Source organism: Cupressus sempervirens, chromosome 7 (assembly GCF_028749045.1).
Source record: "Cupressus sempervirens isolate cs-2001-9-10 chromosome 7, ASM2874904v1, whole genome shotgun sequence".
In the NCBI taxonomy this organism is placed as follows: domain Eukaryota; kingdom Viridiplantae; phylum Streptophyta; class Pinopsida; order Cupressales; family Cupressaceae; genus Cupressus; species Cupressus sempervirens.
The window spans coordinates 297,666,883-297,811,061 of NC_143124.1; the positions used below are offsets into that span (position 1 = coordinate 297,666,883).

The 144,179-nt window shown below is 32.8% G+C and overlaps 1 protein-coding gene and 1 non-coding gene across 2 annotated transcripts; one reads left to right on the forward strand and one right to left on the reverse strand.

The window, feature by feature from the left end:
* Positions 1-29,337: 29,337 nt before the first annotated feature.
* On the reverse strand, positions 29,338-111,672 carry LOC149546591 (uncharacterized). The gene is made up of 5 exons (XM_089794011.1): positions 111,510-111,672; positions 111,071-111,420; positions 104,645-104,719; positions 29,620-29,658; positions 29,338-29,478 (listed from the first exon to the last, which is right to left on the reverse strand). The coding sequence occupies exons 1-5, from the start codon at positions 111,670-111,672 to the stop codon at positions 29,338-29,340; spliced, it is 768 nt and encodes a 255-aa protein (XP_089650137.1).
* Positions 89,935-90,013, forward strand: LOC149546592 (small nucleolar RNA SNORD36). The gene has a single exon (XR_016354538.1). It is a non-coding gene; the product is annotated as a small nucleolar RNA SNORD36 (small nucleolar RNA).
* Positions 111,673-144,179: the final 32,507 nt, after the last annotated feature.

Sequence of the window (144,179 nt, forward strand, 5' to 3'; positions counted from 1 at the left end):
TCTAACCCTAGGCTCCATGTATGAGAATGTGTGTGTGTGTGTGTGTGTGTGTGTGTGTGTGTGTGTGTGTGCGTGAATGAATGCATGATAAAGAAATTGAAGGAGCGAACAAGGATAGAATAAAGTAGGAAAGGCTAAGTCTGAAAAGAGACCAAATAGAGTGACCTAAGTAGTGAAGGACATAGAAAAGATAAAAAATTAAGAGATCAAACTGAGATGTTTGAAAGAGGAGATTCAAAATAAGATTTTAGAAAAAACTGAGGGTTAGGTATTGAAATAGTTTTAACATATTAAGTTAGGGTAAATCTCTCAACCAAGTGATCCTAATAGATCTATGTAAATCTCTTAATAGATTCCTTACTTAATTGTAAGTGTAAAATCCTTTAATAGGGTAGATCCTTCACTGGGTAGATCATATATTATGATCAACTTTGTAAACCTAATAGGTTGGCTTTATTATTGCAATAGTGAAGCTTTGTGGGTTTCATCCCCATCCTAGTTTTACCTTCACATTGAAGTGTTTCTGGGTTACCAAAGCATTTGTGTTACATGTTAAAATTTTCATGGACGTTATATTTTGATTTCATTTCACCATTTCAGTTTGATGTTAGATCTAAGATATAAGATGACTTAGGTGTGAAATAAGAAATATGTTTTGCAAGTAAATGTTTGAAGATCCTAACCCACCCCTCTCATAGTATCTTGTTTCCCATTAAATCCTTCCAATATAAACCAAGAGATTATTCCTCATTTTCACATAAAGGACATCTATTTGGGCCTTGGTATCCCATTTTCTTAAATCTTTTAGTGGTAAGGACCTTCCTATTGAAACCTAACCATGTACAAGAATTTTCCTTGTCAAGATAAGCATTATTCCAACATAATTTTATTGGGAGGTAGTCATTTGTGCTCATCTAGAGAGACTTGCTAGAGTTATAACCATTCTTTGAGTTGTATTACTAACTCTTGTTTGTGTCCCAAATTAATTTATACTTGCCAAGAGTAAAAGTTACTTTTATGTTTGATAAGCTTCTCCTTAGATATTTTGTTTACATAGATGGGAGGTTCATGTCCCTAAAAACCTTCCATTTCCCCCTTTCCACCCATCCTCAAAGGTCACATAATCTATAACTCTTTTACCGCATCTAGTTATTATAAACTATAATTGGAACAATTATTATATTTTCATTGATGTCAAACCTTATTGGTCAGACAATTTTTGCCTGAGTAGAGTGTCATGGCATCATGATGATGATGATGAAGAGAATTTGAGAAGAAGATATAACAAGAGGACCTAGTGGAAAGGTTGACTTATGTTGAATCACAATGGGCAAATGATCAATTTGACTTTGAAAAGATAATGTGTCATTTAGTCATAACATTAATTAAAGAAGATAGTTGAGTTCAAGCCTAGAAGATATGATTAATGAAGAACCAAACGCATAGGTTAAAACAAGATTCAATGAAAAATATTAAGGAACTTATAGTTGAAGTCACGTTGTATTAATATTGATCGAGTGAATAGTGGAAGCAAAGAAAAATATTGTGTCAACCAAGCAGTAGTAAAGACAGAATATTAGAAAAGTTTGACTGGATAAAGTTAGTATAAGCCAAGAAAGACAATTAGTATTGACCAAGTTATCTAGTAATGACTGAGGCTGAGGAACACAATTTTGGTCGACTATCAACATTTTTTATTTTGTGAAGGAATTAATATTCCCACCCAACATAATTTGAAATCTTAAAATATGTAAAGTGTGTTGAAGATAAGGATTGATGAGCTCAAAAATTTAATGCAAGAGAAAATTTATTTGAGTTTTTCTAAGCATGGATTCAAAGAGAGGTTTTGAGAAGTTTCTAGAAGGAGAAGGAAGAAATGAAATGATGGAAGGATTAAATGAATTTGACCTAAAGCTAAGATGAGAAGTGATTCTTAAGTGGCAAAAGATCAACTTTATCTATTTAAGGAGGCATATTAATTAAACTATAGATGTTAGTAGTTTCTAATTTTTGGTGACTAGCGAACTTGAACAGAAGGTTGTGAAGGAGTAGAAGAGCTAAGGGGAAGAGTGATCTCTTAAAGGGCTTTCCAAGAAGATCAAAGATAGTGATGGAGACATGAATAGAGTCTATTCAATGAGTTAGTAGATGAGCTACATTATGATATGTATTTGCAAAGTGAATTATATTTATCAGACCAATGTATTGTTACTTTCTAACCATTGTATCAATTAAAATCCTAAATAATAAAGGTTGAACTAAAAATCATTTGTAAATCCATTAATCATGGTGAAATTCTAATAGAGTGTTCTAAATTCCTCTAACAAGGCCACTCCAAATAGGTTGATTAAATCCTTTAACAGGGTCACTCATATTAGTGTGTATTATTACCTTTAACAAGGTTGGCTCCTAAGTGATCTCACTATGGAAGAGAGAAAATTTTGTCACATGTTATTGGTGGTTTTCCCAAATTGAGTTTGCATGTTAATTCCTAGTGTTTTACTTGTGCGGATGTTACTTGAAATGTCTTACTATTTAATGGTTTACATTCTTCAAGTTAGTTATTATTGGAATAGTGAATTACAAGTTTCATGTTACTAAATGTTAAATTTCTATAGAGATCTATTAGATTAAAAATTAGATCTAATATGATTGATGAGTTAAAAAGTTTAATTTGTACATCTAGACTTGAGGATAACTTATTTGCCTCACCCCCACCTCACCTTATTTATTCTAAATCATTCTAACAATTTGTATTAGAGTTATGGTGCTTATAGTGAGAAGGTTTAAAATACTTGAATCTAAATATAAAGATGCATAGAAATGAGGTACCCAAGTTGAACTAGGAGAACTTCTCCACATGGGAAAGTATGATGATTACATACATTGCTAGAATTGGAGATTCAACAATATTCTACTTTGAAAATGAATATATAATAGTGCCTACACCTATGATATCCCAACAAATAATGGAGAAACAAGAGCACAATCATAAAATGTTGGATATTGCATCTGCCTTAAGCTATTCAAAGTTTGATGATATAAAGCACTACAATACTGCAAAGATAGTGTGGGGCAAGGTGGAAAAGATCCATGGAGGAAATAAGAATCTACTAAGACCCAAATGATAAAGCTTGAGAGGAAATTTTTATGGCATAAATATGGTAGAAGGTGAGAATATTCCTCAGTATGTTCAAAGAACCAAATAAGTTGTGAATACTATTAGAGGAGTTGAAGGAAAGATCAGTGATCAACAAGGTACTAAGAGTCTTACTTCATATTTATGCTATTAGAGTCTCTACATTATAAGATTTAAGATGTACTCCTAGAAATGACTTAACCTTGGTTAGTTTGGTTCATAGACTCATTACTTTTGAATTAACAAATTTTTATAACTTTACTACCTGTGTTGTTGAATCTACTTTCAAGTCACAATTGGTTTTACATAAATCTAAGAAGAAGAAACTATGAGTATATTGAGAGTGAATATTCTAAAGATGATCTTGAGGATCTTGAAGCATTAATGCCTAGGTGACTACCTAGAGGTAAAAGAAAATTGAAAGGTAAAATTCATATAATATATTTTTCATGCTATAAAGTTGGTCATATTGTTGTAAGATGTCTTGATAGGGATGAGAAGTATGAAAGGAGAAACAACAAGTTCAAAGGAAGAAGATAAGGAAGAGAAAACAAGGGATACAAAGACTACAAAGAAAAAGGTAAGATTAGATGTGATAATGATTATTAGGTTGAAGGACTTAACTACAATATATTGAGCATGAAAAAGTTGAATGGTTCACGCTACAAAGTTGAATTTGAGAATAAGGACAAGATCTACAATGATTATAGTGAATTGATTTGAAGTGGAGACTAAACACAAGGTAATTTATTCTATCTAGATCTATATTATGAAATATTCTTATTCAAACAATGTGACAATATATGGTTATGTCATATGAGGGTATGTCATGTGATTTTTGACAATTTGGTGAGCATTAGTAATATGAAGAAAGTAAGAGGTTTACCAAGATTGAAGAAACTTGATAATGTGATGTGTAAATAATATCAATTGGAAACAATGGAAAAGTCTAGTTTTAAGAGCAAGATTTATACGTTTGATGTTAGTTTAGAGCTGGTTCATAGTGGTCTTTATAGACCTATTCGATTGTAAATCTACTAGGGTGACAAATACATTATTCTATTTGTTGATGATTACTATAGAATGATTATTTTGATGTTTCTTAGAGAAAAATATAATGCATTTCAAATTCTTAGATAGTATTTGGCTTGAGTTGAAAAGGAAACATATAAAATCTTGAAGTGTTTGAGATCTAATAGAGGAGGTGAATTCGTATCTAAGGAATTCAACACATTCTACAATGATAGAAGAATCAAGAGACAAATGTCTACACTTAGAGCCCCTCCATAGAATGGTATAGTTGAAAGGTGGAACAAATCAATCATAGAATGTGTTAGGACATGGGACATGCATGATGGAGACAAATATTGCACCTAACTACTGGAGAGTTCAGTTGTAAGTCAAGAAATGTACAAGTATCAAACCCTTTATATAATAGTATATTTTATGCACCTAATGTGAAATATTTCAAAATATTTAGAAGAAAATGTTATATGTTGAAAGATAATAGAAATGGAAAACTTGATGCAAAAAGTGATGAAGGTATGTTTCTAGGCTATTCCACTAAGAGAAAAATATCTAAGGGTTTGAATTCTAACACTGACAAAGTTATAGAAAGTAGAAATGTGAAGATTGATGAATATGGAGAAAAGAATGAATTGAATGTAAGAAGGAACCTATAGATTTCAAAAGTTCCATATATATTGATGAAAGTGAGCCCAACACCTTATCTAAACCTGAAAAGAAAGCCACTGAGAAGGAGCATCTAATAGATGATGAGTTACAATAACAAAAACATGCCGCACATCAAGCCATTGGTGTCGAGTGTCAAGAATAACATGTTGAGCATCTGCAAGTGATTGTCAAACAACCAGAAGAACAAGCTAAAGTAGAAGAAGTAATACATGAAGCTAATATACAAGATGAATCTAATAAAGAAGTGAGAAGACATGAGCCTTCATTAGAAAAGTATGTTGCAAGACATCATGCACTTGATCAAATAATTGAAGATAAATACTTAGGAGTTATGAAAAGAAAAGGATTAACGAGTGATGCATGCTTACTATGTGAATTTGAGACAAAATTAGTGAAGGATGCTTTTGATAATGAACACTAGATTCAAAAAATGAATGAAGAGATTGAGAAGATGGAGAAAAACAAAACGTGGTCACTAGTACCTAGAAAAAAGGAAAAGAATATTATTGGAATAAAGTGTGTACTCAAAAATAAGTTTAATGAGAAATGTGAAGTCATGGGAAACAAAGAAGGACTATTTTGTAAGGGATATGTACAAGAAGAACGTATTGACTATGGGGAGAAATTTACCTTGTTGTAATCTTTCAATGAGTGAGGACACTACTTGCATATGCTAATTACAAAGGATTTAAAGTATACCAAATGGATGTTGACTCTGCATTTGTTAATGGAATTCAGGAAGAAGTCTACATTAAATGACCTGAAGGATTTATCAATAGAAAAAAATCATATGGTATGTAAGTTGTACAGAGATTTTTATGGATTATAAAAAATCCCTTAGAGAATGGTATGAAAGGTTTGACACATATTTGGTGAAGATTGGTTTTTCATGGACTAATGAAAATGGAGATCTATTTTGAAGATAGAATCTAAAAAAAGAGTATTGTTAGCTAAGATATTTGTGGATGATATTATATTTGGAGGAAAGGTTGCATTGTCTAAGTTATTTATAGATAAAATGAGGCAAGAGTTTGAGATGTCTATGTTTGGATTGCAAGTGTATCGAGTGAAGAATGCTATCTACATTACTCAATCAAAATATATGGAGATAATAAAAAAATTTGGTTTGGAAGACTCAAGATTAGTTGGGACACCCATGGGTACTGGACATAAACTTTCAAAAAATCATGATTCTACAAATGTGAAGGAAACCTTGTCTAGATCAATGATTGGAAAGTTGCAATATGGTGGTCATAGCAAGCTAGATATAACAGTGCCAATTGGATTGTTTCTATATATTTTGAAAACCCTAAGGAGAATCACATGAAGGATATAAAAATAATATTGAGACATCTAATTAAGGAATAGAGGACTATGGATTATATTACAAGAATAATGGCAAGTTTGAATCTAAAACTAGATATCATTAACAAAAACATAAAACAAAAGTAATGGTATTTGAAAAAATATATTATGTAATTTGTTCAATGCAAAGAATATGAAATAATTATTTAAACAAGAATAATTAATACTACAAAAGGCTACCAAGAAATAGAGACAAGTCAAGGTAAAAAGATGTTTTCTATAATAGTTATGATTAATATTATTTTTTGGACATAATGATGGTAAAATCGAAATACAAGATAAGATTTTTTTGTCAACATATACATTTAACATATTCATATTATTAATTCAAATTATATAAATTATTATAATTGGAATCATATAATGTTAAAATTTGAATATATCCAAATGCAATTTATTGAATATTATTTTGAAATTAAAAACAATTTAATATTCATTTCTTTATAATAATTAAATTCTTAATACCAACATTTATATTTAAATTATCAATCTCAACTACCATTAATTAATCTTAATCAATTTATATAATCTATTTAACCAATCTGAATTTTGTTAAATTAATTTTTAATTTATTTAATCTAAAACATGCCTTGAAACAAGAACTTTGATGATAGTAGTTATAAAAATTTATAGATTTGTCTTTGTTTACATACAGTTGGCTGTATGTCAAAGATGCCAAACTCAAGGGGGAAGTAGTACATGGCATAATTTACACTGACGGAAGGGGGCGGTGCGATACATGGCTACGCATAGCGGAAAGGTAAACAAAATAGTTTACCCTTTAGCCATTGCCCTCAAAATCAAGAAAACATGAATGATGTTAATGCCCTAGCTATGCTAATTTCATGAGGATAATTTAATGTCACAAATTTATGTCCATTGGGACTAGTAGTTTGCATTTTTAATTACAATGAATCGAATCTACAAATTATATGTCATTGGGAATATTGCGGCATTATACAAGTACTTAATAATGGTGTTGTCTCTATATATGTTAAATTTGATAATGTTAAACTATCCACACAATTGTCATATATGCTACATTACACGTACCATTATATTATTATCATCTACAACACATAGAGTAGTCTACCCTAACCCCAAATCAAAATCTAACTTACTAAGTTATTAGTACCTGCCTTTTGCCCCCTCCCAATTAATTTATGTCAAATAAACGAATGACATATTCTAAAGTTTGAAAGGTTTGATTAAAAAAATTCTATTATCACATGCTAATTCTAAATTTTTGATTGGTTGGATGGAAATTTCTTATGCTTTATTATGATTTTTAGAAACTAAAAATATGAAAATTAAAAGGCGGTGCTCTGAGGAAATTTCCAGAGTGCCTTTCTCTCCACCTATCTGATGGCGATAGTCTCCTCTACAATTACCAATGAAATCCACAAGTCTCATAAGCATCACCTGTAGAGGCATAAGTGAAATAGAAAGGCTTATTTTAGTCTCTTGTGAAGGGAGAGGTGGCCATTACCAGGAAATCCATTACATATAGAAGGTGCATGGAGATGAAATAATGGGTAAACTATGAGGCCTCGCCTCGACCCATCGTAGCATAGTGATACATTATTATTTTGATACTCATGACTCGATATGTCGAGACACTACCAGATACACTAAATATATTATGTTATTTCATGTTGTGTGATGTTTTACTTTTAGATATTTGATTATGTCATTTAATGCTTTATGAACATGTATACTAATGAAGCAATTGAATGCAGAATTAACACTTTGATTATGCAAATTTAATGGTTAAGTATATGAGTAGATTTGAGATAAATAGTTAATTAATTGAAGGATAATATCCTAAGTTATGTGATTTCCTTGATACATATATGCATGTGATTTTCTTGTGCTACTAATGTGTGTAATGAGTGTGTAGGATATTTTAACTAAGAAATCTAACAGAGAAATGAAACAGAACCCTATGTACCGTCTATGGAAATCAGGGTTAAATCTAATGAAAGATGCAAACCCCATTGTTCATATTTTATTTTTATCATGGTTTGAATGAATGTATCATTCTATAATCAATAAATGTTAATGTTTCGTAACAATGTTTTTATAGTGTCACTTGACACTCATGAATTGTATATGTGTGCTAGCATGATAGTTAGGGTTAACCAAGTAACTTAAAGATCTAATTTAGACTAGGTTAGTGACCTTTTTGCTAATAAGTTAGTAATCAAGATTAATTACCCCTAATCTAGATTAGTGTTTAATATGCATTTTTAAGGTTGTTAGAAAGTTCTAAAAATTTCTAGTTTTTGATAAGACCCTAATTAATCCTAAAGGCCTAAAATCATTAAATCTAAGTACCTAAGGGGTATGGGTATGGTTTGGGGGTATTTTCCACCCCCTTAGCCCCTTTTGTTGACTTTTATGGTCACTCAAAAACCTCATTTTTGCTTTATTGCGAAAATTGAGTGTTTCATCATGAGTTGGATAACTTTAACTCCACCTTTATGTCAGCCTTATGTCTAGTTGAGTTAGAAGACTCTAGAAATTTTCAGCAAGTGGAGGAGTTACTGCATTTTAGAGGTGGTTGAGTTTAGGATCTTATTCAGAAGCAATTTTGAGATGGTTTTGAGTCTTCATCCAACCTCTAGTTTTAGAGTGGATTTTAGAATTGAAGGAGAAGGAGAAGAAAGCAAGCTCATCTCACACTTGTTCATTTTTCATAACCCAATTTTGAAGGTAGGAATACTTTACCTCATTTTGTTCATGTTGTGCTTCATGTTTTAGTTTTATTTCTTACGTATTATTCATGTGTGTGTTTTGAGTATGTTGGGAGGGATTGGAACAGATTTTCTTAAATATTTTTCCTTTGTAGTTTTTGTTTTGAATTTTGAAGAGATTGTATGGGTGTATTGGCATTACTCACCCTCAAATAGGGTAGAAGTAGCCATGTATGGGGGAAGGTTTTTAGTTGGACTCTGACAATGTAGAGTCTCTTCTCAGGACAAGAAGAGAGAGAGAGAGGGTAGAGTGTTATGGGCCCCTACTTGTTAGAACAAACCACATATGAGTTTCAGAATGTAAGAATGGAAGAATGAAATTTCTTGAGTTATAGCCCCGAAAGGGCACCTATTTTGGCGTTGTGTTTGACATCTCCTATTGGAAAAATTCACCTTCTCCCTAGTCTAGTTCAATGTCAAACCTATTGTGTAAACCCAAGATGGGAGTGAATGTTTTGTTTTGTCTTCATGTTATCATTGGTTGTCTCCTAGTTAGTTTTCATTCTCTCCATGATCACCATGATGTATTGTAGAATTTGTAATGGATCCCTTGTTAAGTGCTAGAAAGGAAATTTAGAATTGTATTGGATTTCAAATATGTTGGGAGTTTTCCCTTGGAATAATATCCTGTGTAAAAATGTACATTTAAACTTATTATGGAAGTGGCAACAATGTCAGGTTTTCTTACTGGTTCTTTCCTGATAGAGCCTTTGAATTAGGTGGTTTAATATAAGAAAGAGATTGAGTAATATTATTGCATCTGAGTCTTATAGAATTCAGTTTATGCATATGTATTGGAAAATAGATAAAATGGTAACATACAATTTATGCAATTTTGAGTTCAATTATGTTAAGGAAAAGTGATATGGTTGGAACTTCAATTCAATTTCGTGCTTATTAGGAGACAAATAATCTTACCTTGTGGTTAAAAAAAATTAATCAACCCCTTGGTTAAATAAGCATTTGTTAACTCCAATTAGGAAAAAAAAAATGTTAACCCCCCTCCCCCCTTGTAAAAAAAATAAATTGCATTGAAAAATTAACACTTGGGTAAATATGACTTGGAAAAAAAAATACCCTTCCTAGAGAAAAAATGCTCATTGCATTTCGTATGGGGAGAAAGATTTATTGTTTTCTTGCAACAGAGCATCAAAAAAAAGATTCTTTTAAATATTATTTCTTTTTGATATTTTGTTATATTCTATAATTCTATAAAAGAAGAATAATGAATAAAATATAAAAAATAAAGCAAATATTATTAATACTTTTAACAAAAATCTTATCTATCCTAAGTCTATCCTATCAACCACCTAATTAACTTTAGGTAATAAATGGAGGCAATGGGTAGCTTGGAGTGGGCAAAGATCTTGTGTTAAAACTTTTAAAAATAACCCTACCTCAACCGCTTCACCACCTTCTGTGCAAGTTGACGTGGGTAGATTTAATGGTGACATAACTCATGTTCAGTCCCCATAAAATATGCGGCTAGACGTGATCCACATGATGTACTAGAAAAGTGGCATTAAGGCCAATGCTAATGAAATTGTTTAAAATAAAAAACTATCCTCACTTGTTCCTTTAGCGCCTAGCCTTGAAAGGCCTTTTCATGCATGTGTGGAGGGGACAATCCTGCAAAGGGTAGTCTTAGTTAGTGCACGCCAAACTTGGGAAGCCCTTTAGAAAGTACTAAAGTTAAAGATGGAGTGGGTAGGATGGGGAGGTAGTTGTATAAAGTATTTATTAAAACCATATTTTAAACTTCTAACCACATGCCTTGTTGAGCGCTTAAGGGTGTGATGTGGGTAGTTGAGGGTGGAATTAAATTTAAATGTTTTTTATTTAGGAAAATAGGTTTTATAGGGACCTAAAACCTGAAAGTTAAAAAGCATAAAAGTTAAGACATTAAAGTCCAACAAACACGAAATAGCAACCTAAAGCCAAAAAGAAAAAAATGGCCTAAGGCTAGGAGGAAAAAGCCAATAGCTAGACCAACAAGGAAAACCAAACCTAATGGTTCTCCTTACCCAAATCTTGTAGAGTTTCTACAGCTTCGTTGTCCTTCTGGTTGTTCGCTCCTTCCTGGTTCATGTTCTAGGCTTCCTCCTAGTCCAAATGATCCACCTAGTCCTTGGGAGCATTCAAATAAACCTCTTCCTTGCTAATATTCTAGCTAGTAAGCTTCCCCATGTTCCCACCGATGCCAACTCTCATTAGAGTATCCCCTAGGTTGACAATGTTCTCATTTGAAGTGTGCAGAGTTCACACAATTTGATTAGTTAGAATTTGGATGATGTTGTCTAACCTCTAGACTTTCTATTCAACTAAGGAAAATCTATCCTCTTGATCATTTCTAGAGTCCTAGCCGCTGCAGTGCTTCTGGCTATCATCCTGGTCATTCATCCTTCCAGTGTTCTCCTGGACTCTACAAGGGCTTTGGCCATAATCCTAGATAATATTTTCCTTAAGAGTCTTGATTTCTTGAAACAACCATTTGATAGATCAAAAATTATCTATCATGTTGTTCTTCACATTGTTCAGAAGGTTGAAGCTGGACTCCCACATGTTATCAGACAAGACCAGCAGAGTGGGGTTGATAAGCTCATCATAATGGGTTCTACCATCGAGGTCCTCCATCACCTAGATGTTCATTGGCTCTCTGACAATTCCCAACCTAGCATTATCCATGTTAAAATTACTCCAAGCCCTCCTCCTATCCTTTCTTATCACCTCCCCACTTTTTTCCAGTGTTCTCCTTAGGCAGGGAAGAGGGTGAGATAGGACTAGGGGTCTCGAAGGTCAGGGTGATGGGGTCTTCCTGGAGCATGGCTTGGTCCACTTTTCTTTTCTTGGGGTTATTCAGGGGAGAAATGAGGGTATCGAGGGTAACTTCCTCCCTATCTCTCTCCCACCCCTTTTTCTCATCCTTCACAGTGTCCTTCCCCTTTGCCTTGTCCTCATCCTCAAACTCAATCTATGTCTCATCTTCTTCTTCACTGTCTTCTTTCTCCTCCTGGGGCTCAGGCTTGGGAAGGATGGGGGGAAGACCTCTAGGGATCTTACTATTGGGAAAGCAAGGGTTACAGGAAGCAGAGATGGCTTTGGTGGAGTAATCCCCATCCTTAGATTTAACATCTTAAACATCCTCAGAGTCTGAGCTAACAGTGTCCTTCGAAGCATTACCTGAGTCAGTGAGGGATTTTCCCTTGGTTTGAGCTTTCAGAAACTCATAAACCAAGATGAGAAGGCCTTCAGGGAGGGAAAGATTAGTGCTGGATTTTCTCTTCAAACCCTCAATATTCTTAGACATGGAGGTGAAAAGAAAGGAAAGGAAATTTGAACAACATGCCTAAAGTGGTTTAGCAACACAAAATGGTGTGTTCTTATCTGTCAAACCTAGAGTCAAGAGTGATATACTCAATGAGAATCCTGAGAACATACCTCCACAAATTTTTGATGGATTCTATCTCATAGTAAGTTTTGATATTGATAAGTTTGTTCCTCTCAGCATCATCCTTGACAAATTTGCTAACAGCATTGGCCAACATCTTTTTATCCCTGAAGAAGTTTATGCCAACCTGAGGGATTTTCGTCACCTCTGCAATCAAGCCCTTAATGATTTGGTGGGTGACACCAATATTTTCACATTCTCATTATTCTATGTTTCCATCATCCCCTTGGTAACTCTAGCATCAAAGCCATGAATCTTCTCCATGAACCTGGTTATACCCCCTTTTTCGAGCTTTTTCCAAACCTTCTCCTTCCCCTTCCACTTCTTTGTTTCCCCCCAAGGCCCTCTTTTGATCCTTTCCTGGACCATAGAGGACTTTGGCTTTGTAAACCCTATACCTCTAGCAAAAATGTTGAGTTTAGTTTTCCTTGGGATGCTAAAAACAAAAATGTAATTACACTTTTTGGTGGTTTTGTTGATGCCAGCCCTCAAAGCGTGCCATCTGTATACGTGATTATGACTTGAAAAGAGGTTCACATGACTTCTAATTACACCCCTTCTGATGTGTGATTTGGCACATATTTCCATAATTAAAAAGGGGTGATATTAGTACCCTAGATTTGATCCTTCTAGAGTAACTCAATCGCTACTGTCAAGATTTCATCTATATTCTTCCATGTCATCACCGAGTTTCTGGTAACCACATCATTGGAAAACTAGTTAGCAACTGAGTTGGCTTCTCAGTAAGTGTGGCTGATGAAAGTCCTTTTGAACTTTCCCAAGTCAGATTTGAGGTCCTCAATGATGTTAGCAATCATCTAAGAGGGCAGGGAATGTCCTTTGATACAATTGATAATGTTTAGGGAGTCACGCTCAAGCCATAGGCACTCAATCCCAGAAGCCACGACTAGCTTAACTATCTGTTTGGCCACACTGGCTTTAGCAAAGTGATTGGTCTAGTGACCAAGAGAGAAAGAAATGGCCACAATTCCTCCTCCTAAACTATTTCTAATGATGCCTCAACTTCCAGCGGGTCCAGGATTCCCCTTAGCCACCCCATCAAAGTTGGCTTTGTGCCAGTCCTTAGGGGGGAAGGACCATCTTTCTTCCTGTCTTCTCTTGTCCCTATCTTTCTTCATGGCTTTATTGTTCCCTCATTCCTTGATATTTCCTCCCTTTTTAATAGAAAAGTTCTCCCTAGTGAGACCTTAAATTTTCTCTGCAATTATGAACTCATGAAACTCTCTATCTCTGATGAAAAGCTAAGTTTTCAAAACAAAGTGGTGGCTTCTCCACTGGCAGAAGAAGTCCTAGATATTGTCAGGGGGGTACCAGCAAAACCAAGACCCCTAGTCAAAAGATTCCACACCTTAGAAGAATAGGGGCAAAGGATGAATAAGTGATTTACTGATTCTAGGTTAAGCTTGCAAAGGTTGCACCTATTAGGGATGATTTGGCCTTTCTTGGCTAAATTGTTTAGGGTAAGGATTTGGTCTTGCATGAGCAGCCAGAAAAAGATATTAATTTTAGGAGTGAGGCCAGAAATCTAGGCATTGGCCCATAATGGCTTCTCCATTCTGGCACATAAAGAGAAATAGCTAGAGGCGACAGAGAAAAGCCCATTCGAGTTATCAACCCAAATGATAGAGTCCCTATTGTTGTTGATGGGGGTGGCATTCAACATAATAATCAGAGGGATAAGGTTCAAGGATAGCTCAGAGAGATCCTACCAACCTTGACCAGTTCTATAATCACTGACTTAGGCACCATAACTTTCAATGCACTGTCCTGCCCATCTTCCATAAATGGGGTGGTTGATAAGAGGTCCTTGACTAGTCCAGTTATCCTACCAGAATAAGATATTATTTTTGGAATTATGATATATTTTTCATTAGTGCAAACACTTATTCAATTCTGAATGCTATCTAGCTTATCACTCAGTCTATAGTGTATACCGAGCATTCAGTGGTTACCTTATAAAATCAGCAGGTAAACACTTCTCATCGAGCTTTCCAGAGGATACTGAGTGAATGTGAAGAACTCAATATTTACTGAACAAAGCAAGGTAAATGAAGAACTCAGTGTTCACTAAGAAAAGCAAGGTAAATAAAGAACTCAATGTTCACCGAGCAAAGCAAGGTAAATGAAGAAGTTAGTTTCTACTGAGTGACACTATATCTACTGAGTCTCCAATGGTTTCCGAGTTTCAAGCAATGTTGTGTGGCTAGTATGAACTAAGCCTCTACTTCTACTAAGTGCATGATGATGCCAAGTAATGTATTGGATGCTAAGTATCAGAAGGTCACCAAGTCAGCTTGAGGAACCTGAGTTTTCTACTATCTGGCCAACTCAGTAATGTTTTGTTCACTTATGTTTTGGCCGACCTTGTAGTTGTAAATAATGGAATGTTATATATGTAATATATGATATCATTTGTAGTATGTATTGTGTGTGTGAAAAAGATAAAAAGGAAGAAATTAATGTTCACATGAAAAGAGGATATTGAAAATCAGCAACAGAATAAAAGGAATATAGCAAGGTCAACATAGGAGCAAAAAAGTTATATCTATCACATTAGGTGATCAATGCAAAAAGGATCTTATCAGCAAACAGTTGTAAGTAGATTCATTGCTTCATCCTAATAGGTGAATCAGTTTATAAATCCTTTAACAGGGTAGACTTAACAATCTTTTTGTAAATCTCCTAACAGAGTGCATACTTCACTATATGTTTGTAAATCCTCTAACAAGGTGGATCTAGTAGTCCCACTTGCTCCTAATAGGGAAGATCACCGGAAGTGATCATTGTAAGCCTTAACAGGCCAACTTTATACTGTAGTATTGAACTTTTGTGGGCATCATCCCCACCCTAGCTTTACTTTCTATTTGGAAGGTTTCTGGGTCACCAAATCTCTGTGTACATGTGCAATGAATGTTTGTCCTTTCAGTTATGCAGTAGATTAGATAAATGACTGGTGAATGATTAAAATGCTGAATTATTTAAAAGTTTTATAAGTTACTGATTCACCCCTCCCCTCTCAGTAACCTATCTTAACCTGAATATTTCCAACAATTGGTATCAAAGCTGTGTGGTTCTCAAGAGAAAGTTTGACAGCTTGAGCAAAGATCAAGGACAATGGAGATATTCAAACTTGACAAATCTATTGAAAATGAAAAGCTAGATCTGGAAATGGCCATGGCTCAACTTAAAGAAGCAAACGAGCATCTTTCTCAATCTCTAAAAAGAAGGAAGGAACTTGCAAGACAAATAAATGATCATCAGTATGTTGAAAAAAAAATTGAAGACCTTTTACCATTAAGCAGTTCCAATGAAGCTAATGAAGCAATCAAAGAACTCCTAGGAAAGAATGGTTCTCTGTAGGAAGAAGCAAGGAAGCTTAAAAGAGAATAAGAAGTCCAATCAATCAGGCTATGTGAAGCTTTGGAACAAAGAAACAAGGAAAATGAAGGCTTAGAGATAAGAAATAATCAATTCCTTCAGCATGAAAATCTTGTAGGTCAACTATCTAATGCAAATGAAGAAATTTTGAATCTAATATCTGAGAATGAAAGTTTGAGAAATGATTTAATCACTGAAAGACAAATCAATGCAAGCTTACAAAGTGATCTGAGATCTGAAAGACAAATCAATGAAAGTTTGGAAAATGATTTGATCACTAAAATGCAAGTCAATGAAAGAATGATGAAATCTCAAACATACATGAACCAATTGAATCAGCAAAATGAGCAGAATCTTCATAGACAAAAGGGTAAAACCAGTCCTGGATATAAGGAAGAAGGTGAATCCTCCAAACAAGGTGCCCAAGGGAATCAAAGACCCACTTGCAATCATTGTGGCAAGATAGGTCATACATTAAAAAAATGTTGGAGTAATGGAAAGACAAAATTCAATGGTAAATGCTTCAACTGCAATCATCATGGTCACAAAGCTAATGAATGCAAAGAAAAACCAAAATTTGAAGGCAAATGTCACAAATGCAAGAAAAAAGGTCACAAGGCATCTGAATGCAAATAAAAAACATTCAATCTAGTAGAACAAATTATGAAAGCAATATTTTTTTGGGACTACAATACTTGGTATAGGTGTTACTATTGTGGAGAATATGGACACATTGGGATAAACTGTGCAAGACATCACCTAAGAAAGAAGGATACAACTATAAGATGTTACACATGTACTGAACTTGGTCATATAGCCAAGAATTTCATGAATATTGGAAGAATTGAAGATGAAAAGAAAACTAAAGCTGATGACATTTGAAAGCGGATGAGACAATAATGGATTCCTAAATCTATTGAGCCAGATAGTTCAAATGATGGTCATGTCACTCAAGAAATGGGTGACTCCACCATTTCCAATTAGATTTAAGAAGAATCAAGAACTGCATCCTCTAGCCATATCTTAAGCAGTTTTAGTGTAAAAGAGTGCAAATGGTCAAAATCAATATTTTAGATACAAGGACCAAAGAAAAGTTATCATTCATTGTGTTGCATCTATCGAGAAAGGTTGGTTAAATACCTTACCGAGCTAGGTCGAGAGTAACTAAAAGCTTTATTTGATCACTGAGTAGATCGATGACAGACTAGCAAGCACTATGTCATCTCATCTACCTTTGTACCAAGCATTAATGAAAATATTTCCATCAAAAGTGTAGAATTCGATTTCATCTCTCATCATGACTTAAGAATACTCATACCTAAAATATTTCCAGTGAATCTAGAGAAAATCCCAAGCGATTCCAAGCAATTTTCAAGCGAAGAATTTGTTCAAGATTTTCTTATACCTACCAAGCAGCTATGGAATCCGCAAGCACCAATAGCACCAAGGCAAAAAGAGGTTCAACAATGTTGATAAAGGATACATAATGGAAAGCGCCCAACTTTAAGATTATTCTGGCCATTGCAGAATCAATCGACCCAACTAGAGCTCAATCACAAATACCACCTAAGGTACTTCTTAACAATGATATTCATACTCATTTCAAGTGTTCTATTCAAGAAATCAGAAACCTAGAGATGGACAATGCCCTAGGTGAAATGAGTGTAGATGGCTCTCTGAAACTTGAGTTCAAGCATCTTGAAACCAAAGGCTTGACACATATCTCGCATATGCCTAGAAATTTCCAAACCAAATGGATTAGGTATATCATGAGTCGGGTGCATAATGGAAAATTATGGTTAGAGCAGCTAGTGCTAATCACAAAGAAGATGATTCACAAAATCACGGGTCTCCCTATGCTCAATAAAGCAAAAACCACCAAAACCCTAGTTTGGGAGGAGCTACAAAAGAAAACCCTAGCCGAGTGGGACAATAGAGGTTTAAAGGTAAACATTGTATTAGATGTTGAACTAAGATTTGGAATTCATGTAATTGCATATAAATTATATAGTTCCAGTAGATTGAATAGTGTACCTTGTGAAGTTGTGGATTTGGCCCTCAAGATTGTAAAGAAAAACCTTGAATTTGATCTGTCTGAAGTATTGCTAAAACAATTGAATAAAAATATGGATAGTATAAGGACTTCCAAGAATAACTCTTGTAAATTCAGTTCTCTATTGATCTATTTATTTTTCTTTGTTCAAAAATTCTTTCCATCTAAAGGAACTGTCATATAGAGAAAAGACATTCCAATTTTGTATCAGATAAATGAGTTTGTAGCAGAGATGGGTGAAAATTTTGATAGCATCATGGACAATTATTTTGAAGATTTTAAGGAGAGAATGAATAATAGGTTCCAGATTCCAACCAAATTAGTTGAAGATTACAGAGATGATGAATGCTTTATGGTTGACTGTGATAAGGTATACATCCAGGCAGTCAGACCCCGAGTTGCATGGGTAAAACCTCTTCCCTATGAGGTAAATATTGATGAAGCCAGAGACATCATAGAAGCACTAGTAAATGAGCTAGTAGACCCGAGGCAACCAATTTTTGGAACCTATGATGAAAAAAAGGCCAGAATTGAGCTTGAAATAAGCAAAGGCAAGAGGAAGATAGCAAAATTGAAAACTGCATCCAACCCTCTTATGCTAATAGAAAGAAAAGGTGAGGATGAAGGAGATGATGAAGAAGAAGGAGGAGAAGAAGAAAAAGAAGAACCTCCAAAGAAGAAAGGTAAGGCAATAATTACCAAACCTAAGAAGAAGCCTACTGCCATATTCACAAGAACTAGAAAAGGTAAGTAGGAACCTATACTAGTCAGGCCTGCACCCACATTCAAGCAAAGGCTTAAACAATTGGAAGAAGGAGCAGGCATCACAAATTTCAAGGCATTGAAATTTGAAACCAGAACATATGCGGAGAAAATGCAGATAGAGGAACTGGTACTCAGTAAGATGGGAAAATGGAAATACTCCCTGGACCAGCTTGCCTCCCAAATTTGAAAAGAACTATTGGAGAGATCATTGCAACTGAGATGGGAGTCGGCCACCCAAATGGTAAAATAAATCTATGAGCAATCCCTGGAGAATCTTCAACCAAGTCTCACTAAGGCAAAAATAAAAATTACAATGAAAAACCATGAAGGTAAGATGATGATAATATTTCACACATGTTTAATTTTGATCAAAGACATTGAGCATGTTGTAAATGATGATACAAACATGTGGAAACACATCTATCATCTGCATAAGCCCAGTTAAGACCTAGTGGGAATCAAGGATGATGATAGTAGTAACAGTGATAATATTAATGGCACTCCATCCATCACAGTCTCACCAGGTGAGCTGCATGCATTAATGGGAGAAGATAATGAGGAAGAAGTTGAAGAGGAAGATAAGGAGGAAGATGATCTAGTAAAAATTGCAGCAGCAGTGATTGCATCCCTTCCTCACTCTCCACCAAAAATTGTTTCATCCACTAAGGAGATAGCTTCTACAAGTGAGATTGTGAGCACAATTGCCACATCAATTGTTCAATCTTCACCAGCCTCCTCCCAGCTCCAGGTACCTGAGACAGATGTGCCAAGCACTTCATCTACCGAGCTAACTATTACTTCTTCAGCTACCAAGCCAGTCTCCTCATATCCATCATCATCAGTCAAAAAAATAGTAAGTTCCACAGTTTTGTCTTCATCAATTCCATCTTGTTCTACAATTTTGTCAGCACTATCTGCATCTACTTCAAATCCAGTTAGATTAGATACTGCATTACCGAGTGTATCATCATTTTTGGGAAGTATTCTAGTTTTTGATCCGATAAATACTCCTATTGGCACTCAATCCTCAAGTCCTATCCCAGTTTTCACTGCTAGTCCTTCCATCTCCACTATTGCGTCTACTCCTAAGGTCAAACTAGTCATCACAGAAGTCAAACAAAAGCAACCATTAAGACTTTTGATCACTGGAAAGGAATTTCCTAAAGATATTGACTTAGACACAGAGATAGTGATTCCAAAGATTGACTACGAAAGTGCTACCATTGAAGAAATGAGGTATGCTAGTCAACTAATAGAGATGAAGGCTATACAGAAGCAGTTAAGGTCTAAAAGGGATAAGGAGTACAGAATAATTGAGAATGCCAAGAATATAATTACAGAAGCTATAGGTGTTGAAGTAGATTCTACTCAACAAATTTTGATTTAGTTACAAAAGGCTGTAAATAAATTCAATGAGGACACCTTTGGTGAAGAAAAATTGATTGAAAAGGCTGAAAGAAAATTTGATAATAAGGTGCTTGAGCACACTGCTCAGCATATTGCAATAAAACAGATAGAATTGTTCGCAATTTTTCTCAATCTTGAAAATTCTTTTAATAATGTATCTTCACTTTTTACCAAACTTTGTCATGTTATCGAGTATACCAAGGAGATCAAAGAAAAATTAAATAAAATTGATGAGGATATGAAGGTCAGTGCACAAATGTTGCAACTTGACCCCAATTCAAGTTCATCCCATCATCTCAGAATCAGATTTTTGTTAGAAAAGCATGCAGAATTGTTGAGAGAGGAAGCAAGGATCAAATCTACATTAATTGACATTCAGAATATGATCCTTCTTGTCATGGACACAATGCACAAACGCATTGTATGCTCCAAAACATTGATCCATGACAACAATTTTTCAGTTGCAAATCATGTGATTGAACTTTCAGCTGAAGTTTAGATAGCACTACCCACCTGCAAAATTTTGCAAGAAAATCAGGATAAGACTTTGGCTCTTATTCTCAAGGTACATTCTAAGTTTATCTCTCATTTTGGTGTTTCTGTGTAAATACATATTGTCTATTTTGGCATTATTGTCAAAAAGGGGGAGATAGAGTACCAAAGAAGAGATAAGAGATAGAGAAAAGAGATAGAGATATATGTAAATAAGGAAGCCATGTGTAAAGATAGAGAGATTTGTAAATACTCTATCCATATTATATGGGGGAGATATATGTAAATTAGTACATCAAATTTTGCACATAAGTTTTGGCTCATAAGTGTTTTTGTCACTAATGCCAAAGGGGGAGATTGTTGGAATTATGATATATTTGTCATTAGTGCAAACACTTATTCAATTCTGAATGCTTATCTAGCTCATCACTTAGTCTACAGTGTATACCGAGCATTCAGTGGTTACTAAATAAGATCAGTAGGTAAACACTTCTCACCGAGCATTCCAGAGGATACCGAGTGAATGTGAAGAACTTAGTGTTCACCAAGCAAAGCAAGGTAAATGAAGAACTTAGTGTTCGTCGTGCAAAGCAAGGTAAATGAAGAACTCAGTGTTCACTAAGAAAAGCAAGGTAAATGAAGAACTCAGTGTTCACTAAGCAAAGCAAGTTAAATGAAGAACTCAATGTTCACCAAGAAAAGCAAGGTAAATGAAGAACTCAGTGTTCACCAAGCAAAGCAAGGTAAATAAAGAACTCAGTGTTCACCGAGCAAAGCAAGGTAAATGAAGAAGTTAGTTTCTACTGAGTGACACTATATCTACCAAGTCTCCAATGGTTACCAAGTTTCAAGAAGTGTTGTGTGGCTAGTATGAACCAAGTCTCTACTTCTACCAAGTGCATGATGATGCCGAGTAATATAGTGGATGCCGAGTATCAGAAGGTCACCGAGTTAGCTTGAAGAACCTAAGTTTTCTACTATCTGGCCAACTTAGTAATGTTTTGTTCACTTATGTTTTCGCTGACCTTGTAGTTGTAAATAATGGAATTGTATATATGTAATGTATGATATCATTTGTAGTATTTATGGTGTGTGTGAAAAAGATAAAAAGGAAGAAATTAATGTTTGCATGAAAAGAGGATATTGAAAATCAGTAGCAGAATAAAAGGAATACAACAAGGTCAACATAGTCCAGCAAAAAAGTTATATCTATCACATTAGGTGATCAATGAAAAAAAGATCTTATCAGCAAACAGTTGTAAGAAAATCCATTACTTCATCCTAACAGGTGAATCAGTTTATAAATCATTTAACAGAGTAGACTTAACAGTCTTTTTGTAAATCTCCTAACAGAGTGCATACTTCACTGTATGTTTGTAAGTCCTCTAACAAGGTGGATCTAGTAGTCCTACTTGCTCCTAACAGGGTAGATCACCAGAAGTGATCATTGTAAGCCTTAACAGGCCAACTTTATACTGTAGTATTGAACTTTTGTGGGCATCATCCCCACCCCAGTTTTACTTTCTATTTGGAAGGTTTCTGGGTTACCAAATCTCTATGTACATGTGCAATGAATGTTTGTTCTTTCAGTTATGCAGTAGATTAGATAAATGAATGGTGAATGATTAAAATGCTGAATTGTTTAAAAGTTTTATAAGTTACTGATTCACCATTCCCCTCTCAGTAACCTATCTTATCCTGAATATTTCCAACAATTATCCCCTTTTTCAACTTTCCATTTGGCTTTTGACTTGGCCAGGGGTCTAGCCTTTGAGATCCCATTCCAAATATAGGACCCCTGGGGAATCTCAGTCTCTTTTATCAGGGAGTTAAAGGACTGTCTTCTTAGATATTTCTCGGTCAAGATATCCCTCTTAACACCTATGCTTTGAAAGATACGCCATAATTGTTTGGCCAAAAGGGCATTATTGAGGAGTTTGATCTTTCTGATGCCTAGACCTCCATAGCATTTTGGGAGATAGCCGAGGTCCCAGGAAACAAGGTGATATCTCTTATGATCATGAGTCCCTAACTAGAGAAAGTCCCTTTGAATCTTCTCCATTCTATCCACATGTTTGGCAGGGATTCCAAAGAGGCTTAAAGCATAAGTGGGGAGGTTCTGAAAAATGGATTTCACTAGGGTACACTTGCAAGCTTGCTAAGGGTGCCCCCTTTCCATCCAGCAAGTTTATTATTGAATCTATCAATGATGCTATTCCGGAAGGAATCTAGGGATCTAGAACCCAAAGGCAAGCCAAGATAGTTGGCTGGCAGAGAGCAATGTTGCTTCCCAAAATTTGAGCAATTTTCCTCTATCTCTCCAAAGGGGTGTTGATGAAGAAAAGTGAGCTCTTCTCCCATTTAATAGCTTGGCCTAAACCCCTAATATAGGTGTTTAGAATGCCCTTGAAAGCTTTAGCTTCATGGATAGAAGGTTCTCCCCCCAAGATGGTGTCATCCACAAATTACTAGTGAGTGAAGGTTGAGGGGCCCAAAGAGGGCTTGAGACCCTGCAGACTCCTATCCTAACATTTCCCCTAGATGAGTCTTCCTAGGCATTTAGCCAAAATGATAAAGAGAATAGGGGAGATGGGGTCAACCTACCTCAATCCTCTTGAGGGGAAGAACAAATGAGAGGGGGATCCATTAACCAAAATAGAAAAAGAAGGTGAGGAGATAAGTTGAGAGATAATCTTGCACACTTGAGCATCAAAACCAAACGCCTAAAGAATCGCCAAGAGAAAATTCCAATCCACCCTATCGTAGGCTTTAGACATATCCAACTTAGGCAGAAAGCCTTCCTTCTTACCGGCTTCCAGAGAGTGGATGACCTCATGAACCATGACAATAGAGTCAAGAATCTACCTGCCAGGGACAAAACTAGTCTGCTGAGGGGAGATGATCAGGGGGAGAGTGTTGAGGAGTCTAGTGGTAAGAACCTAAAAATGTTAGTAGGGTTAGTTATCAGGGTTAGTTATTAGATTAGTTTAGGATGTAGTTTTTAGGATTTATTTTAAAGTTTTGTAGTTAGTTTGTTAGTAGTTAATGTTTAGTTTAGTAAGCTTTATTTTTATATATAAATTTTTAAAATTTAATTAGTATTTTCTTTAATAATAGTATAGGTTAACATCAATATAGTTTAGTGTTAAGTGTAATTTACAAAGTTTTAATTAGTTTTAAATTTGTAGGTTTTAATTATTGTTTAGTTAGTAAAATTTTCTTTTAAAAAAGTTGGTTAAGTTTATGATTTAATTATTATTTTTAAATGGTAGTTAGTGTTAATGTAGATTAATTTAGTGTTAAGTGTAGTGATTTTTATTTTCTAATGTTAGATTATTAGATAAATTATTATCTACTCGTATTTAATTTAATTTATATTGTTATTATTTTTAGAAATGTTTTATTTCTAATAGAATTATAGATTTAAATAAAATTGTGATTAGAATAAAGTTTAATTGTGGATGTAAAGTTCTTTTGAATTCAAATGATTTGAAGGAGTTGACTTATCTTTATTTTTAAATTGTTATTTGAATAATTTTAAATGTTGAAACAAATGTCAAAATCAAATCAACAGCGAAATTTTAATTTAACAATCTAGTCCTACATATTGTTTTTTAAACCTTCATGGAATGTCAAGGTATTGATAGGAATCACCCATCGATATCTTGCAATGTAGTTACCTAAGCTTTAAGTGAGTTAAACTTATCAACTTAGTAGATTTAATTATTACTATCTAAAAAATAAAAATTAGCCCTTTGTATTTTGGGCATGACACAAACAAATAGGTTCAATGCCTACAATCAATAGCCATGCTTGCCAACTTGCCCTGCCAATCTCTAGTGGTACTGGCCAGGAGCAATCAGCAATGTTAAAAAATATTACACGTCAACTTTTGAGGAATTCTAAGCATGCACAGTTAGCAATAAATTACCTATATAAAACCCTACACCTGGTTCATAATATTGCCCAGAGAAATTCCCATGCTAGACTTTTCTAGTTGGGATTCTTACCCCTGAGCTAATGTGGGCTATGGCATGAGCATTTTATTAATTTATTAATGTGTTGCTTAAGTTCTCTGAGTTTCTCAGAACCTGTCATGTCTGCCATTTCCTTCCTCACTTGCTCCTCTATGCCCATACGCAACAAAGAAGGTAACTTTAGGAATACCAAAGCATACAATTCTCAACAAAGTGTGACTGCAGCTATATACAAATCCTAGTTTTAAGGAGAAATGACTTTAAAAAAATCAAGCCAGGATAGGCGAACACAATTCACAGTCTTTTCATCTTCACATGTCACAAGATGATCACCACAATGGTCATCCTCAACTCATGCTTGTGTAGGCTTGAAATAAAATCTGTACACAAAACGTATACATGCACCTTCAAATCACAAAAAATCTATGCAAAAACACCATTAATTACGCCCTAAGAACATTATATTCATTCTCTCATGTTTTGGTACAATAGTTTGTTAAACAAGTAGAATATAAATCACTATGATCCCCAGGTCAGGAGTGGTTTCAAACGCTTCACAGCACACAAATGAGTCTTGCTCCACATAGCTTTAAAACACACCAGGCCTTCTGTGTTGCTCTTGGGGAGGAAAGCGCATGGGCAACTATTAATCCTCAACCTGGACCGGTCGAATCCATCGGCAGTCGGATGAATTCATCTTCATCTGGTGGCAATGATAACAATAGTCGGCTTGGAAGGCAAAGTTTGAAGGTCAATTCAGCGATTTTGAAATTGCTTGGAGGGCACATGTTTCCTCAATGGGCATTACATTTGAATCAGAGAATATGTTCTTTCTTAAATTGCTGAGGCTTCCCACATATTGACACCCTCTTTGTCCTCTACGTAATTGAAAAAGATGCAAACTAGACATTTGGATAACCGACGACACCTATAATCCCTACGGGCTGGACCGGTCACCTTCTACAGTTGTTGCAGAGGACATATGTTCCCATCACCACTCCCACTATAATGTCGTGTCAAACTAGAAGGCTAAAGTGGTGTTGTCATCAGGAGTTAAAAAATCATCCGTCAGAGGTGAAGGAAGTGCCCAAGCTTTTCAAACCATAGACAAAAATTTCACATGGATTTTATTATTATTTTCTTGATTTATAGGTACACAGAAATATTGATGATTTGTTTATGTTCCTAGATCATTATTTAGGAAATCGGTAAAGCTTTGTCTCACAAACATCTTAAACTAGCTTATATATACCTATATATATATATTACGCCGAGAGTAATCATTCTCGAGGCGCCTATTTTCATTTTAATCCCAAGATTATTTTTCTCAAATGGAATTTATAAAAATAGGCGCCTCGAGAATGATTACTCTCAGCGTAATATATATATATATATATATATATATATATATATGTATGTATATATGTATGTATATATATATGTATGTATATATGTATGTATATATATATATGTATATATATATATGTATACATATATATATATACATACATATATATATACATACATATATATATATATACATATATATATATATATATGTATGTATATATATATGTATGTATATATATATGTATGTATATATGTATGTATATATATATATGTATACATATATATATATATATATGTATATATATATACATACATATATACATACATATATATATACATACATATATATATACATACATATATATATATATATATGTATATATATATATATATATATATATAAGCTAGTGGCAGTCGCGGTGCATTAGGAAAAATATTTACTTTTTATTTTTATTTTGATAAGGTTATTATAAAAACTTTAAGAACTTTTTAATTTTACTTGTATAAAGTTACTATTACTATAAAATTATACTTCAACATTTTATTTTTTAATTTAATATATGGAGTTTAATTTTAATAATTTTTTTAATTTTTATTTTGGGATATTACAATGTAAAATGTTATAGCCAAACATAGACATATAGTTAGGGTTAGGTTAGAATTAGGGTTAGGTTTAGGGTTAGAGTATGAATTAGGGTTAGAGTTTGAGTTAGGGTTAGGGTTTTAGCTTGAGTTAGGGGTAGAGAGTGAGTTTGAGTTAGGGTTGGAGTTAGGGCTAGGCTTGAAGGCCAATTATGGTAGAGTTAGATTTAGGGTTACAACTATGGATAGGTTTAGATTTAGGGTTACGGTTATGGTTAGGTTTATAATTAAAGTTAGGGTTACATATAAGGTTAGCATTAGGGTTAAGGTAAGGGTTAGAGTTACAATTAAGATCAGGGTTAGAGTTAGATAAAAGGGTAAAGAAAGGGTTAGATTTAGGGTTACAATTATGGTTACATTTATAATTAGAGTTAGGGTTATATAAGGTAAGCATTAGGGTTAAGGTAAGGGTTAGGGTTTGAGTTAGGGTTAGAAATAGGGTTATGGTTAGGGTTAGAATTTGGATTACAGTTATAATTAGAATTACCTTTAGAGTTATTGTTAGGGTTTATAATTATGGATAGAGATAGGGCTAAAGAAAGTGTTAGGGTTAGGTTTAGAGTTCGGGTTAAGGAAAGAGTGGAGTTAGGGTTAGAGTTAGTTTTTTAATTTTGGGTTAAGGTTAGGATTAGGGTTAGGGTCAAAGTCTAATTATGATAGAATTAGATTTAGAGTGAGTGGCAGGGGTAGGGTTATAGTTAGGATTAAGGTTAGAGATAGAGAAAACTTTCTCTAGTCCTATCTCTAGGATTTGTAGCTTATATATACTTATATATATAATATGCTGAGAGTCATCATCTCTCTCTCTCTCTCTCTCTCTCTCTCCAACCCATCACCAAGTTTATCCATTCAATGCCATAACTATTATTTTCTCTCTACCTCATCTCTTTTTCCATCCCTATTGCCTATTTCTACCTCATCTCTTCCCCCTCTTCTACATTTTTCCTATCTCCTACCCCCTCATACCATATTTTTTCACTAATTGCCATCTCTCTCTCTCTCTCTCTCTCTCTCTCTCTCTCTCTATGTTAACCTCATTCTCTCTCCCTATATCCCCTTGTCTCACTGTCTCTCACATCTTGTCTCCCACATGCCTCCTTTTCTCTAAAATTCTCTCAATATGTGTATCTCATTGTCTTTCACTCTCTCCCTATCCCTCTCTCTATCTCTATTATTCCATCCTATTATTACCACCTACTTTCATAGTCTCATACACCTTTACCTCTCATAATCTCTCTTGGTGCCTACTTTATGTCTCACCCTTATCTCTTTATCTTATTTTCTTTGAGATCTCTCTCTCTCTCTCTCTCTCTCTCTCTCTCTCTCTCTCTCTCTCTATATATATATATATATATATATATATATATATATATATATATATATATATATATATATATATATATATATATATATATATAGGACCCTATTTATCATCGTTCTCTCTTTACCACATCACTTCCCCCTCTCATTCTCTCTTACATATACGCTCCTATAATTACCCCAATCTCTCTCTCTCTACAGACACACATTTATCTCTCCCCTCCCTCAATGTCATAACTATTAGTTTCTCTTATATCGTAACTATTATATCTCTTATAACTCTTATATCTCTTATGTCCCCACACAATCTCTATATCTCTTATATCTCTTATAATTACCCTCTTAAACTCTCTCCCTCTCACCATCTCTTTCACTTATTTATCCTCTTTCTCCACCTCATTTGCCTCCCATCTCTTTAATATCTCTTATGTCCCCACACAATCTCTCTCTCTCTCTCTCTCTCTCTCTCTCTCTCCAACCCATCATCAATTTTATCCATTCAATGTCATAACTATTATTTTCTCTCTATGTCATTTCTTTTTCCATCCCTACCTCTTCTACATTTATCCTATCTCCTACCCCCTCATACCATATTTTTTCACTAATTACCATCTCTCTCTCTCTCTCTCTCTCTCTCTCTCTCTCTCTCTCCCTCTCACTCTCTCAATCTCTATTATTCCATTCTATTATTACCACCTACTTTCATAGTCTCATACACCTTTACCTCTCACAATCTCTCTTGGTGTCTACTTTATGTCTCACCCTTATCTCTTTATCTTATTTTCTCTGGCATATCCTCTCTCTCTCTCTCTCTCTCTCTCTCTCTCTCTCTCTCTCTCTCTCTCTCTCTCTCTCTCTCTCCATCTATATTGGACCCTATTTATCATCATTCTCTCTTTACCACATCGCTTCCCCCTCTTATTCTCTCAATCTCTTTATCTCTTACATATATGCTCCTATAATTACCCCAATATCTCTCTCTACAAACACACATATACACTCCTATAATTACCCCAATATCTCTCTCTACAAATATACATCTAAAACTCTTTTGACTTAAATCCACTTCTTGTAATAGTTGAAGTTGCTATTATAAGCATAATTTTTACAATCTATAATGGGATTTCAGAACAAAATGCAAACATTGGATTCCTGCTACAAATCCTCATCTTCGATGAAGTTAAAATATAGAGGGCACACCCCGACCACCCACTACTCCTTGCTGCCATGTTGTGCTTGGAATAGTCCATGGTTGTGGACCCATTTCCAAATGGGTGCTTAGCCAGCAAAAGACACGTACCTTTAGAGCTTTTAACTACTGTCAACAAAAGATCGTTTCAATACAATCTCTATGACTGTTAACATATGTGAAACGTAGTATGAGACCACTGTGAATTGATTTTGAAATCATTAAATGTACAGATTAAAGACTAATATGTTTCGGTGTGTTGATGGTGTACAGTAAATTTCCATTTCAATCATTTATGACAGTTGTGCAGAACCGAATTTAGGCAATGAAATGCCTTCTTTCATATGCAACATAATGTTCTGTTCAAGTTTAGAGTAATCAGTCCTTTCAGCTTCCCAATTTCCCCTGGAATTTCTCCTCTGAGATTGTTTGCAGAGAGGTCAATAACAGTAAAAGCCGCAGGAATTGAAGAATAGTCCAGCTATCCTCAAACATAAGAACGAAAGTCTTGGCCGTTTAAGGGATTCACAGTTTGAAATATTTCTTCACGGTTTCCATGCATAACAAAGGTGGCAATTTATTAAAAGAAATTGAGAGTGAAAATGTCAATGAGAATACGAACCGATTCTTTTTTATGTACATTGTAACTGCCGTGCTGTGGCTGTTTAGAACGCCTCTCGGCGTAATTAGGGATTTGATTTATTTTTAAACATAACTATCTTTCAATGGTTTATATTGTACAATGGATTAATTAAATTAGTAATTAGGGAATAAGAAGCATATTGGAAAATCAATAGAAATATGATACATAGATAGTTAATTTTTCAAAAGAATAGAAATGCCTTATATATATATATATATATAATTGGAAAAAAATTATTTTAAGAAAAAATTACTTGTCAAATAATTTTGTTTAAAAGAAACAATTTCAAAACAAAAACTTATATTCTATTTTGAAATCCCCACCGTAGAATATAAATCATTCAACATAAATTTTTTTAAATTTATGTTTAACAATTGTTCATACCTATATTGTTGTATCTTTACTTTCCTTATTGCTACATCAGTGCAAAAATTCTAACAAAATATTCATAATTTCAAATAAATATTTATGATTATGAAGTATGATTCGAAACGTTGATGTTTAAAAAATTTCTACACAATCTGACCCATAAAAACAGCTGCATAAATATTTATGTTTTAGTTAGTGAATAATTTTAAAAATATTTTTGTTACTATTTAGAACTGTCGCTAAATTTTCAGCTAATATACTTTTTTTTCCCTATGCCTCCACTATAATATTTTAATACGTTCAATAGATGTAAATTCCACTCATGTCATTTTCTCTAAGAGAAAAATAAAATGTGAACTTTTAAGCTTTTAAGAAAAATATAATACATTCGCTAGATGTACATTCCACTCATGTCATTTTCTCTAAAAGAAAAATAACATGTCAACTTTTAAGCTTTAAAGAAAAATAACTTATTTGCTACCATGATTGTTTCTAATTTTTTTAAGATAGTAAAGCATTGAAATAAATTTTTAAAATTTATTTTCTATTTCCAATTGCTTACTTTAAAAATATTATGTACTAGTAGTATTTGAAGTCTCCAAGTTGGTTAGCTTCATTCTGCTCCTATAACTTTAAGAATTTATGGACAATGGAGCTTAAATTATTTGATAATAAACTTGTTTACTTATTTATTGGTCCAATTTTCAGTTTAAATTTAATATAATTGAACTTTTTTTTTTTCAGATTTAGTGTCATATTAATTTATTTTAGAAAAATTAATAAAGTGTTTGTGTTAGTGACTAACATAACTGGTGATTGCCTTAAAAATTTGACATCTATCAAATCAATGTAACACATTCAATAGTTATTTTGATGATTTACACACTAAATATTGCAAAATGACTTCCATTGTAAACACAACCTCATAGTTACAACCCCTACTATGCCTCCAAAATGTAAGGACTCAAGCTCACAAAGAGCTCTTGTTCGATAAACTAACAGCTAACCTCCTAATTAATATTTACTAATCCATTTACACTAACCACTAACTAAATTATTTATCTCTTACTAATATCAATTACTAACTAATTTCATTTACTTACATACTAATTACATAATACTAACTAACCTAGTAAATTTATGAACCTTCCATTTATATTACACTATACAACTAACATCTAAAAATTATAATCTATTAAAATCTACTAGCTACCCTTTATTTCATTATCTTCTAACTAAATTTGCTAATGTTATTTGTTATTTAATGATCACTAGCAACTAATTAACCAACTCAATGACTAATTTTGTGATACCTTGTATATTATATAATGTTATAATTCATATTTACAAAATATAAAATGTTTATTTAATATTTAAATATAATAAAATATTATTTAATGTATGGCATTTAGTAAATATTTTACTCGATATGTACTAAATAACATATAATTAGTATGTTATTTCACATATGTCATAATTATATTAATATATTTAGTAATTGGAACATATTAACTATAGAAATTTCCTTGTATATATGTATAACTTTCTAACTAGCTAACCACTATCTAAGAGATAATCCTAGATTTTTAACTACTTGCCAACCCAACATTAGTAACAATTAATACTATTACTATTACTTAACATCAGTAACAATTATGACTAATACAATTACTTACTAACTTACTCACATACTAACATACCCATAATCCTAACTAACCACCCCATGTGACTCCCTGACTCTAATCCCTTTTCCCTTATCTCTTTCTACCCATCATGCCTTTCATGGCACTCACCCACAGACTACCTACCCTAACATCCTCCTAGCTCCACTCAATCTACCTTCCCCATTTTCCAAACACCCTTTTTCATTAAATTTCTATTGACATCCTTATCTCTCCTTTTATGTGGCCCCTCTAACTAACTCCTTGGCTAGCCCACGTGGCATTACCTTCTCTCCTAACTCTACTTTCTAATTCACCTATAGCCTAACCACCCCCCGTGGTCCTTTGTAGACTTGACTCATCAAGGACATGTGAATAGAAGGTAGTGACTATATAGCCACAAAATCTGTCGTGGTTGGATGCTCCATGCCACATGCCACCATACATGATCCAAATTATGATTCTGGATTACAATACCTAGTGTGATAATTGCAGTACTATTAATTATAATGTGAATAGAACAATTTTAGTACAATAGATTATGCAAGCCAAAAGTAGTTCATCTAATTCAAAACTCAATTTTATACAATGTTTGATGAATACAAAGGGCCACCAACATCCCTTCAAAAAGAAATGAACAATTCACATAATATTTACTATATAATAAAACATTAAAACTATGAAAACTATTTAAAAACTATTTCAAATTTTAAGTCTACTTGTAGAAGTCATAACTTTCAACACAACTCAAAAATATATGCCACTCACACTATTGGAAAGGTAACCAAATTTTCTATCTCAAAATTTTAAGAGATGTGACTTTCAAGAGATTTCATGGCCCAAAAATGCTCCGAATGCCTCTAAAAATACAAAGTACTAAAGTATAGAAAATAATGGAAAAATAGATATTGATATTTTCCCAATTTTCCTTTTGTCAACCTCCTCTGGATCATCATAGACCATGTTCTGATCATTCCTCCCCACTTGAGAGGAAATGGGCCCCATTGCATCCACACTCTGCAGTAGGTGTGGAAAATGAATATCAATTTATTCATGTGTAAGACACTTTCCCTGATGAGAAAATTGGTCTTCTTTCACTGCACAATACAAGTAAATAGTCAGATTCTTCTTGTTCTTCATAGACTTCTCTACAACTTGATCAGTTTGGAGTGGATTATCCAATTCTGGGTTTAATTCTATATGGTTGATCTCCTCAACAACACTTGCAATGTCTAGTACTGGAGAAAAATAAGGCTTCAACAATTCAACATTGAAAACTGGGTGAATACTCTAGAATGGTGGGAAGTTAAGTTCAAATGCATTTTTGCATTTTCACCAACTTGTTTGATAATATTATATGGACCATAACAAAGGGGATGAAGATTTTTGTGAGGTCCTTGCAATCTCTCCTTCTGAAAATGCAACCATACCTTACCCCTAATCTTAAAATTATGTGAGGAGTTTGATGCTCATTGTACCTCTATTTTTACTTCTTAGTGGTATGCTCCAAAATCTCATGAACCTGTTGTTGTAAATGGTGAATTCTATCAATGAACTTCATTAATTTTTCCTTCTCTTTATCAAAGCATGAGGTCAAATTAGGATGCATATATGGGATAGAAATACTTACTAGTGCCAATGCTTGATATCCAAGATAAACTTCAAAGGGCCTATGACCAATTGAACTATGAGGTGCCCTGTTGTATCTATGTTGTACATAGGGATGACTATCATCCCATGTATGAGGATGTTATGATTGATACACACGCAATATTTGAATGATCATGTGATTGACAACCTTAGTTTCACCATCTGTTTGAGGATAGAATTGAATGGACCTTGTTAGTTTTGTGGCCATCATTGCCCATAATGAAGACCAAAATCTACTTAGAAACCAACTACCTGTAGGGCCCATTTGTTGTTGCACCAAAAGCCATGACTATTAGTGAACATGGAACACCACATAATTAACCACCTGTGGGCAATGGAGCGCATCGCATCACCCAACAATCTCCCCCTCGACGTGCATACTAGGTGCTTACGTGGGTTGGGAAGGCATTGGGGATATTTGAACCCATGACCAGGCCAAAACTAGGCTCTGATACCAATTGTAGGGCCCATTTGCCATTGCACCAAAAGCCATGACTATTAGTGAACATGGAATACCACATAATTAACCACCTATGGGCAAGGGAGTGCGTCGCATCACCCAACACTACCCCTATCTAAAATAATTCTACTTGGTTGCCAAAAATGAACCCAAACATGCTCAAAGAGGAGCTTTGTGGTGTCTTCTACAAGAATTTTCTTTCTACAGGCTACAAAGATTGCCATTTTAAAAAATCTATCTACAACAACATATACACAATCATGCCCATGTCTAGTGGTAGTAAGGCTAGACATGAAATCTATAGAAATCAAATGCCAAGGCTTCTTTGGAATGGGAAGTGATAGATACAAACCATACTTACAATTTGAAGGCTTTGCAATGGCACAAGTTGTACATGCTTGAATGTTTGCAATCACATCATTTTTAATTTTTGGCCAATAAAAATATCTTTTAAGTATAACAATAGTTTTACCTATTCCAAAATGTCCCATAACCTTGTTGTAGTGAGCTTCACATATAAATTTCTTTTTTTCTACCTCAAGTACATAGATTTAGCCAATGTGGCAAAGCATCACATCTTGCAAATAAAAATCATTCACATGTTTACCTTCTACAAGCTGAGTATATACATTAGCAAATTGATTGTCATGTTGATACAAGTGAGTCCAATTTTCTATTTCATGCCCACATGATTCTAACACCATACTTACTCTTATAGTTGGGGGCCTGCTCAAGCAATCTTCTACCTTATTGGCACTTCCCTTCTTATGGAAAATTTTGAGATGAAATTATTGAGGATAGGCTTACCACCTTTAATGTCTATCATTCTGCAATTTTCCTTGTGTTTACAAAATTTTAAGGGGTTTTTGATCTTTATGGATAATAATTTTCTTTCCTAGAATGTAATTCTTTCATTGTTTGCAAACTTGAACAATGGCATATAATTCCTTATCATATGTGGGATACCTACATACTGTATTAGAGAATGTTTCACTATGGTACACAATTAGATGTGCATATTGCATGAGGACTGCTCCTAGTGCATGTTTTGATGCATCAATTTGTATCTCAAATGATTGTTGTAAATCAGGAAGAGATAAAATTGGTGCAAAACATAACCTTTGTTTTAATTCCGCAAATGCTTGTTGATGAGCACATGTCCATTTAAGTTTTTCTTGCATTTCTCTTCATAGTTGCTGATTTAGAGGCCAAGACAGATGTGAAAACCCAAGCACAAATCTGTGATAGAATTTAGCCAACCCCAAGAAGCTACACAACTCAAGGAGATTCCTTGGAGAAGGCTAGTTTTTTATTACTTGTATCTTTTTAGGATTAACATGAACCCCCTCACTATCAATAACATAGACCAAATATTAAATACTTTACATACCAAAAGAGCATTATTCCTTGTTAGCATAGAGTCCATGGTCTTGCAAGGCAAAAAATAGTTGTTCAACATGTTATAGAAGCTCTTCCAAAGTTTTGATAAAAATGAGAATGTTATCTAGATAAATGTGGTTGGAGCATTTGTGAGGCCAAAAGGCATTACCAACCATTTAAGTAATCCCTCCTTAGATTTAAAAGATGTATTAATACATCTATTGGATCAATTGGCACTTGATGGTACCCAAATTTAAAACCAATTTTAGTGAAGAAATTTTCCCCTCTAAGATGGTCCAACAAATCATATATTTGGGGGATTAGATATCTATTTTTTATAGTGGTATTATTCACTATTCTATAGTCAATACAAAGTCTCAATGTTCCATCCCTATTCTTTGCAAGTACAATTAGGCTACCACAAGGAGATGCACTTGGGTGAATATGCCCATTCTAAATTAGTTCTTGTGTTTTCCTTTTAACCTCATCATTTTCTAACATAGGTCTCCTCTATACTAGCTTTTAAGGTAATGGTGTTCCTAGAATCAAATCAATAGAATGTCTAACTTGGTAGTGTGAGGGTACTCTTGGTAACTCAAACACATTTTGATATTTTCAAAAAAATGTTCCATTGATCTTCGTTGTTTTGTTATGATGGAAATGGTGGTATGAGAATTATATACTGGATTATTTTATCTTCCTCAAAATGAATCATTAAAAACACAAATATACTAGTTGTAGGCCAATCTAAGATATTCAACATTTGGCAAGAAAGCCCCATTTAAAAGACAGGTAAATTTTGGTATCCCAAATTTTCAAGGGAAATTTGATGCAAACTTTTATGATACATCACTCTTCCATTTCAATTCATCTAAATGCATATTAATGAAACTACAATAAAAATATTTATGACCATCTCCCATGTTCTTCATCTCTTCCATGAAATCACACTTCACAATAATGTACATAAGAAGGTGATCTGATCTTTACAACTACAATACATAACAACATAGGAGGATAAATATTCATTTTAAGACATCACCTAATGAAAGGTTTCTTCCTCATGCTACATCATCACATTGAGCAATCTGAGCTTTTCACATTGATCAATTGAGCACAAAATCTGCAAATACATAAAAAAGGAATAAAAAAACAAGAACCATGGAGACTCTCCTCCTAACCATAGGTGTCCAAAGAGACCACCCTTGAGCAAGGGGAAACAAGGCTCAAATGAGATACAACTTACAATCTTGCAAATGCATAAACACCACAATGCATCACTTGAACATTCCCAACCCAAGGTTTTGATAGAATATATAGTCCACCAATATAAATTAGGCTGGGGGGGGGGGATGCTAGTTTGTGGTGACTAATTAGGGAAGTACTATACATATTCCATAATTTATTGTCATTTTTGGGCCGATGTGTTGTAACTAATTTCAACCCAAAAGTAGCAAAAATACTTGTATAAAAGGGCTTAGGGTTAGGGATTTTCACAAGTGGTGATGTCGTAATTGCTACTTATGGTAGTATTGAGCTGTAAGGGATTACAGATTTTAATCAAGTTGTAATCACTGGATCGTAATAATATTGCACTTGTTGTTTGGTGGATGTAGCCCAAAAATTGGGTGAACCATGTTAAATCTTGGTGTCTTGTGTTCTCTTCTGTGTGATTTATTATTTTATATTTTTTTTAATATTTGCATGCAAGTGTTATTTTTGTTTGTGGTTTAGCCTAATAGGTGAATCACTTATCCAACTAATACCACAATTATCAACCTTATTAAACTTTAACCATATCAAAATAAGAATCAAAAACCACAACAATATACTCATGCACAATAACACCAAATATATTAACTAGGGAAACCCTTGATCAGAGGGAAATCCCCAGTGGGGATGGTACCCACAAGATGATGTACTAATATAAATATTCCTTGTTAGAGGATGGATCATGTTAGGAGTCTATAACAACATTCAATGCATATTGGTCCCTATTAGGAGATTTTGTATCCCTATTAGGAGATTCCAACCCTGTTAGGAGTTGTGCCAACCTATTAGGAGTTGTGGAAGATAAATGGATCCACTTCCAAAAGAACTTCAAGGGAAAGATCAATGAACCAATTGTCCAAATGATCCTTGTATTATTCTTTGTATAATAATAGAAATGAATAATACTGATCCTTCTGATCTTGTAACTAGATCACAAAAAGTGCATCCAATAATACCTTAGATTGCTTACTCACATTCAATAAACACTCTTCTCCTTTTCACACTTTGCACTCAATACAATACTTGATACCTTTTAAAAATAAGGAAAATATCTTAACTTTATACCATATCTTCAAAATAATTCCTTAAGTCGACCTTGAGGCTTTCCTAATTAATTATAATAAGATAATTAATTAATTTACAATTATAATAGTACTTTCAAATCATAGTATATACAAAACTTCTTATGTGCGACTTTAGGACTTTGGCAGTTGCTGAAATCACCATCAAAGTGTCCTATGTTATTGGTTGAACGCACATCAATATATTAGATCATTATTAAAGGATATAATACAAATGTCAAAAACCACTCCTAAGGTACTCTATCTCTGTACTTCTCTTTGTAAATTAGGCACAACTTTTGAATGTCTTCAACTTATGTGGTGTGCATTTAACCTTCAAATCAAGACACTATACTAAATGTGTCCTTAAACATGCATCACCCAATAATCAAACATTGTTCATACAACTAAGATCTTTGTCTTCTACTCTATCAGTCTTCACAAACTTACTACTATGTTGACATCAATGACAAAGACAATCATGAATGCAACATGTATCATCAAAATTCATGTTGATAATCTCCCCTAGAGTAGTATCACCAACATTTATGCTAACAATCTTCACCTTTGGCATTGATGTCAATGTAGATGAAAAATATCTAAGTTCCAAGAATGCTAGATAGTACACTATTGTTTTTATTCTCATTTTCACAAATTCTCTTCATCAATCAAATCTAAAATCTCCCCAAAGTAGTATCATCAACATGTATGCTAACAATATCCCCCTTTGGCATTGATGGCAACATAGATGAAAAATATCTAAGTTCTAAGAATACCAGATAGTACTTTGATGTTGTTGTTCTCATCTTCTCAAATTCTCTTCATCAATCAAATTTGAAATCTTCTGGAACATTACTTTATTTTTCTTCTTCTTTCAGATTGGCAATAGTTGTTCACACTAAACAACTCACAATACATCAGAATTCCTCATGTTGCATATCTCCCCCATAGAGATATTCCTCCTTTTTTCTTTACATGAATCTTTCTAAATCTCCCTAATAAAGTAGAGACTTCCATGCACTCTCCTGATACATACTTAGGAGATTTTTTTCATGCATATTCTCCCCCATTGACATTAATGACGAAAGGGCTCAATATTTAAGACAAGATAGCAAGACTCCTCAATGACTCAACTCATCACAAACACTCCCCCATACAAGAAGCATCAGCATTAAGTCCAGTCCAACAATAGTGTTCTATACTACTAGATTGATGTAATATCTACATCATCTACTCAGAAGTAGTTAGGGGCATAACGTGAAGCATACCTCTCAAGTACTCAAATATATCTTTAGGTAAGGGCTTCATAAAGATATATACAATCTAATATTTAGTACTAACATACTCCAATCTAATTTTTCTATTTCCTTCTCTCTCAAGACATGATATTTAATAGATATATGCTTAGTCTTAGCATGCAATACATGATTCTTAGATATACTCACTGTACTTGTGTTATCACAATATATGATAGCAACTTATGTAAACGTATATTTCATCCACATCACTTGATTACAATTATTTATTGCTGCAACATACTTTGCCTTAGACTCTATGAAATACAATCTTGTTTATTGCATAGCCAAGAAACCAATCTTCCTCCATGAAAGAATGCTACACCACTGGTGTTATTTATATCATCCATACTACCTACCTAATATGCATTAGTATATGCACATAGAGTGAAATCACTTGAACTATCATACCAAATACCATAATCAAATGTTCCTTTCAAATATTCAAATATCCTCTTTACTGTTGGATAATGATACTCCTTAGGATTAGCTTGAAATCTAGCTATAATTCCAACTACATTTTCTATATCTAGTCTAGTGTGAGTCAGATATTGCAAACCTCCAGTCATGGATCTATACTTCTTCTACTCAACTTTAGGTCTCTCATCTTTGCTAGACAACTTGTGACTAGTTATCATAGGTCTACCAACAAGCTTTCAACTTTCCAATCCAAATATTTTCAACAAGACTTTCAAGTACTTAGTTTATGAAATTAAAATACCATCACTATTCTACATAGTCTCCAACCCTAGGTAAAACTTCATTTCTCATATCATGCTCATCTCAAACTCATTCTTCATCTCTTCAATAAACTTATCACTTACATCATCATTACCTCAAAATATGATATTATCAACAAATATTACTATTATCAACAAACCATTCTCAATTTATTTCAAATAAAAGTTACTATCTACTGTACTTTTAGCAAAATCAATATTTTCCAAATAGTTGTCCAACCTTGCATACCAGGTTCTAGGTGCTTTCTTTAGTCCATATCAAGCTTTCTTTCTGCATACCATATCTTTGTCTTCTATTAAAGGAAAACCTTCAAGTTGCTCAATATATACCTCTTCTTCAAGTTCTCCATTCAGGAAAACTGATTTAACATCCATGATATAATTTAAATTTCTTATTCATTATATAAGGCATGAGCATTCTTACTATTTCCATTTTGGCTATAGGGGCACATGTTTCCTCATAGTCTATGCCTTTTTTTTGTGAGTAACCTTTGCATAGAAGTTTGGCCTTGTTTCTCACAACTTCACCATGTTTATTCATCTTATTTCTATAACCAACTTTTTTTCTATAACATTCTTGTCTATAGATCTAGGAAATAACTCCAATGTCTCATTCTTCACAATTTGATCTAATTCTTCCTTTATTGCTTGAATCCAATGATAATCTTTATAGGATTCATCTATACTTTTAGGTTTAACTTTAGAAATCAAACATATCTCCTCATTAACTTTGTCTCTTGTCATCACACCTTTGTCTTTTCTTCTAATTATTTTCTCTTGAGGGTGATTCTTTGTCAGATTCTAGTTAGGGATAGGTGTTGACATCTCAACTTGTATCTCATCTCTAGGTTCAGATCTATCTCCTCCTTGTTCAACAATTTGTACATCATTTTGCAGATCATTATTAGTCTCAAAGAAAACTTCCACATTCTATCTAACAATTCTAGAAATATATTCTTCTTCATCTAAATTGTTCTCTAACATCTCTTCCTTAGTTCCAAACTTTTCATCAATCTTTACATTGGCACATTCAACCATGGTCTTAGTTCTATGATTAAAACATTTGTATGCCTTTCTCTTTAATGAATGGCCAAGAAACATATCTAAATCACTTATTGGATCAAACTTACCAACATCATCATCTCTCTTAGTATAAAACTTTCTTCCAAATATTTTGAAATACTTAACTAATCGTAAATGACCAAACCATATTTTATAAGTTCTCTTTCTCATACCTTTTCATATTTTTACTTTGTTTGCAGTGTATACTTTTGTATTGATGGCTTCTTTCCAAAATTTCTTGGATACATCATCCTCAAACAAAATTTCTCTAGCTCCCTCTACTACTAATTTGTTTCTTCCTTCTACAATCTCATTTTGTTCAGGTGTTCTGGGTGGAGATAACTCTCTCTTGATTTCATTCTCTTCACAAAACTTATTAAACTTTCTAGAGGTGAATTCTCCCCCTCTATTTGATCTCAAACATTTTATCTTAACACCAAATTCATTCTCAACTCTATTCTTAAATATCTTAAACTTCTCAAAAGCTTCAAAATTCTCTTGAAGAGATGTTACCCACACCATTCTAGTGAAATCATCAACAAAAATCATGAAATACCTTTCACCATAGAATCCTCTTGTTCTAGAGGGACCACTCAGATTTGTGTGAACAATCTCCATCTTCTTTGTGGTCATGAACTTCTTGTTAGGAAATGATACCTTCTTCTTCTTAGCCAAAATACATTCTTTGCAAACAACATTAGTTGGCTTTATTATCATAGGAAAATCTCTAGCTACAAATATTCTACCATCTTTCACAATATTATCAAATTTTATATGATAGAATCTCCTATGCCATAACCAATTGTTTTCCACTTTAGCAATCAAAAATGTCATTTCAATGGGATTCCATTGAAATACATTACCTCTAGACCTAGTTCTTGTTCCAATCATTTTACTGTCCTTATCCTTGATAGTGCAAGTCTTTTCTATGAATTGCTATTGATACCCTTTGTCCACCAACTGTCCAACACTCAAAAAATTATGCTTTAATCCATCAACAAAATAAACATCACCAGTGTTAGTTTTTCCATCTAAAATAATGGATCTAATCCCTATAATATGGTAGGTTACATTGTTACCAACTCTAACAATACCTCCATCATTTTTTTTGAATTTAACAAACTTATTCATATCACCAGTCATGTGATGTCAACAACCACTGCCTATTATCTAATTAGATTTCTTTTCAACTTGGAAAACTAGAGCCTTTTCTTCTCTAATTTCTCTATCAAGATCATCTTCCTTAATAGCTACCAATCCTAGCTCATCATCACTTTCACTCTGACCTTTTTTATTAGATTAGCCTTCTTCATTAGCATACTAGGTCATCTGGGATTAAACTTTCCCTTATACTTTTTCTCTCTTTTAGGAAATTTAGATGCATAATGACCAAACTCATTACAAGTCCAACATTTAAAGATATTTTTATCATCTTATTCTCTTATCACTATAATTATTATACCTTCTTCAATGTTATTGTCTTCATCAAATCCGGTTCTACTACTACTGAAAAAAATTCCATGTGTGCTTGCACTTCTAGATAGACTTGTCCAAACATTTAAAGCACCAAAAGAAGTCTCCACATAGATTGTTAGTTCTCCTTATTGTCTCAAACCTACTTTTGTTGCTTCCAATATTCCAAGAAATTTTTTTCTAGTAAACTCCTTAGTACAAGGTATAAGTAGTTGAATCATCTAAGCTACTTACCTAAATGGTGGTGTCAAAGTCCTCAAAATATTCTAGACCACTTCATCTTCTTCCTTGGATCCACTATATGTCTTAATTCCTATAACAATATCTTATATCCTACCAATATAGCTTTTTACAAATTCATCTTCCATCATGTTAGCATCTTAAAATGCACATATCCAATTCTACAATCATACTCTTTTTGTGTGTGTATCACCTTCAAAAATAGATTCTACTATTTTACAAATCTTATGAAATATTTCTATTTGATTTTAGCTAATAATATTCATTCTTTGGAAGAGTTGATAGTAAAGCTTCTCTAGCATTCATGTTGCACGTGACTAAATCTCTCTCTACTTCACTACATTTTTCAAGTTTCCCTTCTTCGACAATTATGTTTTCACTCTTTGTCAAGAACCAATAACCTAGACCCATACAAAGTAGATGAGTCTTCATCTTATCCTTCCAACTATCATAGTTGGCCCCATCAAATCCAGGGCTATCCTTTCTAAAAATATTGGCCATCAATCTCCTAAAGTTTTTAAGCTTATCCTTCAAGGACTTGATGCTCTAATACCAATTGTTAGAATAAATATTCTACCAATATACTTGAGAGGGGTAGTGAATCAATTATCTAACAAATACAAGAATTAACAAATTTATTAAACTTTAATCATATTCTTAATATATATGAAACCACAACAAGATACTCATGCACAATAACACCATATATGTTAACTAGGGAAACCATTGATCAGAAGGAAAACCCTAGTGAGGATGTACCCACAAGATGATGTGCTAATAAAAATATTCCTTGTTAGAGGATAGACCCTATTGGGAGTTTATACATAAATTGAGTACATATCAATCCCTAGGAGGAGATTCCAACCTTGTTAGAAGCTATGCCAACCCTATTAGGAGTTGTGGAAGACAATTGGACCCACTACCCAAACAACTTCAAGGGCAATATCAATGAAACCACTATCAAAATGATGTTTGTATTATTCCTTGTAGAATAATAGAAATGAATAGTAGTTCTCCTTCCTCTTTTTATCTTGTCAACCAGAATTCTTCTCCTTCTGATCTTGTAACCATATCACAAAACTCACATCCAATAATCCCTTGGATTGCTTACTTGCATTCCATAAACACTCTACTCCTTTTCATAGTTCATACTCAATAAAATAATTGATAACTTTTACAAACAAGGAAAACATCTTTCCTTTATACCATATCTTCAAAATAATTCCTTAAGTCAGCCTTGAGGCTTTCTGAATTAATTATAATAAGATAATTAATTAATTCACAATTACAATAGCACTGTCATCTCATAGTATATACAAAACTTCATGCATATGACTTCAATACCTACACACTTATTGACATCACTATCAAACTATCCTCTATCACTGGCTGGCTACACATCAATAGAAAAAATTAGAAACCACTTCTCAAGTACTTTAACTTTGTACTTCTCTCTATAAATTAGGTATAACTTCCATACATCTTCGACTTATGTGCTGCACATTTAAACTTCACATTAGGACAATATACTAAACATGTCCATGAACGTCCATCGCTTGATAATCAAAATATTGTTCATACAACTAGTATATCTATCTGGTACTTTGTCAATCTTCATAGACTTACTACTATGTTGACATCAATAAAAAAAAATAGTCATGAATGCAACATCCCAATACTCTCTAATGCTTAGGATACTCACCCAAAGTAGTATCATCAATGTTCATGCTAACATGTTTTTCACAATGGTTCACAAATAGAACCATGAACATAGGGTGAAGGTGGTCTCTTCAAGAAGATAAATGTCATGTCAATACCAATCATATACATTAAAACTCACCATGCCTCTACAAGGCTTGCACAACCCATTCTTCTCTTCATATTTTCCACTTGTCACCCCCAAATCATAATATAAGGGCAATGGCTTCAATGGAGCCCATACTCCATGAAATCTCTCTTCCCTCCAAGAGAAGAGGCTCTCAACTACATTGTTGGTCCCAACTAACCCCTTCACCCAAGACTTATATTCCCTTCCTAAAAGGACAAGTAAAGTCTTAACACCCATAACAACACTCACATAGAAAGATGAGGAAAAGCAATGAGAAGATCAAATAAAACAAAAGCACATGTTCACTAGAAAATAACATAAACCACAATCTCTATACAATATGAAATCACACTACTATGCAAGTTTTTTAGAAGGTTAGCTACATTGGCAAGAAGCACTTATCTTGGTCCTATATAAATGGCAATGACAATTGTAGATGAGCTCCATTTTCCTTCCCTCAAAGTCTCCAAAATCCTACGTGTCTCTAAAGTTAGATAGTGGGTAGACAACCCACCAATTTGATCCCATGTCCTCTGAAAAGGTTCCCTAAACCCTCAGTATCTAGAAATAGGCATAACATAAGCCTTCCTTACAAAATTGTCTCCTTCTAAAATAATAGCCTTGACAAACTAAGAGGGTGTGGAAGAAGTCTTGTGACACTCCAAATTTGGAAATACTTTGTAAGTGACTTATTTGGAGGTTCCCCTAAGCCATCTAAACCAATTTATGGTGAAATTTAGACCCCCAACCCATACTACTATCATGTGGTCCAATGGACCTCCAAAAGGCCATTATTTTAAGAATCTATGGACAAAAATGGTATAAAGAAGGAATGTTACATGCTAGTAAATGTTTCCCCATCTATGTTATGTCTTGGCTAGTTTTCCTCCTGCAACCATAGGATTTGCAAGAGTGGTAATATGGACATTACACCTTTTTCTCTAACATTGATGATGAAATAAATATATGGATGTGGAAGTTGTGTGCATATTCAATGTTTTTCAAGTGCTTGTCATGTGTATTCAAAGATCAACACCTCAATGCTAAAGTCAAAGTTGACTAGATTTATAAACTATCACAAATGGAGAAGTCATTATATTCTTTCTATCATTGCAATAGAAAAATATAGCTCCCACAACTTTCTATATTCTTGGAGGGTTTATTTACAATTAATGTTATTTATATTTCAAATTTTATGAGTCTATAATTGATCCTCATTAATGGAGTGATCGTAGAGATAGGAAGTTGTAGTTTCCTTTAAATAATTACTATTGTAGCTTTGAGTGCAATTTTGGAAGAAGATAGAAAAGGTTTATTTTCATAGCAGTAGAATGTGATACTATTTTTAATTAGATGTAATCTGTTACCATGAATGAATATAATATGAAGTTCAAGTATACATCTTTTGTCTTAATTGTCTTTTTTGTTCACTCATCCAAGGGGGGCTACTTGGTGAGTGAACTTCTCTCTTAGCATAGATTTCATTTCTTATTTGTTTCCTTACAAGATAGAATTCCACTATTCCTACAACCATTGAAAATATAATCAATGAATTGTTCCTGTAGCATTACATATAGCTTTCAGTTAAGTTGTCATTTTAGTTTCTAGCATAGGTTTCCTTCAACATTTCTTTTTCTTTAACTTTGTAATGACTTAAAGAGCAATTAAAGCATATACTTTGCAGTCACCCTCTCAGGCTTACGCTCCTAGGTTGACAAATTAAATGAAGTGAGTCTACTAATTTAGAAAAATAATATGATGTTGTCTAACCATGGAATCAATGTGAAAGGATGCCCAATCCTTTGTTATCAAGGTATTAAGTTCATTGTCCATTTTTGGCACCATTGACAAGGATGGTGTTAATTTGATTCAACCCCAAAGTCATTATATTAGTTTAGATTTTGTATTATCTTTCATGCATAGAAGAAGAGACCTCCTTGTGAGATTTCTTCCCCATAATATCTAGGAAGATATTTTTAATCCCAAACTTGAAGAACCTCACAAAGAGAATGAAGAAGAAGAACCTTTTGAAAATCCATTCACTGCTGCTCATGAAGAACAAATACCCTCATCCTCTGAAGAATCCTTGCATTTGAATGATCTTTTTGCTAAAGTTGAATATCAAGATAATCCAATTGCCCTTGTTATATATCAACCACCACCACCAGGTCCTCCTCTAGGAGTGGCTCAGCCTTAGTCTACATTTCCTTTTCCTATCCCTCCTAGGAAGGGTTTTAAAAAATTGAAGAACATACCTACTACTGCACTTCCCAAGTTTTATGGCCTAATCATTGAAGACCTTGAAACCTTTCTCTTTGAGTTTGACATCATTTTTGAAAGTTATGTGTTGGTGTTTGAAAATACTGGAGGGTTTTCAATTATCCCCATGAGAATATGACATATCTAGGGGCATCTAACTCCCATTATCAACATATCATTTTAGACATAGGGCCAACTATAAGGCTTGACCCTTCTTCTACTTTAGGCTTTGCTAAACCTAGGTGGGTAGACCTCCAATTCAAATGATACCGTACCAGTGCAAAAACATATCCCTAAATCTATTAACAAAATTTTACCCTTATTTCTCCTAATGACTCATGAAATGACACAAATCTACAGTAGCAAGTTGCAAATCTAGGAAATTCACAAGTCGAGTGAGGGCATTACTATTCTAGCTCTTCAACATAAAATGTAAAGATGATTTGAATTTGATTTTTATTTTATGTGGGTGGGAAAGTGGATGAAAACCAAGTATGGACAACAAACTAATGATCATGTAGTTGATCAATGCCTAATCCATTGGGAAATTAATGAATCTCTCTCATGCATTTTGGATATCTGATACTTATTTATATATTCAGATATACAATCTATCCATTCACCTTGTAAATAGATGTATCAATGGTCAACTAGATCTCATTCTTACCTGATATCCCCCTCAAAAAAACTGCAACCTTGTTAAATCTCTGAAGCATTTACATAATTCCTTGAATTAAAAGTAACAATGAAGCAACATACAGCCTTAAGGGACTGCACTTATGATCTAGGCTCTTTTTTTAAAGACCATAAAACATTACAGCTCAATTTAGAAAGGAGACAAGATTTAAATTGAAACTAAACACTTGCTACTCACTGTATTAATTTCCTTGAAATAACACATGAAAATGCATGAAATGACTCACAAATCACCTAATAAACCAGACTGTACAATAACATATGCTATCATACAAGAGAGAAAATGGCAGGAATGAGAAACTGATGGGATGGGAAGGGGGTATCACAGCCAAAGCATAGCTTCATTGTCTGGAACTAGCACATCCCATGTCTTCCATTCAAGGTTTATCAATTCCAGGGCTAGTTCTACTAAATGTCTTCATTCTAGAGAAACTTTCCAATATTTTCCCAACCCCTACAATGAAAGAAAGAAAGAATGATATAGGATGAATGAATTCTCGGATCTAATCTATGCCTGACATGTGTCCACTTAAAATTCAATCTCTTGCAGTTGAATAACCTCTTTCATCTTTCTACCCCTTATATCTGGTTCTTGTTTTCATCATTATTTATAACTGATCTTGAAATATCTCTACTCAATGATGAAAAACCTTTATGCATCCAAAATATCTAATCTTCCTTAGTAAATGCTAGTGAAATTTTGAGTTTTTACTGAATATGGGTGACCAAATTTGACCTTAACTGCATTTCCATGGTCTTTTACCTATATTTGGGACATTACCTTACCAGAAATTAGTTTTGAACTTTGATAGCTAAATTCAGTTGCAAGATAGGAATCTAGAAGAAAACCTACTATAGCTCAAACCAACGACATTCTGTGCAAAAACCAACCCCAGAATTAGAAAGTTCATTCTCTCTCAATTCCAATGATATATAATATCGCTATATTTGCATCTCAAGAACCTCTTGAAAGTCGATTTGAAAAATAATCCCCTACTACAAGTCTCTAGTCTGCAACCCAATGTTTTAAATTTTTTGGAAAATTTTAAAAAACTTTCCTAAGTTTGAACCTTTAGAATTAATCCTTTTTTATTTAAAAATATTTGACATGCAATTTTTTAGAAAATATATTAAAATTTTATCCTTTCAAATATTTCATATTTTCCCTCTCCTTCCATCTGGGTCAACAAGCTTTGACCAACCTTTTGCCATGTGGTAGCCTCTGATTGGTCAACCTTCCACCTCATCACCACGTGGTGCTCACCCACTTGCCCACATTTCTTAATGACCTTGCAACTCCATTTTGTGGGCAAGCACCAGCCGTTGGATCTCGCCACGTGGTGAAATTTGATGGCTCCATCTCAGGCTCCTACAGATCTCCATGCTACCACTTGTCACTTTACGACTCACCCAATGGATGCCATGTGTCTCCTCGCAATTGGCTGTTGGGTCCACCTTATTTCTCTATTGCAAGTATGTCATGTCACCTTTGAGTGTGGCTCACTGCCATGTGGAAACAACCTGCTTTCTTGCATTACAGTTAGTAGGGTGCTGATTGTGCATGCGAGAATGCGCCTAAGCAACATGTGTTCACCGCACCATGTCAACATCCTAGAATCAGTGCCCAGCTAGAATGTCCTCTACCACATCATCACTTTGTTAGCATCTTCATTCAAAAAATTTGTTACATTTTGTGCCAGCTATTCTCCATCTGACGTCACCAAGGTTGGGTCCACTATGCAAGTGTTTCCTTTAAAAGGCAATGTCTTAAGACACTCTTTAAAGTGTGTGTTCTTGTATTTAAAAGGTATAAAACTTCAACCCACAGACAATGTGCGACTAAGCATTTTTCCTTCCTCTTCCTTACTCTGTTCCCCCTCTAGGCTTATGGCTTATTTAAATCCTCAAATGCATCTAATGTCCACATAATCCTGAAAAGGATTAAAAGGCAAGAGAAAAGGCATGAGCCAATCCAGTCCCTCCTACCGCTGACTGTTTATGGAGGCTTTAGCAGCCAAGCAAAAAAATTGTCGATCATATAGGCCACGCCTAAGCTTCACTTCCTACCACTACTACTCTGTTTCAGCTACTTTTAGCCTCTGCAAGTTGTGTACCATCTAGGTCATCTAGTCTTAAAAGACTACGACTCTTCATTGGACCAACGACATTTTTCCTACTGTGGACACGATCATCTCTGATATGTTGTTGTCCTTCCAACTCCCTTATTCTTGGTGTACGGTAGGCTTTGCTATTTACATGTGTGTCCTGGTAGTCGGTTGTGGGATTCTTCCTTGCATAAGGTCTTCTCTAATAATGCCTCCCTCTACTGCTATGTCCTTGTTGAGGCTTCATTCACCTTATTGCAGGGGCTGCTTCTTCTTTCTCAATGCACGAACATAGCCAATTCCTTGAAGGCCATGGGTCCTTTTAATGTTTCTTCATTTCATCGGCATGGATTGCTCTATTTGTAAGATAAGTTACATGACTGATGCCATATTTGACAAAAATAGGCTCCTTGACTTCAATAGGTTTTCCTTCTACCTCTGCTTGAGCCCTTTTCAAAAGCCTCTCCTTTTTGGATAACAAGTAGGAAAAATGTTCTATGGAAGTAAAAACATTATAATCATTTATGAACAAAAGATTCCAACAATCACATGGCCAAAAGTATGGCTATTGGGCATTTTATAGTTATTGAAATGACAAATTGAGTTGTGTGCAGAGCATTCCTTGTCTTGCTCGACATATAATATTTTTATCTTTGGACAGTGGACAAAATGTATCCTTCCTTGGTTTGCATAGTAAAATGAAGCATCTTCAAGACAACTTCATTGTCCTCAATACACTTTGCACCATCCTTATGTTTAGGTTGTCATTTAGAAAATTTGAACCCTTTATATCATGATGCAAAACACCATGGGAAAAAATACCATGGGCATGGCGAGAGTCAAGCCAGTATGATAATCATTGGATATAGCCCTTCACCTGGGTTTCATTGAAATTTATAAAAGGACATGCAAGAAATCCAATGAGATTATGATCCACATATTCAAATATCAAGATACAGACTATAGGATATCCTTAATGTAATCGAATTCTCATTTCGCACCAAATAGTATGAAAAATTTAACATAATTCCTTCATGCACAAAACATGAAAGCTCACATTTGTCTTATTTGATTCCACTAATCATGTGTACACATCTTGAAAACCAACCTTGATGTCTTATTAATTTGGTAGAATTAGTCGGACCCCAAAATGGGTCTAGCTAAAAAATTTTTGTTCCCGAACAACTAAAACCTCAAACTAGCCCATCAACCTTTTAATATCCACTAGAATTGATTTAAAACATTAATTTGATCATTAAAAACTCATTTACCCACTTTTTGCAAACTATGAATTTGGTGTCAAAAGGTTCGTTGACTAGCCTTAAAAACTGACTCAAACCTCTGACCAAGTTCTGAAAATTGGCACACTGAATCTCCGTTCTACATACTTTCACCCTGTCAGATCTCATGTTATGAAAAGTTCCAAGTCAAAAGATATTCCCTGTCAAAGTTAACCTCTTAGAATTGCTTGCAATAAAACACTAAATTAAGTTTAGAATTGGCTTCAAAAACTGGGGAAACTGACACTTGGGAGAATGAAAACTAGGGTGTTGGTTCTCTGTCATGAGGAGAATATAAATCTACACTTTGGGCTCATGATGAATAACTAGATGCAAACTGGCGAGCAGTCAAAGTGAGCTACTTAGAATTTGTAGACTGGACCAATGGCAGAAAAACATTTTTGGCAAATGGAATTGACCTGGAAAAGTGTGCAAATGGATTCTTCATGACTTGAAAATTGACACACTTGGATTATTTTCAAAGGAGAACACAAGGTTATAATCTATTTGATGTCACCAATTATGGATCTCAATATATAACATCACGAACAGGGGTACCAATCAATCTGCAAATGCTAACACTAATAAAACTTTAGAAATTCCATTTGGAATTATGCTTGAAAACTGATCAAACGGATTCGTCATGACTTGAAAATTGAAAGATTACAAGCCGCTGATGTCTAAAATGCAACACAAAAGGAAATTTCTTGTTTTGGTGTACTGGTTCAAAATTATAGCTCGTCAAACAGGGTCTTCTAGATTTGTGCGCAATTGCATCAACATGACAATATTAAATGAGCAACTTTGAAGGATTCAAAACCTAGTCAAACAGATTTGAAATGACTTGAAATCTAAAACATAGGTTCTCAGTTATGGAAAGTAGACACTTCCAAAGCGGTGAGTCATGAAGCATTTTTGGGTGTGAGATATTCACTTGCAAACATGGCCTTCTATCGCTATTTGACACTTAGGGTAAAATGCAAATTTGACACTACCTCAAAATGAGACTTCGCGAAATGGCTCAAAATGGAAATTTAACTAAGCTAAATGCAAGGTGTTAGAAACATTAAACACCTTAGGGGCCTCAAAGGTACAACCAGGTACAATCTCATTTATGGGCATTCAAAGGGCTTGATTTAACTCAAAATTTCAAATAGACGCTCAAAATGGGAATGCAATTTTGAGTGCCAACATTATGAATATACAACTAATGCCCACAAATTGAAGTTTTTTCCATCTACCTTAAAGGATCCTTCTTTGAGATGGTTCATGGGGTTGGGTGCCAAAATTGTAGCTAATTCACCTACAATGAGAAACTTGTTTCTTACAAAGTATAAAGAATATTGCAGGGGTCAAGATTTGAAAGAGGATGACATTTTCAAAATGTCCCACAAGGATGATGAAACCTTGGAAGACTATGTGTCTCGATTCATGTTCAACTTGCAATATAACACACAACATCAACTAAATAAGGAATCAAAGAAACGTCTTTTTCTGAGAGTTGTAAATGTTGGAAGCATTGAAACTCTAGATCTTATGGCAAGATGATGTATCACTTAGAAAAATTGGACTGATATATAGAGTATATGTTTGAATTATTCCAAGGCCACTATGGAGAATGGTAGGGGACTCAGAGATCTACCACATAAGTCTAATGGTAGTTCAAGAGTATCAAAGATATAATTATCTATTTTGTTGTCAAATTTCAAGCAAGACACCATTAATGATGTAGCCACTTAGCTAGATACTATATGTGCAAGAAGGAAGAAAGATGAAGCTAATGTCATGTTAGCATAATACTATCCATATTTTTGGAAAAAGAAAAGACATTGTAGATGCAAGTCTATTGTAAGTCTAGAGACACAACCAATGCCTACTGAGTTTAAAGCCATTGATGTAAATGGAGAAGTGTTATACATTTCTCAACAAAGGCCATGGGCTCAAAGACAAGGTATTCCAAAAGATCCTCTTAAAAGTTATAATAGTAACAATCAATGGAAAATTTCCCAAAATATTGGTTTTAGTGGAAATAATTATTGGAAAAAACCTCAAAAAAGTTGGAAACAACCCCAACAAGGTTGGCAACAACCCTAGCAATGTTTGCAGTAACCTCAAAATTAGAATACAAAACCTAGTCAACAATCCCTAATGCCACTACCTCAATAGTAGGCTCTAATGCCTTCTCCCGAGCAGACTCAACTACCAATTCAACCTAATCCTAATTCCAAAAATACCAAATAGTTAGCACAACAATAAAGATTTGCTATCTCCTTGAATGAAATTCACTTAAGGTCAAGCACTACTCTTCCTTAACCCCAAAAGTCTATAATAACTAAATTTGAAGATTCCCTAACTAAACAGATAGATGTGTCAAATCAATAGACCTCTTCTCTAGCTGAAGAAACTCTATTTCTTCATAGGTTGATGGAACAAGGCCAACCTATAGAAAATCATGTAGTAATTGATTTTCTTAATTAGCTGAAGCAAATAATAGTAAAAATACCATTACTAGACATTATCAAGGAAGTCCCTACCTATACTAAATCTATCAAGGAAGCATGTATTAAATAGGCAAGAAGGAAGAAGAAAGATCCAAAAACCATTCATGTCTTAGTACAATTGTTTGATTTAATGTTGGAGAAATTAACTATACCTAAATATTCTAACCCTCGGAATCTTATGGTTACTATCACCATCCATGGGATGCAAGTTCAAAATGCTTTAGTTGACTTAGGAGCATTTAAAAATGTTATGACAAAGGAATCATTGTCTCGATTACATATCATTGGTCTTAGAGAAACACCCACCATACTTCATCTTGCTAATAGCTCTACTATCAAGCTAGATGGAATGATAGAAGATGTCATAGTCACCTTAAACTCTTGGGAGTATCCAGTTGATTTTTTTGCTCTCTCTCCAAAGGCTAACATGGGTGGATATCCTTTAATTTTAGGGTGACCATGGTTGGTCAATATATATGCCTATATAGCCTGTCGATCTAGAAAGATGATAATATCCAATGGTATCCATACTAAGAACCCAATGAGTAATCTGGCCAGACTTGGGTGATGACAATCTAGAGGTCAATTCAATCCATCCACTAATGATGATAGGTTGAGAATAATTTGTAGTTTCTTGAGAAGAATAGAGTCTCAAGTGTGTCCTCAAGAAGAATGTATCTTAGAGACCATACTACCACCCTTGAACTCACCACATCATTCAAAAGCTTCCCAATTTCTTCTCATTATTACCTTACGAGATGGATTCTTCTCATGTTGCCTAGTTATTCATGGAAAATAAGGTCATTAAAATGGAAGTTGGTATGGGCAAAGAGTTAAATGTAAACAATGCCTTATCACCCTCTCATTAGAAAATTATGTTGTAGTTATTGTAGAAGAATTAAAAAGCATTTGCTCAGGATTACATGGACATGAAAGGACTAGATCCCATGCTTTGAAGTCACAAGATTTACATCAGTCCTGACTTCAAGCCTGTCTAGCAACCTCAAAGGAGAGTTAACCCTATTTTGAAAGGTATTGTTAAGAATGAATTGCAAAAACTATTAATTGTTGGTTTTATCTACCCCATCTCAGATATCCAATGGGTCTCATCCCTGGTTATAGTACCAAAGAAGGGAGGAAAATGGTGAGTTTGTGTAGATTATAGGGAGCTCAATTTAGTCACTAAGAAAGACCATTTCCCCTTACCATTTATAGATCAAGTCCTTAACAACATTGCTGACAAAACATATTTTTCTTTTCTAGATAGTTTTAGTGTTTACAATCAAATACAAATAGCTCCAGAGGATCAAGAAAAAACAACTTTTTCCTACCGATGGGGAACATTTTCCTACTTAGTTTTACCTTTTGGCTTGTGTAATGCCCCAACTACATTCCAACGAGTTGTCATTAGTATATTTTCAAATATATTTGCTAACTATACGGAGATCTACATGGATGATTTTACTATTTATTTCATCTAAGGGCATACAAGTAGATCCAACAAATATTGAAGTCGTTAGTACCTTGCCTACACTAAGAAAGCAAAAGGATGTATGGAGTTTCTTAGGATATGGTGGATATTATAAAAAGTTCATCAAAAACTTCAATCAACTTGTAGTACCCCTCTATAACCTATTAAAAAAGGATTTTGAAGTTTCCTGGGACTCTGATTGCAATACAAATTTTCTGTAGCTTAAAAAAGTTCTTACCACAACACCTATTCTGAGAGGACCCAATTGGGGATTACCTTTCCACATTCATACAGATGCCTCATACTTTGCTATAGGTGTCATGCTATGATAGAAGGTAGACTTAGTTGAACATGATATTTATTTTATCAGTAAAAATTTGCAAGGTGCAGAGTTTAACTACACAGTCACTGAAAAGGAGCTACTTGAAGTTATCTATGCCCTCAATAAATTTAGGCACTATATTACTGGATATGAAATATTTTTCCATACTAATAATTTTTCTATAAAGTATTTGGTGAAAAATCCTGCAATCTTAGGAAGATTGGCTCATTAGTTGTTACTTATGCAAGAATTTGATATCACCATAGTTGATAAACCTGACAAGGCTAATGTGGTAGCTAAATTTCTCGCTTGGTTGCATGTCCCTAATGATCTTGTAGCTATTGACAATAGTTTTCCAGATGAACACCTTTTTCTATTGTCAGCACAAAATCCATGATATGTATATATTGCTAATTACCTAAGCACATGAAATTTTCTAGTCTACTTTTTCAAAGAAAGAAAGTTGCTAGTTGAAAAGAGATTTAATCATTCTTGGATTGTTAGATTTATTTTTTATACCAGACTTGATCAAGAAATGTGTCAATGTATAAGGGAGGATGAAACATATGATATCTTAATGGCATGCCATGATGAGCCCTGTGGAGGTCATTGTGTAGCTAAACACACAACCTTTAAGATATTTACAATTGGGTACTATTGGCCAAGTTTACACAAGGATGCAAATAGATAGACAAAGAAATGTGACAAGTGTCAATGTATGGTAAGACACACTAAATCAAATGAAATACCCCTACAACCTAAAGTTTTTATTACACACTTTGATAAATGGGGGATTGACTTTTTAGGACATATTGAAGCTTCTTCAAAAGGAAAATCCTATATTTTAGTTTGTACTAACTATGTAACCAAGTGGCTAGAGGGTAAACCCATGAAACACCCAAGGGATAATAACATTGCCAAATTCTTGTATGAATCCATCTTTACACTGTTTGGAGTTCCTAGGGAGTTGACATTTGATCAAGGAGCTTAGTTTACATCAAATTTGATAGCTTCTCTCATGTAGGAATATACTATTTGGCATGGTAAATCATCACCTTATCATCTACAAGCTAGTGGTTAGGTAGATGATACCAATAGGGAGTTGGAAACCATTCTCACCAAAACAATAGCACTCCATATGAAGGATTAGGCCACACACCTTCTTGAAGTTCTCTGGACTTATAGAGCCACTTGGAAATCTATAATAGGTTTTACTCCTTTTGATCTCATCTATGTTAGGTTAGATGTAATGCCTATGGAGTTTAAATGAAAAACATTGAGGACTACTATGGAGCTTGGTATGGAACATACATATTGCACAACAAGTCTACATTTTGAGTTTAAATGGTCTTTGATGAATAACAAAAATCTGCATTGAATAACACTAAACTCATCCAACATCAGTAGAAATAGAGGCATGATAGGTTTGTAAAAGAAACAATGTCTGTTGTAGGAGATTGGGCACTCCTTTATGACTCCAAATATAAGTTCCAAAACTACTAGTTAGGACCATATGAGATTGTTGTTGTATTTCCAAATAGAGTAGTCCAATTGTCTCCTATTGCCCTTCTCTAATTCAAGTTACTTGTCAATGGGCATCACCTTAATATTTACAATAAACTAGTTAGTCATGAGGAGTTCCTGCAACAATTCCAACACAATAAGGATATACTTTTTCCTGCAGTGAAAGATTTTGGGTTGTCTACCCTGACTTTTGGTACTTCTTGATTTTGTTCAAGACTTTCATAATAAATACTTTCTTCTTGAAAGTAATTTCTCTATCATATGCTCCACTCCATTTTCTCTCTTTCCCATCTTTCAATTCCATCCCATCACTGTGTCAATTCTGACGATCTTTTCCAAAACACTTTTCTTGCAGCACTTGCTAGGTACGTACCACATAACCTTGCATATGTTTTATTCATTCTTTGTTAGAAAATCATGTTGTTTGAATTTATTTACTATTGCATATCTTGGCCTAGTGGGACCCATGCCTTTTGTTAGTTGGGGGAAGGGAAATATTCATTTTCAAATCAATTTTGAATCGCATGTAAACTTAGCTTTTAAATGCCTTTACAAGTGATGACTTGTCCTTTTGTGATTGCATCATTATGAAATTAAGGACAATAAAAGTGATCACTTAACTTTTAATGATAATTTGCAATGTATTCGAGGTGGAAGACCTGTACACGAGCAAAAATTATGAAACTTGATGCAAGAAGGATATCACAAGATATTGTGCATTAAAATCTTTAATTATTGTGACCATTTTTTTTATGTTTAAGATATTTTGTATTGTAACATTAAAAATTTTGATTGATCATTGTTGAGCTCTAAAAACACCACAGTTTTTTTTTTTTACAAAATTTTGCTATGTGTAACAATGGGTGGAGGTTTTTAGAGAAATGAACTAGTTGATCATAGGGTCTTGTTAAGTGGCGTAGCCAGTTGCAAGATGTTTAGGAGAAGAGGATGATTAAACTACTATCTTAGTGTAAAAGGATTTGATGAAGAGGTTTTTCTTCAATTTATGAACACCTTGAAGGATGGCTTTCCAATGGTTAAGGGTCTCATAATTGAATTTATAGAAGATGTGGTAGCCAAAGTCACTAGGTTACCTCATGAAGGAGAAAGGGGGGAAAAGGATTCTGACCTACTTATGGCTAGGGCACAATTTAGTGTGCATCTTGATGCTCCACTAGACATTGACAAGAATTAGGGTACCTTTAGATTATCTTTGCCGATGGAATTTATTTAGCAACAATGTTTATCATTCAATATTTAACTTGTGAAGGTAGTTATGAATACTTGCATGCCCTACATTTCAAGATTTTACCTCATCTGTGACATGATTATAGACAGGTAAATCTTCCCAATTTCATGTTTAACATTGTTAAGAATCAATCTTTTTTAGTACAATCAAGAAAGGATTAGTTTGTCTCTCACCATTGCTAAATAAAATTAGTTGTGGAAAGAGAATTGAACAAGAAATCAATTGGGAAATGAGAAGAGTTTTTGTAGTTAAATAAGATAGAGGCTAGGTTGGTTAGCCCTAGAGGCCATGGTATTGGATGAAGGGAAAGGACATCTACAGGTAAAGTTGTGAAGCCTAAAGAAGAGAAGTTAGAACAACCTAATGATGAGAGTAATATTAATGAAACCATGCACTTGCAAGAGGAGGAAGCTTCAAAAAAACCTCCTGAAGCATCTACAGTATAAGAAATGTCTGCAAGTAAGAGGAAATAAAATAATCGTCCATGCTTGTCTACACCACCCACGAGGTGAAGTGTGAGGATTTCTAAGGGGAATAAGGTTACTAAAACCCTGATGTAGGAGCATCCTAGGTTGCCTTGTTATCCTGCTCATTTTGTTCATCCTTCAGTTGGTGTCGAGTTACTTAGTTGGTGCCAACTTACTGTGGCACTCTTCATGTGCCGAGTTATTCCTTCATGTGCTGAGTTTCCAGTGGATGTCGAGTGATGTCGAGCACCAGTTTCCAGTTGATTCCAAGTGCTAGTTGATGTCAACTGCTAGTTTATAGTGGGTGTCGACTTGTCTGTGTTAGGTTCCTATTTGGGTCGACCTTGCTCGCATTTAAATCTGGTATAGGTAGTTATATTTGCTGAGAGCTGACTTGTGGTTGCTTTATGTTCTAGAATTTTGTGTAAGCCATTTTTGCAAGTATAAATAGATTGCTTAGGCTTAGATTAAAGGCAAATTTTGGGAGAGTTTAGAAAGAGCAAGGTATGAGTCTAGAAATGCAAATTTGAATCTGGATCATGGATCTGGAAGTTGCATTCTATATCTAGCCATAATCCAAAAGGCCTTATAGTTGGGCATGTATGTTGTTTACTTGATGAATTAAGTAAAGATATCTTGTTCTCTCTCCTTGGTACTATGTTTGTGTTGTGTTTTCCGCTATGTTAACTCTTGCAGGGTGGTTTGGATAGCTAGGTGAGCCTTTGGCCCTAGTTATTCATCTGTGCTTTCCTGTGTCAGTTGGTATCAAAGCTTGAGGTTCATCCCTATGGAGATTGGATTGTGTAGAACCTTGATTTGGATTTGGTTGTAGGGTGGCAGATCTGCGGATTTGACCTATAACTTGTAGAGGGTTACAATCTTGCAGGAGCCTGATTTGTGAAGATGGTTTGTGGTAGAAAAAATAATGTTGATAATGCTATATTGGATCAGTTTAGACAAATTGTAGCTAGATTAGATAATGTGGAGACAGCCTAGAGGAGAGGAGCACATTTTGATGATGGAAGTGATGATGAAGCAGAAGCACCAAACCTTAATCAAGAACTTGAAGAAGACCAAGATGAAGCAAGATTTTTGAGAGTATTGTCTAGAGAGAATTCAAAGCCTGCTGTAGAATTTGTTCCTTATGACAAAAAATTGGACACCAATTTTGTGTTGGATTGGATCTCTGATATGGAGAAGTTCTTTGAGTATGAAAACACTCTTGATAATAGAAAGGTGAAGATTGCAATCACTAGGTTGAAAGGTCATGCATCTCTATGGTGGGAGCACTTGTAAAATGATAGACAAAGGAGAGGAAAGGAGAAGATCATAACTTGGCCGAAGATGGTGAACAAGGTAAAGAACAAATGGCTTCTTGTTGATTACCAAGTTAGCTTGTTGAGAAAGATGCAAAATTTGAAACAAAAAGACATGACTGTGGAAGAGTATATTGAGGAATTCTATAGACTGGACATCAGATCTGAACATGTGGATGATGATGTTGAGAAAATTGCAAGGTACATTAATGGATTGAGATCTAGAATACAAGATGAAATAAGATTTTTGAACCTGGAAAGTGTAGAAGAAGCATATCAATATGCCTTGAAAGCTGAGGAGATATTGATAAAGAAGCAGGAACAAAGACAGAGAGGTAGAGGTGGTAGATTCCAGAGAGGCAGAGGTAGATCTTATGGAGAAAGTGACAGATCTGATAGTTCTATGCAGGATAAAGCCAAATATGAATGGAAGAATGATGAAAAAGGCAAGATTGAATGGAAAAGTGGTATTTCTTAGCAAGGAGGCACTAATTCTTATCAAGGAAGAGGTAATTCTTATTCTAGAGGTGGATTTCATGGTAATTGTTTTACATGTGGCAAAGAAGGGCATAGATCCTTTGAATGTAGATCTTTTGAAGGTGGGTAGAATAATAGAAATGTTATGATTCAAGAAGATATTAAGAGTTCACCAAGTGGACCTGAGGCTAGAGAAAATTTGATGGTGAGAAGAACCTTATGTAATAAGGGAGGTGATGAGAAACCTATTTTAAGGAGAAGTCTTTTCAAGACAAGATGTAAGATGGCTGGAAAATTTTGTAAAGTGATCATTGATAGTGGAAGTTCTACAAATTTGGCATTAGAAGAGCTAGTTACAAAGTTGTAGTTGCAGAGGCTAAAAAATCCCAAACCTTATCATGTTTCATGGATCAAAGATGAGCATAAGATATTGGTAAGTGAGCAATGCCTTGTGAAGTTCAAAATTGGACATTAATTTGATGAAGTTTTGTACGATATTATGCCCATAGATTTTTGTCATATTTTGTTAGGTAGGCCTTGACAATATGATTGATATGTTGTACATGGTGGAAGATTGAATCAATATACTGTTTGGGTAAATGGGAAGAAGCAAACATTGTTGTCTTTGATCAAAAGTCCAGATGAGGTTAATTGTACTGCTATAAAAATTTGTATGGTTAATGGGAAACAATTTGAAAAAAAAGTGAAGAAGAATCAGGTTTGTTTTGCTATAATTCCAAGAAAATTGGGTTTGGTCAATGGAGACCAAGTGCCAGAAAACAATGGTAACCGAGTTCTAGTCAATGGTGACTGAGTGATAGCAAAAACCAATGGAAGCCAAGTACCAAGAGAAATTGTAGAGTTGCTAAATGAGTATAAAGGCATTATTGTTGAAGATATTCCTGATGGTTTACCTCCTATAAGAAGTATAAGTCATTGTATGGATCTGATTCCTGGAGCTAGTTTTCCAAACAAAGCACCATATAGATTGACACCTGCAGAGAATGAAGAACTTAATAGACAAGTGCATGAGTTGTTGCAGAAAGGTTTGATTAGAGAAAGCTTGAGTCCATGTGATGTACCTATTGTATTAGCACCTAAAAAGAATGGAGAATGCAGAATGTGTACTAATTCTAGAGCCATTAACAAGATAACAATGAAATATAGATTTCCTATGCCGAGGATGGATGACATAATGGATTGTTTGAGTGGAGCAAAGTATTTTATCAAGATTGATTTGAAGAGTGGCTATCATCATATCAGAATTAGAGAAGGTGATGAATGGAAGACTACTTTCAAGACAAAAGATGGTTTGTATGAATGGTTGGTTATGCCTTTTGGTTTGACTAATGCACCTAGTACTTTCATGAACTTGATGAATGAAGTTCTAAAAAGATTCTTGGGTAAATTTGTGATTGTTTATTTGGATGATATTTTGATATTTAGCAAGACTAAGGAAGAGCATCTTGAGCATATTAGATAAGTATTTCAGAGGTTGATAGAGGAAAAGTTGCTAATTAATCTTAAAAAGTGTTCTTTTATGCAAGAGGAGATTGTGTATCTAGGATTTGTGATTTTAGCTGATGGATTGAGGATGGATCCTGAGAAGGTTAAAGAAATTTTGGAATGGCCTACACCTAAAAATGTGAGTGAGGTAAGATCATTTCATGGTTTGGCTAGTTTTCACAAAATTTTTATAAAGAATTTTAGTGCTATTTGTAATGCTGTGACTGAAATAATGAGGGGAGGTAAAAAGGAATTCAAGTGGACACATGGAGCTGATAAGAGTTTTGAGACTTTAAAACAAAAGGTCATTGAATTACCTGTATTGGCTTTACCTGATTTCAACAAAGTATTTCAAGTTGAATGTGATGCAAGTGGTAATGCAACAGGAGCTATATTAAGTCAAGAAGGTAAGCTTTTTGCTTTCTTTAGTGAAATGTTGAATGATACTAAAAGGAAATATTTTGTGTATGATCAAGAGTTTTATACTATTGTTCAAGCATTGAAGAAGTGGAGACATTATTTGATGCCTAAGGAGTTTGTGTTGTATACTAATCATAAAGCTTTACAATACTTGGGAAGTCAACATAAATTGAATCAAAGACAAATGAAGTGGGTTGAGTATTTGTAGAGTTTACATTTGTGATCAAGCATAAGAGTGGAGTTACTAACAAAGTTGTTGATGCATTGAGTAGAAGACATTCTTTGCTGATTGAAATGAAGGTTGAAGTTCTTGGTTTTGATGAGATGAAATAATTATATGATGTTGATCCTAATTTTTTTGAGGCATTGAGAGAGTGCAGAGCACCAAATCTAACAGATCACATAAGTAAGTATGATGAGTATTTCATTCAAGAAGGTATTTTTTTCAAAGGAATTCAATTGTGTATTCCTAGAATTTCTATGAGGTTGAATTTGAATAAGGAAAATCATAGTGGTGGATTAGCTGGACATTTTGGAATTGATAAGACATTGAGTTTGCTGAAAGAGAAATATTATTGGCCACAAATGTATAAGAATGTTCAAAAAAATTTAAAGAGTTGTGGATTTTGTCAAGTTGGAAAGGGAGTGAGTGAAAATACTGGTCTGTATACAACTATTACTATTCCTAAGAAACCTTGGACTGACATTAGTATGGATTTTGTTCTTGGATTGCCTAAAATAGTGAAGGGGTATGATTTCATATTTTTTGCAGTAGAAAAATTTTATAAGATGGCTCATTTTATACCATGTAAGAAGACATCAGATGCTGAGCATGTTGCTGAACTTTTCTTTAAAGAGATTTTGAGATTTCATGGATTACCAAGAAGCGTTATTTTAGATAGAGACAATAAGTTTGTTGGTTATTTTTGGAAGACTTTGTGGAAGAAGATGGGTACTGAATTGAATTTTAGTTCTGCATTCCATCCACAAATAGATGGATAGACAGAGATTGTGAATAGAAGCTTGGATAATTTGTTGAGATGTTTAGCTAGGAATAAGCCAAGTAATTGTGAGAAGGTATTGGCACAAGCTGAATTTACATATAACAATTTTGTGAATAGGAGTACAGGGAAGACACTTTTTGAGATTGTTACTGGAATGCATCCTAGAGGTATATTATATTTGAGAGATGTTGCTAGTGAAGAAAAGAGAAGCATTGTAGAAGAAGAATTTGCTAATTTCATGGAATCTTTGCATAAGGAAGTGAATTTAAGGCTGGAACAAAGTAATTGAAAGTATAAGAAGAATGCTGATTAGTCTAGAAGACACCATGATTTTCAAGTTGGTGATGAGGTGATGGTTCATCTAAAGAAAGGAAGATTCCCAGTTGGAACATACAATAAGCTGAAGATGAAGAAATTTGGACCTTGTAAGATCTTAAAGAAGTTTGATAGTGGTAATACTTATGAAGTTGAGTTAACTAATGACATGGATATATCTCCTATATTTAATATTTCTGATTTGTATAAGTAGCATGGGTTAGAAGATGAAGTTGTTATACCAAATGATTATCCTAAGAAACAGATTGAGGAAGTTGAACAGATATTGGATCGGAGAGTTGGCAAGAGTACAAGAGGAAAAGATTACTATGAATATTTGGTGAAGTGGAAGAATGGACCTATTGAAGATGTTTCATGGATTTATTAGTTTGAGTTGCATTCAGCTCAGGTTGGGACATCTCAATGATTCAAGAGAATCATTTCTTTCAACCCCAGTTGTCTAATGTAGGAGCATTCTGGGTTGCCTTGTTATCCTACTCATTTTGTTCATCCTTCAGTTGGTGCCGAGTTACTTAGTTGGTGCCAAGTTACTATGGCATTCTTCATGTGCCAAGTTATTCCTTCATGTGTCGAGTTTCTAGTGGATGTCGAGTGATGGTGAGCACCAATTTCCAGTTGATGTCGAGTGATGCCAAGCGCCAGTTTCTAGTTGATGTCGAGTGATGCTGAGTGCCAGTTTCTAGTTGATGCTGAGTGATGCTAAGTGCCAATTTCCAGTTGATGCCAAGTGCTAGTTGATGCTGAGTGCCAGTTTATATTGGATACCGACTTGTCTGTGTCTGGTTCTTGTTTGGGCTAACTTTTCTTGCATTTAATTTTGGTATAGGTAGTTATATTTTTTGAGAGCTAACTTGTGGCTACTCTATGTTCTAGAATGTTCTGTAAGCCATTTTGGCAAGTATAAATAGAGTGCTTAGGCTTAGATTAAAGGTAGATTTTGGGAGAGTTTAGAAAGAGCAAGGTATGAGTCTAGAAATGCAAATTGGAATCTGGATCATGGATCTAGAAGTTGTATTCTATATTTGGTCGTAATCCAGAAGGCCTTATAGCTGGGCATGTATGTTGTTTACTTGATGAATTAAGTAAAGATATCTTTTTCTCTCTCCTTGATGTTGTATTTGTGTTGTGTTTTCCACTGTGTTAACTTGTGCAGGATGGTTTGGATAGCTGGGCGAGCTTTTGGCCCAGTTATTCATCTTCTTGCCTGTGTCAAACCCCTAGTCCAATAGTTAACCTTGAGTCTTTTGAGTTTGAGGAGTCCTCTTTAGAGGAAAAATTGCAACAAAACATAGCCAACAAAAATGATTGCAATACCCAAAGTCCACAACCTGAAGTTGACCTTAGTGTTAACTATGTGCTTATTGATAGTGATAAGGAGTCTAGTGATCCTGAAGCATCTAAGGAGTTTGAAGAAAGTACTATTATTTAGGATACTGGTGAAAATTTTGCAGACCTTCCTACAAAGGACTACCTAGAATTTAGGAAAGAAATTGTTGAAGAGGTAATGGAAAAGCTCAATTAAGATGGGCTAGATACATTGGCTACAACAATAACTAAATCCAATAAGGAATAGAATGTGGTGATAACACTTGATATAAGGAAAGGAGAATGCTCCATGCCACAAAGTGCCAACTTAATTCCTCATTCAACATTTGATTGGATAGACATTTTTAACCAAGAACTATTGCGACCACCCAAACTATCTACACCTTTGTCCATTAGAATTAATTTGTTTCAACAATTGTTATGGGAAAGAGCTTAATGGAAATTGGAAAGAAAAAAATTGAAACATATTATTAATGAAAAAATCTATCAGTTGAAGTAGGGCTCAGACCATAATGAAGTTTTAAAAAGAAGGATTGAAAAAATCACAAGATTGATTCTTGAATTAATGGAATGTAGGTCACCATCACCAATATATGCATTGTTTCTCAAAGAGCAACTTGTAAATTTCAAGTTGACTAGAATTGTGGATGGCACTTAATCCCTCCATTTCTACTCCACATGAGTTTTATGACATATTCCAATCTATTCCAATGCCTTTGAAAAATGTATTATATGAATTGTATCTCCATAATCTGATAGTACCTAATGACATAGAGTAGAACTCTCTCCTGTTTGTAGGAGATGTGTAGTTGAAAGTAGTGATGTCTTGGATATAGAATGAGATAAGTAGGAAACATCAAGCTACACCTTACATAGACAATAAAATTATAGTCCCTCTTCTCATGAGACCCAAAGTTTAGAACTCCAGACATAAATTTCTGGATTGGGTTTCTATTCTAGACAACCCTGTTGGGGCTCGCACAGTATTCTTAGTCAGAGAACAAGTCTCTATAGAATGGAAACAAAACTCATCCCAAGAGGTTGAGACAACAATTTTTGCTTTATGAAAAAGGTGGACCAAGATGCCACATGGCCTAAAGATAAGAGAACCCCACTCTCCTCAAAATTCACTAGTACAAAAACAATAATATATGACTAAATAAACTATTACAAATTGTAGATATATGACTAAATTTGATTTCGTGGCCAATGGTAGTTTATTGCCAAACATTTATCTCTCAACGAAATTTATGACTAAACTATTTTAATCATCAATTTGGTCATTGATTTGGTTGTTTATTGTTGTTACCTAGTAGTTTGTTTAGTAATTTTGTAGAATATTTGGTAGTTTATTTGGTAATATATTCGATAGTTTATTTGGTAGTATATTTGGTAGTTTTTTTGATAGTATATTTGGTATTTGATTTGATAGTATATTTGGTAGTAAATTTTAGAGTTTATTTGGTAGTAAATTTTATAGTTTATTTGGTAATATATTTAGTATTATATTTGTTAGTTTATTTAATCATTAATTTAATCATAGTAAAGTACGATGGAATCAAAGCACCATCCTCCTACTTGCAAAGTAGGTGCTCTTCCATTGAGCTAGTACCCTTAAAAGAAATGTGTTGTTATTAAATGAAAAATATAAATATCAAGAGAATTTTTTCATTGTCAAATTCATTAGATGTGGCTTGTTCCCCTTATTAACAAATATGAAAGATTTAATCATCTTTATTTTACTTATTTTTTAATAAAACCTCATTTTCTATGTAATAATACAAATGAAAAAATAGACAAGAGCCTTCAACACATCGATAAATTATGAGCCTCTCATCATGAAAGTCTTAGGTTTGAATCTAGTAGAGATTAAAACATAATAATAATTAATATAATAATAATAATACAATGAATAATGAATAATCTAGGCTTCAGTCAAGTACCTATCAAAAACATATTAATAAATAAATTATTTTAACAATCTCAACCATTTATTAGAAAATTTATCTCTAATATAACCCCTAACTCATTTTAAAACTTTAAAAAGATAAGTAATTTTGTAGAAGTACAAGCTATATAGTTATTAATATTTATTCAAAATTTGAGAATATGTTGCATTTGAATATGGATTATGTAACTAGATTTCTAATATGAACCATTTATTCATCTTTATTTTGTTTATTTTTTTGATAAAAACTCATTGTCTATGAATTTTAAACATGAATATAGTTCTTTTTATAAAAATTTAGAAAGATCACATTTACAATCTAAACTAATTAAATCATCCAAAATCCCTCCCACAGGCATCTTTTCCTTAATTCTTCAGTTGACTTTTTCTATTACTAATGCTTTCCAATAAAACTTCTCATTCTTCTTCCTTTCAAAATTATTATATGTAATTCATGAACAAGATCAGTTGATATCAATGAAAATTCTACACTCATTGGAGTGATGCATTGGATAGAATTCTGGATTCATTGGCTCTGCACAAAACATGATAAAGTTGAAATTTGACTACAATTTTGATACAATAGCACCTAATTCCAAGATCCAACGTTATTTTTCTTCAGAAAATATAGTTTTCTAATCAAGTCAGGACAAAACTAACAATTACATGCCTTCTTGTTGGTTTAAATTGCATTTGTAGGTACAAGCAGGAAATGAGAACACAAGCTTTGATGAAGTGCTCAAATCATGACTATGAAAAGCCCTTAGAGTGAAATACATAATGGTATATCTTATTATATCTATTTGTAGAAAAAACTAAAAGAGATCCCTTTTGTATATTCTCATCTCCTGATCAGGAGGCTCCTATATGATATGTATATGTTGGAATCCATAAACTGAAGTTGCTGTAATTTTGATTCTTGGGAATATAAAAATAGGAATAGGAATATCTATTTTGGAATACTTATTCTCAAATAGAAAATTGGGTTGTGTATTCTTGTTCTTGTTTGGTTCACCCAAAATTTGATGTGGAATACACAGACTCAAAAAATTATGTTTTTTAAATTTAAAAAAAATAAGAATAGGAATACGTATTCGTATTCCACCTATTTAGGTGGAATAGAAAATCCTCATTTTTGGGCCAAAATTGGAATATGTATTCCAATCTTTTTCCTATTCCAATTCTGATTTGGTGCATCCAAACAGAGAATTCAAAATTTTAAGAATATACATATGCCTATTCCACTTGTGTTCCCATTTCCAAATGGGCCCTTAATAGAGAAAAAGAAGCTCTCTAAATACACCTTAAAGTAATAAAGAAAGATTACTCTACTACCAAAACCATATGAACTTTTCATACCTTTCACATATTTCTAGAGAATAGTGGTCATTTTCCAAGCAATCTTACTTGCTACATCATCTTTAGTTAGTTTGATTTGAAGTTGCAATGAGTTTACCAAGAATAAAAACCTTTTGAGAATGCTAGAATTTTTCAATCCACAAACTTTGGGAAGTTTAGTTTAAATTTTTGTGCATCAAAAGTTTAAATTAAGTTTTTTTCCCTTGCAACTACTAACTAGTAATGAATGCCTTATTTTCTAGCAGATTATTACTAACTAGTATTGGTTAAATTTGTTAGTCCCCTCCATCTCCTAATAGCAATCCAATTTCTACATTCTAGGGCAGAAATGTTCCTCCCAATCAAGATCTAAATGATTTAGCCTTTGAAGTCAAGGAGATAAATTTTGAGATCCTATAATTTTTGTTGTGATCTTTTTCTCCCACCAAACAATATATCTTGTTCTCTATAGTTTGGTTCAATAAAATTTAGGGATTCTTTAATTTTATAATAGAATAAACTAAAAAATTGTATGTACCAATTATAGTGTCAAATATTAGGTGGAAAATTTGTTAGAACAAGTAAGGGATGCAAGAGGTCAAGTAGTAAGTGTAACTAGTTAATGAGAAAAATATTAGGCCAAGCTTTCCACCTAATTATTGTTTTCTTTTACTTCTCAGACATTAGATTTTTTAGATAGTAACAAATGTAGGGCATGAAAGAAATTTAGAAGCCTTTGATTCTATTGTTCCTACTTCATGACATAAAGAGAAAGAAGTAATAGCAGCAACAACACCAATAACTTATCATCCAAAGTAGTGGTTTAGTTCTTGACAAGTTTGTGATCGAGTTAGTATTCTAACAACTTAGTTGAGCTTAGAAATTAATTTATCATTGCATATTTATAATGAAATTAGATACCATAAATAAATAATAGATAAACACAACTATCATTTCCTAAGATCTTTTCTTGAGAGAAATTTATATTCATATCTTCTATTTTTTTCAGCTTATTGATAAGAAGCTTTATTCTTATTTTAAATGATTAAGTTAAGTCTTTAATCTGGAAAAATCTTAAAGTTCAAGAGTTTGATTAAAGTTCATGTTTGAATATAATCATATGCTATGTGTGATGATGTACCTCATACTATGTATTTTTATTTTGGTTTCATTATTTTTCTAAAATCTTGATTGGTAGATCAAGTAATTGGAATTCCTTCATATGGGAGCTTTACTTTCATTTAGCCAGTCAAAATGGGTGAAATTTCCTTTGAATACTTACATTTGTATATAACCTTTTTTGACATTATATTTTTTTATTTCAGGTTGATAGGCTAAAAGCATCTCTCATTGACCTCAACTACTATAACAACTAACATATAATAGGAAAACCTCTAGTACCACCGAATACTATAGCAACTAAAATATAATATGAAAGCCTCTAGTACCACCATAAATTGAAGCTATTAAACATTATTTGCAACATCCAAATGAAGGAATATATATTAAAATTGAGAAATAAAATACATGTCTAAGAGCTCATTCAAAAATATATTCTACTAACCTGTTGTTCACATCTGTCAATTATAGTCATATAATTCATCCATTTTATATGCAAATAATGTCTTTGACACCAACCCATTAACAAGAGTCTCCAAATTTTGTGTCCTATCAAAGAAATCCATAACCAATAAATATTATATAATGATAAGAAATATGTTTCAGAATAATCTAGAATAATTTTGGGTACTAGCATGGCCACTAAAATATATGCTCAAATTTTCTCAAAGATCACCACAAACAATTGAATGTTTGATAGAGAAAAATTATCTACAAACCCTTAAAGAAGATTCATCATAGTATCTCCAAAAACCCCTAGCAAATGTATTAGAAGTAAGAGGAGCTCTTGTTGTTAAAACCTTCTTATTATTTATATATAAATCCTCAACTCCAAATGATGATTATAGAAAAAAAATAATAGTAAGGAATATAAGAGGGATTTTACCATTAAGATATTATGGTTCACATTGCAAGAAATAAACAAAGACAAAGCCCTCTCTATCAGATAGTTTAATTCTTTCAAAACATCCATACCATGAAACTCATTACACAATTCTTCAATTAGAATGATGTAAAATAATTGAAGAATTGCGTGATGAGGAGAAAAATTCAAAAAATCAATAGAATCTATGTTTATTATCACATTGCACTAACGTCACTTTTGATAGTACATCACACTTCTAACTCTTGAACCCAAGCATGAATTTGGTGCTAGGATGTGTCCAGATTTAGATACAAAAATACCTAGATATGGTAGTATCACCTTGGACAACAAGTGCCCAAATATGGATCTGTCGCACATGAAATGGGTGTTACAGGGTAGAGGATTCCCTCAGGGAACGTGTAAATGGTGAATGGGTTTCTAAAGTAACCACATCCATTACAAGTCTATGTGGTGATAAAAAACATTAGCCCAATGGACAAGATAAAAATTTGAGGGTATTTTTCAGGAAGGAAGAGTATACCACTAAGAGCTCTATTAAAAATTGCACTTAATAATTATATTTTTTAAATTATTTGAAAGATGCATTATTTTTTAAATAAAAAGAATGTATATAATATATTAAGAAGTTCCAAATTTGTACAAGCTTAAGAAAATATAGTCCAAATATAAAAGCATTCTAATGTGAAGGAAATTCTGAAACAACTTATATAGGATCACTTCCAATAATCAATAATTTGAAAGTGACACAATGCAAATTGAATACATTGTAGATTGTGCTAAAATATTGATATTTGTGTTTGACAAAAGTGAATGATATGAACCCATCTTACATATTTCATTTATACTATTGAATAAATTTGACAATATTAAGTTATTGAATATATTTTTTGATTATATTAATTTTTATTATAATTATTCCTTAGTAAATGTTTATAATTAGTAATTATAAATTAACTATAAAAATTATTATTATTAATATAATATTTTGCATTCATTTTTAGAATATAAGATATATATTTAAGTAAAAATAAGATTAGTAAATATAATTTACATGAATGTATATTTAGATATTGACAAATAAAGAATAGTTGACATAATAATAAAAGATCATTAACAAACAAAATGGAAAAATGAATAAAGAAGAAATCTTAATTAGTGAATTGGTTAAATCCTAATACGATCTAAAATAGAAATTCAATTTAAATATTAGACATGTGAATAAAATTAAAACTTAAAAAATCACAACTCTAAGTTATGTAGGAAGGATTAGGTTCATATAGATAAATGTAAGGAAATTTTAAAAAATCTCTTACAAAAATAGTAGACAATTTATAAATAAAAATTATTTTTACTAAAATATGATTTGCAATAATTTGAGGAATACATGATGTCACGTAATGATGTAATATAACCTAGAATGCTAATGGCACAAGACAATATATTATTACTATTCCAACCTCTAAATGTGCAAGTGAAATATTTAGACTTCAAATTGATCCATGATATCAAGTGGAGAGAAACAAGCATACCTAAAATTGAATTTGAAAATGAAAGGTTCAAGAGTTCTCAAAAATTTCAAATTAACATGACCTAAATTAGTTATTTATTAGTCCCACCTATATAGGCGGAGACTTATGTTTTCACCTCATTCTGTACTATTAGTTTGCCTCCATTGTAGATTTATTATATTACATTTGTAATGTTTCACATTTCTCTTATTTTTATTTTTATTTTTTAAAGATTATTTATTTTTTCTCATGGTTCCTCCTATTTTTGCTAGTGGTTTTTAATTTTTCTTTTCAATAATTCAAAATATTTCTTCTGTACTTTTTCTACTATTAATTTTCCCTATTAATTTTCCTCCATTGTATAAATATTAATTACATTTGTAATCTCTGACTGTTTGACCGTTATCTTATTTTTATTTTTTAAGATCTATTTCTCTTTCCTAATTGGTTCCTCATATTTTTGTTAGTATTTTTTTAATTTTTCTTTTAAAAAATCAAAATGTTTCTTATGCCACAAACAAGAAAATGAAATATTTCTACATTTCTTCATGAAATTTTTTCTAATATATTTTTATTTTTTTACATTAATATGGTTGCACTCAAAAAAATATTGATAAACCAAGTTATATAAATATTTTATAGCTATTAAATTATCATTTATTAAACTGGAAAAAATATTTTATTAGTGATGCAAAAACTTGTATACACCATAGATTTGCTCAAAATTATACCACAAATTTATTTTTTCAAATTATAGGCACATTTCCTTTTGCTATTTTTGCATTAGGCGAGACTCCAATTGTATCACAACTCTTGTTTAGTGAAAGGTTGAAGATAAAATTAGTCCTTGCATCAAATATATAAGCAAATGAAGTGAGTTTGTATCAAATATATCAACACTTAGCTATAATCATGCTACTCATCACATTAAGCTAATCAAATCTATAAATGTTTATCTTTCAAGTTAAATTTTATTAATATGTGTTAATAGCACAATATATTTTTGTCCAAGCTAAAACTTATGACACTAAAACTTTAAAATAAATTTAAATCATTTCTAGTTTAATATGAACTGAGAGGACATTCGAGGATATTAACTAATAATGATGTATTGATAGGACAAAATCTTCATCAGTGAGCAATAAAAGTTATTAAGAAGTTGAAGAATGCATTAATATTATATATATAAATTATTGTTCATTCATTCAGTCATTTGTGACCAATTAGTTAATCATTTATTTGATCACTTATTTAGTCACTTATCTTTGTTTAACCTTGGGACTTTACTTAATGATCAAATTAGTCATTTATTTAATCACTTGTACTTATAAATTGTAAAGTGTTACTAGAATTTGATCATTTTTCATCACATGACTAAAATCTTTAGTCTCGTGACTAGAAGTTTTAGTCACATGGTCATTTATTTGCTAAAATTTTACTAGTGATTTAACACTTGCTACTATCTGAATTCCATGGAATATCGATTTGGGAAGAAGTCAATGCAAATATTGACTTCCATTAAGGTATCAACCTCCGCTTCTCCTACATCCATTACTCATAGTGAACGACAATGTAGAAGATCATGATACAGCAACAAAAGTTTGACATTGGAGAAGGCTCAAGGAAAATTATGGGTACTTTGACTATGTTAATAATGAACCAAGGGAGAGGTCAACATGTGATTGGAGATTTTGGGCTTGAATCAGAAACTTCAAGGTTGCTAGGGACTAGCAATAGCTCAGTTGTGGGGAATGATGGGCCTACGAAAGGCCATTATTTTAAGATCTTTTTTAGTTGTTTTTAAGAAATTATCTTGCAAAAAAAGTCACGACTTTATGGTTTTAAGCAAATGAACTTGTGTTTTTATGTATATGTTACATATATGTTAAAACATGAAGTAGAAGTATGGATAGTTCAAATATGCTATATTTGCTTTAATCTATGGGGAAAATGGTATAATGAAGGAATGTTACATGTTGATAAATGTTTCCCCATCCATGCTATGTCTTGGGTAGTTTTCCTCCTTGACCCATAAGATTTTCAAGAGCGGTAATTTGGACATTACACCTTTTTCTCTGACATTGATGATGAAATAAATATATGTATGTAGAAGTTGTGTTCACATTCAATGTTTTGTAGGTACTTGCTACATGTATTTAAATATTAGCACCTCATTGCTAAAGTCAAAGCTAACCAGATTGCTAAATTGTCACAAATGGAACAATTCATTATATGATTTCTATTGTTGCAATGCACAAATATAGCTCCCACAACTTGCTATATTCTTGGAGGATTTATTTACAGTTAATGTTATTTTCATTTCAAAATTTATGAGTCTCTAATTGATCCTCATGAATGGAGTGATCTTAGAGATAGGAATTTGTTGTAATTTCCTTTAAATAATGACTATAGTAGCTTTTCTCACAATTTTTGAAGAAGATAGAATAGGTTGATTTTCATAGCAGTAGAGTGTGATACTATTTTTAATAAGATGTTATCTCTTACCATGAATGAATAGAATATATGAAGTTCAAGTTTACAATTTTTTTTTCTTGATTGTTTTTTCTGTCCACTCATCCAAGGGGGCCCACTTGGTGAGTGAACTACTCTATTAATATAGATTTCATTTCTTCATTTGTATCTTTGTAAGGTAGAATTTTGTTGTTCCTACAACCATTGATAATAAAATCAGTGAATTATTCCTACAACATAGGTGTATAGATAGGTTTACTATTTGAAGCATTACTTTAACCTTTTAGTTAAGTTATCATTTTAGTTTCTAGCATAAGTCTCCTTCAACATTTCCTTTTCTTTAGTTTTAATGACTTAAAGAGAAATTAGAGCATATAATTTGTAGTCACCCTCTTAAGCTTACACTTGCAGCTTGACAGATTAAATGAAGTCAGTCTACTATTTTAGGAAAAACACATGATTTTGTCTAACCATGGAATCACTATGAGAGGATGTCTAATCCTTTGTTACTGAGGTATTAAGATGACCATCCATAGGGACTATTTTTTCACAAAAATAACCCCCTATGACTACTTTTAGATCCCCTAAAGGCACTAGGAAGTAGGAATTTGAATTTCCAAAGGATGGAGAATTCTCCTAACATTTTTCCATGTGAGGTTAACTTGGGAACTATATTGAGGTTAGGTTTAGGTTAGGTTACTTCTTTCCAAAAACCTAAATGACATATCATCTACACATGGATGATACAAGTGTTAAGTGACACATTAAAACACATTACAATTCAAAATGACATGTCTCTAATTTCTCATAAGGTTAAATCTATCAGACACATACAATTCACATTTATGAAACAAAAATCACAGTACAATGAGGCTTTTGAATATTCTAAAAATTTTCCTTGGCTTAACCATGTATACAAGAGTTTGAGCCTTGATTCATCCATTTAATTCCAAGGATAATTCCCTGCACACTAAACTCGAGCATTATTTATCTAAGGAAATCACAAAATTAATATATAAACAAAATAATTCATTATCACATAATTGCATTCAACATTAGTTCTTCATGTCTACATATTTCAATTAACTCTTCGTACTAACAATATCACATAAACCATTACCACATCATGATGTACTTATTGACATCCATCCTTCACCTAAACATTACAATTTAATATTTTCAAGCATATATGCAATTTAGTTAAAATCAAAATATTAAAACACTAAAAACATATATCACCAATCATTAAAACTTATAAATTAGGTCCTACAATATAAGTGAGTTTCATCACAATGCAAGTATTAAAATAACATAGTCATTAAAGTTTCTATCTACCTAAGTCACAAGTGTCTGAAAACATCAAGTCATGAAATGTCAAAATGTGAATATGTCCTCTATGTTATGATAGGTGGGAAGAGGCCTCACATTGTATTTTGTTTTCCAATTTATTTGAAATAGTATTTATTGTAACATAATAATGTGAGTTGACTATTCTCATCTAGATGTAGAATTATTCTACATTTTATAATGCGAGTATAACTTTCAATTTATTTAAAATAATATTTATTATAAAGTAATAATGTGAGTGGACCATTCTCCTCATTCTATGGTCTACCTATTACAATTCACGATTTCTATAAGATCCATATTTAAGAGAAATATATCATACTAGTGGTAGATAGAAGGAAGCTTGTAGCTTTTAATTGGATGTGAGAAGAAGTAGAAATAGAGAGCTCTTAAGGACATGGGATGGTGCCTAACTAAATGTTTTTCTCATTCCATTACTGCTTGTGTCTTGAATGTTGTCTAATTTGGTCACTTTCTAAAGGATTATTTAAACTCAAAAATTAAAATTTTAATTTTATTGAGTCACATAGAAAGTGATAAATCTCCAATGACTTTCACTGATCAAATATGGCCAATGTGAATGACTCAAAATCCATTTCATTTCTAGAGTGTTTGAATAGAGTAACTTCACTTTTGGTTGGCTAGGATTTAAAACATCTTCATCACATGTTATTCACATTAACCACAAATTTTCCACCACAAAAACTTTATCAAATCCCTAAGTAAATAGCCTATCAAATAAAAATGTTCCTATCCCTTATGTTGGTTTTTACTAGACAATATTAAGAGCTACCACAACTCCTCCTTCAAAGAATGAAAACTATGTAACAAGTGTTTCAATTAATGCACATATCATTGGATGAGTAACAAGTAAGGGTAGAGATAAAAAAACTAAGCACAAGTAATGAGTAACAAGGGTCCTTCCCTTCTTCTTCAACCTCTAATCAGTAGCTATATATAATCTAAGCACTACATATTTTACTACATCTTGCACCTATGTTAAAGATAAAGCTCTAAAAAAATACTTAACAAGAATATAGAAAGGGTGTAGAAACAAAATGTAAAGTGATAAAATAATTTCTTCTATAAAAATTAAATATACATCTATATCATTGTAAGATACACCTAATATTGTGATACATAGTATTTCTTTGCTAAGAAAGTATATCTTAAGAAACACAACTATCAATTTTTAAGACAAAGGGTGTTTCTCCAACTTAGTTGCATAAAATAAAACAAAAACCAACCCATGTTACTATTTTGGGGGGAAAGTAGGTGGTAAAGATGTTCTTTGTCATTTTGAATATCCATCGAGTCCAAGCTGAAAGATTCGATAACCTCCAAATTTACTCAAACTCATTGTTCCCTTGCTCCAAAACCATCTTGTAGACAATAATCATTTATAGGATCATATTCAAAAATATAAACCATCCTTATTTCAAATGGATTCCCTATATTGAGATGTTGTCTCCTTTTGTTTTATCTTCTTATATACATATATTAGTCAATTCATTTGCTCTTTGATTTCCCTCCCAGTATATATGATTGATTGGGATCTTATAAAAAGTCTAACTAAGTGATAGGACCATAGAAACAATTGAGTCCAATCTGTAATTAATGAGGAATCCTCTCCTTATGGAATTTATTATAATTACAAAACCTCCTTCAATCTCTAGATTCTTGCAACCAAAAGATTATTTCTCATTTTCACGTAAAGGACATCTACTTGGGCCTTGGTATCCCATTTTCTTAATTCTTTTTGTGGTAAGGACCTTCCAATTAAAACCTAATAATGTACACAAATATTTTATTAGGAAGACAATATTTATTCAAACATAACTTTATTGGGAGGTAGTCATTTGTGCTCATCCAAAGAGACTTGAGGAAGTTGTACCCATCCTTTGAGATGTATTACTTACTCTTCTTTCCATCCCATATTAATTTATCCTTGCCAAAATTGAAAGTTGATAAGAGTCTTCTTAGATTTTTGTCTTTGTTAAGTGGGAGATTCATGTCCTCAAAAACCTTTCATTTCCCCCTTTCACTCAATCCTCAAAGGTCACATAATCTATAACTCTTTTAACATATCTAGTTGTTGGAAACTAAAATTAGAGCAATATTTATGTTGTCATTGATTTTAAACCCTATTAATGAGATAGGTGCTAATAGAGTAGAGTACCATGTTAAGATGATTATGAAGAGGATTTGAGAAGAAGAGATAATAAGAGAACCTAGTGGAAAGGTTGAGTTACATGGAACTTCAATATATACTAGGTCAATTGGACTCTAAAAAGATAACATGTTCTTTAATCATAACACTAAGTGAAGAAGATAGTTGAGTTGAAGCCTAGAAGGAAAATATTAAGGAAATTATAGTTGGAGTTGAGCTATGATAGTGTTGACTAAGTGAATAGTATAAGCAAGAAAATATAAGAGAATAACACACAATCACACCCAATCACACAAGTTGATGCTATTAAAATAACACACAATTGCACCCAGAAACATACATAGAAGAGAAGAAAATATAATTTAAACCAAGTACCAGTAAAGATAGAATATCACAAAAGTTGGGCTGAGTGAAGTCACTGTAAGAGCAAGACAATTAGTATTGACCAAGTTATATAGTAATGACTGAGGCCAAGGAATGTAGTTTTTTTTTTAGTATCAACATTTATTTTTTTGTGAAGGAATTAAGATTCCCACCCAAAATAGTTTGAATTATTTAAATATGTAAAGCATGTTGGATATAAGGATTGATGAGCTGAAAATTTTAATGTAAGAGAAACTGTATTTGAGTGTTTATAGGCATGAATTAAAAGAGAAGTTTTGAGAAGTTTCTAGAAGAAGGAAGAAACAAAATGATGGAAGGATTTAATGAATTTGACTTAAACCTAACATAAATGGTGATATTTAAGTGGGAAAATATCAAATTTGTGTATTTAAGGAGGCATAAGGATTAACCTAGAGATGTTAGTAGTCGTTGCTAATTTTGGTGATAGGAAAACTTGAGAAAAAGGTTGTGAAGGAGTAGAAGAGTTGAGGTGAAGAGGGATTGCTTCAAATATTTTCCAAGTAGATAAGAGATAGTGATGGAGACTTGAATGGATTCAATTCAATGAGTTAGCAGATGAGCTACATTATGATATGTATTTTCAAAGTGAGTTGTATTTATCAGATCGACCTATTGTTACTTTCTAACCATTATATCAATTGAAATCCTTTAATCAAGGTTGAATGAATAATCATTTCTAAATCCTTTTGTTGGTCATTTTTTGCCTTCTTGCCAAAATTTCCATGTATTTGAATTCAAACGTAGTAATGTTTACATATTTAAAAATAAAAATAAAATGGGGCACAAAAATACTTTATGGTAAAACCTTAGGTTACATTCCAATTCCTAAGTGACTATGCACTTTAATATTTCCACGAGCTTGCATCTCCCCCATCGTTAGATCCTTTCATAATCCACAACCATCTCTTTACTGCCTTGTAGAAATAATTGACTTTTATTTCATGCAACAAAGCAACATCACATTGTGTGTATGTGTGGGTCCAAGTTAGTGTGGTGGGCCACAATGTGAAAAGGTGATGAGTTGGACTGATCTAGCATACGGTGGGCATTTCATTGGCCAAATCTCTAACATGACTAGTTTGGTGATACATGTTCTTAGTTTCTACTCTCTTCGTCAGATCTTCCTAACATCTACAGCCATCACCTTGCCATCTTATAAAGTTACAAGGATCTTATGGAAGGAAACATAGAAACATTGTGAAACATGTACCTGGTGATGTCATTCCCTTGGTAGGTCACAAAATTAAAGGTTTGTTAGATAGGTTGGCATACAAATGGGTTCTAGTTGGTTCAAATCCTAGCATGGTCAATAAATTGGTTACATATTTTTGAGCCATCAGATAAAGGTAGATCAATACATCTCATTATGTTGCTATGGAAAACTAATCAATCTTTAGTTATAGTGAGATAGCAATGTCTTCACGAGTGTACCAAGTAGGCCCCATTTCTCTAGATCACAAAGGGTGAAAGTCAAGGCTACGATGATAGGACTATGTTCTCATGCTATGATTTTATGACCCAATGTAAGATCATGAAGATATTTAATAGAGATGTAGATGTTACTATATGTAGTTATTGTAATATCGTAGAAGCATATGGTCATGGTAGGTGCTAAGAAGGATGATGATCTTATGATATGTGGTTGTCATAAGATCATAGGTGTAGCTACAAAGGTCTTCTAAAGGCATGAAATAAAGGTTTGTTGTAACATCCTGGCAAGCATAAGATTGTAAAGAAACTTTAAAGGGAGTTTGATGTTAAGATAGGTTGACGATCATAGGATTGTAGAACCTTGGTTGACCATGGTAAAGATGTTTCACTTGTCTAAACTGGAAAAGAAAAGGGGTCTCCAACCAATAGAATTGCAAGAAAGCTACAGGATGAACATTGAATATGATTGACCTACTGATACATCTAACTTGGTGTGCTTGTAGCAAAGATGAAACAACTCTTTAATGGCAAATTAGATTTTGATCATCTGTAGATTACTTTCAGCATCCCCATGCCTAATAAATGCAAAAGGAGCATGCACTCATCAATGGTTCTCCATCTACCCAATTATGCATTGATTGGCACCATTACCATCACTTTAAGGTTTACTCCAATCAAGGTTTCCATTATTTTCATGCCTCTGCAAGTGTACAAAATCAAATCTATTATTTGCATCATCTTGATTATTCTCTAAGAACTTAATGGTAGTGGTTGAGGAGTAACTCTAGTTAGAAATATCTTAGTTATGCTTGAACTATAAAAGTAAGGATTTAATTCTTTCTAAAGGTGTACCCTTCTCCATTTCTTTGATATTGCTCTGCAAATTCAATCTAAATTCTCTTTCCCTCTAGACCTAATGACATCTTGCCTTATCTACTTTAGCCATTGATGACTATGTAAGATCCATTTATCTCTCTTCAATATTTTGTGGCTATCTGTAATGTTCATGATTGTATCTCTTTTTGACCTATGAATTATATATAAGTGAATTATATTCTTCCTAGTATGATTCATTTTGGTTGTCTAATCTGCATGTGATTATTGTATTTCAACAAGTCTGAATCTGTATATATTTGATGTCATAATAGTTCAAGTGTGCAGGTATCGATAGAGATTGGTTTGAACACTCTATCCTGGTGCATCACCTCCTTAGAATAGATTAGGTAGTTTTCTTCTATGTGTTCCTTCTCCCTTTTCCTCTTCAAGAGTAGTTAGGTGCATATGAATAGTAAAGGAAGCCAACCTTCTCTAGAGACTCAAACTTAGAGTTCAAGTCTCATAGCTTGGAGGTTGTTTCCATTTTTCACAAGGTTTTCATTAGGTAAAAATTTTAGACAAGGGTACAAAATTTTGTGACAACACCTTTAATCATGGTGAAATTCTAATAGAATGTTTTAAAGTACTTTAAATAGGTCACTCCAAAAAAGTTTATTAAATCCTTTAATAGGGTCACTCATAATAGTGTGTTTTGTAACCTTTAATTGGGTTGGCTCCTAATATATCTCACATTAGAAGAGTGGAAATTGTGTTACATGTTACTGGTGGTTATTCCCAAATTTGGTTTTCACATCAAATCTGGGTGTTTTACTTCTACAGATATTATTTGAGATTTTTTACTATTCAATGTTTTATATTCTACAAGTTTGTTATAATTGGGATATTGAACTACAAGTTGCATATTACTAAGTGTTATGTTTCTCTTGAGACCAAGTGGATTAAATATTAGATCTAATTTTTTTGACGAGCTCAAAAGTTTAATAACTACATATGGAATTGAGGATAATTGATTCACCTCACACCCCCTTCCCCATCCCCCCCATGTGCTGCAAGACTCTCCCCTCTTAGTTATTCTAAATCATTCTTAAAATTGGTATGAGTGGCATCATACTTGTAGTAAAAATATTGAAGTTACTTGAAGCTAAATATCAATATGTACAGATAGAAGGTACCCAAGTTGAACAAGGAGAACATCACTGCATGAAAAATTCTTATAAAGATTCACATTACTAGACTTGGAGCTTCAATAGTATTCTACTTAGAAAATGAATATGTAATAGTGCTTGCACCTATGATGTCCCAATAGATAAAGGAGAAACATGAGCACAATCATGCAATTTTGGAGATTGCATCTACCCTCAGCTATATAAAGTTTGACAATATAAAGGACTTCAATACTGAAAAGAGGATGTGGAAAAAGATAGAAAAGATCTAAGGAGGAGATAAGAATGTACTAAGAGCTAAATGAGAAATCTTAAGAGGAAATTTTGAGGACATGAAGGTGGTAGAAGGTGAGAACATTGCTCAATATGTTGGAAGAATCAAAGAAATTGTGAATACTAATAGAGGAGTTAAGGGAAAGATTAATGAACTGCAAGGTACAAGTACCTTACTTCCTATTTATGCTATTAGAGTGTCTACATTAAAATAAGTAAGATGTACTCCCAATAATGACTTAACCCTTGATACTCTGGTTGGTAGACTCAGTGTGTTTGAGTTGTCAGAGTTTTATAACTTTACTACTCCCACTATTGAATCTTCTTTCAAGTCAGAATTGGTTTTACATAAGACTAAAAAGAAGAAAGGAAAGTATGAGGATAGTGAAAGTGAATCTTTGGATGATGATCTGGAGGATCTTGAAGCATTAATGGCTCATATACTACCAAGAGGTAAAGGAAAATTAAAAGCTAAACTTTTTATAATCTATTTTTCATGCAATAAAGTTGGTCATATTGCTACAAGATGTCTTGACATGGATGACAAGGATGAAAGGAGAAAATACAATTTCAAAGGAGGAAGAGATAGAAGAGAGAATAAATGATACAATGAACTAGAATATAAAGTCCACCAATATAACTGATGGTGGGGATGAATCAATTATACAATTATTAAAATAATTATCAACCTTATTAATCATTAAACATATGAGAAATATAATAAAAGACCATAACAAGATAATCATACACAATAACACTAGATATGTGAAGTAGGGAAATGATTGATTAAATGGAAAACCCTGGTGGGGATGGTACCCACAAAATGATGTACTAATATAAATGTTCCTTGTTAGAGATTAGACCTTGTTAGGAGTCAATAAAAACATTTAGTACATATCATTCCATTTTAGGAGACATTGAATCCCTCTTAGAAGATTCCAACCCTATTAGGAGTTGTGCCAACCCTGTTAGGAGTTGTAGAAGGTAGATGGACCCATTGTTCAAACAACTTGAGGGGAAGAACAATGAACCCACTGTCCAAATGATCTTTGTATTATTCTTTATAGAATAAGAGAAATAAATTTTGCTTGTTCTTCCTCTTCCTCTGTCTTTTCAAGCGTACTTCTACTCCTTCTAATCTTGATACTAGATCACCAACTTCACATTCAATAATTCATTGGATTGCTTACTCGCACTTACCAAATACTCTTCTCTTATTTTTACACTTCATAATTCACATATATCACAAGCACACTTCTCAATCAGGGAAAATACTTTCCTTAGTACCATGTCCTCAAAACAATTCCTTGATTTGGCCTTTGAGGATTTCCCAATTAATTATAATAGGACCATAATAAGATAATTAATTATTCTTTAATCATACAACACTGTCAGCTCACAATCTTTACATCTTCTCACATGTGCAACTCTAGACCATGCACACTCACCAATGTCATCATCATATTGTCCTATGTCAATCTATTACTTTACATATCCTGATTCTATCTCTACTAGGAGATACAATCCAATCATCGGGAACTTCTTATCAAGTACTCTATCTCTATATTACTTTCTATAAATCAAACATATCTTCTTTACATCTTTAAATTATTTCACTCACACTTAACCAAATCATTAGGACACAGTTTAGAACATATTCTTAACCACACTTGACCTAATTATTAAACCTCTATTTGTACAACCTCGATCTTTGTCTGTTACTTTTCTAGTCTTCACAGAAACTATACTATGTTATCATAAATGACAAACATAGTCATGAATGCAACATGGCAATCATACTACATGCTCTCCAATGCTTAGGATACTATCCCAAAGGAATACCATCAGCATTCATGCTAACAATATCCCCATTTGAATTTGATGGAAACATAGATGAAAAATAGATAAGTTCCAAGAATACCAAAATAACACTCTATTTCAAGTGTTGTTTTTCTCTTCTTTTCAAATTCCCTTCATCAATAAAATTTGAGACTCACATGAACAATGCTTTTTTCTACAACTCTTTCTACTCACATCAGTGATTCACACATTGAACAAGGCTTAGCTTCTCACCCATTCAATGTTACTCCTCATTGTCATCAAAAATTATTTATCTTATAGGAGATCTCACTCTCTCCCCCATACATCAATTTCCCCCCATTAGAGGATCTTCTTGATCTTCTACCTCGAAGATACTAAGGAGATGTTTTTCATGCACACCGCATGAGAGATGGGTGGAGCATGAGTACTGCATGGGCTGAGAAGCTAGTAGCAGTGGCATGCACATGACACATGATAGGTGGACAATAAAGGTAGTGCGTGAGCTATGGACATCAATGGTAGTGGAACAATAGTAGGGATATGGTGGCACAATGGTGGTATAGTTTTTTAAATTCTAAATGTGTTAATTTGAATGCGTTATTTTATTTTTTCAATTTTTTCTTTATAGAAAATACATCAAAATGTGTGTCAAGGTTGTACGAACCTAGTAGGAAAAACAAAAATTGCCTCATAATTTTTGAGACTCTAAAAATGAAGTTCTTTATATGGAAATAGGGGTTTTGACATCCTCTAGATCCAATCATAAGGTCTCTTTGAACTCAAAGTGTCCTAAAATTTAGAGACCACCCTATATCCACACAAACAACTCAAAAAAAGCTAGATCTACTCTGTCAAACCCTCATTCCTATTTTTCTCCAAATAACAAGCAGCTACAAAAGATCCAACTTCGATGCCATGAAGGATTTGATGAGAAAAAATCCACAAGTCCAAAAGAACACCAGCATGCGAGAACCTATCACAAAGAAAAAAAAGACAAGAGAAGGAAAGGTTTGGTTTTGAAAATATAGAAGAATATATTATTAGACTAAAAAAAATAATGAAAATACAATGGATCAATCAAAATAAAGTTGACTGTAAAACCCTTATAGAATATCCCTAAGAGGTAAATGACATTTTATATTTCCTATTTAATTATTAAATGGAAATGCATGTGCATAAAGTGAAACCTTAAGTATGGAGTAAAAGTAGTTACATAAAATAAATTATATTAATCCTTTACTGTAATAGGTATCATACATCCATGAAGATCATATGGAGACTATTAAGAAGGCCTAAGTACATATTGCTTAATTTTGGGATACTCCTCTTGGTCTAATCTTTTCAAGCACATCATAGTTGGTCAAAAAAAATGCATTCTTGATCAGTTAAAAGTTGTTGAATAATACATCTTTTAATTGTTTGTGATTTGACCAATTTTTCAAAATATTAAGCCCCTTTTTCCTAAGTAAATTTTATTAGATACCTTATTTCATACATTTCCCATTGGGAGCACTCTGGTGCATGTTACTCCTTATTGTTCCCAAGGCACACTAAGTATAAATGGACAAAACTTTAACTATGATTATATCTTGAACCTTGTGATAGTTATCAAAGATACATGAAGTGCACAAGGAGGATATCAAGAAGGGCTAAGTGTACATAGATCAATTTTAGGATAATTAACTGATGCAGGAGCATCCAGAGGTATAAGGGCAATCTTGTGTCACCCAAAAAAAATGTACTTAGACTTAGTTTCTGTTTCATGTGTTTTCATTTTTTTATACCCATTTGGGTCAAATAAAGGTTCCAACTCTTACAGTTCCATTATCAATGTTCTAGGATAGAGTATTTGAACACCTTGGGATACGTGTAAATGCCAAAAAAAATAGGAGTATGTAATTGGGCCATAATTTTGGTCAACTAGAATGTGTAAATTGGCCAGATGAATGTAATTGTAATTTAGAGCAGTCCAGAAAAAGAATCAGGTCAAAAGGCCCCACGGTTTGAAAGTTATTGCATTTTTTCAAGTTTTGGAGACCTCTTAAGAATACTTCAAAGTCAGGTTAGGGTCATTAAATGACCTCAAAAAGGGCCAAAAAATGGGGGATGAGTGAAGCTGGTCCATACGGTTATAGAGTGCTTCGAGAGCTTTTTGAAAATGTAAACGGTTCGTCAATCAGAGCTACGGTTCAAAAGTTATGCCTCCTGAAAGTTTGGTTTCCATTTTTGGATTCTTCTAGATTTGTGTTGACTTCTAACATAGCTTTTGGAGCCTTCTATTTGGTCGGTGGATGCCTACTAGCACTTTCTAGAATGTATTCCTAGTCCTTAACCCTCTGGGGTCTATTTAAGGAGATTTCTGGCATTGTTAAAGTTCAGTTCGGAGTGGAGTTTGAGAGGAGGTACTAAAAGGAGAAATTATCTCCAGATTTATGCTATTGTAAGCCCTTAGGGCATGTTTTGAAGTTTATTTTCTCTGTACTATATGTACTAGCTTATTTTCCCAGTTAATACAATATCCCCTTTTCTGTTGTGTCCATTCTATGCTTGGGTTGTGTCCCCATCATTAACATGTTCTCATTTTGGTGAGAACATCTCTCTTAGCATAAAAAATGCATTCTTAATTAGTTTAAAGCTGTTAAATAGTGCATCTTCTAAACTATTCATCATGAGACCAATGTATCAACTTTGTTATCTCTTTTTGGATAGATAGATACTATTGGAAATTTTTTTCATTTATTTATTTTCAAGAATACTTTGACATGTTCCAAGACTAAATGTTCCCAAGGTGAACTAAGAGGACTTCAAAAATAATATTTGGGTGGCAATATCTTAGACCTTGTGATATGTAGTATAGATATGTGAGCTATACAAGGATTGTGTTAAGAAGGCCTAAGTACATGTAGCTCAGTTTTGAGATACTCCACTTGGCTTTTTTGGTGAACATATCTTAGTTGATACAAAAAGTTTAATTTTTTTAGTCAAGTGAAAAATTGTAACTAATGTATCTTCTGAACTATTAATTATGGGATTAGTAAATTTTAGCTCTATTAGTTCCATATTGCAAGATAATCATTAGTAGAGACCTTGTGTCATTTATGTAAATAGAGAATACTCTGACACATGATGGAACTAAGTGTTCCCAAGGTGAATTAACTAGAATTGGGCAATAATTTTTTGATGATGATATTTTAGACCTCATGATGGTATTGGAGGTTTGTGAAGTTCAAAAGGATAGTGTCAAGAAACTCCATGTGCATGGAGATTTTTTTTGGATACAACACTTTATCTCATCATAGTAGGCACATTTTAATTAGTACAAAAAGTTGCATTCATGGTCAGCTAAAAGATTTTAAATAGTGCATCTTCTAAATTTTTCATCATATGATGAATCTTTCAAATTTTTTATCTATAGTTGGTTAGGTAAACATAATGCAATGTTTTTATTCATTTAGCATCAATAATGCTCTAGGACATACAACATGTAAATGTCCTCAAGGTTTACTAGAGTAGAATCAAGTAACAATTTTTATATCTCCATATCTCATACCTCATGAAAGATATATAATTTTTGTAAATTCATGATAATTGAGATTTGATGTAGTTCTAGTTTTTTGGGATAATCAATGTCATTAAAGAATGCTCCTCCACTAGTGCTCTTTCTATCATCAATGTTTCCTACCCAATCAACATTAGTAAAGGTTCTTAACTCAAAGTTTCCTAATTTCTCATATGATAAACCATATTGTTCAGTTCCTTTTAGGTACCTCAAAATTCTTTTTACTTTAATCATGTAATTTTCTTTGCAATTGGTAAAAAACCTTGCAACTATGTTGACATCTAATGTACAATATCAAGTTTGGTGTTTGCCATATACTGAAGTTTTCAAATCATGGATCTATAGGTAGTCTAATTTACCTCCTTTGAATCATCATTCATTGACAGTTTATGTCTAGTAGACATAGGTGTTGCAACTCATTTAGAACTTTCCATTCCAAATTGTTTCAATATTTCTTTGAGATACTTTAATTGAGTGATGTATATACCATCCTTCATTTGATGTACTCTTAGGAAACCAAAGAATTTTATATCTCCAAACATAGATATTCCAAATTCTTTCCTCATTTCTTTAGAAAATGATTTTCATAACATCTCATGCCTCTAAGTTAGATATCATCAATAAATTTTTTACTAGCAATACATTTTCCTATATTACTTCCTTTCTATATAGAGTATTATTATCATTTTATTTCAAAACCAATTCTTACTAGATATCAGTGTAGCCTTTATACCATGCTCTCAGAGCTTGTTTTTGTTCATATAGTGTTTTTTGTAGTTTTCATACCATGTCTCTTTTGTTTGGAACAATGAAACCTTTAGGCTATTCAATATCGACTTCTTCTTCTAGGGTTCCTTTTAAGAAAGCCAATTTCACATCCATGTGATAAACTTTGTATCATTTATGTGCAACATATACTAGTAGTGTTCTGACTCCTTCAAGTCTTGCAATAGGAAAAAAAAATTCTCCACAATCAATACCTTCTTCTTGTGCATATCCTTTGCATACTACCTTTCCTTGTTTCTTGTTACATCTCCTTTTTCATTTTATTTATTTCTAAATACCCATTTTATAATAATCAAATTCTTATCATTAGGTCTAGATAAAAGAGTCTTGGTATTATTCTTGTCTATTTGCTTAATTTCTTCATTCATTACCTCTACCCAAATTTCATTTTCTAAAGAATCTTTTACTAATCTAGGTTCAAATACACTAAGGAAGCATGTACCTTTTTTTGGAGTTCTTTCTTGTAAAGAACATATCAGGTGAATTTAAACCTAATACTAGGAAACAAAGATAGGGACACACCTAAGGATGAGCTAAATATGAAAACCTAAGGGGTTTATCTTATTAACTTGATATTCTTCTTTGTAAGACTATCCCCTATAGTAGAAATGGTCAATATTCTTCTATAATTTGCTCACAAACTTTTTGATTATAGTAGTTAATTATAACAAAAAAGTAACAACAAATAAGCCATGACTAACACTTCTAGTTTTTCAAAACATAAAATGGGAAATTGATATTCAATTAAAGATTTTGATCTCAACATAGCTTGGGTATGCAACAATAGAGACATGTAACCTTCAAGCTAACTAGTCCCTTATCCATTGGGCATCAACTAAACCTTCACATACAGATGGACATCTGAAGTATACTCATATATTTAGACATCTGATCTATCTATTTGACTTGCAAATAGACATCAATCTTCATAAATACTCGCATATTTATCGTAATATCCTCCTGGTATAACCTACAACCCTGTCAATGTAAACAAGGATTTACATGGATCGTTGTTCCAACAACAAGTCTATTCTAACATACAACCCTAAGGAATTGCAATTGAGTTCAAGCTCTTAGTTCTTAAACACAAAACATTGTAGATAACAGAAGTAGGAGATGAGAATCAGAATGAAACTAAAAAAAAATGAAGCTCTTGCAGCTGAGGCTAGAAGAAAAATCTAGTTCATTAAATCAAATTCTACCTTAGTAGCTCAGTTAAGCCATCCTTCATACATTTTACCTACCATATCTAGTGTTGGTCCTCTCACAATAGGCCAAAGTTCCTCACATCTAGCTCTGTTTCAACTTTTGCTACAATTGGCCATTTTCCCCTTCTCCAATTTTCCCAATAGGTTCAACTTCCTTTCCAAAGTTAGGCTATTGCAGCAAGTACTTCAAGCATCCTAGTCTCCCAAAGGAGACCAATCCATATGGAGAAATATAAGCAGATGTATTTCTTGGGTATCCCTAGTTTTCCTCATCCTTTTTCAAATGACCTTAGGGACAAAGTCACCAAGTTTGCTAGCAATAATGCTATTACTGGTGAAGAGCATCTCAAAAAGTTCATTGATATGTTAGTGATTATGAGGTAGAACATGAAGATGTAGTGATGAAAATGTTTGTTCATTCATTGATTGAGGATGCTAGAGATTGGTTTAGAAGATTGTCTGATGATAGTATCAAATCATGGAGTGATCTTGAAATACTATTCAAAGAAAAATATGGTGACAAGACTAATGTTGGTTTCATGTTGAGTGACTTCAACAACATCAAGAAGAATCCAAATAAATTAACATTTGACTTCAATGTCATGTTTCAAAAAGGTGTGTACAAATTATTCCAAATAGTGAGATTAAATGAAGATGTGTGTCTCACTACTTACTTCAATGCTTTTGATAGTAATATGTCTTATGTCCTTAGGGATAAAGATCCAAAAACATTAAGGGATGCTTATGCAATGGCTATAAATATTGAAAACAATAGAAGAGCTACTAAAAAACTTGGAAAAAGGGATGACCCTAAGTTGTTGAATCATAGAGGGAAGAAAGATAATGAAAAGCCTGTTATAGGAAAGAAACCTAAGGATGATACAATGGGATAGGTTTTAAGTTTACTAAAGAAATTAAGTCCTCTAGCTTACCAAGCAAATAAAACAAATGCTACAGAGAAGGTTCCTTTTAACAAAAATTTTAATTGGCAATTGAGGATGCAAAATTATCCTTATACTACTCAGTAGAAGGATGGAAAGCTACTTCCTAATCCCACATAGGGGAATATGGGAAAAGGAACACTAGATCCTTTGCAAAGAAACTCTATAAATCTGACTGAAGTTTTTCATTGATGTCTCATTTGTCAGTCACCACATTCCCCTAGTTTTTGTGCTATGGTTTAGTCTTTTACTACAAATTAGTAGATACAAAATGATGAAGATGCTAATGATAAAGATCAAGAGGATGTTACATGTAATATGATTCATCTTTGTGATAGTGATGGAGAATTAGATATTAATGAATCTAACCATGATGTTACAAACCAAAGAGATTTTTATCACACATATCACCAACAAGTGTTTTCTGACAGTGAAGTTCAAGATGAAAATGTCATACATAACACTTTACCTACAATTAATTACATCAATTTTATAAAACCTTCCAATGAGGAAATTGGTAGGATTACTTTAGATTTAGTTGCACAAGTCCAAAGTACTTACAATTTGAGTAGAGGTCGGTTGTCTGTAGAATTTTCATACATGTCATATTATTATTTTGTAGTCCGTCTAGAGTGTTATGTGGTTATTTGAATGAGTTCATTTGTATGCATACTTGAATACAAAAAGGAAAACATTTTGGAACATAGGTTTATCTATGTGTTATATTATGAGTTTTATTAGCAATATTGAGATCAAAGCAGAAGGATTTATCCTTAATTTTCATTATCTTTGAAGTTTTGTCTCTTTTCCATATGTCTATAAACTTTTAGATTGAATGAACAAGTTTTTCTTTAGTTTAATGCAACTCAAGTGGTTGTATATCTCTCCTTGATTGTTGTTGATTTAAAGAATTGCATAATGACTTTCTATAATTGATAAGGTTTAGGGTTTATGAAAAGGATAAGAATCAGAATGAAACTAAAACTTTAATGTTGACTTTCTTAATCACAAGTTGATTAAATAGGTTTAAGTTTGTTAACCTTTATTTCTATAACCCAACAGATAAGGCACTAGCCCATTCTAAAGTTCAAGGGTGCACTGGAAAATTTATATAATTGTAGGACATTTACATATAACAACAAATAAATTTACCTTTTTTATGTTTTGAAGAACTAGAAGTATCGATCATGGCTTATTTGCTGTTAATTTGTTGTTATAATTAGTTACTATGATAAAAAAGTTTGTTAGCAAATTATAGAAGAATATTGACCATTTTTTCTATAGGGGATAGTCTTGCAGAGAATATCAATTTAATAGGATAAATCCCTTAGGTTTGCCCACCTTGGCTTAGCAAAGCCTAAAGTGAAGTGAGTCCTGATGACTCTGTTAATGTTAGCCTAGAACTAAGATTTAGCCTCACTAAATATAGGATTTAGTTCATCCTTAGGCTTGTCCCTATCTTTGTTACTTGGTATCAGGTTTAAATCCACTTGATATGTTCTTTACAGGAAAGAACTCTAAAAAAATGGTGACTCGACTGGGGAACTGAGGAATTATTATCAAGGTGTGCTTTAGAAACATCAAAATCCATATGTTGTTCTTTATTCTAGCTTTATTTCATTTTTTCCCATCATAGGGTGGCGACTCAAGTTAAGGTTTTGTAGCTAGTGCTATAAAGTTTAAAGAAATCCTAAAACCAATGGCTGAGAAAAAAAGGAATACACGTTCCTTTACTAAAAATCATCCTGAGATACCATTGTTAGCTAAGCTACCTCCTGAGGTAAAAAGGAACCAGAATAAGAAGAAGTCTAATTTTAATTCTACATGGGTCCCTAGAAGAAATGTGTCAACCCAATCATTATATCACCCTATGGAAGAAAAGGAGTTGTCATCCAAAAGTACCGAGTCAAAGGAGGTTGCACTCTTGGGAGAAACCTTTTCAACCCCATAAAAGTTTTTCCATGATAAAAATATGTCGTCTGTGGGGGAATTTGCTTGTAGATCAAATATGGTGAATGAAATGAACCATAGTTGGGGTTTTAGGGAAAACATGGAGAAGGGTTTTAGCCCTAGACAAGAACCATATGTACCAAACCTTATAGATTTTGACTAGGTGGATTTTGAGGTTGCTACTATAGATCATGAGGAGCTAGTTCCAGATCTTGTCCTTCTTAGGAAGAAAGTTATAGATGAGGAAGCTAGACATATGCGATTAGAAAAAGAAAAGGAGAAAATTATTCTGAATACTATTATTGAAAGAGATAACATACTTAGGAGAATGGCTTCCTTACTAGAGTAGAACAAGAGATTGGAAGAGAGGTCTTCTAATTTACACTCTAACATATTTGGAGATATGGATGTTCTGAAGATTAATATTCAAAGGAAAGAACAAATGCTTAAACAGAATTAGGCCCCTGTTGTTACACATGTTCAGCCTTACAAGCCTTTGGAGACTAGAATGGAGGAGGTACATAGGAAGGACTTAGATAAGGAAAAAAAAAAGGTTATTGGGATACAAATTAGTGAGCCCCATCTCCCTAATAATCCCATTTCTTTAGTTATGTCAAAACTTGATTTAGATTTAGAGAAGTCAAGAAAAGAAAACGAAGATCTAACCAAGGAACTTGAAAAGGTTAGAAAATGAAGCTCAAGTAGTTGAGGCTAGAAGAAAAATCTAGTTCATTAAATCAAATTCTACCTTAGTAGCTTAGTCAAGCTAGCCTTCATAGGTTTTACCTACCATATCTAGTGTTGGTCCTCTCACAGTGGGCCAAAGTTCCTCACATCTAGCCCCTGTTTCAACTTATGCTACAATAGGCCATTTTCCCCTTCTCCAAGTTTCCTAGTAGGCTCAATTTCCTTTCCAAAGTTAGGTTGTTGGGGAAAATACTTCAAGCATCCCAGTCTCCCAAAGGAAACCAATCCATATGGAGAAATATAAGCAGATGTCTTTCTTGGGTATCCCTAGTTTTCCTCATCCTGTTTCAAATAACCTTAGGGACAAAGTCACTAAGTTTGCTGGAAATAATGCTATTACTGGTGAAGAGCATCTCAAAAAGTTCATTTATATGTTAGTGATCATGAAGTAGAATATAAAGATGTAGTGATGAAACTATTTGTTAATTCACTGATTGAGGATGCTAGAGATTGGTTTAGAAGATTGCCTAATGATAGTATCAAATCATGGAGTGATCTTGAAATACTATTCAAAGAACAATATGGTGACCAGACTAATGTTGGTTTCATGTTGAATGAATTCAACAAAATCAAGAAGAATCCAAATGAATCAGCATTTGACTTCAATGTCAAGTTTCAAAAAGGTATGTACAAGTTATTCCAAGTAATGTGATTAAATGAAGATGTGTGTCTCGCTACTTCAATGCTTTTGATAGTAAGATGGCTTATGTCCTTAGGGATAAAGATCCAAAAACATTAAGGGATGCTTATACAATGGCTATAAATATTGAAAACAATACAAGAGTTGCTAGAAAACTTGGAAAAAAGGATGAACCTAAGTTATTCAATCCTAGAGGGAAGAAAGATAATGAAAAGCCTGTTATAGGAAAGAAACCTAAGGATGATACAATGGGACAAGTTTTAAGTTTACTAATGAAATTAAGTCCTCTAGCTTACCAAGAAAATAATTCCAATGTTGCAGAGAAGGTTCCTTTTAATAACAATATTAATAGATAACTTAGGATGCAAAATTATCCTTATACTACTCAGTGGAAGGATAGAAACCCAGTTCCTAATCCCACATAGGGGAATATGGGAAAAGGAACACTAGATCCTTTGCAAAGAAACTCTGTAAATATGACTAAAGATGTCCCTTGGTGTCTCATTTTTCAGTCACCACATTCCAACACTCTATTTTCAAACTTTCTTTCAGATCTTGATAGTAATTTCTTTTATCCATTCAAGTCTTCCTTGAATTTGTGAACAATTTCTGCTAACTAGTCCATAATGGGTTGATTACCATTAGCCTCAATACTCAGAGCATCAACAAATATGCTCTTTATGTCTTCAAGAACTTGATTTTATTTCTTTGTCTCTTTTCTAATCTTTTGTTTCTTAGCTCTCTTCTTTAGTGGTTCACCCATGATATCCATTTGATTAGGAGTAAGGGTAGAAATATCCCAATTTGGAATAACTATATCCTCATCCAGATCAATAGCTTCTACTTCTTTTCCCTTTTCCTTTAGAAAGGTAGAGATAATTTGCTTTCCCTTTTCTAGGACTTTAGTACTTGCTTGAGACCGGTTCTTAACTATCATTGTACTAGCTATGGATATACTTGGGATATTGGACTAGCAAAAAATGTAGAAACATCACTAACAACAAAAATACCTTGTTGTTGCTTGGTCAAGTCTGATGATGGAGAGACTTTTCTCTTGGTAGATGAAGTGTTGGGAACTTTTTTCATTGAAACACTTGGTTGAACTGATTTAGATCTTAGTTGGGTACTTGGTGTAGCAATTTTATCCACAACCAAGTTGGTAGAATATATCTCTAAACCAGATTACACTAATGATGGGGACACAACCCAAGAGCAGAATGGACACAATAGAAAAGGGAAATTATATTAACTGAGAAAATAAGCTAGTACAAATAGTACAAAGAAAATAAACTTCAGAACATGCCCTAAGGGCTTACAATAGCATAAATTTGGAGAATATTTCTCCTTTTAGCACCTCCTCTCAAACTCCACTCCGAACTGCCTTTTACAATGCCAGAAATCTCCTTAAATAGACCACGGAGGGTTAAGGACTAGGAGTACATTCTAGAAAGTTCTAGTAGGCATCCACCGACAAAATAGAAGGTTCCAGAAGCTGCGTTAGAAGTCGGTGCAAATCTAGAAGAATCCAGAAACGGTAGTCAAACTTTCGGGAGGCATAACTTTTGAACCGTAGCTCCGATTGACGAACCGTTTACATTTTTGGAAAGCTCTTGAAGTGATCTAGAGCCCTATGGACCAGCTTTGCTCATCCCCCATTTTTTGACCCTTTTCAAGGTCATTTAATGCCCCAAACCTAACTTTGAAGCATTCTTAGGAGGTCTCCAAAACTCAAAAAACTGCAATAACTTTCAAACCGTGCAGCCTATTGACCTGATTCTTTTTCTAGAATGCTCTAAATCATGATTACATTCATCTGGCCAATTCACACCTTCTAGTTTACCGAAATGATAGCCCAAATACATGCTCCTATTTTTTCGGGATTTTCAAACGCACTGATAGTTGATCTATGAGAGTTGGAACCCTTATTTGAGCCAAATGGGTATCCAAAAATGTAAAGACATGAAACAGAAACTAAGTCTAAGTACTTTTTTTTTTGGGTGACACTGGATTGCCCTTATACCTCTGGATGCTCCTGCATCAACTAAGGTTGTTCTCAGAGAGTGAGGAAATGAGGCCATGACTGCTACTACATGTTTCTCTACATCAATTTCCTCAATGATTTAAATTCATGGAAGGCTTCCTCCAATAGCTTCCTATTCTTCCTCCTTATCATCTAGATTGAAATCATCTATCTCATCATCTTTTATTTCTACATATTCTTCCTCATCTTCATCATCCTTGTCATCAACATATACAAAAAAGTCACTAAGTTAATGTAAATAATAGATGTCTTTACATGTAGTTTTAGTTTTCTTCACCATATATTAAATTCCCTTAAACAATATCATACAAGTGTTTAACTTGAGAGTGAAATTCTTCTCATTTTTCTTCAAGGATTCTTTTACCTCCTTATTGCTAAGACTTGTCATGACTTGCCTCAATGTCTGTTCATAGATGTCCTTGGAAATCTTCTCTATATTTTCCCATCTAGGCTTTATTGTATGCATAAGTTCATTAGGTATTTTTTGTGCAAGCTCATCTAGTGAGTACTTCCATTTACCTTGCTTAGCCATAACAACATCCTTAATCTATCTTTTATTTGCCTTATTCCTTGTCTCATATTTGAGAAATTTGAAACATGCCATGCCAGTTCCTTCTTTCATCTTCTTCATTCTTTCTTAAAGTATAGGTGCATATCTTTTTAAGATAACTTGCTCGACTTCATCTTCACCTAACTTCAACTTCTTCTTGGACTTAGTTTCCATTCTTGTGAATAGAGAAGGGGATGACTTGGTAGGTATGATTATAATAATTTTATGTTTCTTCCCTAGAGGTTCTTCTTCCTCATATTTTGCTTCCTCTTCTTCATCCTTTTCATCATCCTCTTCTATATCATCACATTTTCCCTTGGTAAGCATTAGAGGAGAACTTTCTTGCTTTGTGCTTTTCATTAGCTTCTCTACTCTTTTCCTTCCTTTACTCATTGCTTGAGGTAGCTTGATCTCAAGGTCAATTCTTTCCTTTGCCTCATTATATGTTCCAAAATAGGTGGCTTTAGGATCCATTGTCTCATTCAAAAGAGCTTCTATGATATCCTTAGTGTCATCAATTTTAACCCCATATTCTAGAGGCTTAACCCATGCCATTCTAGGTTTGACTGCTTGAATGTATACTTTGTCATAGTCAACCATGGAATAGATATCATCTTTGTAGTCTTCTACAAGTTTCTTAGGGATCCTAAATCTATTATGCATCTTCTCTTTGAATGATTCAAAATAGTTATCCATGATGCTATCAAAAATTTCACCCATTTTTGCTATATATTCATTGATCTAATATAAAATAAGAACATCTTTCCTTATTCTTATTGTATCTTTGGAATAGAAAAATTTATGAACAAAGAAGAAGAAACATGCCAAAAGATATCCAAACTTACATTGGTTATTCTCTGATCCTTTTATGCTCTCCATGTTTTTGTTGAACTGATTCAACAATAACTCGACAAGGTCAAAGGATAGGTTATTCTTCACAACTTGTATGCAAGATTGGTAACATCACATGACACACTATTTAACCAACTAGAGTAACATTCTCTGATCTTAGATTCATAATATCCTCATTTGCATCGATGGGTTGATCAATAAAGTCTTCTTGCTAAAGGGATAGTTGTTGAATTTCATTATTCTTTTCCTCTATCTCTTCTTTGTCTTTGTCTTTTTCTTCCATGACTTCACATAATTTTATTGATTGGATTTCATGTTCTCTTTTAAGCTTTCTAACTTCTTCTTGAAGATTGGAATTCTTTTCTAATAGGTCTTTGATTGCTTCATCAAGTTCATTTGAATTTCTTTTTGGACATATGTCTTCAATTCTTTCTTCAGTATAGAGATTGTCATTCATTTGTACTACAAGATCTTTCCTTCTTTTCAATTACTGAGAGAGTTTCTCCTTTTCTTTCTTGATTTGTCCAATAGCCAATTCTAGATCCAACTTTTCATTATCAATAGCCTTATCTAACTTGTATACCTCAATTGCCTTTGATCCTATATCAAGATGTTAAACTTATAATGTGGGAACTACTACTCTAATACCAATTATTGGAAATATAAGGTAGGAAAGGTTACTAAGAGGGGAGGGGTGAATTAGGAACCAATAAAACTTTATCTTACCAATTAATCCTTCATAGAATATTCTGATCTAATTGCATGCATGAAAGAATGAAAGCATTCAAAATATTCATAACACTTTGACACAAGATATGGTGACCCAGAAACCTTCCAATTAGAAAGTAAAAATGAGGTGGGGATAGTACCCAAAAGCTTTTGTACTAAAGTATAAAGTTAACCTATTAAGGCTTACAACTTACCACTTTTGGTGATCTAACTTGTTAGGAGCAATAAGGACTATGAGGTCCACCTTATTAAAGGATTTAAAAACATACAATGAACTATGCACTCATTTAAGAAATTTAGCAAAGACTATTAAGTCTACCTTATTAAAGGATTTAACTTATACACCTGTTAGGATAAACTAGTGGTTGATCTCTGATCTACAACTCTTATTTGCTAAATGAGATTCTTTGTATTACAATGATCACTTGACTGTGATAGATAAATCTCTATTGTCCCTTATACTACTTGTAGCCTTCTTCAATTCACACTCCTTCTCATTACATGTTTCTTCACATACTCACTTGGATATGATAACATGCATTACATATATACCAATCCAAATCACAACTTACTGGAGTTAGCTACAATAAGAATTTCATCATAATTCACAAAGTCGGCCCAACTGTTGTAATATAGGTTCTAAAGACAAACTTGGTTACATTCTAATACTCTAAAAATATTTTCAACACTTGGAAATCTTTGGCACTCAATTGAACTAGAATCTCGGTCTTGTTGAGTTGTCATTTTGCATGATGTTTAATGGCAGGAATTTTTTCAAACTCCTCTCTTGAAAAGTCAATCTTGTGAATCAACTCCAAGGTTCTAGGTGATCTTGCGACCTACTAAGATCTTCTCAGTTGAAGATAAATGTTTTTGTTCATGAGGATGCCTTTTTGGGTTTTTTTTTCAAATGAAAAGTTGAATCTATTCACTATTTCAAAATAAAACAGGCAAAAGAAAGAACTATGCTTTTGTATTTTTTATGTTTTCCAATTAATGCAATCTAAGAATGCAACTAATATGAATTCCTAATTTAACAAGGGGTTAGTAAAGCCAATAACAAGAACTTTAAAGCAAATAATGTGAAAGTAAAATCCTAATGGACATAAGCTATAGAAAACAACACGTTTGTAAGTAAAGCTTTAAAGAAATTAGTGGGTAACCAATGAAAACAGGAGCAACACTTCCTTAATCCCACTAATGCAATTTTTGATGGGAAACTTTAATAACCATATAATATTTCACTCTTCATTGAATCTCAAGGCCATAGAAAGTGTGCTCATGCGAGACAAAGAGTTATGCAGGCACAATTTAGTGATTTCTTCTTCAGCTAGATACGTCAACAAAATTCGTCAAATAGTAGCAGACACCAAAACTAAAAGATTGCACAACTAGAAACAAAGAAATAAACATTTGGCTCAATCACAACTTTGTGAACATAAATTCACAAAAAACATGACACATTCAGGCAAGAATAAATACACTCCAAATGCGAGAACCAAAAGCATAATTTTATTGCAAAATATCAATGGCCCCGATTACATATTACAATCCTAAATTTATAAGAAATCTTCTCCTTAATTTGTGTTGAGAGTGAGAGATATCTTTATGCAATCATATGCTTCTAAACTAATAAAATAAATCTGTTTATGTACAACCTATCTATCTAACTGGTGCTAAGTAGGACTCCATCCATATCATACCATTAATTGGATGCATGAGCCTTTACATATCTTAAAACAAAGAAAGCATGAAAAAATAAGAAGAGAAAGCCTTCAGATGATGTAGAAGTGACTAGAAGTGACAAAAATAGAAGCTCCATCTTCACTAGTCGTCCATAGGAGTTAAACTATTGTCAGAATGTGTTTTCGATGCATGGAAAGCTCTAAATTTGGAACTGGTAGTTAACTATCAATGCACCTCTAAATTCTCAAAATCTTCTAGAACACCACTAAAAAAATGCACCTGCACACCTCAGAAGAAGCACATTTTCTCAAAATAGTGTTGCTGCACACTTGTGAAGAAGCATATTTTCTCAAAACAACACACCTACACACCTATGTAGCTACGCACCTGCACACCTTGGTGAAATTTGTGTGACATGCTCAATTCACCAAAAAAAATATTTAAAAATCAAACTTCTCAATTTTGAAAATGGTTAATGGGTTTTCCTCAAATGGGCTTTTAGATCACTTTTGTGTATCTACTTTGATCCTTTTGATGATTTATACCCTCTTTATAGCCAAAAACTTGTTACAAATGCTTTAGAATAACTGAGAGTAGGGGTGAATCAATTATTCAAGGTCCAAATGTCCAATTCAAACTTTTTCATCAAGTAAAGTGAGCCTATTAAACTGTTCATTCATCTAAGCTTAACCTTTCCTACTTAGCAAGTTACTGTAAATCAACATGCAAGCGTAACACATGAAGAATCAACACATAACAGAATGATTTACGTCGAAACCCAATTTGGGAAAAACTACCAGTAACATGCTACTCAATTCTCACTCTTTTGACATGATGCATTGTGAAAGGTCTACCCTGTTAAAGGCTACAACACACTATTAAATGTGACCTAGTTAAAGGATTTAACCACCCTATTAGAAGTGGGCCTGGTTAGAGGACTTTAGAACATTCACTTGGAATTTCATCCTATTAAAGAATTTGCAAATGGCTATTAAACCAACCTAAGTCCATAGGATTTTTACCCTAACCGATACAATTACTAGAGAGTAACAATAAGGGGTTTTGACCTAATTATAGTTCACAACTTATCTTGCAGATTTCAAATCACCATTCATCTCTTTACATTGCTTGGCTTTCAGTTTCTATAGCTCTAACAACTTGTTCTCCTTTCAAGTTTTGTCTCCTTGAGTCTTCATGCTTGGTATACCAATGCAATCTTCTTTTTGACCAGTAATCAAAGCAGAGTCTCTATGCTCTGTTCTCCCTTCTCGTTGATGCCTTCTTCTTGACACCCTTCAATCACTTCACAATTTGGCACACCAGCAACTCTAGCTTTTTGTCCCGTGACTCCTTAAATAGAAGTCTATAATTTCTTTTCTCACTTGATTCTTCCCTCCTTTATTCTTAGTCCAAATGGATTAGGTAGGATTCATTAAATCTAACCCACATCTTGTTCCTTCTAGAAACATCTTGAAGAATCCTCTTGAATTCGGCCAAAAAAGATTCGTCTAAATTTTTGTGCTACTAGCTCATCATCCTTATCCTCCAAATGGTTCACAAAATTCAAGGTAACAACTTTGTCAGCTTAGATTTGGAAAATCTTTGATTTTTCCAATAATGCAGCAGCTTGACACTATTGAAATTCTAGTGTACGGTACATACTGTATTACTTGGCATCAACTATGTCTTACTGATGCTTGAGACCTAATGTGGATTCACTCAGCATCCACTAAGTTTTTATGATGCTTGGCACCTACTACTTTACTTGAACATGCTTTGCTCCTTCTGTATTATTCGGTACATACAAGATTTTGCATTTGCTCAACACTAACTAAAAATTTTCTCGGCTCCAACTAGCTTGTTCAGCACTTACTAATGAACTAGGTTAAGCTTTCCAGTCAACCTTGTTACAACTTATTCCTCTAGTGTTTCTAAGTATGGCCAACCTCTATATCTTCAAGTATATTATCAATACATCATTTTACCATTGTCTTAACTGATCCTTGCACTTCATTACAAAATCATAACTCAACCTTTATTTTAGGTTCTTTTGTTACATCTTTTTGATTAAATCCTCTTCATCAATCAACTAAGTGATAGTACTTGGATCTTATAAGCAATTGTCATTCCAAAAAAAAGAAGGTTTGACAACAATGGCAAAATAATGATTGAAAACATTCTTTATCAATAATCTCCCTCTTTGCAATCAAATTTCCAACAAAACTTTCATAGACCTAAACTCCTTCTACTTCTAAAATCCCAAGGCATGTGTGTTGAATCTTGTCATTAATAGTTGCATAAGATGAAGAAACTATTCTAGTTCATATGTCTAACCTGTGTATCTTTAATCTTTTCTTCTCTCCAACTGTCTAATCCTTCTAGGTCAGAGACCAAGTGATCTGAACTATCCAAAATGATCAAATGTTTGAAACATTTCACAAGATTTTCTAGGTCCTCCTAACTTTCTTTTTTAGAGGTCTTTTGCCCAAAATATCAAGTTTAAAACTTCATTAGTCTCTAAAATTTGGTAGCCGAAGGCTCGCTATTTTAGGGACTGAAATTAGATCTTTAGTTCTTCTTTCCAATGGTGTAAATAGTTTTGAATTCTGAGCCCTAGGTCAAAACTTATGACTTTGAGTCACTAATAGACAAATTGACTATAATGTCAAAAATTCCACCATCATAGTGTTCTAAAGATCTTGATCATTAACTTAGGTCTTTGGAACCTTTCCTACAAGAACCAAATTCTTTGATACCAATTAGTGGAAATGCAAGGAGTAACTAAGAGGGGAGGGGTGAATCAGTTACTACAAAAACAATTCCAAGTTCCTAGATGTCAAATCAAACTTTTCACTGATAATGCACTTCTTTATCTGGCTTAGTTAAAACTAAGTTCTTTATTGTAACTCAATTAACAAATTAGTCTTATGATTGTTAATCTATTTAAAATTTAGTATCTTAGTTGTAGAAATATAAAGCATAAAGAAAATAACATAAACATAGATGACACCACGATTTAATGTGGGAACCCAATTTGGGAAAAACCACCATGCAACTAGTTACAATATTTTCACTCTTTCTAAAGTGAGCCATGTTAGGAGGGAAACCTATTAAATGTTAAAATGCATACTTTAAAGTATGACCTTGTTAAAGGATTTAGTTCACCCTATTAGGATTCTATTTAGAGGTCTTAAAACACTTTAATCTTGAAATGTCACATTGTTAGAAGATTTACAATCTAACTGTCAAGTCAACTCTATTAGGATATTTCTTCACTTCTACAATGGTTAGAAGGTAACAATTATTTGAAATGATTTATGAAAAAACTTATTTTGTAGATCTAGATCTCTATTTTCTATTGACCTCTGGATCTTTGATGATCAAAATATTCTTTGATGCTTATCATCAACACTTGCCTACTCTTCTCTCTTACTTTGATCACATATTCATCTTTTCTACACACATGCACACTCTTCATTTCACATCTTGACCCTTGTTATATATCATAGTCTTTGTCAAGTAAGCTTGAATAACTTTTCAAATAACCATAAAACATCCAACTAGCCGACCTTAATTAGTTAATCAATTAACAAGAACATTTTTTTGTTACTCGGTTAATACTATTGATATAGGATTCATTTGATGTGAGACTACTTAGTTAACACTTTGATTTCTTTATTGCCCAATTGTACTTGGCTAACATTGAAGTCCCTTTGTTTCCTAAATGGAATCCTTTAACACTGAAGTTCTTGCATTGCTAGACTCTATTTGGTTAATACTAAGATTTGTGTAAATCAATGATAATATAAAATTTGAAGAATTATTTCCAAAAATGTGATCAAAATAGTTTATACAATTTTAAATATTTAATTCTGAATTAATTTGAAATATTACATTGAGGTAGTCTGTAGTGCCTGCCCCTAAGTCGCATTTTTGTCATCATTGCCAAACTCTTTTAGGCCAATTTATGTTTGATGATTAGTACTATTATTTTAGAGGTTATCAGATGTTGTTTTACACTCAGTTTATTATATGATGAGATTACCTGGTACTCTATATATTTCATGCATGTATGATGATTATTCAATGTTTTCAGTTATCGATGATGATTAGTTAGATGGTTTATTAGTCCATATGCTTCTTATGGATACTTACCCCATACTGCATGTGTATGGTGTGTGTGTTTGTTTTATTTATGTATGGTGTTTCTGATGTGGTTAAGGAAGGGAGTCGTAGTCACCTGCTAGATGGGATCTACACGATGCACCACTTCCTGTCATTGTTTGTTTAGCTTAGAATATTGTGTTTGTACATGCGTGGATTTTATGCAAGTTGCAGGTACCGAGTATCGACTTCCCTGAATTGTCAGGATGAGCGTACCCTATCGCACTGTCTCAATGGTAAGAGAGGGAAGATAAACTCTTAAGTTCAATTCCTAAACCATTTAACCAATTGTCCTAATTGATAATTAGGACAAGTATCTGAGTTAATTACCCTCTGAATGCATCAAATGATGTAATTTCGGGATTATAACCTTTTTGTTTTGATTTAGTATATGTTTTTCTATGTAGGGTTTTCGTATGTTGTTATATGAGTCCTTGATGTGTTTTCTATTAATTAAGTCTAATTAAAAAGATTAATTAAAGATTTAATTTAATGGAGAATTATTATGATATCTTTAATATTTAATTAATTGAGAAATTAATTAAATAAAAGAATTAAATTTGGAGATTAAAGTTCAAAGATAAATTTAGAATAGGATAATATTTATTTAATTTAATAATAATATATTTGGAGTTCATTTTTAAATAAATGCTAAATATTATTGTTATTTAAATTAATTAAATATGTTATCAATTAAGTTCTAAAATAAATTAAAAGTTGAAAGATATTAAATTATTAAGAATTCTAGATCGCATGATCTAAGCATGAGTTTAAATATGAGAATTAAATTAAAAGATTAAATTATATAAACTAATAATGTTATTTTAATTTCTTAAAAGTGCACATAAGATTAAAGTAATAAATTAATTTAAAATAGAAGTCAAGTGGAATATTAAATAAAGTTATTTAATAATTCAACTTAATGTGCATGAAAGTTGAATGCAAAATAAAAGAAAAGATAATAAAGGTTAATTTGGAGTTAACTGAGTTGTGCAAAGAGTCTTCTCGGGTAAACGCACAATTAGTGCCCCGATTTGAGGAGAAATTGCTTATCACAACTTTGGGGGTTCATTTTTGAGATATACGTATTTGGACGAGAATTTTTGGGAGACTACTTTTGGAAGCAAAATTCAAAAGGCTGAGACCAAGAAATTTTTCCAGAGGAAGGTTATTGAGGGAAGCGAATTCTCTTACAGTTCCTGGAGATTGCATAATAGCATCAGGATCAGGTAGGGTCTTGTATTTTTGATTATCGATTTATTACGCAATTATCCTTTCCTGTCTTCTTTGTGTCTGGGGTTTGTAAATCTGAAATTCTCTGTGAGGAATATTTAAACATTACGATATTGGAATTTATTAAATGTTTGTTTATAAACTTCTGTATACATGAGATTTAAATGGGAAGGGTTGAATCTTAGACTGGAATTTTAAATTAAACGTTCGGATGATTGACTATATTTTCTATATTAATATATATAGAAGGAAAAAAAATTTCAATGCATATGTTTATATATATATTAAAAGAAATTATTTTAATATATATATAGTTATAAATTGATATATATATTTATATCCAAACAAATTTAATTTAATTTTAAAAAAATTTGATATAACATATATTCGTACTTCTAAAAAATATATATATTTAATAATATAATTTTTAAGTGGGGGGGAGGGATTTACCCCGTGCCCACCCCCACTGTCGGCATAGCCGATAGAACCTGCGTTGCAGGTACTGCAATCGCAGGTATGATGTACCTGCTGCCGCAGGACTGCGGCAGGTTGTCGGCTTATATAAGTCGACAGTTATATATATTACATGGTTTTATTTTTTTTATAACATATTTGTTAATTCATTTTTTTTTATATAATAAAGTATATTATTTACAAAACGATTTTATTATTATTTAAAATTTTTAATTAATAAAATTATAATATATTTTATTTAATAATAGTTTTATTTTTATTAATATTTAATAAATAAATATTAAATGTATTTCACATAGTTTGTAAATATTAATTTATTAATAATTTTGGTTTAATATTAATAAGTTAATAATTAATGAATAGATTAAGATAGGTAATTAGAACAAGAAATTATTGATTAATTTAATTAAAATTGGTTTAATTAAAGTTAATTAATAATGAATATCAAATGATTAATGGCAGATTTGGAATATTGACTTAATGGAAGTTATTATAGAAATGGGTTAATCGTAAAAGGGTAGTTGAGAAAACTGAGTTACTTGAATTCGACATTAAACTGAAACATAAACCTTACCTTAACTCAATAATATACTTTCAAATCCAATCTCTGAGACTTTCACGTTTTCTTTGTGTTCTCTGTGTTTTGGGGTTGTTCTAGTATTGACCAATTTAGGTCATTACCAGAGGCTCGGGGTTGTGATTGTGATGTCATGATGATTTGGTCTCGATCTTTCTTAACCCGACCATGGTAATGTGATGAAGTGCTCTATGACATGGTTGTGTTTACTGTTTGTTATTGCTTTCCAGTTTCCTTGTGTGAAGCTGAGGTGTATGTATTTGAGATACCTAACTTAACCATTTTTGAGTCTCGATCAATTATATTTGATAACCATTTCTGAGTCTCGATCAGTTATACTTGTATTACTTTCTGGTTGCTCATTGGAGAACCATTGGATTTTATGACTTATCATTGATGCCTTCAGTTGCTGATAGAGAATTGTCGTGATCATATGATTACTAATTGATATTATCTGTTGCTAATGAAGAACTGATGTAATTTTGTGGATTATCTTTTATGATGTTTTTCAGTTGCTTGTATAGGATTGAGGTGGTTTTATTATGATTCTTTGATTTATGATTTCATGAGCCTAGGGTAGGTTATCTATGTGTAGATTCGGGAAGTGGCTTGCAATGGGGGTCGGAGCCCTAAGAGGCTGCCTTGAGAAACCCATTGTAAGTCATTTTTAATAAGTGAAAACATTTACACTAAATGAGAGAAAATGAACCTAACAAGATAATTGTATGTTCTCTCCCATGCCTTGAGTGCTAGTACAGACTAGGATGGGGTAGAGAGAACGCTTGGTTACGACCTTGCATTCCATAGTAGGCCTCATGAGTACGAGAGGATACTAGTGGCCGCAGGATCAGTAGGGACCTGGGATTCCTAAGGGATTGCTCGGGTAACTTCTACATGACTTTTGCGATGACACTTTCCCGCTTGCATATTAGGTTTCCTACGTGTCTTGTGGTACCTCTGGGATTTAGATCTCAATCTTTTTAGGAACCCTTGAGTTAGCATACTTATAGGATTTCCTGGACTTAGAGAGTATTTATGATTATAGGTTTTGTTATCCTATTTGGGACTTGAGACTATCTCCTCAGGGCGGTGGGAGTGGACCATTTAAGTTCCACGCGGTCGGGTGGTAGTGCTTTTACTCTTACCATTGAGATCCGTTCCGTGGTCACCGTGGCTGGAGTTTTCGTGATTGGCATTTACCTTCACTATGTTCTTGGATTATTATGATGGATGGTTAGATTTTATGATAGATGTTTTATCATTATGGATGTATGGATGTATCATGTATGGTGAATAGTTTCATATATTTTTACTGTACTTTGTATCATGGATTTGAGGATGTTGTATCTTGATCTTTACATATGTATATTCTTTTAAGCCTTTCATACCCTGTGACTTGTACAGTGGATGATTGGGCATTCCGAATTAATTTGCCGAGAGGCATTCGGAACAAATGTATATTATGGACATGGGACTTTCTGATTATTCTTTCATATGTATGTGATAGTTGTTAGACTTAGAATTAATTAAATTTTAAACGTGACTCAACGTCTTGGGATCTTTAAGAAATGTAACTTACAATGTATATTTGTCGATGATTACATGTTATTGCTTCCGCTACTATGTGTTTGATGTGTATGTTATACATTCTTACTTTAAAAAAAAAAAAAAATGTTTAGCAAACTTAGTGAAACTTTAGGTTAATTCTTTTGGATCCCTTGGCGGGGCGTTACATAGTCATCTATAAATTTTCCATCCTCCTCCTCCTTATCTCTATTAGTAGTGCCAAATTACAACAAAGGTTGACATGACTAGAAAATATGTCCTTGTCTAGACTTAAAAGGACCATCCTTTAGTAAATGAGTCACAAACTGATTGAGACTATGAGTGAGGGAACTATTGTTGCTTAGTGTGTTGGTGTTCCACCATAATAAAAGGAGAAACAACATTCTCCACGTAGGGCTTGCAAAAATAGTTCCCTAGGTGTATTAGGGTCATGACGTTCTATCTTCCCTTTAAATGATGACCCTCCACCTCTACCCTTAGACTCTATTATATCAAAATAATTATGAATCTCCCTAGGGATAAACTCAATATAATTTCCTTAAGAGATAAATAGGAACCTCATAATTATTATAGGGAGGGGGATCAAATACCATCCAATATATATCTCGAGAGTTATTTTTATGTCTTCGTTAATGCAGCAATGAATGGGAAACATATTTGCTATATTTGTAAGGGTTGTTCTTTTCTGTTGGATACTTAAACAATAAATATATGTCATATTTTAAACTTTTTTTTTCATTTTTATATCTTCGTAGGATAATTTTTAAGCATAATATTGTGTTAGAATTTGGTATAGCTATGATACCAAATAAGAATTTGCCTTAGGGAAAAATCACCGAAGATCAAGGAACTCAAGCACAAGCACAATAGTAGACCAGCATGGTATGATCAAAGTAACAATATCCAAAATTGATTTATTATCATTCAATGTTCAGTTCAATAAATATCAAGTACACTAGGACTGCCTATATATAAAGGCCTTTGGAATGCTTCTAGAATGCCTAGGAATCAGCATATTGATAAGTCTTACAACAAGGCACATTTCCACCAGAAGTAGATTATCTTCCATTAAGCATAGAAGTAAGTGTGATGATGAGAGGATAAGCCTACAAAGGTGTAGCATGTGAAATCATGTGCTCAATTAGAGATGCTTACTCCAATTTTGTAAACATGACAACTTAGTTATTTATGCAAACTCCAGTCAAAATCAAATAAATTTTAAGTGAGGGATTGAGGTAATCGTGTACCACTTCAAATAAACATCAAACCTAATTCACCATAAAAGGAAAAAAGAATCCTCAACCTCTTTGATACCAAATTATGAAAAACCATCCAATATGTCTACTATCTTAATCTAATATAACCAATCAATATCCTATCTGTCTTCAAATGATAAGCATTGATATTTTATAGATATTTAATTATAATGAAGGGTCAGAATCAATTGAAGATCAATTGATAAGATTTAGGTAAACGCAAAAGACAGAAAGGAAGATGGCTTCAAGTAGCAGATGACATCAAAATATCAAATATAAGAATTTCTAATAGGGTTCAGCTCAAGGGTTCAGAGACAACTTAAGAAACTACAACTTTTATCAAGTGATTTTTTCCTTGCAAAGTATGGAATTCTTTAAAAATCTATTAAGGATATTAAATTCAAACAAGCAAAAATGATTCTATGTAAAAGAAAATAATGATTGTTCTTAAATATCATATACTAAGAAACTGGAAAAAAATAGTTAAGAAAATTATTAGTTTTAAAATTAATCATTCATATATGATGCTTAAGCCACATGAAAACCATGATACCAAAAGAATAAATGATTTAACTATGTTTAACAAATGCTTTAAATTATGTTTTTTCTTTTGTTTGTATTTTTTAATAAATTAAAATTTATAAAACTATTATACTATTTTTAAAATTAATTAATAAGAGTACATTTTGGACCCTGCATTGACAATGCCAACTTATATGTTCTACCGAATTTTACTTTTTATATATATGTCTAAGTACTGGACTGATGGCAATAATTTTCTTTAATACTGGAATGTTTTTCGGTTTTATTTACTGCTCAGCAATAGGACTGATGGTATTCTGTTTTTTAAAATGAACTGAACTACCAATATGCGTTTAGAACAAGATTCTTATTTACTAAAGTATGACAAAACTTAACAACCTCTACTCTTTGCATACAAGGTGAGTCACTTAGAATTCTGACTATAAAATCTTTCCACATAATATAACTTCTATGTTAAATCTTTTGATTGTAATATTCAGTCCACTACAATATATTTTAGAGGCTTGCTTAACTGTATTTATTGTATACTTAAGTTTCATCTCTCCTAATAATATGTAGACAAAAAGGTTAGCTAGCGATGTCAATGTTATATATAGATATTTAAATAAAAAACTCAAGATTGGTGAATACACGTTAGACTCATGACACTATATTATTATGTAGTAGTGACTTTGTACATGATCTGGAGCCATCGCATTCGCGCTAAGTAAGTTTGTTCCTTTCTACATTGTTTGTTTGTTTGTTTGTTTGCACAGATTTCGGTCTTAATTCATCCTTCCAAAAATTTCTCTCTTTTAGCCGCTACACAACCATCCATCCGTAGTTGGAGACACAAATGGCAATTATATTAGGTGTTTCTTTCAACCAGTCTCCCAATTAATCTAACTAACTAGATAAGTAATTGTTGCTCAATTTTTTCTAATAGTTATTATAAATATTTTCTTCCTGTTATATTTCTATTGTTATTTTTAGATTTACTTGATATTAAAATATTAAAAGAATATAATAATTAACTTTTTGTTTTCTCTTAGTTACAATGAACTAATTTTCCAAGTTCCTTACTTGTATTTTACAATTTTGTTGCAATTATATTATTTTATAAATCTGTGAGGCATAAATTTGAAAACAAGAGATCATTCGAAATTTATCTATCCTCATCCACGGTAATTTGAATTTGATTGGTTACGTGACGATGAATCCTTGCAATTATTCCTTCTTCTTCTTGTTAATTTTATTCAGTTTCACTTGTGATTGTTCTTGTTCTAGTATCCAACACATAACTAAATTTAAAACACATTTGCATAAGCTCATTGATTTTTCCATCTTCTCTCTGTGAAGCCTATCATCAATCTCGCCATCAATATAGGAAAAACTAGAGTAGAGTCTATATAGATTAAAAGTTATGACAGTTTGAATTTTTTTAACTTAATTGTAGCCTTAGCATTGATAAAGTTTAGTTATTCTTGATTGTTCAAATTGAAAACTATTAAATCAATTTATGAAACCAAGATTTTAAATTAATTAAACTAAGTTACTTAAGAGTTAAAATATGTAAATAAAGATAGACAACTACTTAAATTTAAACAATAAATTGTTTTATTTAAAAAAATAAATATATCTGATTTTTTGTAATGGTTGAATTGCTCAACCGAATCTTAATTAATTCTAATTTTAAAAATAAATATAATTCAACAACAAATAGAAGAAAAAAATAACCTTCAATCTTTATCAAACTAAAATTTCCAATTAATTTATAATATCAATTCAATCTTATATTTTTTAAAATTTTCATTTAAATTATGCTCAAAAATATGAAATCTATTTTAAACAAATAGATTAAAGTATAATAAACACACAAACTCTATTTTTATTTAAACGTGTTGTGAAGGGATATGTGTTTCAAATATTTGCGTTAACTACCAACAATTCCAATGTTGTTGTGTGTTTAAAAAATAATTATTTATTTAACAATTAGAGCTGCGGCGAACCAAGGTAGTTTGTCGAAATTATTTATGCGCAAGTTGTTTCAAGCTTTTCCATGGCGGCTTCAAGTAAAAGATTCTGATTCCAGTTTTCGTGGTTTCGCCCTTTTCAAAGAATAATGAATGTGGACAGCAGTTTTTAGTTCCAAATAGCTTCGAATTAATCCACACCATTTGTACAAACATACCTTTTTCATTTTATTCCATGGAAAAAGTGAACTACAGCAAGAAATCTTACATCTAATTTTTTCAATTAATCGAAAATATAAGAAAAGTAGATAAGTATAGAGTGGGTGTTCCTACATTAGAATTTAAAATTTGGTGCAATAGGGAGTGAAAGAGTTCTAAAGAGTTTTGGGGTGAGGAGGAGAAGAAGAAGCAGAGAGGAGAATAAAAGAGAGAAAAGAAGGAGAAGAGGAAGAAGAAAGAAAAGTTGGAGAATGGAAAGATAAAAGAATGGAATGATATGGAGGGAGGTAGGCACATTTCTCATCTGTAACACGTGTCCTACGCAGGTAGGCTGCTGTTGTGGCTGTGCAATGTCACTTGAAGGAGGCGTGGATGTGCGAGTAAAATTACCGGCTGGAGTAGTTTGTGTGTTGTTGTGTTTAGGGACATGAGTACCGGGCGAAACGGTGACTTCCAACTTCATTCCTACATTGCAGTGACCGGGAACTCCACAAATAAAATACTTTGTCCCCGTGCTGGTAAGTGAAATCCTGTTATTACCCCCTCGAAACTCCTCTATTGGATTACTTGTGTCACACAATTCATATGCTTGCTTCTCAACCTCCAAGATGTTATGCCATTCACCTCGGTACTCGAACACTGTTTCAGTTGATTCAATAAACCTCTTGTTATTACTATTACTATTACTATTGACAAGGACAAGTAGAAGAGTTAAAAGACAAATTTACCCAAGGTGTCGCCCACATGGAATGTTTTGGTGGAAGCCCATTCCGTATAATCTACACCAAAGTCCCACCTTTGTTCGTCTCCAATAGCATACTGGGTGCCCATGGCCTTCACAAATGCACACAAATACATACACAAAACTAATAACTTCACCAAAGACGCCATTCCTTCTAGTCCTCAATATGCCCATTTTCTCCTATTCAAACTGCAAAACAAGAGTGGAGAGGGGTAGGCATTTATGGTCCACACTGTCCGTATTTATAGTCCCCAGCATTCCCTTCCCACCCTCCCATTTTTTTCCTTCCACTAGTTGTTAAATGTTATTTTTAGATTAGCCTTCCCTTCCCAACCCCTTTTTTTTCCTTCCACTAGTTGTTAAATGTTATTTTTAGATTTTCAAAATAGAAATACACCAGGTTCTTATTAAAAACAACCCTTTGTTTCTTCTAATTAAGATGCACTAATTAATTAAGACTCCAACTTAAATTTATCTTTTCTCTTGATTTCGACACCACTAGTTAGATTATTAATTTTTTATTATTGTTTCTCTAATATAATATATAAATGCTATAAATTTAGCATTTCTCTTCTTTTCCACCACACTTTGATTATACTGCATTTTAGTTAGAGTGAATGTATTTTTAAATTTACAAATAGAAATACACCACCTTTATATTAAAGTATTAAAAAAATTAATGACAATTGTTTTTTTTTTAATGAGGATGGACTAATTCATTAAGACTCAAGCTTAAATCTAGGTTCGCATACTAGTTGGATTATTATTATTACTATTTCTTTATTGTTTTCATAATAAATTTATAGGTGCTATAAATTTATTAGTTCCATTCTTTATCACTTTACTATTCTACTTAGATTGTAACATTTTGTTATATACAAAGACAATGTTTTTTCCTATACTTTACAATGAGAATTATTCACTTAAAATAAAATAAAATAAAATATATACTTTATAATGAGAATCCTCTACTTTAAAAAAATATAATATATCGAAACTAAATTTAACAATTTTTAATCAATATTTTTAGTTACATGAAAGTTCCAAGTATTGTCTAATTTAATTAGTTGAACACAAAGATTACATATACAAAGAACCTTCTAATAAAATTATGGAATGCAAAAGTGGAAAAGAAAATAATTAAACAAGCTTTCTAAAGTTCCCTCAACTTCTTACATGTAGCCTTTTTGAATCCTTACACTCTAGATCATCCTAGATACTTACACTAATAACATGCAATATGATTCTTTTTTATTGTCCTTCACAAATGGTTTTATCTTCTTCTTTTTTCATTAATTTTAATTTTAAAAAATCAACTCTCAAGAACTTAATTGAACAAGAGTTGAGATACAACTAGAGTCCTGCCTAATGCAAAAATAAAATAAAAATTAATAGCAAAATAATGTGCTAATAACTTTGAGAAAATGTGTCATGTAACAAGTTTTTTAATCAAATAAATTTTTTTTGTCATTTATAATCATATTAATGCATATCAATGATTTATTTTGGGCATCTATATCCATGTAGGAAAATAAAATACATAATAAAAATTTTTATTTTTCATTCTTAGTGATTTACTATTGGCTATATGAGTAGTTGTATTAATGTAAACAAAAAATAAAATACATAAGGATTTTATAAAGAAATGTTGAAATATTTCTTTGGGAATTTTTTTACTAAGGTTAGAAATGTTTATTTTTGTTTTCTTTTGATTGGCAGTAGAAGAAATATTTTGAATATTTGAAAAGAAAAAAAAATAGTAGCAAAAATATGAGGGGCCAATTAGAAAAAAGAAATAGTAGTTAAACAATAAAAATAAAAATAATATAACCATCAAACATTACAAGTGTAATTAATATTTCTAGATTGGAGGAAAACTAATAGAAGAAAATTACAAGTTGCAAAAGAAATATTTTGAATTTTTGAATAGAAAAATTTAAGAAAAACTACTAGGAAATTAAGAGGAACCAATTAGGTAAAAGAAATAGTTTTCAAAAATTAAAAATTAAAATAAGATAATTGTGAAACATTACAAATATAATTTAGTATTTCTATAATTGAGGGAAACTAATAGTAGAATATGAGGTGAAAACATAAGTCTCCCCCTATATAGGCGGGACTAATAATTTATTGGTCTTTTTTAGTTGTACACACTATTTTTTGTAAGTACATCACATACACTAAAAGACCAATAGAAGAGGGATAAATTGACTAGGTACTACCTGAAAATTTTTAATCTCCCTCAATGTGGTGTGATTGTTCTTTTTATTAAGATTGAATCTTTATCTATGTGATATGAATTCTAAAATTTGTGTTTTCCTTTTGATGTTGAATTTTTTTTTCAATTTATTTGAAAGAGTATTTATTTAATAATGTGAGTTGACCATTCTCATCTAGATGTAGAATTCTACATTTTATAATGGGATTGAACCTTTTGATTTAATTGAAAGAATATTTACCATAACGTAATAATGTGAGTGGAACATTCTCCCCCTTCTCTTGTGTGCCTATACAATTCACAAATTCTACTATAACCATATTTGATAGAAATATTTTATACTAATAGTAGATAGAAAGAAACATGTAGCTTTTAAATTAGACATGAGAAGAAATAGAAATAGAGAGTTCTTAAGGACATGGGATGTTGCTTAACTAAATGCTTTTCTTTTCGATGTGGCTATCCTCCCTACAAACTGTACAATTGGAAAAAAATAAGTTTGACTTTGTTTTATCTTTAGTGCATTTTGTCTAGAGATTAGCTTGAAATAATCAATTTCCAAATCTTCTTGAGTTAGAGAGAAAGAGATAAATCTCATATCACTTTCAGTGATCAGACGCATAGACTATTTGCATCGGATGCCATGGCCCTCAATCTCATACCATGCATGTGTCTCTCATCCAATGTCATGTGTCAGAATGTTAGCCTATACCTATATTGAAGTCACTTTCAAATCCAATGCAATTTAATATTTATATCCTTATATACAATCTTTATGCTTAAATGCGTGTCTTTAATTTTTTATTTGAAGTGTCATTTATATTTTCTCAAATAATATATCTTAGATTGTGTAATATATAATATTATGTTATCTAAATTTTATATTATTTATATTTAATAGTGTATTATTAAGTTTAATTTTATATTACATTAAATAATTATTTTAAAATTTTATTAAATTTTACTTTAATTTTGTAGTTGAATTTAATGAAATTCTAGATATGATATAGAAATTTTTAAAAAAATATATAAGATTTTATCATAGATTTATTTTAAAAATTAAAAATTACTATTATATATCTTATGATTTTATATTTAGTAAATAGAGGTTTTATACTTAGAGTCACATTAAGTATGATTAAACTACTTCATTCACAAGAGACTTCTATCCTTCGAACACATTTTTTCACTATAATTAATTATAAAATTATAATTTATAAGATTTTTACAAAAATTAATAGTTAAAAATTCTTTGAAAGTTTCTCGTACGCCGTTGGAGGGCAAAAGAGTAAAAAGGGAGAATAAGTTTTGTTGAGCACACATATTTGTTGGATTCAATTTCTTCATTTGAAAAGTTTGCACATTTTTCTGTTTTCGAGCATGATAATTTGTCCATTTGAATAGTTTGCACATTTTTCAGTTTTCATACATGATAATTTGAATTGTGTTTAAGAAAAATTTGGTAGATTTATTTTCAGATTTAGTAATAAATTTTAGTCATAAAAAGATTCTAATATCTTATAGAATTTGAAAAATCAATGAAAATTCAATATTTCAACTAAATATTTTAATACTAACATTTAATGTGAAAAATATTTCAACTAAATAGTCATAAACAACATTTATCAGGATATAAATAACTACTTCAACTAAAAATCAATATACTAAAAAAGAATACATGACAATTATTTTATTATTTTTTAAATTTTATATTGCAAATAGAATGTAACTTAAAGATTCATATGGAATATAATTTTATTCACAAGTTTTTCACATTTATAATTTAGAATGAAGAGTGTTTCATTGTTTTTGTTTTTTTTTTTCACAAATTTTTAAAATAAAATAAAATTAGAAGTACAATTGTACGTAGGGAAGACAACGTTATCATTTCTAACTAGATATGAAAACAAGTGAAAGTTTATTCTCCTTCTTTTTATGACAACAGTAAGAATGGTGATGCCATTATATAGTTATGCTTCTAATTAATATAGTTATAATTAAACTAAGCATATTTGAATTGATAAGTAGGAGATAATTTCCATAGTAAGTCAAATTGTGATATTGCTATTAGGATTTAACTGTGTAATTTTTGAGTCAAACTCATTGACCCATGTTTCATGAGTAGTGATTCAACATGAATCCATCTCTCATGAGAATAAATGGAACACTTAGCACTCATTGGATCTAGGTGATGCTCACAGGGGTGAAGCACCGGGACTTCCCAGGAGGTCACCCATCAATTGTCAAATCTATATCACTTTCAAATACTAATTTCTTAAAATGTCAGATTTTCTTGAACTTAAATCACTATTCTCATATTTTACATTTTTTAATAAATTAAAATTTATATAGAGTTAGTAGTGTAACAGGGGGCTTCATAGACAAAATATGAGAACTATTGTACTCACTCATGAAACATTAGTATTAAAAGTAATTGATTGTTAAGGAGAATACTTGTAGTCAAGGTTCATTGTTATTTAATTAAGATTTTCTTTTAAACATTAAAACATATTTTATTTCCACCCACATATAATTGTTTCTAAAGAAACTCATTGAGATGATATGCTATTCTTTTTAAAAATTTAAACATATTTATAACAATAGATCACTAAATACTTTAATATAACCATCAAATATGCATACTCCAATTCATAATTCTTAATAAAGTTAATAATCTTTTTTAAAAAATTGCTTCACAATAACTATACCTTCCTTCCTTAACTTTTACAACTAATTAAAGCTTATTTTTTGAAAAATAATAATTGTTAACAAGATATATCTTTCCAATTATAACTATCATCTTAATTATCACACTTCAAATTAAAAATAAACAAATATAATTTGACAACAATATAATTAAGTAAAGGCATTCCTTTTACTATAATTGATTGAATTCAACCAAAAAAATTTCACATTTATTACCCTCATGGTCCCCCATGAATGAAAATAGGGTTGATGAGACAAGAAGTAGAGAATCTTAGGGAAGAGCTCCAAAATAAAGATAGTGGAAACTCTAATGATATTGGACAAAGGAGTGATGAAGAACCCTTTAACGAGGAGGAAGAAGAATAACCTGTAGAAGAGAGGTTGTTGATGAGGACTCTCACATCTATGGAGATGAGAACCATTGATGCCAAGCTTGAATTTCCTACCTACAATGGGAAGATGGACATAGATGTTGCAATGGATTGGGTGGATGCCCTAACCAATTTATTTTAATTTGAAGATATCCTTGAGAACCAAAGGGTGAAGATTGCCAAGTCTAGACTAAAAGGCTCTGCACTCACATGGTGGAACTTCATCCAAGATGATAAGGTGAAGAATGAGAAGAATCTAGTCACTTCATGGAAGAAGATGATGGCTCTACTTAGAGAGAAATATGTCCCTGAGGAATATGAAGTTTAACTTCATAAGAAAAAAATGAGTTTGAGATAGAAGGAGATGGACATCCCTACTTATACTAAAGAATTTTAGAAGTTGGTGATGAAATCCAAATTAGTTGAACTAGAAAGTGTAAAGCTTGCAAGGTACATACAAGGATTAAGGCTTGTCATCCAAAATAAACTAAGTTTGACAAGCCCTACCACTATAAATTAGTGCTATCAATTCGCACTTAAATTTGAGGAGAAGTTCAGAAGAAGAAATGAACAAAGTGGTAGAAACAAAGGGAAGAATAACAGAGGTAAAAAAATTGGAGGAAGATGATAAAAAAATAATAGACCTCAAGGAGACTCTAACAAGGAGAATACCCAAGGAGAAAGTAGTTTAAGGGGAAAATTCAGAGGTAGGAGAGGTAATGGTAGAGATAGAAATGGTGGAAGGAACAATGGGTAGATCAAGTGCTATAACTACAATCAAATGGGCCGCTACACAAACAAGTGTCCTGAGAAGCAAAACAACAAAGGAGGAAGAAGGACCAACATTGTCAAAGGTAAAAGTACAAAGTTGTGTCACCTTTCATGCTGACTAATCAGACAACTAAATTTGAGTATTTCTATCTAAAAATTAATTTTGTTCAAAGATATGATCTAGATAAATTCACTCTAGCTAAGTTATATATGGTATCACACTTTTCCAATTAGAAATGTCTATTAAATAAATGTTTTATACTAGTTTGTATCCAATTACTTAAGAAACATAATTGTTTCAAAAAACTAATGTTTCAACAACTCTTACATTTTTTTATGATATATTCTTAATAACTTATAAACACCATTTTATAGAGCCCAAAGTCAAGAATATTCTCATATAGAGTTTATAGTGTTCTGATTAGATATAGCATATTATAACTAAAATATTCTACAAGCACATATTTTAACACTAAAAAAGATGTCAATTTTGAGAAAGAAAAAATAGTAAATTATATCATAAAAATTTAAAACTTATATGAAATTCTAGAGGAGAGAGTCCTCTTCTAGAATGTATAATTTTTATTCTGGTTAGAATAGATTTATTTTGAAAAATGTGGTGGGAGATAAAAACTATCGATTTTAGGTGAGTTGAACTTTGAATGATTATAAAAGTGAAAATATAAGTCTAAAGACAATTTTTATTTTTGAATGTTCTAGATATATATGCTATCAGTAACATAGTTTGAGATCAAAGGGAAATAAGTTTATTTCCATATAGGTTTGTGGTGGGAACTAGACCCCTCATTTTTAGTGTCTTTCAATAACTTAAAAATTATCTATAAAAATTATGAAAATATATCAATCCTTAATCAAAATAATTGTTAAAAATTATAATCTTAAACTTGATCAATTTCTGCACATTTCATTATTTTACTTCATTTTCAAATTATAAATAATAATACCAGTTTTATATCATTGAATGTGGACAATGGTTCATTGTTAGCCTTTTCCTTCACAAAAGAGTGACACAAGTTTGTGCTTTGACCCTCCAAAAAGATGATGATGATGACGAAGGAGTTAGCAATTATACTGGTGAAGAAGGGGCTACTCTCATGATGAAGAGGACATTGATTCAAGCAGCTATGCTAGTGGAACCTCCACAAAGGATAACTCCCTTCATGACCAACTGCAAAAGCCATGGAAAGGTACGTAAAGTTATCATTGATTTTGGTTCTACTAAAAATCTTGTTTCTAAGGAAATGGTAGAAAAATTGAATCTTGAAAGGATGCTCCACCCAAACTCCCCTATGTATCTTGGTTAATAGAAGGCCAACAAACCCTAATCAATGAATAAGGTTGGGTTGATTTCTCAATAAAAGACTATATGTGTAGGGTTCTTTGTTATATTGTGGACATGGACATATATCACCTTCTTCTAGGTCATCAATGGCAGTGTGACCTTAAAGAAAACAATGATGGGGTCACAAACAAACAAAAAATTGTGAAAGATGGTAGAAAATTCAATCTCCTTTCCAATGCCGACCCTCACCAAGAGAAGCCAAACAAACAACTAAATGTTATGGTAGGTGAACAAGAAATGTTACAAACTATTTAGGACTCTTAGATTGGGTATGCCCTAGTCGTCAAGCCAATGACATAACCAAACCATCAAGAAGTACCAAAAGAAATCAATAACCTACTTCAGAAATACAAAGGAATCCTTGCAGGAGACACACTAGATAAATTGTTGCATGACTCCATGGGAAAATTTGTAGTTGTCTATCTTGATGACATAATGATCTTTAGTAGTGGTAAGGAGTAACACTTGAAATGTGTTGAACAAGTCCTCAAGAGGCTGAATGAAAAAAAATTGGAAATCAATCTTGAGAAATGCTCATTCCTCCAGAGAGAGTTGACATTCTTGGGTTTTGTCATCTCAAAGAATACATTGAAGATAGATCCTAAAAACATAGAGGTGATCCTAAATTGGCCAACTCCTAAGAAATTTGGAGAAGTCAGGAGCTTTCATGGATTGGCCACATTTTACAAAAAATTCATCAAGAAATTTAGTCACATTTATGCACCTCTCTTGGATACAATCAAAGGAGGTAAGAAAACAAAGTTCCAATGGACCTCTCAAGAAGATACATTATTTGAGTATTTGAAGGTAGATTTGCACAATATCCTATCTTGGCACTACCTAGCTTCAACAAGCTATTCATAATAGATACTGATGCTAGCAACCTTGCCAAAGGAGCAGTTCTCAGTTAGGAGGGGAGACTAGTTGTTTTCTTCTCAAAAAAACATAATGATGACAAGAAAAAGTATAGTACCTATGACCTAGAACTATATGCTATGGTTCAGGCCCTAAAGAAAAGAAGGAACTACTTTCTTCCTAAGGAGTTCATCGTTTATACAGACAACCATGCATTAAGCTTTCTCAATAGCCAGGGCAAGTTGAGTTGCAGATATATGAAATGGGTAGAGAAACTTCAAGCTTTCACATTCTCCATCAAACACAAGAAAGGTACTACATAAAGGGTAGCAGATGCCCTAAGTAGGAGAATCACCTTGGTAGAAGAAGTTCAAATGCAAAGTATGGGGGAAAATGCCCTTAAAGACATGTATAAGGATGATCTAGAGTTTGGAGAGATCCAAAAGATCTGTTCTACATTATTAGATGCCTATGATGCCACATATTCAGAGTACTTGTTGTAGAATGGCCTTCTATTCAGAGGAGGACAACTTTGTATTCCTAAGTGCTCCATGAGGGAAAACCTAATAAGAGAGAAGCACTATGGTACTTTAGGAGGACACTTTGGGATTGATAAAACTTTGTAATTGGTAAGAAGAAAATATTTTTGGCCCAAACTACCTATTGATGTCAGGAAATTTGTTGAATGGTTCACAATATACGAAAGAGGAAAATGAGTAAGGATAAATCAAGGACTTTATAACTCCTACCTATTCGAACAAAGCCAAGGGGTAGTGTGAGTATGGAATTTGTCTTAGGACTTCCAAGGGCAAGAAAGGGATTTCATAGCATTTTTTTCATTGCTGATAGATTTAGGAAAATGGCTCACTTTGTTCCTTGTAAGAGTTCTAATGATGCTTCTTGTATTGCTAACTTATTTTTTAAGGAAGTAGTTAGGATACATGAAGTGCTAACATCCATAATATTAGATAAAGATGTTAAATTATAGGGTCATTTTTGGAGAACCTTATGGAAAAAGATAGACACAAACTTATCCTTCAGTTCTGCATACCATCCACAAACAGATGGGCAAACTAAATTAGTGAACAAATCACTAGGCAACCTTTTAAGGTACCTTACCAAATATGTAGAAAATGCCTATGAAATTTCTTTGCCTTCTAAAATATAAATTTACCCTATATTTAATATTTCTAATCTCACCATTTTCAAAGTGAGATTTTCAAAGTTGGTGCAGGTACTAATGATGACATGTAGGATATTGATGAGATCCAGGCAGAATGGATCAAAGATCTACCACCTAGTCAACCACTTCAAATGGAAAATATTTTGGCTTCAAGGGTGGCCAAGAAGACAAGGAAGAAGGCCTATACTAACTATTTTTTCATATGGAAGGGTCTACTAGACATAGATAATACATGGATGAATGAAGAATACATTTCCAAGCATGGCACATTTGTTGAGCAACTATCCTCAAGTGGGACTTGAGTTTTTCAAGCAAGGGAGTATGGTGTAGGAGCACCTAACCCTCCATTCACCATGGAATCTTAATTTTTAACTGTTTATGAGTTCTACTAAAAGGAATTTAAGCCTAAGATACATTTCTAATAAGGGAGTTGTAATTATTCAATATTTAATCCTAATTGTAAGACCTAGTCCCCATTTGGTACTTTATAAACCATGGGTTTTGACTATGTTCAAGAGGCATTTATTAGATCTAGCATAGGATAGGAATTTAATTAATTTTATAAAAATATTATAGGCCCCTAAGGCACAAGGAAAATTTCCTAGAAGGGTCATATTGTACAATTTGTTAAAATTGCAAAAAGTTGCTAAATGCAACAAAAAGTTGCTTGACAACTTTTGCAAAAAGTTGTCAACATTTGTTAAAACACCCCCCAATGGTCAAAACCTTTGAATTTTGGTTGGGATGATTGGTGAATGACTTAAAATAGCCCTTTAAGGTGGGTGGAAGTCATACATTGTAATTTTTCCTTTTAAATCAAATAAAGATCCTATTTTTCCTTGTAAAGCACAACAATTTCTGAGTGTATGGACATGTACGGATTGGAACATGTGAGTAACCTATTATTCTAGAATCATAGATATCATAGTTGATCAATTAAATTGATTTGAGGGTTTTAAGTTCTTTACAACTCAATTTATTTTCAGATCTTTCTCGAGTGCACCAAAACCCTCCTTTTGGTGGTCAATTTCAATAATGAAGCCCTAACTTGCATTCCCACTATGGCATTTCCAAATTACTTGGTAAAATGAAAGTTAGAAATTTTTATCATAAAATTCCTTAATTATGGGAGATGTAAGTCAAGTATTATATATTTTCTAGCAAACCCTAACCCAAACGTCTCTATGTGTTTGGTGTAGAACAACATATATTAGAGTGTTGCATGCACTTGGGGGATGGATGAAGCTAATATAATGGTGGATAATAAAGCATGAAATTTCCCTACATGTTTCCTCATTTTTATTTTTTCCTGGTCAAGCATCTAATTAGAAATTCCTTCACAAACCCTAGCAAGTAGGCTTAAACAAGGAATTTGCTACATTTTTTGTTAGGGCATCACCTAACCAATCTAGAGACTGCAAGTTTAGAATCTTGTATTTCTTCCAAAAGGGTAACTAGATATGTAGTTTTTTTTTAGGATCCTTTGGATCATTTTCAAGCCAAGTCCTAATTACCTAGTTGATAGGGCCAATAGGGGCTCCTTTGCCTAATAGGCAATATGGTTGTTTGATATCTTTGGGAACAAAATGGGCTTACCAAACTCACTAGTTTGAGATTCTTGATCATTAAGGAACCTTTCCATGCCCCCTTAAACTTGTAGGTCCCATATCCAAGCCAAAACATAGTTTTAGTAGATTTTGTGCTTTGAAGCCTTGTTATGCAACTTTGGTGCCTAGGCTGTATTTTGGAGTAGAATCATTTCAAAGGTGTTGATCCCTCCCTTGAATCTATTTTGGAGTGCTTGGAAGTATCCTAAGGCTACAAAAAAAGTATTTTACTATTTAAGGGAGAGCTTTGCATCAAAGACTCAATAATAGTAATTGATTTATAAACTTCTTGATTAGATTTGACATTAAAGTGTTACAACATGGTTTACACGTCACAACTATCCTATATTGTATTTCTTCACTGCATTTTTGGCCCTATTATTGTGATGTTGGTTTGTGTCTTTTACTTTCCCTATAGTTGAATTCTTGTATATTATTTTATTTTGAGAACTTATAATTATTTAAGCATGGCTAGTTTGAACTCTTGTTTAAGGAAAAATAATATCCCCATCCTTGTTTTCTTCCTACCCCATTCTCCTTGTTTAATTGTAACTTATTTCTTTACTAAAATTATTGGAAGTTTATTTCTCGAATCAAAGTCTTGATGATGATGCAGGATTAGAAGATGAAGGTTGATAATCGCATGAGATGGAATAAAGTGTAAGGTGAATTGGTTGTTATCTTTAAAGTTAAGGGATTCATACTTTCTACTAATAAGATTTAGTTGTGATTAAAGGTATAGATTTATTTTAATATGTGCTTTAGACTACAAGTGACTAAACTTTATTTTAATGGATTACCAACTATTTTTGTTGTACATAGGAGGAAGAGTTTCATGTTGAGAACACACCAGCCTAAGTCCAATAGGTGAGGAAAATTAGATACTCAAAGTACCTTGGTTATATAATGTAGACATTACTACATAAAACATACCCATTTTTTTATAACCATCTTGATTCAGTCATCACTAGAATGGGCTTTGTAGTAATCTGAACTCACTATAAGCTCTTTAGATTATTTTATACATATAATATGCCAATAATGCTAAATTTATCTAAAAATTTCTATGTGTGTTCATCTAATATTGTTATCTACCTATACCCACCTAACACCGAGTTGTTTGGACCATAGAAACATAATTAAAATAATAATTACATGTTTGAACGATTGAAATGACTCCTTTGAATATGATTTAGTGCTTACTAAGATTTTCCACATTAGTGTATTTTAAACATTTTTTATGTATCGAAACAAATTTTTTTTGTTCTTTTAGCTTTTACCATAAGTAGTTTCTTGGTTTTCCATATATACCCACAAACTACATTCCATAACATCATTTAATTTTTTCAAGCTCTTTTGAATTTTAAAAATGTTTCTCTTTGTTTAAGAGGAAATCTTATGGGGAAATGTGATTCATTCCATGATGCAATTAGATTATTTCTAAAGTATGGCAAGCACTATCAAATTCCTCACCTGAGAAGATAATTTACATTATTTTGTACAAGTGGTCTGAAGATCTAATGATTCTATCATTTTTTCAATTATAGGATAGATTACCATCCATTAATATATATTCTACTAAATATTGGCTAAGTTCTATTCACACTCGAGTAAAGCTTGATCTGTAGTGTAAGAAACATGTCCTAAATAAGAAATGCCACATCATACAAATAAAACAAATGCAGAAAAGAACCAATCAGAATAAAGTTGAAAAGTTGAGTAATCATTCATTATAAAGCAATTAAATTTTAGCAATAATCATTAGTTTTTCATCTGTTATAAAAATGAAATGTCTATGTTGTTGATCCATACATCTAGCATCCTTTGAATTCCCATTACAAGTTGATCAAACATAAATCTCATTCATAATGATTACATTATCCATTTATCAACTTACATCAATAGCATATCACTATATTGATCATCAAGATGAAGATACAAGACCATGAGATAGGTTACTCAGTCTTGACATGTTTCCTTTAATGTATCTAGTTTCCAAATCCTCTTGACATCATCCATCTACTCTCTGAGATGGGAGTGTTGCCCAAACACTTTTACCTAGCCAACCACAAAGTGTTTACTCCTCCAGGATTCTTTCAAGAATTTTCTAAAAATGGCACGAGAAGCCTATCTTCTTGAAACAAGATATTTGGTTACCCAGAAACCCTCCAAGGAGAAGGTAGAACTGGGGTGGGGATGACACCCAAAAATCTTCACTACTACAGTAATAAAGTGTATCTAATGAAGGTTATAATGTTTTTATCATGAAACATGATCTACCCTATGAAAGGTCTACCATGTTAAATGCTTACAAGATTGTTAGACCTTACCTTGTTAAAGGATTTTAACACCCTGTTAGAAGTGTGCCTAGTAAGAGGACTTTAACTTACAATGAAGTAAGCACCCAATTAAAGGATTTACAATAATCTATTAGGACTACTCTATAAGAGATTTAATTGATTCACCTATTAAAATGTTTCAACAATGATCCTTCAGTTAGCACTCTATTCCTTGATGTTAGATCACCTCTATACTGATGTGTACTTGATCTATTTTGATAAGATGTAACTCTTTTATCTTCTGATTCCTTTCCTCTATTCTACTTAAACTAATTATACAAAGTAACTCAAAAAATAAAACCTCAATCACCATGAATTCTCTTGTTTGTTCATGCAAAATCTCTTCAATTTTCGTTAAGCAATGTTAGAAAGTTTAGGGTTTGACCTTCTTAAGAAGACCTAGGTGAGTTAGGGTTAGGTATGAATCAATGATTGTGATTCACCAATGTAGCCACTTAATCATTCTCTTTTTTTTATTGGATGTATGTAATGCATAAGGATTCAAAATTGAGATTCATCCTTATCAACAAAAGATCATAAAACAATCCTTAAGTGGCCCAAAAATGGTTTACATAGAAGTTTGTGCCATTGCAAACAACTATGTCAAAAAAGTGTAACTTGGCACTTGAAGTCCATGATTCTTGGCATCAACTATAATTTTAATGCTTTAACTCAGCCGTTGAATTATTTGACATCCACTAATCACTTGGTATTCGAACATCTTGGCACATACTATTTGCTCAGCACTTGACTGACTTGGCACTTACTAGTTACTCGACTCATACTAAATATTTTTCACTTGGCATGTATTAATTTATTTGGCATGAACTAAGTAAATTACTTAAGTATATTGTCACTCATATGTCAAGACCAATATGAGATTAACAATCTTTCCCATTGATATGAGTGGAAAAATACATGGTCATGCATGAATAAGATTTACCCTTTTAGGCATAACTCACATAATATCGACTTACATACTAAACTTCAAAAACTTCAAAATTTTATGAAAAACTTATGACTCATGTATTTGGTACACTCTATTTTGTATGCTTCTCATCCTCAGTCTTCATGTGTCTCAGTGCCTTCCTCTTGTGCAACTATCTCATTGTTAACAATGGTGACCTTGGTTACTTTCTATTTCTCATCTTTGTCCCCATCTACCTCAATAGGTACCTACATTGTTGCCTTGGTTGCTATCAGATCATATAGTGATTTCCAAATTTGAGTGGTCTTTTGTAAAACATCCTCAATATCATGTTGTAGTATGCTGAATGCCCTATATTTTAGTGCAAATTTCCCTACATGTTTCTTTAGTGCCTTAGACATTGTCACCCTATTCAATTCTGGCATTACTTGTACAAGTGTATTCTCTCTTATTTGTATTTCTATATTGAGACTATATTGCCACTTTTGCTCAACTCTATTAGATAATTCCTTTGGTAGAGAGTTGGCAATCTAAATTGGAGTTTGTTTGAATGTTGCCATCATGGCATATATTGACTCCTCTACTTGGTTCATCTCAACTTTTGCCAATTTTCCAAACTCAATATGTGGAAGACTAGATAAATCAACATTATTTCTTATATCCTCACATATATTGTCTAAATCAGAATAAAGATGGTGACTTACCACTTTGAATTGGCTATTGTCATTAGATTTAGTCTTCTCTTCATCAAATTTATATGGAGCTATGTACTTTCTCCTTGGTCTCTTCTTAGAATCCTCTTCTTTCCTTGCTAATATATCTCTCTTCTCTTTTGGTTTATCTATTTCTTGAGCTTTTTTGGTAGTATCCCTTGTGCTTTCTCTAGTAGAGGAAATTGTAGGCTTAGGTTTTGCAAGCTTCCTTGGTCTTTTCACTGCTGGGGTTTTAGCTTTCCTCTTCTTTTTCTTAAGTGCTTCACTGGCTTCTTCTCCCTTGGCACCCTCTGTAAGTTCTACTTCTTTGCTTGATCTTCTCCTTGACCTTGAGTTAAGGCTAGTGGTTCTTGAGCAGGTATATCTTCTTCTTCTTCTTCATCATCTTCTCATTTACCAAATTTCTCTTTAAGTTTCTTCACAATCTTGTTCTTCTTTCTTATGACTATGGTAGTCTTCAAATCTATCATTATCTTGAATTTTTACACATCATAGTTTGCAATGGTAGTAGCCTTAGCATCTACATCTTATGCAAGTAATGTTGTGATTGTTGCAGAGGCCTCAGTCACATTGATTTCATAGCCTAGTGGCCTTAGCCAACTTACCCTTGGAACTATAGCTTGAACATATGTAAAATCAGTGTCAACTAGAAAGAAAACATCATTGAAATGTTTTTTAACTAGAAAAATTAGTATCCTCAGCATTTCCTTCATTGACTATTTAAATTCTTTAAAGTAGCTAGTCATAACTAACTCAAAGTTGTCTCTAAGTTGCTCAATAAATTCACATATCTACACTGCAATAGATCTGTTATTTTCCATGCAACTTTACCAAATGTGGGAAATGTATTCTTTATTTAAAAGAATATACATACAAGAATTGAACCAAATTTACATTATGCACTTTTGGTCTTCCTTATTGCTCCCAAATTTTCTAACAATTGTTGCATCTACAACTTTGCAAGGTCATATGTATGATCCTTCTTAACTATCTTATAGCCCTTGTCAATAGCAATACATGGAACACTTTTGAGCCTATTGGTTTGATAAAATTTATGTGCTATAATCCTCATTGCAAAATTAATTAGTTGATCTGATATAATCAATTATCATCCATCATTTATTCCACAGAACCCATGTATTCTTCTCAATGAACTCCTTAGATTCACTCCTTATGGTTTTAGTTTAGTCAAGTGTTGGATACCCTATTACTCTATGTATAATTTTCTTTGTAATATTTCCCTATCCATTATCCAACCATATAGAATTATCATAAATTCTACTTAAAACTATGTTTATCCATTCAGTCTTGAAGATATTGGGAAAATCTAGAGCATGGGTTAACTCTTTCCTCTCTACAATTTTGAATTCTTCTTTCAACTCTTTATTTTCACACAATTTTCCATAGGTTTCCCTAATCTCCATGTCACCTATGCTACCCAACTTTCATGTGTAGCAATAACTTATGTCTTGAATCATCAAAACTTGAGGTGGTCTCATTGACAACATACTAGATGGATCTTGCTTGTAAGAAATATTAGGAATGGCTCTAAAGTTTGGTTGTCTGATCTCATTGCTTACCAATTTCATATTCAAAACTTCTTTACCCTCTTTAACCTTAGGAGCTAAAGAACTAGATGCCATTATGTAAACTAGGGTTTGTGAAAATTTAAACTATGTAGCTTAGCACATGATAAATACCTTTAAAAATCTATTGTGATAGTGGTGAGTGACTATTGAATCCTACTTGCAAGTTATAGGAATAATTTCTTCAACTTTCCTTTTTCTCTTCGCACTCTCCTTCAAATTTGAATGATGTCAAGTGAGTAGATATTGATAATATAGACCTTAAAACCTTGCATTTAATACTTAGTGCTTACATAGCTATAAGCTCAACTTCAATAGAGATTTTGACTCACTCAGCTTCCATGAAGTTACCTTTTTATGCTTGGAAATCACTATGAGCTTGGTCAACACTATCACTTTCGATATCCCTACATCAACTAACATTTCACTTGGTAACCATAGTGAAACTTTTCATGCTTGGGAGTAACATGAAAAGTAACAAATCTTAAAGTATTTTTCTAAATTTAGAACTAATTCATTGGAACTGATGTATAGTAAATCTTTTAAATATCAATCCCACACATACCTCTTGATTGCTTAATTGGAGGTGGTCTAATCACCTGACCCATTCGGGGAATTGATCCCATCTAAACTTGATGTGCTGAAATCTTTCTTTCTCTTCCATGTCTTTTTCATCTCATCTCTAACATTATCAACATCTTTCTTTCCTTTTCCTTTGTTGAACTTACTGCTTGGTGCCTGTGACCTTGTTGGACAATTCTTGCTTATGTCACCCATCTTCAAAAAGCTAAAACATGTAGTTTGACTCAACCATCTTTTGTAGTCACTTCTAGATTGTGTCCTTATGCAATTTTCAGCAACATGTCCATACTATTGACAATAGTGACATCTATCCCTAGTATTATAATCCCAATTATAAAATATATCATTGTGCTTTACCTTTGTCTACTTATTTGATGACCGTTTAGGCTTGGATCTGCACTCATATGCTCTATGTTCATACATCTAATAGTTATAGCAGTATGCTTCAAATCTTTGTGTACTTATGGTCTTGGTTCTTCATTCATGTGTCTGATGAACTTATTTGTTGCATTTACGACAATGACCCATGAACTTCTACTTAGGATTCTATTTTGTAGTCTTGCTTCTACAAACATTAGTAGTATGACATGTCTTATCACAATTATGACAAGTAGGTATTGAGTTCTTACCTTTGTTACATCTTTTTTCACCATGTATAGATTATTCTCCTTCTTTAGTACTACTATAACCTAATCTAGAAGTGTCACTATTGGATCTAGGGGATCTCATCAATTGCTCAAAGTACTTGATGACTTCACTTGGTTTATTGAAACTTTTAGAAAACTCTTTGTCTCTTTTCAAATCATTTTTTAGTTATTCATTCCACAACTTCAGTGTTGTGATCTCAATATCCTTTGCATTCAATTCATATATTGCAATCATCATTTTACTCAAAGTTTCCAATTGCATGTTAGCAATTGTACTTGCCTCTAATGTTTTCTATTCCAGTCTATTGGTCAAAATCCTTTTGTCATCTTCAATTATGACTTTGTCTTCTTCATCTTTCTTTTTCTACTTAATCACTTCAGAAAGAAATACTGATTGGATCTCTTTTTCTCTCTTAAGACTTTTGACTTCTTCAGTTAGGGTTCCATTCTTTTTCATTAGATCTGCAACTGTTGCATCAAATTCATTCATGTTTCCATCTACAAACAATTCAATAGTGTCAATCTCTTTGTATTTTGTGTCATTCTCTTCAATATCTATTTCCTTCCTTCTTTTCAACAATATCTTTAACTCATCTCTTGCTTCATTCAACCAATGTATGGCAAGTTGTATTGCAATCATCTAGTTCTCAATAGTCTTTTCTAACTTGTAGACTTCCATCTTCAAGATCTTTCCTCAAAGTTGTAAGTCTTTTCTTTTAGAGAACTTAGCTTTGATAGAAATTATTGGAAATACAATAGGGAAGTAAACTCTAAGGGGTGGGGGGTGCGGGTGGTGAATTAGCACTTAAAGTTTTCAACTTAAAAAAAATTCACCACACATCCATCTCACAGACTATGCATTTAAATTGAAATACCAAATTAATTATATACATCCATAACATGAAAGTTAAATATTCAATCACTTATATGGCACAAGATATTTGGTTACCCATAAACCCTCCAAGGAGAAGGTAAAACTAGGGTGGGGATGACACCCAAAAATCTTCACTACTATAGCAATAAAGTGTATCCAATGAAGGTTACAATGTTTAGATCATGAAACATGATCTACCCTATGAAAGGTTTTCCCTATTAAAGGATTTCAATACCCTATTACAAGTGTGCCTGGTAAGAGGACTTTAACTTACAATGGAGTAAGCACCCTATTAAAGTATTTACAATAGTCTATTAGGATTACTCTGTTAAAAAATTTAACTGATTCACCTATTAGAATATTTTAGCAATGATCCTTTGGTTAGCACTTTTTTTCTTGATGTTAGATCACCTCTATATTGATTTGTACTTGATCCTTTCTAATCAAATGTAACTCCACTATCTTTGTTTTCCTTTACTCTATTCTACTTTAACTGATTCTGCAATGTAACTCAAATGATAACGCCTTAATCACGATGAATGCTCTTTATTGCACATGCAAACTCTCTTCAATTCTCCTTAAGCATTCTTAGAAATTTTAGGGTTTGTCCTCCTTAAGAATACTTAGGTGTGATGAAGGGTCACACCACCCTTATAGATTCACAATCAAGAACACAACAATATGGAGATAAAGCGAAGGTAAAATGCTTCACAAAGAATACTTTTATTATACTTGAAAATCCTTGCAATATTCTCCAAATGAGAGAATTCCAAACCACACTAATAACTTATTACATGCAATATGCCTAGTTGTAAGGCCTTCCTAGTTAGGGCCAAATACAAAGAGAAATTACAAAACTAGTTCTACAAGATCCCTCAAGATCCAATCCAAACACTAGCTAGTCTAGATCCACACTTTGATAGAAACTTCAAGGATCTCAACTTGTGCTCACAAGCCTCCAAGAAACCTCCTTGTTTCTAAACTGGAGCCACTAGCTATTCTCACAAATTTGTAACTCCACCACAATCTTGCTATAAAGTGCCTCACATTCAACACTCTATTCACAGACTTGGAAAAACACACTCCTCACTTCCTCCTTCTCTCCAAGCTTCTACTAAGAAGAGATCACCTTGAAGCTTTATTAGAAATGCTCATATGCCTTGCTTAAATATGAATTTACTACCCAAGATGTTACAAACACAACCAATGTGGGATAAAAGGTAAATACAATTACCTTCAAAAAATATTTAATTCCCACCCAAATACAACTAACCACCACCATATGGCCCAACAAATATTAAATGCATGATTTAATAAAATGTCCACAAACTTCTACACACCTTGATAAATGGAATGACAACCATTTTAATTTATTTTTCTATTTATGCCACCTATGCACATCAAAAATAGATATTTATCTTTTCTCTTTTTTTTTTTCTATTTTCTATTTTTTTCTTTCTATTTTCGTAACTTTCTCTCTCCTTCATAATTTTTTAATTTTTTTTTCCCAATGCAAGATGCTCTTGCATCAAATTCCCTAGGTAGATAGAAAAGTGTGCCCCACACTTTGATTTCAAAAGAAAGATCTACAACTATCTTCATCTTCACCAAAGGTTTCCACCTCAATAGGGACAAAAAAACCAATTTGCACATCATGCACATCAGAATCATTCTATCAAACACCAGAATCTCAACCATCCAATCGGTATCCTCACTCCTAGGAACAAATTGAACATAATACTTCATCAAAAAATCCTCATCCACATTAGCAACTAGTGAATCCATACCAACAACATCGAACTCTAGATCAGCAGCAATATATAGATCTCCATCAACACATGCCAAACTCTCAACACCAACCATCTCACTACTCACCAAAGGATGCTCTACAACATACAAATCATCACCAATAGAAACTAGATCATCCATGACTAAGTGCTCCACAATCTCCATGTCAGACTCAACCAACTAATCATGAAAACCAATCTCTTCCACCTCAACCTTTCTATGCCATCTTTCATAAACAAGTCTTTTAACCTACCAAACAACTCTCTTCCAGATCAGTAGACTCTAGCTCCACAAACATCTATAGAATGACTTCCTCATTGTGTCCTTATCTTAATCATATGAACTAGTTTCAAACTAGAAAACCATCTTCTTAGTTCGATTAGCCAAACTAGCTTCAAAGCAAGTAGACATCTCAAAAAAATCCCTCTCCACCACATCATAGAGATTCACAGTCATCTTAGGGTCCAATCCTCTCAAAGCCACCTCCCAAGATCTTTGTAAACCCTCTGCAATAAATCCTTCCTATGCTCCTTGTGGCAAAATTGAATTGTTTGCAAGTCAAATCACAACCTTCCACCTTACATGAACAATCAGGAACCACATCACAAGTCTAGGACCATGGATCTGCAATCCACAAACTCTCTACAATCATGCCTCAACAAGATCAATCTTCCATCTTCACATCCATTGATCCATCTACAATTCCTCTATAATTGTAAGTTAGAACCATGATTTTTCACTTTACAACCAAGAGATCTAGGACTCTAGAAAGAAAATCCACCACTAGATCAAGATCAAATTAGAGCTACTTCTCCACCCAAGTGCTGGTGTAAACTACCTCAACTTCAAAGATCTGTCTACTTGCTCAGCAACAACCTTGACTTTGATACCACTATTGAATAGCCACACCACCCTTACAAATTCACAACCAAGAACACAATAATATGGAGACAAAGAGAAGATAAATTGGTTCACAAAGCATGCTTTTATTATACTTGAAAATCCTTGCAATATTCTCCAAATGGGAGAATTCCAAATTCTTACAATATAAGAGAGCTTCCACACTAATAACTGATTACATGCAATATGCTTGACTGCAAGCCCTTTCCAGTTAGGGCCAAATACAAATAGCAATTACAAACCAATTCTACAAGATTCCTCATGATCTAATCCAAATGCTAGCTAGTCCAGATCCACACTCTAGTAGAAACCTCCAAGATCTCAACTTGTACTCGCAAGCCTCTAAGAAACCTCCTTGTTTCTAAACTACAACCTCTAGCTCTTCTCACAAACTCGCAACTCCACCACAATCCTGCTTTAAACTGCCTCACATTCAGCACTATGTGCATAGACTTAGGAAAACTCACTCCTTGCTTCCTCCTTCTCTCCAAGATTCTATTAAGAAGAGATCACCTTGAAGCTTGATTAGAAATGCTCATATGCCTTGCTTAAATAGGCATTTACCACCCAAGATGTTACAAACATAACCAATGTAATGCATAGGGATTCATAGTTAAGGTTCAACATTATCTACAAAAGATAGTAAAACAATCCTTAAGTCAGCCCAAAAATGGTTTCTATAGAAGTTTGTGCCATTACAAACAACTATGTCAAAACTGTGTAACTCAACACTCGAAGCCCCTCATGATTAACATCAACTGTAACTTCAATGCTATAACTTGGCCTCTAAATGACTTAGCATCCACTAATCACTCAATATCTAAATAGCTTGGCACATACTATCTGTTGGGGACTTGAGTGACTTGGCACTTACTAGTTAATCAGCTCATACTAAATATTTGTTTCTTGACATATACTATCTAACAACATATGCTCAGCATGAACTAAGTGAATGACTTAAGTATGTTGTCACTTATATGTCAAAACCAATCTAAGATTAACAATAGGAAGAAAATCTGGAACAATCGTGAGTCTGAGACTAATCCTTTGGTAATAGAGATGAATGTTTATACCACTGAATTTCAAGGACCATACTCGATAGAACAGGTCATTCCTAAGGATTTATTAATTACACACGCACACAACACTTCTATAATTTCTTCCCTCTTCTATATCAAGGATAATGCAAGGTTTTGTGTGATGGCTGGTAGGAAACATAGTAGCATGATTCACATTTTAGACAATGTAATTTATTCACTACCTAGCTATGAAGACTAGTACATGATGCAAGAAATTCTGGCACAATCCTAAGATCATAGTTTATTGAAAATGGGTTGCACAAATAGATGAAGGTTTAGAAGAAAAGAGATAACAAACACCTAGCTTGGCATCAAACTCTCAACTTGTTTAAGGAGTAGGTAAGACAAAGTGAAGGGCACATATGGTTTTCACATGGATTCATCATCCATACAATTTTTTACATTGTCAAAAATGAAAACTTTGTAGCCTATTTACCTTCCTAAGAAGAGAAACTCGTGGATCTTTAACCCATATATTATCATTGTGTACATGTTGTTATAAGATTTTTGATTGGTTAACCTTTTTGTTTGGACAAAAATTAAGAAATATTTAAGTTTTGTAACATAATTTCATTTATGAAGATGGATCAATGATTAATTGATGCATAGATCTAAATTATGAGATATTGCATTTCTTTTTTATGCGATTAAATTATAGGGATTCATATTACATCACCCATTAGTATATTTAGTATCGTGGGTTTAATTATGCTATGATGATTACTGACTCCTCTTTTGTTGCGAGTGTCTGAGTGATTGCGGGATTGGATGAGATGAGAGTGTGGTTGAGGTAGATAGGGTTCACATTCTAGAAGGGGATGAATTGGATCATCTCATAATCCACACACCACTTAGGATTTAGATGTTTAATTTGTGTTGCATTTATTCTAAGCTTAGTTAGATTTTCAATTGAGGTTGCATTTAATCTAAGCTTATTTAGATGTTTAGTTGATGTGACATTTCTTCTAAGCTTATTGAGATGCTTAAGTAATGTTGTATTTTATTGTAAACCTTATCCTTGTATGTTCGATTGAGTTGAGATGTCATGTCAAAATCTTACATTATGATAAGTGAATTGCATGATGGGTCAGTTACTATATTAGTTGGCATTTCTTATTTAGGACATGGTACTTATATTGACTGATCTAGAACTTCTTACATGTTCAACCTTCTTCATTCTTGGCCTTTATATCCACAATTATATCAGTTTCACATTTCCCCTATCTACCTATTTTTACATAGACATTGTTCATGCCCAATCAAATCAACACTATCTCTTCCACCCCTACCTAAGGCAGGGACTTTAGTGTAACTCTTTTTTTCCAAAGGAATTGGATAAAGCGAATTTGATCGCAGTTACCCAAGATTTAAAACATCTTCATTGCATGTTATTGACATTAATGGTAAAAACATTCCATGCCTTATGTTTTTTCAATTAACGCACATATCATTGGATGAGTAACAAGTAAGGGTAGATATAAATGTGATATTTTCCTTAGTATTTTTGGCATGTTATTGTTATTGTATTTGTGGTAGACAATATACTATTGCAAACACTTTGACTTAACTATCCATTAACCTTTTTTGATTTCATCCAGTTAGATTTGAGTTTTTCTATTTCTATTTCTATATTTTTTATTTTTGTAAGGTCTAAATGCAAAAAAAAAGTTTCTAAGTTCAATAAAATTATTTTACTTTTAATTGATTGTCTCATTTTTTTAGGGTCTTATATGAGCGAAATTAGAGGAAACACTACCCCTTTATTTTCGGATGCAATATAAACACATGAAACTAAAGCATATTTAATCATTTTTTTATTTGAATAAAATTAAACACAATATTAATACAATAGTATAAAACTAAAAATATTACACATAAATTAAAAATGATTTTAATGATAACTATTTTATATTAAAATAACTATTCATAAAATATACTTTCAAACAAAATACAATAAAATATTTTTTCCTGATAAACTATTTAACTTTAAAAATATTTAAATATAAAATACTTTTAACAAACTACAAAGCATATATTTTAATCTTTATTATTAAATTTTATGTTTAATGAACTACTCTAGAAAATACAACTATAATTTTTTTAATCTTCATTATTAATTTTGTTTTATCTATAGTAGATGCCAATTTACTTAATTAAACTATTCTAATTTTAAAAAAAATACAAGCCACTATGTAGCACTTGTTATTATTAAATATAGGCATCCATAAGTCCTACCCTCATCTTCAATCATCCCTAATCATTATAAAATTAAATATAAGGAATGTCATGTTCTATGTGTTATATGTATTTCCTATATCTAGTTGTAGTCTATGGACATGCCTCTATTCAATATACCATTTGTAACCACCATCCTCTTCTCTTATATATGAACTAATCACACCTTCTATAAATAAATATAATATTTTTTTTCAAATTACTAATTTATTTTAATGACATAAAGATAAATTTATGTATTAAAATTAAAACAAATCAAGTTTTATTAATAGCTGAATGGTCTAAGTTTTGATATATTATAAAGTACATAACACATTCATATAATCTGCTTTACATTTTCTCCCCAACTTGTTCCTTGTCCTCCCTTTCTTTACCCTCTAATCATTACATCTTGCACTTATGTTAAAGATAAAGCTCTAAATCACCAAACAAGAATATAAAAAAGGAATAGAAATGAAATGTAAAGTGATACAAATATTTCTTAAGTAAAAATTAATTATACATCTATAACATTAGAAAATACATCTTATATTATGATGTAGTTATCTTCCTTTGCTAAGAAAATATATCTTAAGCAACACAACTATCAATTGTTATGTGAAAGGGTGTTTTCCCAACATAGTTGGATGATATGGGGGATAAAAATAAGTGGAAATTGAAATAACCACATTGCTCCAAGAATCAACATCATTACAATGTGTTAAAAATTATGACTCCAATGCAACTTGAATAGGAAAAATTAGAGTCTAGATGACTAAGTTATGGCCAGTCAAAGTTTGGTCAAATTGGGAATAGAGGCCCTAAAAATGTGAAAATTTAATCACCTCAAAAGTGGTCAACAATAGATTTCAAATTGAAGAACTTGTTGAGAGCTTTCTAATGACATTTGTTTCATCAAAAATGGAGACTTGATATAAAAGTTATGACACTTTAAAATTTAGGGAAAAATATGGATTCTGATGTCATCAACATTACAATCAGCATGGTGATGTGGCACATTGGGAAATTGGTAATTGAGTGGAAAAGATTTGTTGAGAAGTTTTGATCCCACAACTTCCATATCTTAACCTTCCTCCTTAACCATTACACTACACAAGTGGCTTTACTAATTTAAGGAGGAAAATCTATTCAAATTTAGTAAAGAAATCACCAAGAGAAAATGGAAATCATTGAGAGTTGAACTCCTAACCAACCATCTCCTAAAATTAATGCTGACTAGCACACCATTGACAAATTCAAAGAAGCAAATGAGGTCAGCTGTATTTGAATTTTATTTAGCCGCCAACCTAATTTAAATAAGGTTTATTTGTTAAGATATCCCCTAAAAATGAAATAAGGCCATATTTGTAAAATGGTAAAGGGGATTTTTTTGGAATTATTTTACCAAGGGAGATTATTTGTTTGTTTAATGGTTAATGACTAATTATGACTAATTTCATGTATAAAATGGAGGTAGGAGCTCTTTGAAAAGCCATCTAGGTGATGAGAAGAAGATTGTGATTTTGGAGACTTGGTGACTATTCTTGCACATTGGAGAATAATGCTACAATTGTTCTTGAAGGGAATCATTTCAAAACACTTGTAATTGATTTTGGAGCTAATCAGATCGGTCCCTCTATTGGAGCAGGACCCAAAGACATAGTCTGACCCGCAAACAAACTCCATTATTAATTGTGTTTTGTCTTCTATCTCTTTACTCTTTTTCTTCCAGTCATTACCTTATTATGCTTTTGAACATTTAAGCATTTAAATTATGTTAATTCACTAGTTAATGCTTTAAATTAACTTTATGTAATTATGTAATGCATTCCATTGTAATAGTCTTAGATCCTAATCAGATCAAATTTGGTATTAGAGATCTTGTGTGACTAGTATTGTAGATTTGAATGCTAACAAGATCAGGGATCGAGAAAGGAAAAAGAAAGCTCAAGGAATACAATCCTAAGATCATAAAATGAATGACTAAACCATCATCACAAATGGAGGACGAAGATGGTGGACAAGTTTTTCAAGATAAGAGTATCCAGAAGGCTCTTTAGAATTTGTAGACAATGGTAAAATTTTTAGTATAGGAAAGAGAAGAAAAGATGTGAAGAAGTGCATCTCAGAAGGGAAAAGGGAAAAAGAAAGGAAGCAATCATGACCCTCTAAACACACCTCCCTCTTCTCCTTCTTCTCACTCTTCTCCTTCTTCCTCCTCTTCTCTTTCTTCTGCCCATTCTGAGTCTTCTAACATTTTTAAGGGTGGACATAAGTCTCAAATCAAGTTGGATGTAAATTTTGATTTTCCAAAGTATTATGGGGAGTTAAATGTTGAGAAATTAGATGACTGGATTCAACAAGTAGAAGTCTACTATAGAATTCAAAACCTTCTAGATAATGCTGATAGAATTTAGTTAGCCACTCTTTGGTTAGGTGGTATAGCTCTAACCTGGTGGGAAAGTAGAACTCAGGATGAAACCTCACAACATGGTAAGTTCAATTTGTCTTGGTCAACATTTGTTAATGCTTTAAAGAAGAAATTTTACCCCTTAGGCCATATGCAATAGTTAATGATGAACTAGCAACATTTTAGACAAGGGAATGGTCAAACTATCTAGGAGTACACCCATGAATTTTGAAAAAAGGCTATCTAATTAAATGTTCCATTATATACCCAGGATATTTTACTCTAGTACATACGTAGTCTTCATTCTTACCTTAGACATTCTATTTTTGTTTTGAATCTATGTAACTAGGATGAAGTAAGTGTACAAGTAACACACTTAGAGTCAAGGGGTAAGGGTATTTTCATTGATAGGGTTGAAAAGAAGCCATCTAAGTTTGAAGATACATCCAAAGATAAATAGAAGGGGAAAAAGATAGCTATAGTAAAGGAAGTGGGTGAAAAACCCACATGCTCACATTGCAAGAAAGAAGGGCATGATGATTCTAAGTGTTGGAAGCTGCACCAAAAAAAAATGCCAAAGAGATATGGTGGAAACTAAGGCAAACAAAAGATGACTATTGTAATTCAATACGATCTTGGATCTATCTTTGGAGATGAGACAAAGATTGTTTCTACTGGAATCCAAGGAAAAGGAAAAGGTATATCTCTTTCTCTAGCTACAAGTTCTTCAAATATAACTAATAAACTTCTCCTAAGAATGATAAGTAAAGGAATGAATTATTTCATATTCGAGTTGTTATCAAACATACTAAGGTTGATACTTTTTTTTCTATGGGTTCTCAAGTTAAATTGATATCTGAAGATGTTATTAAAAAACTTGACTACAATGGCTCATCCAAATCCATATCCGCTTGGATGGGTTCGTAATGATGCACAGTTACAAGTAACCAAACAATGTAAATTGAGATTTTCTATCACTGTAAACTTTGTAGATAAAGTAGAAGATGATGTAGTCCCTTTAGATATTTGTTGTCTTGTGCTTGGGTGTCCATACCTATATGATCGACAAGCTACCTTTTATAGGGGGGAGAAAAAAGTATCATCTTTTTAAAGATAAGGTTTAATACATTGTATGAGAACATAAGATAAATAGTAATCTTGCACTAGTTAATGCTGGTCAAATGAAAAGGTTAGTCAATTCCAGTAAGAAATTTTTATTAATTCTTATCAAAGCCAAAGAAGATGAAACATCTAAGACATTCAAGGGATGTGATCCTAAACATAAGTTTGAAATGGTCAAGATTGTTTTTGCTTATGATGACTTGTTTCAGGAACCAAAAGGATTGCCTCCTAAGAGAGAGATTCAACATGAAATTCAATTACAATAGGATGTGCCACTTCCTAATATCGACATGCATCTTTTATCAGTTTTGCAGAATGAAGAAATTAAAATGTAGGTTCAAGAGCTGGTTGAGAAAGGAGTTATTCATCCAAGTACTTCTTGTTTTGGTTATTCTATTGTGTTGGTTCCAAAGAAAAATGGAACTTGGAGAATGTGCATCGACTATAGGGCTCTGAACAAGATAATAGTAAAGAACAAGTATCCTCTTCCTAGAATAAATGATTTACTTAATTAGTTGAAACATGCAATTTATTTCAATAAGCTATACTTACATAGTGGATATCATCAAATTCAAATTGCACATAGTGATATTTGGGAAACTGCTTTTAAGACAAAACAGGGACTATTTGAGTGGTTCGTCATGCCCTTTGGGATTTATAATGCACCAGCTACATTTATGAGAGTCATGAATGATGTCTTTCATCCCCTTATTGATGTTTTTGTCATGATCTATCTAGATGATATCCTTGTATTCAATAAGTCTTGGGATGATCATGTAAAAAGAGTCTTGAATGTATTGAGAAAAGAAAAGCTTTATTTAAAGATGTCTAAATGAAAATTTTCTAAGACATCATTAGTGCACTTAGGCTATGTTTTAGGGAATGGTCAATTATAAGTAGACCCTATGAAGGTTGAATTCATTGTAAACTAGCCTAAGAAAAGTATAGTTACAGAAGTCAGGAGTTTCTTAGGTGTAGTTCAATACTGGAGGAAGTTCATTGCAAACTTCTCTTACATTGCATCACCGTTGCATTCATTAACTAGTATGAAGGCAAATTTTTAGTGGGGAGGTCTGCAATAGAAGGCTTTTGACACTTTGAAGGAAAAGTCGAGCACTGCACTAGTTCTGGCTCTACCTGATTTACATCAACCATTCAAAATTGAGACAAATGCGAGTAGGTTTTCCATGGGAGTTATATTAATGGAAGGAGGTAAACTAATTTTCTACCACTCTGAAACTTTTTTAAGAGCAGTAAGTAACTATCCCACTTATGATAAGGAACTTTATGCCTTATTTTAGAGTGTTAAGAAAGAGAAGCACTACTTAACAAGAAATGAAACTATAATCCACACTGATCACCAACCACTTCAATATTTGCACTCACAATCTAAGTTGCAACAAAGTAACCACTTTAGATGGATGGGTTTTGTACAATAGTTTCATTTGGTAATTGAGTATAAGAAGGGTGCTCATAAAAAAGTAGTAGATATGCTTTCTAGGCCTTCTATTAAAAATGCTTTGATAATCCTTCAGAATAGTTCTATGGTTCATGAAATTTTTTAGGAACAATATGCTAATGATGAAAACTTCAAGGATATCTATGCAGATTTAATCCTGGGTAAAAATGTAGAAAAGAACTTAGATTACTATGTATAGAATAATTTATTGTACCACTTGGGAAAATTATGCATTCCTAAAGATGAATAGGCACATGTAATATAGGAATCACAAACCTCTATGATTGTAGGACATTTTGGGGTAAGTAAGACATTGGCTCAATTGCAAAAACATTGTTGTTGGCCTCATGTGAAAGAAATTGTCCCTAGGTATATCAAAGGATGTTTAATGTGTGCAACTAGCAAACCAAGTAATAGGAAATTGGGTTTGTACACACCTTTACCTATACTATCCCATCTATGGGAAAGTGTATCTATGGACTTTGTGGGGTGTGTACCTATTTCTATGAAGGGTCATGATTATTTTTATGTAGTAGTTGACCAGTTCAGCAAAATGTGTATTTTAATGCCTTGTAAAAAGCAAGTCATTGCTGAACTGACAACTCATTTGTACTTTCAATTTGTATGGGTTCATTTTGGCTTACCTACTTCTCTTGTATTAGATCAAGATTCTTGATTCTTGAGGGAAATTTGGTCATCTTTACGGAGACTCATGGACACCAAACTGAAGAAGAATACAACCTTCCGTCCATAAACCAACAGATAGATAAAGGTAGTCAACATGATAGTTGTTCATCTGCTTAGAGGTTACAATAGTAAGCATCCTAAATTGTGGGATGAAAGTCTTCATTATGTGTAGCATGCTTACAACTACGCAATAGACTCTTCTACAAAGACGTCTCCAGAAGGTCCAAGCAATCCACTAGGAAGTAGAAGCATAGTTGGAGTAGAGCCAAGTGATGAGATCAGAATATGGTCTATTTTATCATTTCATTTTTAGTTGATGAAAATTTTATAAAGACTTTGATCTTTAAGAACATGATGTTTATGATAATCTTAGACAGATGTGTGCATAATTACTTTTCAAGACTAAAATGAATATGTTATGAAATGATATGTCATTTGATTACAAAATAGTGAGAATGATGTTTTTCTTCTTTAGCTAAGTTGGGTAGTTCTCTTGTAGCAATGTGACATAGGGTAAACTAATTTAGATGACATATTTTGAATTAGTCTTGATGTATGTTATTATTTTGGAGGTACTAATATTTTGCAAACTTAAGGCAAAGTCAACTTAGTTAAGAGGAATCAATAGCCCAAGAAAACGATTGTAGAAATCATTAATAACCTTTCACATCATCAACTATTTTGTCCATAACAATCAGTACCTATTTTCAGGAAAGCGGGAGTCAATGTGGTTGCTAATGCTAATTGACAGCCTTAAGTGGAGGAAATTCGAGGGTCATGAGTTCCTAATTTCCTTTTTCATTTAATGTCAGAGTTAATTCTATTATAATATTCAATGTCATCATTTGTTTCGGTAGTTGATGGAGTCTTGAATCTAGGAATTTTTTCCTAGTTTTTGTATAAATAACTGTAAGTCTATGATCCAGAAGGGAGTTAATTAGTTATTTTAGTAGAGAACTTTTTGAGTTTTGATTACTAAATATAATGTATTGTTTCTTAGTACATATGTATGTTATTGTTGTTATGAATAAGAAGATCATTTCAGGTTTCCATCTTTGAGTCATTTTACTTCACTTCTCTGTGGGGGCCCACATAGAGAGTGAACTAGTTAGTTAGTATAGGATTTACCTTTAGCTTGTAGAACTGGTATAGACTCTATTGTTCCTACAGCCATTGATCGTAGAATTGGTGGATTGTTTTTACAGCCATTGATCATAGAATTGGTGGACTATTCCTACAAGATAGGTAGTTGAAGTAGTTCTCTGTTGTATTTTCATGCTTTGTTAAAATAAGATTTGATTCTCAGCTTTAGCATAGATTTCCTATAGCATAACCATTTGAATTTCTATAGAGTAGTTTATAAGTCAAGAGAATTTTGAAGCATATACCTTGCAGACACCATTTCAAGTTTACATCCCTGATTGATAGATTAAATGAGTCCAAATGAGTTGGGTCAGAATTACTTGAGATGTCCAATCTTGAGTTAAGAAGTCCATTTCTATAGGATTTTGATCCCTTTATTTGGTTGAACATTTTTTATGTCGTTGTTGGTGATGGTGTTAATTCAAACTAATCTTTGTAGTTGCATTTTTATTCCTTGTAGAATAGAGTTTAGTATTAAAGAAGCATGTTATGCATAGAAGAAGAGACCACCTTGGGAGATTCCTTCCTTGAGATAATCAGGAAGAACCATTCAATGATTTTCAACCTGAACTAAATGAGCCCCAAGTAGAAAATGATGAAGAAAAACCTTTTAAAAATCCATTTGCTGACAATCAAGTTGAAATACCTCATTCATCTTCAAAAGAATCTCTCCACTTGAATAACCCTTTTGCTGAGCTTGAATATCAAGATAATCCACTAGCCATTGTTATCTATCAAGCACCACCTTTTCCTCCAAAAATGGCTATGCCTACATTTCCTTTTCCTATTCCACCTCAGTAAGGGAATCAAAATTTGAAGAACATACCTGCTACCGCCCTTCCAAAATTCTATGGCCTTATTACGAAAGACCCTAAAACCTTTCTCTTTGAGTTTGAAATTCTCTATAAGAGCTATGATTATACAACTAATGCTCATAAGTTGAAGTTGTTTCCATGTACTCTGAAGGAGGCTACTCTAAGGTGATTCATGGGGTTGGGTGCAAATGTTGTAGCAAACTGGACTGATATGAGCAATTTGTTTCTTCAAAAATATAAAGAATATTGTAGAGGTCAAGATATGAATGGGGATGACATTTTTAAAATGTCACAGA

Excerpts from the sequence above, each read along its gene's own strand:
- LOC149546591 (XM_089794011.1), bottom strand. The coding sequence starts at position 111,672 with ATGGCGTCTTTGGTGAAGTTATTAGTTTTGTGTATGTATTTGTGTGCA. Across the intron at positions 104,720-111,070 it reads TACAGATGAGAAATGTGCCT|GTACATCATACCTGCGATTG; the intron begins ACCTCCCTCCAT and ends CTGCGGCAGCAG. Across the intron at positions 29,479-29,619 it reads ATGTACATAAAAAAGAATCG|CTGGACTATTCTTCAATTCC; the intron begins GTTCGTATTCTC and ends GTTTGAGGATAG.